General features: G+C 41.8%; 5 protein-coding genes across 6 annotated transcripts; 3 read left to right on the forward strand and 2 right to left on the reverse strand.

The window, feature by feature from the left end:
- The first annotated feature begins 31,202 nt into the window (after nucleotides 1-31,202).
- On the forward strand, nucleotides 31,203-33,621 carry ciao2b (cytosolic iron-sulfur assembly component 2B). Its single transcript, XM_029449148.1, has 5 exons — nucleotides 31,203-31,449; nucleotides 32,048-32,127; nucleotides 32,320-32,445; nucleotides 32,599-32,644; nucleotides 32,767-33,621. Exons 1-5 carry the CDS (start codon nucleotides 31,323-31,325, stop codon nucleotides 32,865-32,867), a joined length of 480 nt encoding a protein of 159 aa, XP_029305008.1. The 5' UTR covers nucleotides 31,203-31,322; the 3' UTR covers nucleotides 32,868-33,621.
- Nucleotides 33,622-36,474: 2,853 nt separating this feature from the next.
- Nucleotides 36,475-56,084, forward strand: wipf1b (WAS/WASL interacting protein family, member 1b). Of its 2 annotated transcripts, none has more exons than XM_029450510.1 (9): nucleotides 36,475-36,627; nucleotides 49,628-49,731; nucleotides 49,997-50,126; nucleotides 50,457-50,639; nucleotides 51,100-51,829; nucleotides 51,999-52,099; nucleotides 52,258-52,467; nucleotides 54,049-54,165; nucleotides 54,424-56,084. In XM_029450510.1, the coding sequence occupies exons 1-9, from the start codon at nucleotides 36,495-36,497 to the stop codon at nucleotides 54,474-54,476; spliced, it is 1,761 nt and encodes a 586-aa protein (XP_029306370.1). In that variant the 5' UTR covers nucleotides 36,475-36,494; the 3' UTR covers nucleotides 54,477-56,084. The 2 variants fall into 2 exon arrangements, with proteins under 2 accessions (XP_029306370.1, XP_029306371.1); XM_029450511.1 differs by having other exon boundaries at nucleotides 36,476-36,627; nucleotides 54,052-54,165.
- A 905-nt stretch (nucleotides 56,085-56,989) lies between these two features.
- On the forward strand, nucleotides 56,990-66,662 carry gpr155b (G protein-coupled receptor 155b). The gene is given in 22 exon segments (XM_029450508.1): nucleotides 56,990-57,098; nucleotides 57,616-57,825; nucleotides 58,158-58,305; nucleotides 58,446-58,575; nucleotides 58,680-58,855; nucleotides 58,980-59,132; nucleotides 59,547-59,614; nucleotides 59,971-60,142; nucleotides 61,173-61,328; nucleotides 61,436-61,519; nucleotides 61,691-61,814; nucleotides 61,899-61,983; nucleotides 62,132-62,219; nucleotides 62,300-62,525; nucleotides 62,686-62,763; nucleotides 62,932-63,086; nucleotides 63,300-63,395; nucleotides 63,489-63,553; nucleotides 63,650-63,787; nucleotides 64,470-64,644; nucleotides 64,646-65,014; nucleotides 65,017-66,662. Coding segments are annotated over 21 exon segments (2,871 nt in total). The 5' UTR covers nucleotides 56,990-57,098; nucleotides 57,616-57,667; the 3' UTR covers nucleotides 65,044-66,662.
- A 343-nt stretch (nucleotides 66,663-67,005) lies between these two features.
- LOC115020462 (transmembrane protein 41A-B-like) lies at nucleotides 67,006-72,731 on the reverse strand. Its single transcript, XM_029450512.1, has 5 exons — nucleotides 72,153-72,731; nucleotides 69,523-69,673; nucleotides 69,129-69,290; nucleotides 68,764-68,902; nucleotides 67,006-68,639 (listed from the first exon to the last, which is right to left on the reverse strand). Exons 1-5 carry the CDS (start codon nucleotides 72,290-72,292, stop codon nucleotides 68,404-68,406), a joined length of 828 nt encoding a protein of 275 aa, XP_029306372.1. The 5' UTR covers nucleotides 72,293-72,731; the 3' UTR covers nucleotides 67,006-68,403.
- A 3,657-nt stretch (nucleotides 72,732-76,388) lies between these two features.
- On the reverse strand, nucleotides 76,389-107,980 carry bean1 (brain expressed, associated with NEDD4, 1). The gene is made up of 5 exons (XM_029449158.1): nucleotides 107,455-107,980; nucleotides 100,586-100,705; nucleotides 81,918-82,121; nucleotides 81,476-81,617; nucleotides 76,389-77,010 (listed from the first exon to the last, which is right to left on the reverse strand). The coding sequence occupies exons 2-5, from the start codon at nucleotides 100,608-100,610 to the stop codon at nucleotides 76,614-76,616; spliced, it is 768 nt and encodes a 255-aa protein (XP_029305018.1). The 5' UTR covers nucleotides 100,611-100,705; nucleotides 107,455-107,980; the 3' UTR covers nucleotides 76,389-76,613.
- Between the last annotated feature and the right edge of the window lie 9,371 nt (nucleotides 107,981-117,351).

The raw sequence follows: 117,351 nt of genomic DNA on the forward strand, positions 1-117,351 counted from the left end.
ATGTAAACTGTGGCTGCATGGCATCCACGTCTCCCACGACTGCTGCCTGTGGAGAAGCTGCTGTCTCTGCATCTCTGCGGGCCGGCGGCTTTCTAGCATTAAATGTCCTTGCTCAAAAAATATCAGGGATTTATTGATCCCTCATGTGCTTCGCTTTGCATTAGTGGACTCTGCTGGTTATTTCTTGTTTTCACCAGACCTTTGCAGTTAAAGTTCTTTGCAACTTTATGTCCATTGAGATCAGACAAGCAGCAGCTTTACTTTCTTTAAAATCTCCTAAAACAGTATTATAACAAAGCTTCAGCAAGTATTTCATCTTCCTCCATTTGTTTTTACAATTCCTTCTACTTCATTGTGTGCTTGCCTTTGTTTTGTGTATTCCCTGTAAGGCACTTTGTAAAGAAAACTACTGCACAAATGAGGTTTTTCTTTCTCTAACCAAGTAGTTTTGTTCCCTTAACCCAGGGGGTGTCAAACTCATGTTAGTTCAGGGGCCACATGCAGCACAATTCGATCTCAAGTGGGCCGGACCAGTAACATCACAGCATAATAACATATAAATAACAACAACTCCACATGTTTCCCTTAGAAAGTACAAGTACATTCTGAAAATGTTCAAACTTAATCTTTTTACTAAACATTATGAACAACGTGACATTTCTTAAGAACAAAAGGTGCAGGTATCTGGAACAGTATTTTACTTTATGATCAAAACAACTCATTTTTACACTTTGCAAAGTCGTCCCGCGGGCCGGGTTGGACCCTCTGGCGGGCCGGTTTTTGGCTGATGAGGGTCGGGAGGGTCAGGTGAGAGCAGCAGGTGGAAAGGTCTGAGGGCGTCTCGTGGACAGGAAGAGAACGAGGGACAGAGATCCACAATGTGACACCTCGTCAGAGTTATTCTGTATATAATAAAAAGAAGAGGATTGTGTGGAATACAGTAGCGTTTCATTTAAAGAGACTTGCAGTGGGTTGACACCAGAAGCAACTAATCACCGCTGACTAACGGCGTGAACAACAGTGCATTGTGACAGTTTGTGACATCAATTCAATAAATGAACTCCTTCACTAACTGACAGCACGACGAGCCGTCCTGCTGACTTCACTGACTCTGACGTTTCCCTGCAGACACGAGACAGCTGATTTCTTCGACCTTGTTAGGCGGCAGGGTGAATGAATTTGTGTCCTTTGGTGTTCTGGGAGCGTTTAGGCTGAGCTGGGCTTTTTTCGCGGTGCCACGGGGGGCTATTGATGGGGTGGTGAAGCGTGATATTGGTCTTCATGCCGGGACGCCGCAAAGTTTTAACGATCTCAAAGCATCGCTGACCTGCCGGCAGTGACTGACAGGAGTCGCTCAGCTGGAAGAAAATGTCGCTTTGGGCCACAACACGGGGAGAGTCAGAGGGTAAAACTGCTGTTACAACAACATGGGACATAAAGCTCAAACATAACCATACACACAGATGTGTCTCAATCCCAGCGTCCCTTAACGCTCAGTGATGAGGTGAGAGTCACCCCGCCTAAAAGAAGCCAAAGATTTCTTTATTGCAGATTTAATGATTTAAATGCAATCACTCATTTATGTCCTTGAGGTTTTGCTCATGCGGATGGAAAATAGAAAAGTGTGATTGAATCTGAACTAGATTCACTTTTGATTTGACCTGCTGACATGCAGACAGATGAGGGTTTCACAGATGATGATGATGATGATGATGATGAGGAGGAGGAGGTTTGGTGGCAGGAAACACTTTTATACTCGTGTAACGTTTAAGTGGTTTCCTGCTTTTGAGGTGGAACGTAAATAAAGCGCCATCTCGTCCGGCACTGATTTGTTCTAACTTCATCTTTACCATTTCTGAATGGAAATGTGCATAACAGAGAATACACACTGCACACAACATAAATGTACAACACGTGATTTAAAACCCTCAACATAACCCTTTTTAAGGAACTGATTAGTTTTTTCAGTCAGCTGTTACTTTTACTTTCCATATCTCTTTTTTTGTTTGTGTGTTTACAAACTGCCGAGCGTCAGAGTCACACATGTGTTAACATCTTACAATATACATGTCGAACAGACGTGATCCACAAACAAACAGCAGTGAAATTGGTTTCCAGATTGATATCTCTCTGTCTGACCTGTATCTCTGTTAACAGCATTACATGCTGTCAGTAAATCAGTCACAGCGGTGACCTCTGACCTCCGCAGTGGGTTTGTTCTCTCTGTAATCACTCGGTGAATCTGACCCCACAGATTTCTTTTCCTTTCGTTCTCATTGTCTGATACAGCAGCACCATAAATATCTCACATATCTGGCTGTTATTTCATTTCTCTCTAAGTTGCTGCACTGAATTTATGAAGGCGGTTAAAAACCTCTGTGCAGTTGCTCTGCAGATATCTCTGTCGAGCACGTATCTCTGCCGCCCGGCTCGGGACGCTGTGATCGTGAACAGGCAAATTTATAACAGAGACAAAGATAACCTCTGCTCTCCAACCTTCCCACGATCCATATCCAGGCTAAGCATTCTCTCTCTGTCTGCCTCAAGTCTTTGTTGTTGCTCTCTGTGTCTCTGCTTCTTATCTGTCACTGCCAACACCTGTTTTCTCCCAGCAATAACTTCGGTCTCATGGCAAAAGAAGCGAACAAGTTGTAAAGCTAAAACATGGCTTTATATACAAACTCGTAAGTCAACGTACAAGATACGTGAAAAGAAATCTGCACATAAAACTAGTAGAGCTGCAACCAATCAATGAAGCTTTCACAGTTAATCTATTTATCGATTTAAATCTCATCCATCACAGATCGCAAGGTGACGTCTTCAAATTGCTTGTTTGATCCAACCAATCGACTCAAACCAAAGACATTCATCATATTTTGATGAATAACAGAGAAAAGCAGCAAATCCTCATATTTGAGAAGCTGGAACAAAAGATTTAGCATTTGTTTCTTGATTTATGAGTTTATAAGTATCAAAACTGCTTTTGTTAATTGACCAGTTGATTAATCGACTAATTGTTTCAGCCCTAAAATCTAATAAAATCTTGTAAATGCACAATGTGGTCTTAAAAGAGCATCCTGGTGGAGTTAAGACTTTATTAAAATAATAATGATTACTCAGCAATAACTCAGGAAGCTCTACAAAGAAGCCACTTATTATAATCTTCTGACAGGTCTTTAAGAAATGTTTTTACATCACATTCGCATATAAGAAAATAAATCCCATTCCCTAAGATTATCAAATTGTTGCTCAGCTGTACTCTTCAAATAAAGCACGAGATTCAACACCTCAAATTGCTTCCTCTCAGTCAACACATTCCGAGCATTCGGTGGTTAATTCTGCATTTTGATCGTCTAAAAGGCGGCACAGCTTCTTGAAGCGTGCATCTGTCTACGAGCCCGAGCTCTGCGACGGGATCCATCTCAATCGCTTGAAGACGTGCACATTTAATCACTGTTTGAAATGCCTACTTCTGGCAGTTTATTGTGGTAAACCGGCAGAGTATGGAGGTGACAAATTAATGGAGAGCCTAACAACTGTACAGGATGGTAATGGAGCCCTTTGTGCATCAGCAGCTTCAGGTTCGCGGGGTTAATGGGGTATTACTCGTTTGAAACCGTGATGGCACCTAAACTGCTGCAGAGAGCCGAGAGGAGGAGAAACTGGAAGAAATCATCTTTCTTTATTATGACGTGTTCAAAGTTTTTCCGAAGTTAATGGTGTAAACCACAAACCAGACAGGAAGTAAGCAATAAAGTCTGATATTTGTCTTTGTTATCATCCTTCTGCCTTCTGTGCATCTTTCTCTCAACCACTATTATTCCTCATCTACTCTCTAAATGTGCAACGCAACATGTTCGGACCAGTTCGCAACAAACACGACACACACTGTTCAATATCGTTTGTTCTTCCTCAGTTAATGCACTGCGAGAAGGATGAACACATGCAAACACTACCAAACCTAATTAATGAGACTTTATTTTTGCCTGCAGGAAAGATTTGTTCAAACTCCACAATGTTCAATCCTTCAGCGACCTCCCCCCCTTTCTCTAGACTGTCTTTTTGTTCCATGGTTTGGATTCACACACACGTGGCAGCGCTGTGCTTTACATTGTCTCTGTTGTGTTTCTGCCCACTGTTGCACTGAAGGTCGTCATGTGGGCAATTTTTCATCTGTGCTGAATTTAATTCCTCTAGCTCTGTCTCTCTCTGTCTGTTTGGAGGACGATAAATCAGATAACTTAACTTTTCCTTTTGTCTGCGGGTGCAAAGAGGTCTGCAGACAAGAAGGCAAAATAAAAACTTTATTTTTCCTGAAGTGAGACAGTGACACATTTTAATGTCTGTGACCTCTACAGAGTTTGTTTGCTGCTCTTCTAACTATATTGCTATTGCTGGGGGCCCAAGGCAGTGTTGGATGTAGTGCAGATGGCCAGATGGTGGCGCTACAACAACAAACTTTACGTTTTGGCCTGGTCTCTGTGTACAGCAGTGAAACTTATGCGGACGTGCCCACAACTGCAGTTCATTGAATGGCCACTTGAGGCTCCAAAAAAAGACTCATTCTCAATAGAGTGGTGCAGGGATGAGTTCTAACACCAGGAAATGAGTTTGCATTGCACTTCCAGGTCTTTCATCTCGACGTCAATGGGCTTCTTCTTTAAGCGCCTGTAAAAACCCCACTTGTGAATTTCAAAGCTTTTACGCATCTTAATAAAGTCGGTTGCTAACAAGTGGCTGAATGAGACTAAACGTCATCATGCTGAACATGAATCTGCTTTTAGCTTAGTGGCCTGAGCGACGCTAACGTGACGTAACTTTAGCTTTTTATTTCTGCCGATCGAAGTTACGCCTCAAAAATGATATAAGTGGAGTTCATTTGGGAAAATTATGATTCTGAATAGTTATCATAAAACTAAAACTATTATAAAATGACTTTCTTTTTGTCGAGGGAACTAGTGCGATGCTTACTTCCGTGTTGGTCTGTAAAAATCCCCGCTCCATAGACCCTCATGTTAAAATGCCTAAATGTACAGCAACAATGTGCATGTGTACAGCCTGGTACAAAAAACTGTGTGATCTCTATAGAACTTTTATATAACTCACGCGTTTAAATCATATTAAGGTTTAAAGTCAGATGTGTGGCCGCTTTGAGTGACAGGTGGGGGCCGTCTAAGGTCGCTAACCGCCTGCTGCTCTGATGCGTCACCCAGACCCACAATGCCCATTTTTAGATTAGCTGGGAGTTAAATGACGTCACTACCTTTTTGCTTTTGCACCTGGAGGCATGTATTGAATGGTGTGTGTGTGTGTGTGTGTGTGTGTGTGTGTCATGTCCTTCAATCTGTTTTCCTGTAGTAGGACTTTTACACTAATTCCATCTCTCCAAGTTTCCTGCCGAAAACCAACTTGTGCTTGAAACACACAAACGACTGATTATTGTTCCCCAAACAGTGTCGACATTGAAGTATCGAATCATCAACAAACAGCTGAAATTGGGTCCTTCATGTCCATTTAAACAGCAACAAAGCCCGGGCCGATGAGGAAACTGCATTCAGTCTAATGTATTCCTGCCCCTTTGTAAATTTGTCATTTGTTGCATTTCAGTTTGTCGCTTGCAAGCACTGATAAGGGAAATGGGAAAGGGAGGCTTGGATCTCCTCCAAGTTTTTAAAAATGATTTCCCCCCCTCTTGTCGTCCTTCATTTTGGAAGGTCTCACACACTCTAAAAAAGTGGAGCTTCATCAGAGGTTCTTCAGGGACCAAACTGGTGTTATGGGCGTTTGAGTCCATTAACTGCAAATCATGCAGACTGTGCATTACTGCTGTGCCTTTTCTAAAGCAGACTAAATGTTTCTGGAATAATTACCAAGGCACACTTCGTTTTTTATTCATTTTGGTTCAGTGTTAAAATATAATTTCCAGAAACTTTCCACTTGCTTTGTATTTTTATTCCTTCACAGTGAAATGCTTTGAAATTCAAAACAAGCATCTGGGACTGAAACTTCACTCAGAAGATAAATAATATTCATGCGAGGAAGTCACAAAAGGAATAATTCCAATTTAGTAGTATCTTACATCGTGCTTGTTGTTTGGCAGTTGACATATTTCCAATGTCAGGTTGTCCTTGAACACACCACACGAGGAGATTTTCCTAAAAGGTCCCTTCTGGTAAAAATGATAATAAAACTTTGTAGTGGTGCAACAAATCTGAAGACATCTGCTCCAAATGTATCAATTGAATTATACTTTATTACCTTTTTGTATTTAACCTTTGCTAGTTTGCTAGTAAACAGATGTAATAGTGACATTTGTCGGGTGGCTCAATGTCGCCTCGCAGTCTTATCGTTCTGTTTTGACATGCTTTTCCCAATCTCCATCTTTCTCGTTCACGCGTCTTTGTAAACGAAAATCAGAAGCTGCTAAAAGCGCGTTAATCTGTGTGTTTCCCCCCCCCCACACACACCTGACACCCTGTTCCCTCTCATGTAATTAACAGACTTCACAAATTGCTTGACAAGAAGACAAGAAGACAAGAAGACATTCAAACGACGCTTTAACTCTTACTATCCGTCTGAAAGACGTTTCTGGGATTTCCGATGGGTAAAAAGAAGCAACCTCTAAATGTTCTTCAAAACCTTTTTCTCTCAGAGTGTAGCTGCTCCACGCTGCCATTTGGTATTCTGTTTATGACTGTGGAAACAGACACTGTGTCATTTTGGCTGCTCTGCAAAAATCAAAGCCGATCCAAGAGCTTTGATTGCATTTTATAAACAAAAATTACAGTTTTTGTCAAGCTGGCGGACGAGTCGGCCTGCCTTACTGCGATTTAGCTTCTTTTGTTTGTTCAAAGGAATCTGTAATTGTAACATTTACCTGTCATCAGCTCCAAACACACACACACACACACACACACACACACACACACACACACACAAACCAATCAGTAGTCGGAGCAGCCGCCTGCACTGCTCCATTAGTGGACTATGAAATGGAAGTTAACAGATTCGTACCATGAAATATGGCCAGCAAAGGCCAACTATGATAAGACTGTGCTGAATCACAATGCTGCTGAAACGGCTCAGCCAAACTGAACTATGTCAAAACTTTCCCTGCACGCTCCCGTATGTGCTCTGCATCTGCACTAATGTGCTCCTTCCTTCTGTGCATGTTTTAATCAGTGATATGGAAACAATGAGAATAATTGAACTTTAGCAGAATTACAAACCAGCTGCAGCAGGTTCGTCAAGCCAGACGTTAAGGTGATAAATAACGTGGCTGTTTTATTAATGACATGGTCTACGGTGGTGTGTGTGTGTGTGTGTGTGTGTGTGTGTGTGTACATACAGATGGCTATGTTATACAATCATCATTTCATCAGAGGCAGGAGCTGCTGATAAACACTGTTAGCATCGTGTTTCCTCTCCAGAGGAGTCTGTGTTCGCTGCTGCTTCTACGTGACGGGTGTCAATTCAGCTGATGCTGTTTCAAGGCAGACAGCTCATCAAGATGAGTGACAGGCGGGACGTTAGCTACTGAGGTCAAGTATAACCGGAGCCACGCATTCAGTGGTTCAAGGCAAAGAGTTGCATGAAGTGACTTTAATCATAATAATGTACTTTATTCTCTTTACGCTCGTCCTCCACCAGGATGTTCAAAAGGTTCAGCGTGTTGCTCAAAGACACTTCAGCAGCGTGTTTGCTTTCCAAAGTAAGAGGCTCGAGACCTCATGCTCTCCAAACCCCTGCGCTGTCGTCTGCAGGCCCACGGCTGAACCTGGTTTCATTCTGAACGAGGAGCTGGATTTCCCGCAGTGCATACTGCAGAACCTTGAGTGACAGATGTGAATGAGTGGGACAGATGTTATTTGATACAGACCCCCATTTAACAAAAACAGGCTGGATTTGATAAACGTGCATCACAACGTTTTGCAATGTCATATTTCAGTTTGCACCGGTGGGATTATTTAGCATCGACTGGCCGCTACGCCAATAATAAGAGATATATTGATATTAACCAGCACAGCTCATAGTGTTAGTAAGTGAGACTGTGTTTTTTATCACATCTGTTGGTCGTCTTGTGACGGTGAAGCTTGAGTGAAAGTTCAATATGAACGTCTGCTATTTTATCTTGTTCCATTGTTCCAAATCACTCGGCAGAGGCCGAGTAAGAAAACACAAAAGCGAGGACAGAATATCACTTGGAGAGAAAGTAATGTAAGGAAAGGAGGGTGATAAGGAGGGACAGGAGAAAACAATCAGGGCGGAGCAGACAATCACACAAGGGCAGGAAGTGAAGTGGCCTGAAACGTGTGAGGAGGTGAGTGTCTACAACTACTGGGACCTGGAATCATGGAAAACATAACCTGAGCAGAGAGAGACATGATATTACCAAGATATGTTCCTGTTGCTAACCTCAGTAAAAGATTTTATACACTTTTGATTGATTTCTCCTCCAGAGAGGTTTCTTACATCTGTTGAAACGTTCATTTTATTTCTTCTATCACTTATTTTATGAGTTGAGAGTCGAAGTCGTGCAGCAAATCTCTGAAGACATCTGCTCCAAATGCGTCAATTTAATTATACTTTATTACCTTTTTGTATTTAACCTTTGCTAGTTTGCTAGTAGACAGATGTAATAGTGACATTTGTCGGGTGGCTCAATATTGCCTTCTGTTTTGACATGCTTTTCCCAATCTCCATCTTTCTTTTTCACACGTCTTTGTAAAGGTGTTAACGGAAATCAGAAGGTGCTAAAAGCTTGTTAATCTGTGTTGCTTGCACACACACACACGCACACACACACACCTAACACCCTGTTCCCTCTTATGCAATTAACAGACTTAACAACTTTTAAGTACTTTTATAAAAAGGAGTATTTTAACAGCAGTATTGTAATTCATTATCTTTCCCTCTACCACTGAGAGCAGCTGGCTGGATGTGTGCTGGCTGAGCCCTGGAGAGCTGATGCAGTTTAATTAATGATTTGATAACTGTCGAGGTGCTAAGAGGAGCGCAGCCATGAAATACGACTGACGAGCAGGAAGAGGAGCTACGCAGGATCTCTTTACACCTGCTTCTCCATATGCTCTGTCTTGTTGTGTTATCCCTCGCTTTCCTGCTTTCTGTATTTTCCATCTGTCTCAGTGTACCTGCTGCTCCCTCGCTGTCACACACACACACACACACACACACAGATGTCAAGAATGTGAAATGGCATGGAAATGTGCAGGGTATGTGTGAAGAGCTTTGCAGACACTTTACAGGAGGAGCTAAAAGGATGTGAGGAGAAGTGTTATTAACAGAGCGATGCTACCTGTGAGTCCACCCGGATGAATAAACTGCAGGTAGAGTTACGGATGATTACAAGCCGTGGGGCTGAATCTGTTGTATCGGAGCTTATCAGCGTGCAGGTGTGGCGTGTTAAAGAGGAGGAGTGTGTGGCTTCCACTGTTGGAGGTGATAACAGCCCGACTGAGGCCGGAGCACGCACACGCTTTAGTCGTATCACACAGATTCAGTGGAGTTAAGTTGATCTTCTCGCTCTTCAGATGGTAAGATCACCAACACATGAAGAGACTTCCATGACAACACAAGATGAGAACGACTTCACGTGTGTGGCTGTGGAGTTGTATGTTTTGTTCCTCAGATGATTATAAGTAAAAGTACTCATAAGCATAGTATCTGTCGATTACACATATCATTTGAGTGTGGGTTGGTGGTTGGGATGTGCTCTTGTTTAGGTTTGTAGCACTGAGTGTCACCGGTGCTGATGGGGAAGATTTTGGGAGATATCTTTACTTTAGAGCAGGGGTCTTCAACGTTTTTCAGGCCAAGGACCCCCAAAGTGGTGTAGCGTGGTGCAGGGATCCCCTATGTATATAGTGTGTGTGTGTGTGTATGTGTGTGTGTGTGTGTGTGTGTGTGTGTCTGTGTGTGTGTGTGTGTGTGTGTGTGTGTATGTGTGTGTAGAGGTACCACCAGTGGAGGAGGGAATGTGAATGCGCAAAGCAAAAAAAAAAGGAATTTGTATTTGCATTATTTCTCAACGGCCAGCAGGGGGCGACTCCACTAGTTGCAATATAAGTCTGATTGTAAAGAATATTTGAAAATATTTAATGTATGTACTCCCCCCCCCCCCCCCCCCCCTCTCGAGTCACTTCTGGTTCCAGAAAAACGGCCAAAATGCCAAACTGGAGGCAGATAGGTGACTTCATGGAGAATGTGTCCACTTCTTCTATACAGAGGATTAATTATCATGTCGTCCGCCATTCAATATTATTTTCAAAACATCTAAGTGTACAAGAAGAACAAGACAAGACGTAATAACATGAATCTTTCACATTATCTGGTCTGATCACAGACTGGCGGCCTGGCCAGTGTTTACCAGTGCATGCTGGGAGAGGCTCCAACCCCCTGCGATGAGTACATTACAACACTACATTACAAAGTGCAGCGTATATTCGATGAAGGTATGGAGCCAATTTTAAATGCAGTGATACACCAGCGCAATTATCCACAACAAACTCTGCTGCAAGAAGCGGCGCAACTGCAAACAGGCAGGTGTGCTGCTGGGTGGACGGGAGGGGAGAACACAGATGTTAGAAATACCTGCGAGAGGGAAAGTAGAAAACAACTCTGCAGCTCAGGATAATAAGTTATATCAATTCTTGAATTTGCAGCATGTAAATGTTCACCCGTCGTCCTGGAACTAACTGGACTGCCCACAGAGAGCCTCTCCTTCAGTGCGCTCCTCATTATATTCAATATTTCATATTCTATTTAATTATATATGCACTGCACAGGGTTCACTGTCGCATGTTTCTGGCTGAGCACTTTGTGCGAGCCAGGTGTTCCCTTAACATATAGTGACACATATAGGCTTGTACACGCTTCCACACACACTCATACGAACCTAAAAGTGTTCTAATCACACACGTGTCCTCCTGGTGGCAGGACACTTTGGCCTGGATGTGTCTCCACTCTGCCCTTCTCTGCCGCTGAGTGTTTGGCTGGCAGTGTGTGCAGAACAGCCATCTGTTAGTGAGGGGAGCTCGTCCTTTGGCTCCGTGTTGTTAGAGATAAAGATTTACCAGAAGACTCCACATTGAAATGCAAATCAACATTTCCACATGCTGCTCGTTTTGAGTTCTGCTCTCTATCTGATGTATTGCTCTTCTTCTGAACCGTCCAATTAAGATGAAATACATCAAAACATTAAAGATATCGTGAGAAATACTTCTATGATAAAAGAAACAATTTACTGAGGAATTTTAATTCTGGAAAACAGCAGATTAATTGTATTTATTTGTTCTAAATATGTTACGTTATAGGGTTAGGGGTAGGGTCAGGGTCAGGGTTAGGGGTAGATCATGGCTATGGTGATAAAAATGGAAATATTGAGACTCATAGGACCTTCACAGATTGTCTGGCAACTCCAAGTCGAGAACTAGTCCAGCACATAACCACACAGAATTTTTAAATACAATTTTCTCCGTGAAAAAGGCTGTCGCTGTCTAAAGGGAGGACCATGCTGTTGCACCCTGGGAAATCTACACCTTTCTGTTTGCTGAACCTTTAAAACTGAGTGTATTATTCAGCATTTAAGTGCCACTGTGGCTTCATTAGCCGCCATTAATGTCCCAAATTAGAGTTTTAACAGGCCCTCCATTATATTGCACCCTGCATTTTTGAGAAGTGCCAGGTTTGGTCTAATCATCTCGCCCTCAGCCGGCACGGTTACTCTATAAAAGGTTATTGTGCTTCAGGTCATTGAAAACCTTTCACGAAGACCTCAGAAGTAATTATGAATTCTTTATTCTGAGCTGCTTAAAGTCACAAAGGTGTGAAGCAGCTCAGTCCTCTGCACTAAGCCTGAACAATCTGAAGCTATTCAGCGCTCTAAATCCTGCTGATGAATGTGCATTTTATTAAGAAGGGTTTAAAGCCAACAATAGGCTGAGAGTCTGAGGGGAGAATATGTGCTTCTGTGCGTGTGTTTATGAAGGGAGGACGAGGTATTTAACTAAATAACATCTCGGTGCATCCTGTATAACCACAATGTCCTCGGTGTGATGTGTTAATCATCTCTTTCAGTCACAGTTTCCTGTTTGTACCATTACACTACCTTCGACTGTAGAGAAAATGCCCCAAATATGACATTTATATGGAGAGACTAGCTTACACCTGTAGAAAGGTGAACGAGACACAAAAGGGTTGAACTCAAAGCAACAACTCAAGACAAGGTTTCAAAAGTAAAAAGGTCTTTACTCAAGAGCGTAAAGAATGTAAATACAACAAAATATCACTCAATTGATTCAAAAACGCAGGATCTGTTGGTGGCAAAACACAAGACGAACTGGCACAGGACAAAGGGAGACGAGGACTATACACACACACACACACACACACACACAAGAGGTAATGGGAAACAGGTGGCAACAATCAAAAGGGCGGGAAAACTGACAGACATAACTAACCCTAACCCTAACCCAGTATAAAAGTTTAATTTAAAAATATTTATACAGATGTTTTTACTTCAATTGTTATTAAAATACACAAAAAAACATCGACCATCTGTCAAGTTTTCACATTTTTCACTTTTCATCTGCACAAAATACAGAACAGCTGAATACAAGAGCACTTCAGGCCATGAGCATCAGTTTAGTCATCGTTGCTTTAATTTAGTCCGACGCTTGTATTCACTTCTGGACTCGGCTAGAATTTATAAATACATTTCTGTGGGTTTGAACAATGCCGGCTGCACAGCGGGAGTCTGCGTGATGGATTGAGCAGCAGGTTAACCAGGTTAATGAAAGAGCTGCGAACATGTGCGCTGAGACGTTTCATCAGACGAGCTGAGAGCGTGTTGTCAGGCACAAAATCTTTGTTTTATTAGAGGATTAAGTAAGCTGATACAGTAGCTCATTAACGAACTTAATTATCTTGTTAGGAGTTTGTGATATAAAAGCAAAGATGTACTCAGATTACTAAATGTACTGGTTACTGTGTTTGAAATAACAATCATCATATCTCACGATGTTCTTCTTCATCAGAATCGACTTCATGGACGCTATAAACCCCATTTTATTATTAAAAAATACATTTAAATTAGATCAGCTTTACCTAAAACACACACACACACACACACACACACACACACACACACCAGCAGCAGAACCATCTTCGTAACTTGCCTTACATGGAGCAAATTGATTCTTGCAGCCTGATTAATGTCACCCTGGCTGTGATTGGTGCTGTTGATGGACTCCTCAGTGATTTCTCCGACTGTGATTGTCAGAGACTTCATCTGAGAACACGTGTCTTCACTTCCTCCGTGTGTTTGCTGATGATCGATTACTCGTGAGAAGTTACAAGAACCTCAAAGGAATGTGTGTTTGGATTAAACTGTGCAAGAAATATATCACTAACTTTCCATTTTGCATTGTGGTGACACATAATCTCTTGCTGGATTTTGTTCAGAGGCAACATTTTGTTTGAGTTAATGAAGCACTACATTTATCCTCCGCACAGGGAGGTGTGTGGGTCGCATGGTGGGCGAACACACGGTGCATTTTCACACCAGAGTCCAGAGTTTGCATCTGTGTTTAGTTTTTAACAAACGCACTTTGCTTCAGGTTTGGGAGAGATTATGGTTTTGAATAAACGCTACTCTGTCCCTGCAGATTTTTAAATATAAATAGATGTCGTTCTATGAGAAGATGTTGTATTTCTAGATGTATGTTGCTGAAAACCAATTAAACATGTTGTCAGTGAACATTTTGCTTCTACGAATGTTTCAGTAATATATCAACATTTGTGCAACTTCCCACATGTTACTTAACATCCTCGTTGCGTTGATAGAAAGTGTGATTCTACCAGCTTTAAGTGTCCTTCGAAACCTATGTTCTCCAGAAAACACACAAATACAGTTAATGAATAAATAAAACATACAATCAGTCAAACACACATGAAGTGTTCCACTTCTCAGAAGTCAACAAGTTGTGTGAAAATGGAAGGAATCTCTTCAGTGCACTTCTTAACCTCAAGTCCTTGTTGTTGCATTGGGTTACCAGCATACAGAACACACACTGCAGTTCTTATGGACACACACACACACACACACACGCACACACGCACACACGCACACACACACACTTACAGTAAACAGATAGTTTGAGAGAGGGAGGAGTGATTACAGAGACGTCTGCTCTTTCCTGTGAAACTTGTCGAGACGGACGACTGGAGGAGCCAGAAACATAGAGCTGACGTGAACAAGAGACTGTGAGGGTGTTAAATCCCAACACACACACACACAGACACACAGACACACACACACACAGACACACAGACACACACACACAGACACACACACACACACACAGACACACACACACACAGACACACACACACACAGACACACAGACACACACACACACAGACACACACACAAACAGACTCACAGACACACACAGACACACACACACACACACAGAGACACACAGACACAGACACACACACAGAAACACACAGACACACACACAGACACACACACAGAAACACACACAAAGACACACACACACACACACACACATAAACAGGCACAAAGACACACACACACACACACTCACACACACACACACACACACACACACACACACACACAGAAACAGACACAAAGACACACACAGACACAAAGACACACACACACACAGACACACAGACACAGACACACAGACACACACAGACACACACACACACAGACACACAGACACAGACACACAGACACACACAGACACACACACGCACACAGACGCACACAGACAAACACACACACACAGACACACACACACAGACACACACACACACAGACACACACACACATACACAGACAGACACACACACAGAGACACACAGAAACAGGCACAAAGACACACACACACACAGACACAAAGAAACACACACAAAGACACACAGACACACACACACACAAAGACACACACACACACACACACACACAGAAACAGGCACAAAGACACACACACACACACACACACACACACACACACACACACATAAACAGGCACAAAGACACACACACACACACACTCACACACACAGACACACACACAGACACAAAGACACACACACACACACACACACACACACACACACAAAGACACGCACACACACACACACACACAGAAACAGACACAAAGACACGCACACACACACACACACAACACACACAAAGACACGCACTCACACACACACACAGAAACAGACACAAAGACACGCACACACACACACAGACACACACACACACACACACACACACACACAAAGACACGCACACACACACAGAAACAGACACAAAGACACATACACACACACACACACACACAAAGACACACACACACACACAGAAACAGACACAAAGACACACACACACAGAAACAGACACAAAGACACACACACACACACACACACACAAAGACACACACACACAGACGGCAGGCGCTGCAGAGATGTGTGATATTAATTCCCATGCGTTGCAGGTTTAACAGTTTCTGCTCTCCGATAAATCACAACCATAATTCCTTGAGAAGCAAAACACTTTCAGATTTTCAAACTTCATGAAATAAATGTATTTGTCATGGATTGTGTTTAGCAGCTTGTTTTCTTCTAAATGAAATCTCCACCTTTATATAAAAAGCCAGCTGCTGTTGAGAATAACAATAAACCTTACCTTCAGTGTTTACACATTCATCACACGAGTGATGAAGAAGCCGTGATTATCTCTGATTCATCGTTTGCTGATATTATTTATCAAAATATTGATATCTGATGACATGAATGTGATTCTGCATTTATTAATACAGCACATGGGCACCAGAAGATCCAAAATCACAGTGTTGTTATGTCTTCAAACATCACGTATAGTTTCTTCACCTGCTGACTTTCTGCAAGTTTGAGTTATTCTGTGCAAAATCTAAAATTATTGACGCTTGTATTCTGATCTGCTCTAATATCTGATTAGCATTTGTCCTTGATGGAGAGCAGTGAACTCTCAAGCCTGCTGGTAATAGAGTGAAAGGATTAACTTGTGCCATCAGGGGGTAACACACACACACACACACACACACACACACACACACACACACACACACACACACACACACACACACACACACACACACATACTTGTGAGGACCCTCTAACAATTAAAGCTAAATGCCTAAAGCAGGTTTTATACCTGCAAGCGATTAACGGGAGGTTTTGATTTATAGTCGAGCATCATATTTCACCACTGCAGAGCGAGAAGGATGTAACGTACAGCATCAGGCTGTTTTAACTATTATATTAATTATATAACCCTCACTGTGACTGTATCTGCACATACTTTAATAATGACAAGACAACGTTTACTGTTAAACATGATATTTCCTGTAAATTGCCCACATATCAAAACGGAAGAGAAAGAAAGAGTTTTTATTCTCTTCAGTAGATGTTCTTGTCGGATCTCTCTTCTAATCAGTCATCTGCTTTTATCTGTTGCATGTGTCATCTGTCGCGCTCACTCGAGGTAATGAGATGCATAAAGGCCTGCGCCTCTTTCAAAGTCTTGTCATGTTGTCAGCCCTCATGTTTTGCAGAACCAGCACTTCACTGTAGCGATGACATTACTAATCCCCGTTCCTGAAAGGGTTCCAGCAATAGATTTAATGGTGAGACGTTGGACTCTTGTCCACTTGTTTAGCCTGTGGGGGAAGTCTGCTGTTCTGGCAACTAAATGATCAATTTTATTTTTTTAAAGGGGAAGAAATGCCATTCGATCAGCAGATTGGCCTTTCTGGATAAATCTCATTAACTCAGGAACATGCCATTCGCCCGTCACTCATCAAGACAAAATGTCACAGAAAATTGGCACCTTTGCTCCGGGTGCACAGAGAATTCATATGAGCCGATGAAACGGTTCAGCGCTCTGCAACCTGCCGCTCACCACTGAACATCACATACACACTCTACTCCTTTAGCTTCAATATATACTTATTCTTAAAGGAGTAGTTCCACTCATTCGCCATGTTCCCCAGAGTTTGTTAAAGATGATACCACACATGTCAGCGCAGTAAACATGAGGCTACTGTTAGCTTAGCTTAGCATAAAGACTGGAAGCAGGGGGGAACAGCTAGCCTGGCTCCGTATCCATGTATCCAGTCTTAATGCTAAGCTAAGCTAACCAACTCCTGTCACTGTCGACTCTAATTTAACGGGCATAATATGAAAGTGGTATCAATCGTCTCATCTAACTCTCAAAGCAAATAATGTCAAACTATTCCTTTAAAAGCCACGAGAGCTAAGACAATATTTTATTTCTGTGACATTCATGTCTGCAGGCGTGCAGCGAGTCACAAATTCATCCAGAGTGGGTTTGTTTAACAGAATCTGCAAACAAACATTTACATAAATGTATACAGATAGAGAAGGAGAAGAGGGGAGAGGGAGGGGAGGGGGGAGGAAGAGAAGGAGGAGAGCAGGGAGGTGTCCCCCTGGCAGTCTAAGCCTATAGCAGCATAACTAGGGGCTGATCCAAGGCAAGCCTGAGCCAGACCTAACTATAAGCTTTATCAAAAATGTAAATTATTGAATGTAATGCTGTTTTGTTGAAATGATGACCATCATCTTCTGGATTAATGCAAATGTGTTTTTCTCCGTCTCTCTGAAATGATAGTTGTGCAGAAACGCAGGATGAGTTTCTGTCTTGGGAAACTCGGAGGGAAGCTAGCTGATTCATGTGCGTTGCAGCTGTAAGCCTTATGTTGCAATTCATCCAGAGTGGGTTTGTTTAACAGAATCTGTGAGCATTTGAAAATATGACTGATGGCAGTTCAGCGAGTTGTGTGTCTGACCAATCAGATGTAAGTAGGGCGCACGCTGATTTCTGAGAGAAGGAAAGCACTTATTTATCATCTGTCCAGCCTCTTGAGGAATGAAGTCTGTCTTGGAGACCTTGTTGACCACAACATGCATTAAACTTAAGGATTTGATATTGCAACCTCCAAACAAACACTTTGTATTGATGTTTTCAATCTTTACATGTGTGTAACAGAGGAAGTATAGCTACAAAATAGGCTACAAGTTGGAAATATGTCATATAATGCCTCGAGCTATACATGGCTGCAGATCTGCTTTATGTTCAGCTGAAAGGTGCAGATACACCTCTCCTATCTACAACCACAAAGGCAGATGTCTGTGTGGAGGCAACCTGTGATACTCGAACACGTCTCACACGTGTACTCGCCGCACTGGGTCACATCCTGATAATCTGACAGACGCTGACGGGGAGGAAACTCAGCTGAGAATACTTTGAGAAGAAGATGAAGAGGATAAAAAACACAGTGGAGCATTTTGCAGTTTGTTGTATTAAAAATATATAAGAAAAGAACAAAAAAGAGACAAAACAAGCACAACTGTCTGACATAAAGTGAGAGTAAGGATGTTTTCTGTTGATCCTCCAGGTGTTTTGGCTTTTAAGTTTGAAAACGAGTTTTTCAGTGTTTTTACCTTCAGGGAGGGAATGAAAGTTTCAAAGGTTAAAATCGTGCAAAAGCTTTGAAACATTTCCAGAATACAAGAGCTAACACAGAGATGCTTTGCAAGCTTCTGGGATAGTGAGCCAGCTACTCATCAGAGAATTATTAGAGAAACAGTTGGATGCGATGCTTTGTTTAACATGCAAATATGGAAATGACAATCCCAACATTGTCGTTGCTACGGCCTGCTAGATTTATTCTCTGGACGCAGCCCAGCGACAGAAAGCTTGACTGCTAACAGCATCAACAGAGACGCAGGCCAACACCTTCACAGGTGGTTCAAATGAACTGGGTTATGAATATAAAGTCAGAATAATAAGACTAATATTTGTGGTGTGACTGACCCTAACAGTAATTTAATCAAATCAAATGTATTTATATAGCCCAATATCACAAATTACACATTTGTCTCAGTGTGCTTTACAGACTGTACAGGATACGACACCCTCTTTCCTTAGACCCTCTGTCCTCAGACCCTCTTTCCTTAGACCCTCTGTCCTTAGACCCTCTGTCCTTAGACCCTCTTTCCTTAGACCCTCTGTCCTTAGACCCTCTGTCCTTAGACCCTCTCATCGCACAAGGAAAAACTTCCTAAAAGAAACCCCATAATTAAAGGGGGAAACATGTTAGAAACCTCAGAGAGAGACTAAGGAGGAATCCCTCTCCCAGGACGGACAGACGTGCAATAGATGTCGTGTGTACAGGATAAACAACATAGTACAAATACAACATTTGACAGAAATGATGTTGTGTTGAAAAAGAGAAAGTTTGGATGAATCCAGGATAATGTGAATAAGGCTTCCCGGTGTCCAGCAGGACCAGGACAGCAGGCGCAGCCACGATTCATGATCCTGACGTAAACTTTATCAGTGGCAACCTGCCACATGAGACACAGACACTCCGGGGATGATGCCCCGGATGATGAGTTAGTAACATGACATTTACATAAATGCATACAGATAGAGAGGGAGAAGAAGAGAGGGAGGGGAAGAGAGAGGATGAGAAGGAAGAGAGCAGGGAGGTGTCCCCCGGCAGTCTAAGCCTATAGCAGCATAACTAGGGGCTGATCCAAGGAAAGCCTGAGCCAGCCCTAACTATAAGCTTTATCAAAAATGTAAATTATTGAATGTAATGCTGTTGTGTTGAAATGATGACCATCATCTTCTGGATTAATGCTGTGATTGTGATTTTTCTCCGTCTCTCTGAAATGATAGTTGTGCAGAAACGCAGGATGAGTTTCTGTCTTGGGAAACTCGGAGGGAACCTGGCTGACTCAGATCATGTGAGTTGCAGCTGTAAGCCTTATGTTGCATTTTGCTTTCTCTGTTAAACGCTGACTGCTTGAGTTTCCCCGAGTTGCACCAAGATGATATTTGGCAAGAGCAGTGGTAGGCTAAACATGATGATGATGAACAAAAAGGGTTTTCCACCAATGAAAGATTAATGTCGGAGCTCATACACAAAGGTACTGCACACAGTAGGACAGTCTTTGTTGTATAAAAACATCATCTCAGCTCTTCTTCATACTTAACACCCATCCTTCATTTATTCCAAACAGCCTGAGACATACAACGCATCACCTCCCGTGTGCAAGACATTTTATAAGATAACATGTTCTAAGATAACCTTAAATAGCACAGCAAATGTATACGAGGAACAGTCTGAAATGGTTTCTGAAACATCCTCATTATCCTCTCTGCACTGTGGGATACAGCGACGCATGCACAGCAAACCTTCCCGGTAAAAACTGTGAAACGGTGAAATAAATAAAACAAAATGTTGGTCCCTTTGTTTAATCGAGTCTATAAATAGGACACAGCCTATAAATACTGAACAGTGCTTTGTGGAGCAGAACAGCTTCCCAGGGGTTTAATTCAGCTCGTCTGCCTCACATTCACGTTTCAGCCTCGTTTCAATTGCTTCCCATTTTTGGCTTGAGAGAGGCTCAGCTCTTAAAGCCTGCAGCCACTATCGTAATAGAGATCTCCCTCTGAGACCCAAGGATATATTGAATCTCATCAAGTTGGCAGTGAACGCCGACTGAAAACAAAAGAGTTAATACCTCGTGTGAGCGGGGACGTCGTGTGGTGTTGGTCAGCTTTGATTGCAGGTCCATGGACACAGAGGAAAATAAATAAAGCTAATCTCTATAATCATGTTTTGTAGAGACTTGCTGTGTGAGAGAGACGTCAATTGAAAACCTTCAAAATATTTCACATTTAATTGTTAATTTACTTTATTTTGAAATGTGTGAATTCCAATAAAACAGTAAAACAGTAAATAGCTAAATACTTTTTGTAATGGCTGATTCTTGATCGTGTAGCTGTGACATGTAACTCCTTTCCTTTCCCTTGTTTACAGTAATTACCTCCAGTTGTGGACAGCTTTTCAAAAGGCGTTATTGTGTACATGAGTTGTGACGGTGCCACCGTGCGTCATCACACACACTGCCACCCTCTGGCCAGCCATTGTAAGTGCAACACATGTTTCTCAAATCCAAGATGGCCTCCAAGAGGACAGAAATGGAGAAATACAATTGTTCATTCCAGTAAAGAAAACTGATTGTCATAATTCATGCTTTATTCCAGAAATGCAAGGAGCTGTACATGACTATATAACTCCTCATGCATCATACAGACGTGCTGCCCTGTTACTTCTCTCATCAGCCTTTCCTCTGCAAGGCATCAGAGCCCCTCATACATCACACAGCGATATCAGTGCTATCCTTAAAAAAGGCCTCTTCCTCCCAGCGACTTGTTTCAGTGTAAAATAGGTCGGTGCTCAGCTGGAAGTTTCCACTGCCCTGGAAAACTGGAGGACCACAAGAAAGGTGCTTTTTGTTTAATTCCTAACCTTAAGATAGATAGATGGATTAAGTTGTAGCTTCTTTGTGAAGTTATATAACAGTCGTAGCTCTCTGCCATCTATCATTGCTCTCGCTGTCTTGATTAAAACGCCCATCACTGCAGACCTATTTCAGTCAGTTCCTTATGTACAGCCACATATGAATTAGACTGAGAGCAGCAGACAGGCCGCAGTGACAGAACATAATTACAGTAAAAGGTCAACAGAGACCCAATCTGCTCTAATGACGGGACGGGAAGTGTTGGCCGAGCTGCAGAGTGTTCGACACTGGCAGAGACAGAGACGCAGCTGCTGGTCGTTAAAAGCTGAGCATTTACACTTCAGAAGCTTTGTTGTTTTACAGAAGAGTTATGTACTGCACCACTGTTAATGCCCACACTGCACTGATACACTGCAGATGCTCTCCCGCTAAAGTATAATCTAAATGTCTTTTATTAGCTGGTAATCGTTGGTGCTATGTGGTCCTTTTGGTGAATGAGAATCTGGTAGAGGTGCTCTTTTCCTCAGCTGTGTCCCAGTTCTATTACTCACATTTGCACGGCATTTTAAAGTATATTATCTTAATACACAAGATGTCAAAGTAATTGCTTGTACGAGCAGGAAATGATGCAATCTGTGCGCCAAAGGATGGAAATGAAAGTAAACAAACTGTTGTTTTATCACCATTTGCAATTAATTTAGATTTTTTTGGAAATGTGAGTTTTTGTATTCAAAGCTTTGTTGTCTCAATGTTTTGCTCTAGTGGTGGAGATCTAAAGTGAACATAGTGCTTTGTCTGATTCACTACGGTGGCTCACTGCTCTTGGCGTTTAAATCGCCTTATGTTACGCACATACGGCTGTTACTGCAGGACTCACTTCACCACGGCTTCTCGGTGAAGACTGACAACATGGAGGTTTGAAACAGTCCCTGTTGTGTTAAATCACCTCAAGACAACAGACCAATGATTGTTATTTTAATGATTGTAAGCAATAAAACCCCATGAGGCCCACCTGCACAAGCAGTAGACACACACACACACACACACACACACACACACACACACACACACACACACACACACACACACACACACACACACACACACAATGTAGCATTAGTGTTGTAATTGGCGAGGGTGTTGTCTTCTCTTGTTGAAATGCACCTCAGCTGGCAGCTTCTGAACAACAAAGTGCCACCATATTAGCTCCACAGTGACGTCCTCTGAACAGCTCGTGCTCGGCTTTTGTATTTAACTTGCATACGTAACCAGACGGACAAGCTGGCTCAAGACAAACACGCACAGTAAAGTAGACTTAAATTGAGTAAAGGAAAGGCCGCATTTATGATCCAAATTGGGATAAAATTATTGTTTTTATTCGCCACCTCGATGGATTAGAAACACACTTATTTGCTTTGAGTGATTGTTCCCTGATAATCCAGGGGATGAGAGGAGTAACCGTTAAATAACCCGGCGGAAAAGAAAAAGAAAGTGAAAAGTATAATCATTTATTAACTGAACATTAACTGAAACTGAAGCTTGTTGTGTGGGTACATATAAAATCCTTTCTTCCTCTACATCTTAATATGTCACTGTCTGCAGAAGGATCCTTTAATAGTGAGCTGTGCCTCTGAAGCCCTGCGCCTCGCTGTGTCTCCCCCAGACAGCAGGTACATTCATCATAGTCATTCTTACACACGTTGGATTGAGATAGAGAAAAACAACCACCTCCCTAATATCAAGCTGTCAGGATGTTCACTGGCTGGCGGCTGAGTAAGCGGGCATGTAAAAAATCTGGCAGCTGTGGTCGCCTTATAACTATAGTAGAACTTGTTCCGCATTTTACCGCTTAAATACATGTTTTACTATAGAAAGAAACACTGTCTTGCCATATAATCAACATGAAGCTTGTTCTACTTTTAGAAAATGAGCTTCAAATCAAATCATGATGCAGTCTCCTCTTCATTCTACCTTTTCTGCAAACAAAAACCTGTAAGATAATATTTGAAAGGTGCTGTAAACACACACACACACACACACACACACACACACACACACACACACACACACACACCCACGTTCTACACACACAGGCTTTAAATCAGAGATTTAACACAATTCAAAGTGAGGCTCTTTCACCACCAGGTCGTCACACAGGAGGCTTTCACAATACCAAAGTAACTGCAACGCCCCGCAGAGAGAGATCCAAGGTATAGCAAATGTAAAAGAATAAGACGCATCCATTGTGCAATCTTCCAAAGGCAGATATTTTCTGTTTTGTAAATCCCACACACGGGAGCAGTCAAAATGTTTAGCAGTCAGTCGGAGAAAACTCAAGGGAGCAAATCAAATGGTGGAAAGTGAAAGCATCGATTTATCTCTCCCACATCTGAAATACTTCTTCAAAAAAATAAAAACCAACTCATCCTCTGGTCTTGCCAGCAGGAATTTGGGCATTAACTCAAACAGTTGTGTCTGGAACTGTGTGACCTCCGAGGGCTCAGCCCACACCGCACTTCAACGCTGCGATCAGAGTAAGCTTGGCAGATTGTGCTGAGGATTTAATGAGCTATTACAGATTCTGCACATGGTTAGGCAGACCACACAGGATTTTGTCTCTCTTCAGATCTTATGTAAAGAAAATCATTCGCATGTTGTCAAGGTTCTTTAAATTGACCTTGGATCATTGGGTTTTACATTTGGACATTTTGAACATCGCACCAGAATCACAAAAGTAAAAAGAAGATCTCTTGACTTTATTATAATGAGTACCATGTTTTTTTTAGTTTAAGCAGAGGTGTTTGCTTTTAATAAGCAAAGAAGCAACAGACGAGGGAGAAGGGGCTGGTACGTACTGCAGGGCTGATTAATGATATTACATACACCTGTGCTACTATGATAAGCACTATGACAGGGACAGAGAGCCCATGTGATGAAAGCTAAGAAAAGCACCTCACTTATATTATCTTTTAAACTATCAGAGCCATATTTTGAAAGCACGAGATCAACAATGGGCCCCTGTGGCCCCTCAACTGGTTTACTCGCTTTGCTTCACATTCCTGGTCGTCTCCCTCGACCTCTTTATTGACCTCAACGGTTAAAACGCAGACGTCTCTGCGAGTCCAGATTCTTTTGGCAAAATCTAGGTTCAAAGCCCGTTTCATCTTTGACTAATTGTGTAAAGAACATGCAAACACATTTATCAGAGAAACTTCCTCTCTTCCCGTTGGAAGACTATTCTATTCTCTTCTACTCTTTCACCTCAACAAGTTATTATTTATATATCAAGTATCAATATTTCAGCTTCTCACCCGATTACATGTTGAGGTGGGAACACAACGGGTCCCTCTGGATCCAAGTGAAGACGGTCCTCTCTCTCTCTTATTGACGAGGTCGAGGTGGAAGACAGCGTCTTTGAGACGATCAGTCCCCGTCCAGCCGGTTTCCAGACCGTCTCTCACTGGATCCTGTTCGTGACGCCAAGTTGGTCGTGCAGTTCATCCGATACAAACTAAACTAAAGGGTGGTGAGAAGTAAATCTGTTATACTGAAATAAAGACACTTGGTTCAAGAAGTGAGCTCTTTATTCCTGCAGGAAACGGTCAAACGGTCTGTCCTGAAGTTCAAAGAACAGAGAATACAAAAGGATGATATAGACTCCCTAGTGGGTGGCGATGTTTACAGACAATCGGCTGTGCAACTACGCACATCCAGCTGATACAAGAGATACAAGAACGTCAAGGTGACACGACCAGAGTGCACTTTGGTCTCAATCGCTGTAAGTTTAGACAAATCCTAGATGAGCATATAGAACATAAGACAGTATGAGACAAGATAACAAATCACCATTACATATGTTTGGTGTTTTGTTGTTAATTACTTTTCTGCAACTAATGAACTAATCAATTAATGAACGACCAGCTACATACACAGCACAGTGCAGTTAATACACTGCAGGGTTCATTCTGCATGATGTGTACTTCGATACAGATGCATTTTTAATGGCAATGGAATATAAGAAATGTAATGCTGTGCCATCACTTTGTCATCATTATACTGCTAATGTTGTTTGTACTCCAGTTGTGGATCTAAATATGATGATGAAATGATGAGGAGATCTCCAATGCTGCATGATGAAATGATAGTCAGCAACAGCATGTGAGAACGTGTGTGTGTGTGTGTGTGTGTGTGTGTGTGTGTGTGTGTGTGTGTGTGTGTGTGTGTGTGTGTGATTGATGGATAATGTTGTGAGAGCTGGAGAGCAGAGATCTGTGGCAATAAATTATTACATGTTGCTATCAGGGAGCTGTCATGTTGCTTACCTCTTTGTGAAGGCTCATTTCCCCTCAGCGTCTTCCAGAAGCCAACAAATAGCCAGAAAACACTCCTGAACGTGGAGATAGCTGGAGGCCTGCAGAGCCGATGTGACTGTTAAATAAAGTGAGAGTGAAGCTGTAAGGAGAGAGAGACACACACACCAATCACCTGGAAGAGCTGCATCCAAGCCCCACGTGTTGGTATGTGTCAAGCGCAATACCACTTGGGTAAGGATGATGTTTGGTGAAGATGAAGCTGCCTGTAGGAGTCAGGACTGGTGTGTGTGTGTGTGTGTGTGTGTGTGTGTGTGTGTGTGTGTGTGTGTGTGTGTGTGTGTGTGTGTGTGTGGAGCTTCAAATGTCTTTTTCCACTGGACTAAACACCTGCTAACACCCACTAACATGGCTGCTGTTGGTTTAATGGGAAATGTTACACTCAGCATTCATTCCTGGGACTAACTATCTATTAGTATATACATATATTCAAATGTATTCAAACCTTAGACTCTAGTTTGATCCTCTCATGTTAGAGGATATTTAAGTAGGCCTGAGGTCAAACACTAACATCTTAAGTGTCTTTTTCTAGTCAGGTCGTCTCTCCAAAACATGTATCTCATCTTTTAGCGAAGCTGACGGCCTTCAGCTGCAAGATAAGAGTTAAGATGTTTATTCAGTGTATTCAGACCGGCGACGTCGGGGAGATCTATGTCTGTCTTATTTAGAATGTGTTGACTAGGAATAGAGGATCCATCTTTAGGTAAACAACTTAGTGAAAGCTTGTTAAGGATAAATATCGAGATTCTCTGTATTCACTTGTATTGTTCAATATCTTGTACAAGACTCTAATAACCCTTCAGCGTAAGACGTCACGTCGGCCTCCTGGGCATTAATGGAAACAAAGTACAAAACATACAATTAATATGCTGTCCTCAAAGCCGCCAGACTCCAGAGAGCTTTATGAATAAAACACCAGACAGATCCAGGATCACACCAGAGACTCTTCTTTATGTAGCAGCTCATGCTGTCAGTCCAAGGATGAGATGTCTCAATTATACAGAGCTGTGGCATAAAGCTCACCTGCTCAGTGGTAGAGCGGGACGTCAGCAGAGGAAATACTCTGACCGGGAGCTCCTCCACAGAGTCTGCCCTGAAGCTGACCTCCTCTCGATGCTTCAGAATTGAAGCTGATTTTCTCAGCGATTGAACTGAAACGAGAGTTGACAAGCGTCTAAATGAACAACCCGTTCATGTTCATCTCTTTCGACGCAGACGCTGCTGCTCCTCCACTGAAGAAGAGTAATGACATTATAAATTAATGCTCAATCAGGGAGGAAACCCCGTCCGGCTGCAGAGTCCCATCCAACCGGCACGACTGAGGTGAGCACGCATCACTGAAACACGCCATAAAAAACAGTTTGGGAGTAAATACCTCTGAAAGAGTTTTTGGAAATCATTCGTAATAAATCTTGAGAAGTCATGCCGATAGTTAGTCCAGGTAAAACTATATTATCAGTACCAACTGGCAAATAGACAGATTTGACACACTCCCTTTAAATTCAGCATTTTAACGACATTACGGTTTCTTCTCAAATTGTGATTGAATTAGAAACTCTTCCTCTGGCTGTTTGTGGGAGGAGGTCATCCTCTGGTATCTCTGTTGTTTGTTGCAGTGTTTCTGAATGTGCACATTAAAGCTGGAGTGTGGAGCTTATGTCTCCCCCCTCTGGCAGTGAGAGTTGTTACCATAGAGGAGAGAACATGTAGTGACAGAGCAGGGGCTTAGGGTAAGGGTGCTCCTGTTTGTGGGGCTTAGGGTTAGGGTGGTCCTGTGGGCGGGGGCGATGCAGTAAGCTCACCTGCAAGCACCAGAACTCCAGTATACTGCAAACTACAGAGAGCTTTCCCTGGCGGCGATGGGCTTCATCAGCATCGTGGGAACTTGTTTGGCAACATGTTTGGAATAATGAATACACTTCTCAAATTTCTTAATTTGCTTAATTTGGCTTTTCAACTGCAGCATTATCTATCTATTAACTGAAGAAGGAGTCATCTCTGTTTGTTCAAGAGAGGAGCGTTTGGGAAGGAGACAGGAACATGTGATGAAGGTTCAGCTGGTATTTCGCAGACGGTCAGTTTAACTTTGACCTTGCAATTGTGTATTTAATTCAGTAAATTATAAATGATGGAGGGTATCTGAGAAAAAACACAAGCTCTCTGTGGAAAAGAAAACCCTCGAATAAAATGTAATATGTATAATACATTATGTGTACTTCTCCGCTGGCTAACAGCGATATCGTGTAAAGTCTCTGTGGACTTCATTACACACCTGGTGGAAAATCTTCACTTTGAGACCTTATTAATTATTAGACAGCTGCTGGCTGCAGGTTTGACACATACGAGCCTTGACAATCAGTAAAGGTGAATTCACTCTGAAATAAAGTCAATCATCGCCATGAGGTCTCAGAACTACACACACACATGCAGGTTAGTGTGTGTGTGTGTTTCTCATTAAAGCCCATCAGACTCGGTATGACCTACAAGGATTCAGGCGCGTGCAGAAGAAGTTACAGCCTCAGAACCCAGAGCTCCGTCTTTCTCATGATGACGACATCAGACTTTATCGCTCCCAAGAGGAAATTCACGTGTCAGAAAACAATACAGGCAACAGTAACAACATACAATGACAGACAACACACTCAGGTGTATTACGAGAGGCTGCAGAGAGCAGGTTTTCCCCAACGCGATGCCCTTAAATAAAACAGGAAAGAGTTTACAGCAAGTCCAAACATCTGCAGTTCTCAAGTTTTTGCCAAAGAGGTCCAAAGGCCTCACTGGTTAGCTGCAGCGTGCACAAACCAGAACACGCGGGATGACTGGAGAAGGCTTTAAGCCACCCAGAAAGGTGTTTCTGCTGCTCAGAGTAGCGTTCAGAGGGCGCTCAGGGAGCAAGAGATCTGCCCGAGACAGGTTACTTTAGACTTTTAGTTTAGCAACACACTCCACGTGCACGGTGTCGAGCATTGCTTGGGCTCTGGTGTGACTGCAGCCTTCTGAGAGAGGATGGTTGTAACTTTTTTATCAAACTTCAAATGAATTAGTAATATTTTCATGCAGTTATCTCACTTTGATTAGTCTTTGAAGTCCTTCTTTTTCTCTGCGTTGCCTCACGGTAACATTGTGCACTTAGGCTACATTTAGGAGGATAATTGTGCTTAATGAAGGTAAATGTTTTCATGAACACATCCTACTCAAAGAGTGAGACTCAACCCCTGTCACAGTCAGGACAGGGAGTTCATTCATACATTATCAGAGAGCCTCAGAATATATAAACAGGCTAAACTTTACAGTCTAATGTCTGTGAATAAGTCCTGCGGATGCTATTTATATAACACGTTGTGTACTGGATGTCAACAGCGTCTCATTATATTCACATCAGGTGAGCAGCGCCGGCCCATCAGTGCAAGATTAAGATGTGTTTCTATATACATGTGGGACGCACAGTGAACCAAACACTTAGAACAAACCAGAATGAATCATCTGCTACACACAGTGCATGACAGCCCCACTGCTGTATCACTACTGTTAAGGATGTTAACACGGGTTTAATAGTAATACCACTCTCACTGTTAACTGGACACATTTTTCATTTCCCACAAATGTTTTGACTTCAGATAGGATGTCATGTTGTTGTTCCTGAGGAGGATGCCATGTCAAACTATGAAAAGCTCAGCAGGACTCTGAACAGCATGCAGCAGCACACCTCCTGTTTGTTATTGTGCTTGTGCTCGGCATTAAGCAGAGCTCTTTTCTGCAGCATGGGGACGTCTACATCTTTTCACATCAGGTAAAACCACATAATGAGATTTATAGATTTCTCTAGATTTATAGACAAGAAAAGCAGCAATCAAGCTCGAGCTGATTTGACTATAGATATCAAAATTGTAAGCCATCTTTCATAAAACAATTACTTTATGTTTAGGTTATTACTCCAAAATGCCACAATTAGGAAAAGATGTTGCCCTTTTCCTCGACTGCTGCCCTTCGGCATGACATTTGTATTATAAAGTGTCATGTTGGTGTCAGCAGCCATGTGCAGCCTCATTATATTGTATGCACATGTCTTCAAAAAGTGAACATGTTGAGATGAAGCTTTTCACATCGACCTGTCTGCTGCTTTTACACCGGCTTCAGGCGCTGCTTAAGATTCTGCCTCGCTGATGATCTCGTTACTGCACAAATACAGAAGGCATGAATTGCTTTCTTGCCAAAAGGTGTTTTTCTACTTTCGATCAATATTCTGATACTTATTGCTGATGGTACAATTTGAGCTTGAGTTATCACTTAATTGTCTTTTGGGAAGCTCATTGAAAACGATTGTACGTTAGTTGTACCAGACAAATCACTGGCAGGGGAGACACACTCGTGCAGGAGCGTGTTATTCCCACAGATTCCTTCTTGATGAATGAATCACAGCCTTTACCTGTTCATTATATTTAGACAGGTGGTTTTGAACTACAACTTCTGGCTTCTGGGAGCAAATGTTGGCCTAATACTTTATGTAAGTATATTGTCAGCATGTCGCAGGCTAGACAAGACAAACTTTAAATGGTTTTGCTGCCGAGGGCTAAAATGGGCAGTTTCTGCCATCTGCAGGACAAACAGGAAGTCACAACCAGCCAGTAAAGGGACATTTCACCCTCATCACTCAGGGGTCAAGACGTCACATTTTTATGACAATTAAAACAAATAAACACAAAACGGCACATTATTTGTAAAATAAAGATTTTTTTTATTATTATTAATTCATTTAGAATGAACTCAAGTACTGCACTGTACATTTTTAACGTACGTGTACTTGAGGATTTCCAATGTATGCTACTTTCTGCTTCTACTCGATTTTTAGAGGGAAATATTGTACTTTTTACTTCACTGCATTAATTTGACACTTATAATTACTAGTTACATAATATATTTAGATGATATGATGCTATAGCCTACTAGTAATCTACTCTTTAGTATACAACAACAACATGTACTGCTCTGACATGTCAGTCATGTTTGTGATAAAACAACATAAAATAATATTCTATAATAATAACAGTGTGAAATTACCTATTTTGTATAAAATAGTATTTATATCTTTTTTTTATATATATATATATATACATGAATTTAAATTAGCCTCACATTTATCAGCTGCAATATTACAACACATACATTAATGATTATATTTCCGATAATATAAAATACATTATTCTGATATATGAGTACTTCAAAATTTTGCTGGTTATACTTCTGACTTTTAATTAGGTAATGTTTAATTATTGTACTTTTACTTACGTTAAGAAAAGGATTTGAGTACTTCTTCCACCAAAAACTACCAACTACCAATCTATTCAGAGAAAGGAATTATTTAGTGTACTGTCACTTTAAGACTTTATCGCTTGCGCTTTTGGGCTCTATCGCTTTCCGTTGTTTCAGGAAGCGTTCGTGTTTGTGCAGTGTGTTGATCTGCGCCACTGGTTAAAGACATTTAGTGTTTAACGTTGACTAAATTAACGTATAACAATGTCTGGGGGAACTCGTCTAGAGAATGCAAACCCCATGATCTTCCAGAGGTCCGGTGAGCGGCTGCTGAAAGAGACGGACGAGGACGAAGACGTCCATGACCCCATCGACGACAGGGAAATATTCGATATCCTGTTTTTAACCTGAGCTGCTGGTTTTACTGACAGATGACACACGTGCTTCATCAAATGCATATAAGTCATAAGTCATATGTATAGCTGTTGCAATCTAACATTAAAATATGGGCCTAGAAAGCAGCTACAATAAGTAAAAGTGTACATCACTACTATTGCAGCAAGGCTGATTTTAATTTATATAAATGTTATGCATGTTTTTATATACTGGGGGTCATTACAGTCTGACTGGTAGACTGGTAGATTTGAGTTATTAATTAGAATTTTCAAAGTAACTAGTATCTAACATTATCAATAATGTACTTCGTTTCTGTCCACCACTGCATGCCAGGCTAATGTAAACATTTAGTTATATACATAATGATATTTTCCAGCTTATTTTATTACATTTTTAGCTGTTTGTTTATATCTTGTAAACATCATTTTTAAATTCACAATGATTAATTGATTAGTTGATTAGTTAGTTTATCGCAGCTTCTTAAAGCTTCATATCTTTGTAATTTGAACGTCTTTTAAGTTTATGCAGTTTGAAGATGTCACCTTGGGTTCTGTGACCTTGTGTGTTGTTTTATATTCTTTAACTAAAGTTACATCTGATCAGAACCATCAACGACCCGGAGCATCCTCTGTCTCTGGAGGAACTCAATGTCGTGGAGCAAGTCCGAGTCAAGGTATGCTCCTTTAAATGTGTCTTTTGGTGGGATTTGTAGTTTTACTAAAGGCTGAATGCAAAATACTCCATAATAGACTTACAAATATTCTAATTTAGGGAAGAAACAGTTCAACTTGACCATCATTCATCCATCATTCTGTCCCTCGTTGACCTGACAGAGACCATCTCAATTGTTTTTTATTTTTCTCAGGTTAATGATGCAGAGAGCACTGTGGGTATTGAGTTCACACCCACCATCCCCCACTGCAGCATGGCAACACTCATTGGTCTGTCAATCAAAGTGAAGCTGCTACGCTCCCTGCCAGACAGGTTCAAAGTATGTGTGTGTGTGTGTGTGTGTGTGTGTGTGTGTTGCACATTTAACATCCCCTCCTTTTGATTATGTGTTAGTTCATATGAACAACTGTGTGTTAGTGTATTGTTGTTTCATGTCAGTCTAAATGATGTGTGTTGTCTTGTTTCTCCTCAGATTGACGTCAACATCACTCCCGGGACTCACGCCTCAGAGGAAGCAGGTATATGTCGTGCAGAGACGTGATGGGATATTAGATCATACTGTAGTTACTGCTTATTAAACGTGAGGACTTGATTGCATGTTTGTTTAAATGTTCTTCCTGATTTGGTTTGTTTGGTGCAGTGAACAAACAGCTGGCAGACAAAGAGAGAGTCGCTGCAGCTCTGGAGAACTCCTCGCTGCTGGAGGTGGTCAACCAGTGCCTGTCCACCAGGAGCATCTGAGCAGCCAATCAGCTTTGTCGTCTTCTGCTTCCTGCCACTGATTAGCCAATCGTGTTTGGCTCTGTCTTTGACAACTGAGATGTCTCTGCCACGCTCTCTACCCAGCCATCACTAATCATGTGTGAATAGCTGCAACTGGTGGAAAACTGGAAATCAAAGACAGGATCACACCAAGACCTGATCCGGTGCTTCCTGCAGAAGAGGAAACTCTATCCTTCAACGTGTCCGCCTGCAGAGAGTAGAACCTGTTAATCATCAAGCAGAATAGTTCAGCTTATACTTTTATCTGTGAAGTTTGGGGTCGTCGGTGTGAAAAAGCCACGTTGTTCAGTGTAATTCCTGTTTTATATTATTAAATCTGCATTCTAACATATTCAATTTCTCACTTTTACAATAATATTTGGACTCAACAGCTGCAGCAACCCCCCCGCCCTGTATATAATATGATGCTTTTGACATTTCATGAAAAATGTACAGATCAGAAATTAAAATGATACATGTGTGTGTGTGTGTGTGTGTGTGTGTGTGTGTGTGTGTGTGTGTGTGTGTGTGTGTGTGTGTGTGTGTGTTCAAGATCTTTTATTTTGTTTAGGGATACAAAGAAAACAACACAACATACATTGAACATGAGTGGTAGTGGTCTTGATTGGAACAATTTATGAATGACAAAACACTCACACTGCTGGAAACATACATCTGAAATGCCGACAGTATAAATCTAATATTGAAATAAAATCTTATCTCGTTCATCAATGCATCATGACCAACAGCTGTTTTGTGGGAAATCTAATGTAACTTGAATAACGTATTTAATGCAGCAGGTGACTCAGAGCTGTAGATGGGGGTGTTTTAAGTGATGTAAACAGTTTTAACTGGTTTAATGTACTTATGATGAGAGTAATGCAAAAGCAAGATTGACTGTCCTCAGATATCCACACGTGTTCATCCTGCAGGAGGCGCCCTGTCCCTGCAAATCCCGAGGAGGTTGATAATGTGCCCACCCACCTCCATGAACTCAAGCATCTAGACTTTCCTTTAGCTCTTATATAACCAGACAAGCTCACTTAGATCTTACACAAATAAAGAAGGTAATACTGACACATATCTCTTAAGTGATGTACATTATACAAACATAAAGACGGATTAAAATCTCTCTGAAAAGCCACTTTGACTAATAAATGGTTGCTTTACAGAAGCCTAGTACACAACATAAATATGATATCTAGCTCTGTTCCTTTAAAAAAGGCACGTATTGTAAGTCACTTTGGACTTTAGTGTCTGCCATATAAATTTAATTTTAATTAAAGTATGATCAGTTATTGTGTGGCCTTTATTTTAGTGAATACAATAGTTGCACAGATGCTTATGTAATCCCATTGATGGCAGTCTTGACTAAGTGTGTATTAGGTCTCACTCAAATGCACCAATATATATATATATATATATATATATATATATATATATAAACACTATTAACCATTGCGCCTCTACATACGTATTATTAGGCTTTATTTTGTCTACTTATTATATTTGATGTATTTTAAGGGGATACATAATTGTTGTTTCTTAAGATAGACTTCGGATTTTATTTTCTTGTTCCACATCTGGAAACATTGCATCACTGCTGAAACCCCGGATAAGAGAAGCAGCCGGCACAGCTGCATTAGCCGAACCCAGAGCCGTGCATACACAGGGTGCAATCAACCAAAACAAGTCAAAGAGGAACCATAGAGATGAGCAAGAAGCCAGGACAGGACAGCAGACAGACTGTAGGCTGCAGTATGACAGGACAGCAGACAGACTGTAGGCTACAGTATGACAGGACAGCAGACAGACTGTAGGCTGCAGTATGACAGGACAGCAGACAGACTGTAGGCTACAGTATGACAGGACAGGAGACAGACTGTAGGCTACAGTATGACAGGACAGCAGACAGACTGTAGGCTACAGTATGACAGGACAGCAGACAGACTGTAGGCTACAGTATGACAGGACAGCAGACAGACTGTAGGCTACAGTATGACAGGACAGCAGACAGACTGTAGGCTGCAGTATGACAGGACAGCAGACAGACTGTAGGCTGCAGTATGACAGGACAGGAGACAGACTGTAGGCTACAGTATGACAGGACAGCAGACAGACTGTAGGCTACAGTATGACAGGACAGCAGACAGACTGTAGGCTGCAGTATGACAGGACAGCAGACAGACTGTAGGCTACAGTATGACAGGACAGCAGACAGACTGTAGGCTACAGTATGACAGGACAGCAGACAGACTGTAGGCTACAGTATGACAGGACAGCAGACAGACTGTAGGCTACAGTATGACAGGACAGCAGACAGACTGTAGGCTACAGTATGACAGGACAGGAGACAGACTGTAGGCTACAGTATGACAGGACAGCAGACAGACTGTAGGCTACAGTATGACAGGACAGCAGACAGACTGTAGGCTACAGTATGACAGGACAGCAGACAGACTGTAGGCTACAGTATGACAGGACAGGAGACAGACTGTAGGCTACAGTATGACAGGACAGCAGACAGACTGTAGGCTACAGTATGACAGGACAGCAGACAGACTGTAGGCTGCAGTATGACAGGACAGGAGACAGACTGTAGGCTACAGTATGACAGGACAGCAGACAGACTGTAGGCTACAGTATGACAGGACAGCAGACAGACTGTAGGCTACAGTATGACAGGACAGCAGACAGACTGTAGGCTACAGTATGACAGGACAGCAGACAGACTGTAGGCTGCAGTATGACAGGACAGGAGACAGACTGTAGGCTACAGTATGACAGGACAGCAGACAGACTGTAGGCTACAGTATGACAGGACAGCAGACAGACTGTAGGCTGCAGTATGACAGGACAGGAGACAGACTGTAGGCTACAGTATGACAGGACAGCAGACAGACTGTAGGCTACAGTATGACAGGACAGCAGACAGACTGTAGGCTGCAGTATGACAGGACAGCAGACAGACTGTAGGCTGCAGTATGACAGGACAGCAGACAGACTGTAGGCTGCAGTATGACAGGACAGCAGACAGACTGTAGGCTGCAGTATGACAGGACAGGAGACAGACTGTAGGCTACAGTATGACAGGACAGCAGACAGACTGTAGGCTACAGTATGACAGGACAGGAGACAGACTGTAGGCTACAGTATGACAGGACAGCAGACAGACTGTAGGCTACAGTATGACAGGACAGCAGACAGACTGTAGGCTACAGTATGACAGGTCAGCAGACAGACTGTAGGCTACAGTATGACAGGTCAGCAGACAGACTGTAGGCTACAGTATGACAGGACAGCAGACAGACTGTAGGCTACAGTATGACAGGACAGCAGACAGACTGTAGGCTACAGTATGACGGCAACAGAGACACTTTTCCAAATGTAATGCAGTAGCCTACTGACAAACACATACAAATACTAAGTCATTTACAATAATCTGAAGTTGTTGCTATAGCAGTACATGGAGCTATAATGAGCTATTTTGTTGTTGTACAAAATGGGTGAGATATTATATACTTTCTTCATGTCTCCTCCTCCTGAAAGTCACTTCCTCCCTCTGTAGGAGAGACTTGGCTCAACCCCGTGCATGTCTGGCTCTGGATGAGTCCGTTTAGCTGGCCTGCCTGCCTGCCACTTCTCTGCAGACTTCAGGATTGGCTGCACGGAGCTCCTCAACACCAACCGCAGCATATTGAAGATTATTATCCGTGCACCACCTTTTATACTTCCAGAGGTACGTGAAGCAAACAGTCTCTTTAGTTCCGTGGAAGTTTTGTGTTCGTGTGCGTGTGTGGAAAATAGCTTCTGTGAAGCGGAAACCGTGAGACTCGAGTTCGGTTTACAAGCAAAAACAAGTTGTCATCTTCCAGAAAGCAGCTGGGAGTGATTCCAGTAGTGATGGCGAATGAATTGAGACGAAGTGTTTACTTCACCGTGTAAAGAAGCATTTAGTCGGTTTACAAAACGTCCTGCAGACTCGCACAAGCTCTGGCAGGGGTTTGGGCAACAGGCCAAGGTTTGTTCTTTCTTCCACGCACAAATGATGGTCAATGTGAGTGTTGTATCCACAGCTTGTCTTTTAAAACTCCCTGTGTTTTTATAAACTAGTCGTTTGTTGTGAGCGTGGAGCCTGCAGTCGAGATGAACACAAGGCATGTGTTTTGAGTTGTGTTGTTGCCAAGAGAGCTGCGGAGAGAGGAGAGAGAGAGGAGAGAGAGAGAGCTGAGGGAACACACTGCAGTGTTCTCACATATTTGGGTTTTCTTTCCGAAGACTTTTGTAGGGAGTAGGGACCACACACACACACATACACATACACACACACACACACACACACACACACACACACACACACACACACACACACACACACACACACACACACACACACACAAACTGTAAGTGTGTGTGTGTGTGTGTGTGTGTGTGTAACCTGTTTGACAGAATGCCACTTCGCTGGAAGCAGTCCTCTCTGCACTTACAGAGACACACATTCTCTGAGTCCGAGCTACTTCTGTAAACATTTAGTTTATAGAGAAATGTTTGCTTGGAGTCATCACATGCTGCCATGACACTAATCTGATGGGTGACAGAATCATTGAAATGCATTCCTCTTCAGAGGCCTGTCCATTCATCTTCTTACATGTCTGCTGATACTGCAGCGGGCCTTACTGGACTGTTGAAGTTACAACTCGCTGCCTCTGTAGCCGGAGAGACTTTTATATATTGTGTTCGACTGTGTGTTGTGAAGTGGCACGATGTGAGAGATGCTACTTCTAGTCTAGGGCGGGGGAAATAAGAATCATAAGGTAAAGAAGAATATTCTTTCTGATATCTGTGTGTTAACATGTGACAAACAACATTCCATATAATGTTAATGTGTGTATATAAAGATGCCCATCATCTGATGCCATGGCAATCAGCTAATCCACACCTGACATACAGTACATGGAACATTACATGATACACATTAATATACATTCAATACTGTACATATCATTTCATTAATAAAAACTAGCACAGCCTCTTCTGCATGCCTCTGCATATTGTTTTTAAAGGATGATGTAATCCTGATGATTTGAAATAGATTTACACAAGTTATTTCTGAGTGTGTGTCATATATGACTGACGAGTGTGTGACCACAGTGACGTGTGTGTGTGACTTGTCCCAGGACGGTTACTTTGTCATGATTCTGGTTTCACAAGCAGAAATGTGGTTCTTAAATCAAACAGATTTAATCCATTTAAAGTGAACATGATTTGCAAAACTGGACCCACGAGCGTGAATGGTCAGAAGGTTTCGCTGAGCCTCGTTCAGCCAACAACCTTCACAGTGTGCAGTTGGTATTGCTATGTAAGGTTCTGCTCAGCAGAAGCAGTTTGAGGCTCAGTTTAATTTAAAGAAGGTAGCAGGTCGTTTCACTTCATCTTATGAGATTGAGACGTATTATAAGAGGATCCTCGAGCAGAAGATGGAAGTGTTTGGGGGCATGTTTGGATGACAGGTGTCTCCGCTCATGCACAGACTGAAACCTTATCTCAGGCCACGAACAATACGTATAAACGCTGATGTTCCTCTCAGTCCGTGGGTCGTACGACACTGCGAGTTGACCTTATCGAGCTCTTTCCGAGGAATTAGATGCAATAATAAGAAGTCTATGTTTAGACGTGTGGTCTGCATCTGTTTCTTCATATTTGGTCCGAGCTGGTTCCTGTGCTGGCCGTCCCCCAGCAGCAGCTCTGTGCAGATGCTGGTCAGTCATTCTTGGATCTCATCGTCACTTTATTTTTGGGTTTCATTTAAAGGTTGAGGTTTTGGGTCGTTGCTAAGCAGAGGAGAGCCTTGTTTATGCGATCGTGTTGCCTCTGGTTGTGTTCTCATTCATGTGCTTTGTCACAGAACTAGTTTTAGTTCGTTGTAGCTCTGAGTTCTTGGCATTCCTCAAGAGCTCTGTGGGATGAACCCAGAGCTGGTTAGGAAGCGAGGGGCTGGGTGAATCTCAGCCACGTCTCCCCGCACTGCCATTTACTCAAACGCATCTTCCTTTACATTGAATTGAGACATGTTCTAAAGAGCATCCCATCAAACCAGCAGATGAGCCACGTGAGAAGAATAGCAAAACCTTAAAGCGTGTTTTGCGTTCAGAGAATAGCATGTGCATTTGTTCAGCGTGTGTGTGGAGTAGTGGACTCATAATGCGACACTGTGCTCCCTCTTTAGGCTCAGCTCTGTTTCCTGTGTGAAGCATGTGATCATGACATCGCTCTGTCCGTCCAACACAGAAACTCATGACATGCGCCTCGTGTGTCGAGAGAGCAGAAAGTCAAAGTCATCAATAGCTATAACTGAAACACAAAGGATGTATGTGGTCAGTGCGTCCGAGAATCGTAAAAATACTTAGTGTCAGATTTAAATTCAAAGAGATGTAAAAGCTAAGAGGAGCTGGCTGTTGCTTATTTGTATTCCCCCGAGCACTGCATCTTTGAAAGTACTGATCTTCTTGTTATTTGAATACCAGAATAATGACTCGTGAATATAATCTAATGCATTCTCGGTTAAAAAGCTTCGAGCACAGCCAGAAGAATTCTCAAATATGAACAAAGTAAAAAGGAATTTTGAATAAAATAGTTTTCACACAGTTGAAGGATTTGAAGGACATTTTGTGGCATCTGTGTTTGGTCTACAGTATATGAGTCATACGTGGTGTGATGTGTGATCACAAAGCATCTTAAGTGACTGACGAGCCTGCAGGCGAGCTGCACTAATGTCCATGTGACTGTGACGATGGGGGACATTTCAATTCTCTTTTTCTGTCTCCTGTCTTCTTGTGTAGTCGTTTAGGATGATGAATCTAATCACTGTTTGATATTTAGACGTGCTACCATGATGACATTACTCCATCGGGTCTGCTGAGACACGGGGACTGATGATGCCACCGGGTAACAAAGAGGGAATATTGAGACACAACCCTCCTGCGACACCAGGCTGTAGTTTTGATATGGCGGAAACTGGAGAAGTGAACAGTTCTGACATTCAATGATATTTGATATTGTTGCCCTTGCCACGATACTGTTCAGCGTTTACTGATGCAAATTGCCCTGAAAATAGAAATTGTGACGTGATACTCGTGTTAAAGAAATAGTTTGTCACTCAGATCAATTCCTGTTACATTTGATGTCAGGACGGTTAGCTTAGCTTAGCGCAAAGACTGGAAACAGGGCGCAACCGCTAGCATGGCTCCGTCAAAATGTAACCTCCGCCCTCCGGCACCCACAAGCGAACACATTTATCTCATGTTCGTTTTTTACATTCAAAGTGTGAAGTTGTCTTGCCGTCTAACTCGCTGCCAGAAGGTGACTCAGCAGATTTCACCAAAATGTTGCACACTTCCTTTAAAGCTGACTTATTGATTAACTTACTGTCGTCTCAGCCTGAATTGCTGACTCATGAATGCAGGATGTAATGTGGTCAGGGCATCGTACCAAAGAAGAAAACTGCATTTCAGCAAAGAGTCTCACACACTGAATACGCTAATAATCGCTTGACATTTGTGCATCAACAATCAGAAAGTTATTAGTCTTGCTAAATTGCTACGCGTGCATGGCATTGTAATAAAAGGTGTTTCTGTTAATTTGTCCAACCAACCGAATTAAACTATTAAACGCTTTTTAATAATAATAATAATAATAATAATAATCTTTATTTGTATAGCACCTTTCATACAAGAATTGCAGCCCAAAGTGCTTCACAGCAAAAACATAACAATTAGACAGAAGAGCATTTACAGTACAATAATCACAGTGTTGATGTACATGAGTGTGAAATAGCATTAAAAATAATATAAAATATCAGAATTAAAATAGTGTAAAATAGCAGAATTAAAATATAAAATAGAAGAAATAAAATAGCAGAATTAAAATAGTAAAAAATAGCAGAATTAAAATAGTATAGAATAGCAGAATTAAAATAGTATAAATAGCAGAATTAAAATAGTATAAATAGCAGAATTAAAATAGTATAAATAGCAGAATTAAAATATAAAATAGCAGAAATAAAATAGCAGAATTAAAATAATATAAAATAGCAGAATTAAAATAGTATAAATAGCAGAATTAAAATAGTATAAATAGCAGAATTAAAATAGTATAAATAGCAGAATTAAAATATAAAATAGCAGAAATAAAATAGCAGAATTAAAATAGTAAAAAATAGCAGAATTAAAATAGTATAGAATAGCAGAATTAAAATAATATAAAATAGCAGAATTAAAATAATATAAAATAGCAGAATTTAAATAGTATAAAATAGCAGAATTAAAATAATATAAAATAACAGAATTAAAATAATATAAAATAGCAGAATTAAAATAGTATAAATAGCAGAATTAAAATAGCAGAATTAAAATATAAAATAGAAGAAATAAAATAGCAGAATTAAAATAGTAAAAAATAGCAGAATTAAAATAGTATAGAATAGCAGAATTAAAATAGTATAAATAGCAGAATTAAAATAGTATAAATAGCAGAATTAAAATAGTATAAATAGCAGAATTAAAATATAAAATAGCAGAAATAAAATAGCAGAATTAAAATAATATAAAATAGCAGAATTAAAATAGTATAAATAGCAGAATTAAAATAGTATAAATAGCAGAATTAAAATAGTATAAATAGCAGAATTAAAATATAAAATGGCAGAAATAAAATAGCAGAATTAAAATAGTAAAAAATAGCAGAATTAAAATAGTATAGAATAGCAGAATTAAAATAATATAAAATAGCAGAATTAAAATAATATAAAATAGCAGAATTTAAATAGTATAAAATAGCAGAATTAAAATAATATAAAATAACAGAATTAAAATAATATAAAATAGCAGAATTAAAATAGTATAAATAGCAGAATTAAAATAGCAGAATTAAAATAGTATAAATAGCAGAATTAAAATAGTGTAAAATAGCAGAATTAAAATAGCAGAATTAAAATGGTATAAATGGCAGAATTAAAATAGTATAAATAACATTGGACATCATGTCTAGTTTCCGTATCTGTGCTGTACTTAACGACCTCCTGAAACCACATTCATCACCATTCTTGTAAATGTTTTAAACAGAGCCATATTTTGAAAGCATGAGATCAACAATGGGCCCTGTGGCCTTTCACAATAAAGGTAATGAATTTAGGGAACAATCCTAATTTCTGAGAAATGAACATATTATTTTTTAAATCTTTTTTACGGGGAAGTATGTTTCAGCTTTTAGATGTTTGTTTCAATCTCAGTCATTTTCAGTATCAGTTCCAGTACCTGCGAAGAATCAAAATGCTCTTTTAGCTTTACATGAAGTTCCTGTTGTTGTTTTGTGTCGAGGCTCGCTGCTGATTCAACAGAGTGAGCGTTTCTTTCATGATGCAGGAGCCAGTTGCCGTGGCCTCTGCGGGGAACACTGGCCTTTTTATGGTTAACTGAAGTAACAGCTCAGACACGTTTCTTCCTCTCCCTCACTGGAAACTGGAGCATGGTAAAGAAAAACAGCTGAGGACAGAGGAGAGAGCCAAGGTGTCTCTTTAAGATGCAGCTCTGGTGCTGTAGCTGGCTGGAGAGAAGAAACGAGAGAGAGAGTATTGAAGTGCAGCCGATGGTGGGTTGGCAGGCCGCCGCTGACTGTGTTGCGAGGCAGGAAGTGTGACACTGAGTGCACAGGAAGTGGCTGCTGTGGAGCTATGCTAACCCTTTCGTCCAGCAGCTTTCGGGTCTGGGATCAATTCACTTTGAGTGAAATAGAAGCTGTTTCTAATTCTCCAACAATACATCAAAGGGGATGACTTTCCTTTTTTCTTTATATGCATTTGATGTGTGGAGCCCTGCGTGTGACTAATGTAGAGTGAAGGCAAGGAAATCCACTTTCTAAGGTGAATTGCGAAACTTGAATAGGAATCAATACAGAAAAGTGCAACAGCAGCGTGCACACATTTGCTTCTGTGATCTTTCCTGATTTCCCCTCTTTTCCCCATCGTGTCGCCTTATTTGTCCCTCCTCTTCTTCAGTACTTGCTGCCTCCTTTCTATTCATCTTTTACTTTTCCAGTGCGTGCATGCCTTCACACACTGTCAAAATGATAACTTGTTTCTCATGCTACACAACAGATGAGTGAACCGTCACTCCTCTGCGCTGACGTCAGTCTCATCCTTCTGACATTATGGGCTCTCCTTTCTTTACTCTTCCCAGAGTCCACAGAGGAAGTACAGAGTGAGAGTGGCAATGATCTCACACACATTGTGGTCCTTTAGATTCAATTAAAAAGAAATCATGAAGACGAGGATGGTGGATCTTGTTGCTGTTTGGTCGAGTGGATTTCTGCGCTTTTCAAAGCAAATTTGCTTTTGAGAAGAATGTTGATTTTTATACATTTTTACACATTATACATTTTTTAAAACGGGCATTTGCTGTGTAGTATTGTGTGGAAATACTGGTGCATTACTGTGTTTTAAGTTTTAAAAATGAAGAGTAATTATTATGCATTTCTTAAAACAGTGAAGTTTTATGCATTTCTCACCGAGACAAACAATAATACACAAAGATGTAAAAATGTACAGCATGAATCCTCTTTTATCAGATATAATAAGGGATTGTAAAGCAGCCTACAGTCTGTAGGTTACATCTGTACCTGCATGTCTGTAATGATCTCCTCAGAAATCTGAAACGTGTTTGATTTATATTTTTGCCACTTTGTAAAACCGTAATACAGATTTAAATGTAATCCCAAATGGGAACCCCGGCACCCCTCCCCCTCCCCCAGGTGGGGAACTGAAAAAGAGGAAGTGGCGTGTGCTGTGTATATAAGGTTTGTGTGTGTTGAAGTGGGACTTCTCTGAATGTGAAATGTGAGTTTAGAGGAAGAGGAATCAAGAAGTTCCACTCCACTGCATAATCTTCTCTCTTCTCTGAAAGATGTTTTAGATTCTGCTAATCTTCTGTTTGCAGCTGTATGTGGCTGCTCTTCACATTTTGCAGTTGTATGAGGAATGAACTCCGGTGCTTCTTCTACTGTCTTCTCAACGTACTGCTGATTCTTCTATGGACACAGATTGAGTAAGTAGTGATGATAACTTTCCACTGACCGATTTTCACAATGTTGTAGAAGGAGAAACAAAACGGCACTCGATGTTATATTTATGTGTCAGCAGGTAGAAACGGGGAAGGTGGTTGTGTTGCATGTTGTTCCATACCTTTACATCTGGTTACACAGCACATATATCAAGAGAGGGTACACACACACACACACACACACACTTCTTGTCAGAAAGAAATCCCTCTGTGAACGTCTTCGTCACAAAATGTTACTTTCTTTATATGAAGAATGTTCAAGAGGTAAAATTAACCCGCTGAGTCGAAGTCTAAAACAACAGCAATAGAAGCACATCTGTTGCCAGATACAGCTGGTGTGTGTGTGTGTGTGTGTGTGTGTGTGTGTGTGTGTGTGTGTGTGTGTGTGTGAGCAAGTGCATGTGAACGCACCACAGGATGTTAGCTTAGCCACTCAGCACTGTTCCTGCACAGCAGACACATTTATCAGAACCCCGGGCTACATTCAGAACGTCTAAAATTACCTTTTCTCTAAGCTCACGGTGACGATGGACTCAGATGTTGAGCTGTTGGAGGACGAGCAGCACTCTGCATGATCTCAGGAGACGGACGTGCCGCTAGACTTTTAATGTTGTTAATTGTTGAATTAATGAAGCTGTGTTTGATTTGTCTTGTTGCTTCTGGAACCTTAACGTTTACTATTGAGCTGTCAAAGTGTTTGGGCGTGATGGGAGGTTTCTACTAACATACCCACTCCCACCCATCATCGCCCCTGTGGAAACCACAACATGTTTCTGCTTAGAACCGCACTCTTCTTTTTGTGGGTGTGTGTGTGTGTGTGTGTGTGTGTGTGTGTGTGTGTGTGTGTGTGTGTGTGTGTATATGCCCTCTAATGAGGTCGAGGATCACGGGAGGTTCAGAGCACGATGAAGAAACCTTTTGATGGCCATTTGTAAACTGAAACATGTGTTAGCATAATTCAGTGTGTGTGTTTGTCTTGATGGTTTCTCTTCAAAGGATCTACACCCTCTTCTCTCTCTCTCTACTCTCTCGCTCTCTCTCTCTCGCTCTCTCTCCCCTCTCTAACCCCCTCTACTGTGTCTCTCTCTCTGTCTCTCTCTCTACTCTCTCTCTACTCTCTCTCTACTCTCTCTCTGTCTCTCTCTCTGTCTCTCTGTCTCTCTACTCTCTCTCTGTCTCTCTCTCTCTCTACTCTCTCTCTGTCTCTCTCTCTCTCTCTCTACTCTCTCGCTCTCTCTCTCTCTCTCTCTCTCCCCTCTCTAACCCCCTCTACTGTGTCTCTCTCTCTGTCTCTCTCTCTACTCTCTCTCTACTCTCTCTCTACTCTCTCTCTGTCTCTCTCTCTGTCTCTCTGTCTCTCTACTCTCTCTCTGTCTCTCTCTCTCTCTACTCTCTCTCTGTCTCTCTCTCTGTCTCTCTGTCTCTCTACTCTCTCTCTGTCTCTCTGTCTCTACTCTCTCTCTCTCTCTCTCTCTCTCTCTCTCTCTCTCTCTCTCTCTCTCTCTCTCTCTCTCCCTCTACTACTTCTCTGTCTCTACTCTCTCTCTCTCTTGCTCTCTCTCCCCCTCTACTACTACCTCTCTGTCTCTCTCTGTCTCTGTCTCTCTCTCTCTCTCCCCCTCTACTACTACTTCTCTCTCTCTGTCTCTGTCTCTGTCTCTGTCTCTGTCTCTGTCTGTCTCTGTCTCTCTCTCTCTCCCCCTCTACTACTACTTCTCTGTCTCTCTCTCTCTCTCTCCCCCCCCCTCTACTACTACTTCTCTCCCTCTCTCTCTGTGAAAGGAGCCATTGTGAATGCTTAGCTAATATTAGGCTGTGTGAGTAAAGGATTGATGGAGAGAGAGAAGTTGTGTCGTGCATTTTAAATTTCAACACACAGGCCCGTGTCCTTGTTGATCTGCATTCACTCCGAGCTGCTTCAGTATCATCAGCAAATCTTGCACCAACTGACGGTGAGCTCATTAATCGGCTCCGTTTGCAGTTCCTAGTCCTTTTTTTATACTTTGGTGAAGAACGTTATAAAAATAGTTTTCTAAAGGGTGAAAATGACAACTGTCAGCCACACACGACCAAAGAGGGGTTTTCCATTACAGTCCTCCAATTCTGCTATTGTGTCAGAGTCATTTCATCACCGCTGCAGGAAATGAGTCGATGTGCAGCTCTCTATATCCGGATCTAAACTGTTGAAGTCATATTTAAACACATTTCTTCATAGACTTCAGTAAGACTTGACAGTTTTCAGCCCATGTTATGATCAGACTACCTTTTTAAAATCCCTTTCTTAGTGTAATCAGTATAATGCACTGACGTGGTGCAGAAACATCTGCCTACCACAGAGGGTTCAGTCATAGGAGTTGGCCAAATAGAAACATCTGTAGTTGCACAGTGGAAACATGCAAGTGTGCATTTGGCTTTAAATCTTCAAATCTGCCAGCGTGGCTTCAAAAGCTTGTGTGGAGAACGTGTCTGGTGTCAGTGAAGTTCCGCTGAAGCTCGTTTCATGTGCTTTAACTGGAATATGACTTAAATAATTGAAGAGTCGTGTCTTAGTCATTTACTTAAGTAATATATGTTGGTTCACACGTGCAAAGAATCGGCTACTTATCATAAAATGACTGCTTGGAGATATCGGCTGTTATTTCAGTCTCTGTTCTAGAACTTAAGATTAATATATGAATGGTTTGTATCTTCTCACGAGAAGCTCCAGATATGTTTCCTGTGAAATTGTACCTTCTACATCCTGTATAGATTATGCTTTTATTAATTGAATTATAGTGAACAATGTTAAGGCTCTCCAAACTGACACATGCAGACATCGTACGTAGCGTGTTTAAGCTCTGATACTGCAGTTTCCTGTTTATTGGCTCTCCCTCAGTGTTCAAGCTTATGTTCTGTGGTGTTCTTCCATCAACGTCTACATTGGGAAATGACTGCTGGTCATGTAAACGGCTTATCTTTTAATAAAACCTTCACTGGTCCATGAATTATTATAATGTGGGTCATTCTGCATCGGGGGTTAAGTTAGTACTTAGTATGTGATTTGCATCATATTCTGTGTAAGCCACAGCACGTATAAAACCTTGTGTGTGTGTGCAGCGGGGCCTTTAGCTAAATGCTACGTATAGCTTGACAACATGCAGGAACGAGGAATGCTAACATGCTAATGTCATCGTGGCACTAGAGGTGAAGTCAGGAGATCACCACACGTGAGAGGTTAACCTCTCACACGTTGGTGTCATGTAAGAAGTGAGGCCGGCGGCTCGGGTGTGCCTAGTTCAAGCTACTAGTACCAGGAGTCTAATGAAGAGCAGTTGTGCTCGAAACGTCAGGTGCGATAAATATCGTTGGAGCCCTGCAGCGTGCAAGATGTTTATTCCATTGTCATGTTTTAAACTACCAGACATTGAAGTTGGTTCGACACAGCATACACCTCGTGGTGCAGCAGAAGAGAGCGGTGAATGCGGCATGCGGTGAGGAGCAGTGGGAGTTAGTTGAGTCAAAATCAGGGATCGGATGATAACGAAAGGTCACTGGGTGAAACTGGCAGAGACTGAAAAAAAAGCTGAGATGCAAGGAGGAACGTAAAGACGGTGTAAACATGTGAATAGAGCAGGCATGAAGAAGAGTGCAGTGTGGGGGGAAACGAAGCAGTGATGCACGATTGAGAGGTGAATGTGAAAACGATGCGTAGCTTAGATGTAGAGGTATCATCATCCTGGCAGGCGGATGGCTGCGGTGCTGGAGCCGCGTGGTGACTTCCTGTTTGTCAGCAGCATACAGGAAGTAATAGGCCTCTAGAGGATGGTATGACTGTGTGTGTGTGTGTGTGTGTGACTTAAAATAAAGTGTGAGGCCTAGCTGTGTGAGGGGAAACGGGCTGATGTCAGTGTGAATTTGAATGAGTGAGAGTCTTTAATATGCTTCACAGTATTCTACCTGACGTCTAGGATCTAAGTGCAGTTAGTTCTTGTCCTCAGAGATGGAACAGGTTGCATTCATGTTGTAGAGCTGATGCTGCGGGCCTGCAGGTGGTGTACAGGTTAGGTTCACCTTCATGAATAACAATAACCAGTATGCATTGTTTATAGCACTGATGCATCTTTGCCACTTAAAGTAGTCACAATACCACCAAATAAAATGGGTGATAGAGAAGTACTTATATTTGTACTCTGAATTCATGTGTACTGATGCGTGCACCAGACCATGCAGTTGAGAGGAGGAAGTGCTGTGTGGGACGTCTCGTATCGGTAATGGGGTTTAACAGAATGTTGTTGTTTTTTAGGCTGTAAAAAGCAGGTTTTTACTATTTTTAATCAAAGTTTTTTTGTGTTCAGATAGTTCTATACGTTATGCAGTGATAGTCTACAGGAGAGATCACGAGAAGTCTCTCAGTCACGCCATTTTCCCACATTGCCAGTTGATTTGTTGTTTAACTATTGTTGCATCTCCAGTGTCAAACCTGCTGCTGCACTGCTCTCTGTGGGTCGGAGTCTTCATGCATGTTGCACATCTGGCCACAGACACACACACACAGACACACACACACACACAGACACAGACACACACACACACAGACACACACACACACAGACACACAGACAGAGTGAGTTATGTGAGCAAGTTGCTTTTGCGTCAGCTCAGTTACTCTTTAAGCTTGTCTGCATGTAAGTCTGGCTTGTGTCAGCTGGATGATAGAATGTGTCCTTAAAGCCACACTCGACTCAATGTTTTGAAGTTGTTTTAGGGAACTTAACAGTCCAGTTCCTGTTAGATTTAATTTATTGTACGTCTTGTAATTTCCTGTGAGCGAGTTATTTGTTGTTCATCACATGTTTGCACCGTGTCTGTAGTGTATCAGTCACTCAAGTGTTTGACTTTATTGTGAACACACCCTGTATAATATATTATATATATATATATATATATATATATATATATATATATATAGAGATAGATATAGATATATATATATAGATATATATATATATATATATATATATATATATATATATATATATATATATATATATATATATATTAATATATATATATATATATATATATATATATATATATATATATAATAATATAATAATAAATAAAGTTCTGTTTCACCACTTGGTGCCATCTCAGCTGTTCCTACTTGTACGCCCTGATTTGTTTAACAGGATAAAACCTGGATGAAGCTCAGTGTGATCGGCTGAGATCCCTTTTAATCAATTAAAAAAGAAAACAACCAAGCTATATTGTGCAAACGCATTTAGGGAAGTGAAATTAACTATTTTGACCACTGCTTCCCGTGCACAAAATGTATTGACTTGGTATTCACAGAGAAAAGTTCATGATCACTTCAACACCATCGATGCATCTCGCTGCCTTTAGAGGAAGCTGTTCACTTAATATGAGCTGAGAACCACGGCTCGTCTCTGGAGGACTAAAGGTTTGCATGAGTGAGGTAGAAACTTTCTGTACTGTACGTGGAAAGATAACGATGAAGTTTTGGTTTGTGGGGAAACCCTGGAAGTCTCTGAAGGACCCCCCCCCCCCCCTGTCTGCTAAGAAATCTTCAAATACTAATTTATATTGTTCCATTTGATTAAGTGTGTGTGTGTGTGTTCTGTCCTTCAGGGTGCAGAGCCCAGTGCAGACAGAGTAAAGTGGATCGAGGAAGATGCCACCCCCCTCCTCCCCCACCACCCCCAGGGCCTCCCCCTCCTCCAACCTTTGCTGCTGTAAGTCATTCTAGCTGTCTCTCTCAGGTCTGTCCTCGTGACCCTGCTCAGCAGAGACATCTTGTGGACAGATCCCATCATAACGTATCTTCTCCTGTGTGTTCTCTTTGATCCTCGATGCTCTCCGCTCATCATCTCCTTATTATGGCTTTAAAATCGACTTAACACACAAAGATAAATTAAGTCACAAGTTGTTTTTCCTCTTTCTGTTTTCTGCAGCTGTACTCTCAGTGACTTCCTGTATGTGTGTGTGTGTGTGTTTCAGGCCAACACAGAGAAGCCAAATCTTGGCCGTTCAGAGAAGGTTGGAAGAAACGCTCTGTTGACCGATATCACTAAAGGCTCCAGATTAAAGAAAGCTGTCACCAATGACCGCAGTGGACCCACACTGGACAGTAAGTCAGGACATCTTTAATAGCACTCATTATTATCTTCACTGTCCCCAGAGAGGAAAGTTAGTTTGGAGCCAGCTTGGCCACACTAACATAGTCACATGGCTCAGTTTAAAACAACAGGGAAATAAAACGACAATAAGTCACTATGACACAGAGAACACCCGACTGAGGGAGAGATGGTTAGAGGACGAGTGACACTCCATGATTAATGAGCCGGAGCGCCCACATCACATGTTTATATCCATGTGCAGCGACACAGAGTGTATTGTTTAGAAAATGGATCCTGGAAATGAACAATTCATTATAATATTTTGTGTCTATTCCCCTCAGCACCCAGAGGAGGAGGAGGAGGAGGCGGAGGAGGAGGTGGAGGAGGTAGCGGAGGAGGTGGAGGAGGAAGCGGAGGAGGTGGTGGAGGAGGAGGAGGAGGAGGTGGTGGAGGAGGTGGTGGAGGTTTAGGAGGCCTGTTTGCGGGAGGGATGCCAAAACTGAGGTCTGCAGCAAACAAAAATGGTAAAAGAACATTTATTTCATAAATTAAAGTTTGCATGTTCTCATGTTTTCTACTACGTGCTCCAGTTTCCTCCCACAGTGCAAAGATGTACAGGTTAGGTTAATGCTCGCGTGTCTGTCTCTATGATTGACTGGCGATTGGTCGGGTGCACCGCGCCTCTCGCCCACATTCAGCTGGGATTGGCTGCAGCCTCCCATGCTGCTACTATCAGAGTGAGAACAGACTGCTGCAACGCGTCTGATTGTTTGGACGGTGAATTGATTGACCTCCATTTCTCGTGCTTATACGTTGGAAATCCAGAGTATCTACGTAGTTACTGACGCTAATGTCGTTAGCAGCAGCTCGTGCAGATGATGTGATGTTTGGACACACAAATATCTGATCTGATCGATTGCAAATAAAGATTAAAGATTTGAGAAATGCATAATTAAAGTTATTATCTCCTTGTCTCTTCTCCAGACTCTGGACCCAGCCGAGGACCCGTGCTCCCACCAGGAGGCCGCTCTTGTGGGCCCACCCCCTTCGGAGGAGGCGGAGGCTCCGCTGGCCCGCCTAAACTCCCAGGAGCCCCTGCTGGTGTCCGCAGCAATGTCCCTGATCTTCCCAGGGGCCGACCAAATCTGTCATCCAGGCAAGACACTCCAGGAGGCCCCCCTCCTCCTGTACCCAACACACCTCGACCAAACCAGAACTTCCAGTCTCGTGGGGGCCCACCTCCGCCGCCTGTCCCCACAGGACCCAGGCCCAGCACAGGACCTTCACCTCCTAGTGTTCCACCAGGGAGGCACGGAACTCTCCCTCTCCCACCAGGAGGCTCCTCAGTTGGGCCAAGACAAGGATTCTCCGCACCTCTTCCACCCCCCCCAAACAGCAGCCGACCTTCCTTACCGCCCGCCCCCGGAGGGAGGCCTCCACTTCCTGACGACAGACCCCCACCACCACCAGCTCCTGTGGGAGGTCATCGGCCATCTATGCCCCGCGATGTGCCACCTCCTCCCCCCTCTGTCAACGCCAAGCCTCCCTCCTCTATCTCTTCCTCCTCCTCCTCCTCCTCTCGTCCCTCAGTTGGTGGGGGTGCGCCTCCTCTCCCGCCGGGACGACCTGGCCCCCCTCCTCTCCCCCCCACCCCGGCTGGAGGGGACGACCACAACACCCCTCGTCTGCCCCAAAGGAACATGTCACTCAACAGGTACTGGTGAAGCCTCATCTGTTTCTGCCATTAATCCGTACGAGTTAAGTTTGAAGTGGACGACTCGACGCAGCGTATCAGGCCTCAGATCTGCCAAACTGCTTCTTCTGTTTATTCAATTATTACTACAAATATTGTAAGCTATAAAAATGTGTTTGTCCTTTGCCAGCCACGGTCTAGCTCCGCCACATGGTCGGACAGGATCTCTCCCTCCTCCACCAAACGAGAGACCTCCGTCTCTTGGAAGGAACCCCTCCTCCACACGCACAGGTGAACAGCCGTGATTGATGATCAGCTCACTGTTTCATATGAACCGTATGAACCAGATGAGACGGGTTCAGATGCAGTCTGTGCCTCTCAGGTCAGTCTCTGGGAATAATGCCCGATAGCTGTTCTTCAGCTAATGTTTTTATTTCTACCTCCTGTAGGGCCTCTTCCTCCCCCTCCTCCCACAGGTCGTAGCGTGGGTGGGGGCAGTGTGAGGTCATCACCAGCTCCTTCTCCTATTGGTCGGCCCGGCCCGGGACCTGGCAGTAGACCTCCCCTCCCTCCGGACAGGCCGGGTGTAGGAGGGGCCCCTCCTCCTCCACCTCCCATGGGCAACGGCTTCCAAAACTCTCACCACAACCAGATACAGGGTAAGAGAAGGTGCTAACATGGCATCATCGAGCAATCACAAGAACGTGTGTTGTAATGAGTACACAAGGTAAATTATGGGACATAAGAATCTAGATGTCACCAGAGAAGCAAAAGCACATACAAAATAAAACCCCTTTAGCAAAACAGAAGTCTTCTATATAAAGCCATGTGTGCCACTTGTAAGTTTGCAGGCAGATGGTAAACTTGTGGAGGATTGACGGTCTCTGTCAGAGTGGACTCTCCCAGTTTCTACAAGAGAAATCCTCAGTGTTGTTTTTACCACATGAGTTCCAGTGTGTTCAACTAATGCAGCCAAACCCACTGACCTCCCGTCTGTGTTGTTTTTATCCCATTGAACCCAGGGAGGAAGAAATGTCAGTGGAATCTAAATGTCCGCCTCTAGAAAAATCTGATTTTAATCACATCTGTTGAAGTCACAATAATCTGGGACTCACGAGTTCTTTTCAACAGATTTTAGACACAAATACTTGCGCTCGGTATGTAGCCAAGTTAAAAGGTGCTGACTGAAATATATAAAAACAGTGGGAGAAGTTGGAATACAAATTATTCCTGTTTACGTATAGTTTGATCAGATATTTCCTGATTTATTATTTTTGTATTTTACATAAAAATGTCTTTTTTTAAATTTGAGAAATTACTGAGTAGACTTTTTCTTTATCTTGAAATTAGTAAAAATAGTTTATTTTACATTTCGAATTTTTATTTATTATTTTCATATAAAATTAATTAAAACAAATAAATATATATATTTTTTAAAATAATTTCTGGTATCAAATTGGCACAAAAATAACAAATGAAGTCATCAGAAAAGTTTCCCAATTTAATTGACTTTAAATCCTCTAAAGGTTGCTCTGCTCTTCTGTGTTCTAGATTAACCTATTGACCTTTTATTTAAGTTACTTATCTGTCTTTGCCTCGTGTGAAATCAGAAGAATCCTGTTTGATGTGCCTCGTGTTTGAATCGTGGGAGTTCTGACCCACTTACCTCTGACTGATCTCGTGCTTTCAGAATATGGCTCTGATAGTTTAAAACATTTACAACAATGGTGATGAATGTGGTTTCAGGAGGTCGTTAAGTACGGCACAGATACAGAAACTAGGCATGATCTCCAATGTTATTTATACTATTTTAATTCTGCTATTTCATACTATTCTAATTCTATTTTATATTTTAATTCTGATATTTTATATTTTAATTCTGATATTTTATATTTTAATTCTGATATTTTATATTTTAATTCTGATATTTTATATTATTTTAATTCTGGTATTTTATATTTTAATTATTTTATATTTTAATTATGCTATTTTATACTATTTTAATTATGCTATTTTATACTATTTGTAATGCTACTTCAGACTCATTTACATCAACACTGATTATTGTACTGTAAATGCTCTTCTGTCTAATCTTGTACAATGTTTTTGGTGTAAATTGTGCTGCAATTCTTGTATAAAAGGTGCTATACAAATAAAGCTTATTATTATTATTATTATTATTATTATTATTATTATTATTATTATTATTATTATTACTGACCTCCATTTCTCTCTAAAAGCAGACGAGTGGGAGAATAGGTTCACGTTCCATCCAGTGTCGGACCTTCCTCCACCTGAGCCATACGTGTCCTTCCAGAAGACCTACCCCAGCAAGATTGGTCACACGGATGGCAAAAGTCAGTCTGACACACACACACACACACACACACACACACACACACACACACACACACACACACACACACACACACACACACACACAACTTGTATCTCATCTCAAAAATGAAGGATGAAATCACATTGTATTTGTTCAAACATGAACATTTCATCAAAGATAATGGCATCATATGTCTTCAGGCCAGCTGGACTGTGACACGGTGCCACCTGGTGGAAGAAAGCTAAATCTACTCCTCTGTGTCTTTGCCTCTTTCCAGGTTCTGGTAAAAAGGAGAGAGGAGCTCCCCCTCTTCCTCCTATACCCAGGTGAAGAAGAGATGGCAGCAACCACAAGCCCTGGACCTACTTTTCCTCTGTCTCTCTCTCGCTCTCGCTCTCTCTCTGTTTTGCGCTCATTATGCTTTTACCTGCGGCACGTAAAATGGACCTGAAGTATGGTGGACCAACGTTCAGTGCCTCTGTAGCAGCAACATGTCAGCATTCAAAGACCAAGTCCTGTTTATACTCCGGTACACTGTGTTCAGATAAAAAGTCGTACCTCTTCAGGCGCTTGGAAGAATGTGTTTGGCAACCGGGCGAGACGAAGGCTTTGTTGACCCGGTTGCTGTGACACAGATAACAGTATTTCCATGAAACTAATCCACATTGACTTTATTCCATTGACCAACGTTTTCATCCTTTGCTTACGGTTGATAGATTCCATCATGTAGATTGCTTGCTAGATATTATATTTTACCAACCAGCTACAGTTTTATAATGAATACAAACTCTTACTTGACGAATAAACCAGCATTTGGCATGTAGCTTGTGTGACTTTGCCACCGCATTATATAAAGCTAAATCAACATGTTATGGCAATATTGATGTCAACCTTGGAGTCCAACGGTTAGTGCAGGGCTTATAATGCAATCAATCAGCTTGTTCAAGTGCGTCGACCAGCTGTCTTCTTTTGCGCCAGTGTTTCCCTCGTGCCTTCTTCTATTCAGGATTGTATCTTCAGGCTGCTTACGAGAGTTAAGGGAATTAGCCTTTTGTGCCTTAAATTATGTGTGTGTGTGTGTGTGTGTGTGTGTGTGTGTGTGTGTGTGTGTTTAGCTGGATTGGATCACCTGCTGATGTAAATGTAAAAACAGAAGCAATACAGCAGCTCGATTTGAATTAGAAAACGTAGTAAAGCAAAGTGTCTTAATTACAACATCAATGCATAGACAGACATGGAACCAAACTAAAAATGGCCGCAACCATCGCTGCATCAAACGTCAGGGGGAATGCAGGTGTTTAATTTGCCAAAGCCACATGTGCCTTCACCGTATGTATTTACATCTGTGTGTTTCTGTTGGAACCACTGAATGGTACTTTTCATTTGCTCGTTAAATGTGACGTGAGCATGCATTTAATGTTTATGATTGATGTTTTAAAGGACATTGTGTGGCGTTATGGCAGCATTGGTTTACAATAGAAGTGATTCTCATTTTGCTGTTTTGTTAAAAGCTGTGTTGACTTTCTATGAAGGACTTGTGTATGTATCTTTATGATTTAATCAAGTGGTATCGAAGGACTGTGTCATTTTAAGTTATGTGTCAGAACTGTGCAGTATTATGTTGTGTTGCTTCACCCAGCACTGCTTTGAATGGTCTTTTGTATGCGTGATGTATTATTATCATGTGTTGGTCAAAGAAAGATTTTCCTAAAGACAATCATATGGAAGAAAACCTATTTACATCAATAAATAAAATGCTTTAAGATGCTTTATGTGCTCTACCCGGAGTGACATGTGCTTTTATTGGACGAGACAGATACTTGTGCACAAAGGACGATCATTGGATCACAAACAAGCAGATAAAGTGAATTATTTTGTATTATTAAACAATATGCAACATGTACATGTATGTGCAATAAAGCTGGACAATACATTGATTCAACAGTGTCATGATATATTGGGATATTGGCTTTTGTGTTGTGATATAGCGTAACTGCTGTCATTTATAGAAATCAATCATTGATTATTTCTTGATTTTCCAGCCTACAAATAATCATCCCGAGCATATAGTGACAGTTTTCAATGTACGTAGGCAAGAATATGGTGTTATGTGATGTTATTGTGCAGTCATGAATGTTTCATAGTTGTTGGTTGGAGGCCCCTGCTCAGGTTTATAAGGGACTTCATAAATAATTTTTAAGGCCGCCAGGTTCTTTGTAGCCCATGCAGCTGTACGAGCATTTACAATAAGAAATCTGACTGTTTTCTCTGCTGACACACACACACACACACACACACACACACACACACACACGTGAAATGATCTCACAGGTATGCAGAGGTTGCGTACAGTCACTGTTTGATATTGTACAGTTCTCCCATAATTAAACATGCCTCAATTAAAGTTATTGTTAACATACTTTTGCTGTGATGGCCGAGTGAATCCTGCTCACAGCGTTAATGCCTATAACTTTGTTTAGTACAATTAAGTAAATGTCAGAGGTGAAAAGAGATATGTGGTATTAATCATATTATAGCCAGATAAAGATAGTATTAAAACCTTTTTTAACTTGTTCTTTATTTACACTGTTGTTTCTTAACTGAAAGGATATCATGACCATATGACTGGTGAATCAACACAAAGCACTTTCCCTCTGTTGGAGTTCATTTATGCTGCTATAAAACACATAATGAGCTTTGAGGTGCAAATATTTAATCATTGACCTTATCACATGAGTGCAGCGCGCGCCGCACGCTCTCATCCAATTACAGTTGGAGTTTGAAGCGTCTCTCGGCGCTGATTGGCCGAATCGCCTTGTCAGTCATTTGTTTAGGGCGTTGCTACTCTCAGCAGCTGTCAGATGCCCAAACGGCAAAAAAAACACGGGATTGTGCAGCAGGACAGATGAATGTCGTACATTTCTGAGCAGAGGTGGTCTTCTAGTAACATAGGTAAGCGTTACATTTCTAAACAATTCGTTTATAATAATATATTAAAGGCAGGTCAGGAAGGTAAAGCTCACCGCGCGCTCCAATTTCACCAACGCTGTAAATGCCCTGATGTTTTTAGCCTGCAGCTAGCTCGCGCTAACGGTCACCTGGCATTGACAATAGTGCTGTCAGGGAAAGACGTTAGCTTCTTAGGCTGTTTGACGTTGCATACCATTAATTCAACTTGCTATACTGTCGTTAGATAGTAGTAATGTGCTGTCATTAAGTCAAGCGTGTTGATTTGACCGTGCTTACTTAGCTAACGGTATGCTCAGGGGCGTAACCAGCTCGGGGTAAGGGGCACCCCGGACAGACTGTTTATCTTCCTCCCCCTTAAATATAAAAATAATTTTGGGTTCCTTCCAGTGGGAAGACATTACAATTCAAACCTTCAGTTACTCTTGCTCTTTATTATTAAACTGTGTATTTCTATCTCCTGCCACTGATGGTATGTTTTCCCATCCCTGCTTTCCTCCAGACTGCTGATATTCCCCATTCCTGACCTCTCTGACCCCCATCCCATCATCACCATGGAGACCGCCAACAGCTACGTGCTGATCCACGGGAAGAACATATCCCAAAATACCCTGGCAGGCTCAGCTATGGGGCCCCACATGTCCATAGACAAGCTTTTCCCGGCTCTCCTCGAGTGTTTTGGCATCATATTGTGTGGATACATCGCTGGAAGGTTAGGGTTGTGCAAGAACAGTTTACACATTTGTAACACATAAATCACATAAACCACTAAATGTCAAGAAAGAAGGAAATATTCCAACTAATTTCCTTTATAAACATAAACATTAAAACATGCCCAGCTGTCTCCTCTTTGTGCTGCTCGCTGTACGAGCCTCTGTCGCTGAGTAATCTTGCATAGCCAGTGTCTCCTATAGTTTTACAAGTAAGCAGCTAGCATATTAAGGTTCTGCTGAATGTGGGATTTTCAGAGATACAATATGAAAGTGATGAATGAACCACCTCTGTGGCTTTATTGGCTGTTTCCATCTGTTTTCCATCCTCTAGGGCAGATATCATCACTCAGAGCCAGGCGAAGGGTTTGGGGGCCTTTGTGTCTAAGTTTGCTCTTCCTGCTCTGCTCTTTAAAAACATGGTGCTATTGGACTTCAGTGACGTCATCTGGGCGTTTCTCTGGAGCGTCCTGGTGGCTAAGGTTGGTGTCTGTGCATCTGTGTGTGTGTTTACACTTTTACCAAATGTGCATGTACTTTGTATTCAATATGGTGATTTGAGAGGATCCTTAAGAAATCATGTGATGAGGAAACTAACGACTGACTTTGATGCTGTGTGTAGGTGACGGTGTTTGTGCTGGTGTGTGTGCTGACTCTGATGGTGGCCAGTCCAGACTGCAGATACAGCAAGGCTGGCCTGTACGCCATCTTTGCTACACAGAGCAATGACTTTGCCCTAGGATACCCTATAGGTGAGCGGACACAAGACACTAACACTGATGTATTCTACACAAATTGTCAGTGACAAAAACTTCTCTCTCTCTTTCCTTCTCTTTCTCGCTCTCTGTATTTCTAGTTGATGCTTTATATCGGAGCACATATCCAGAGTACCTCCAGTACATCTATCTAGTTGCCCCGGTCTCCCTCATGCTCCTCAATCCCATCGGCTTCGCTCTTTGTGAGGTGCAGAGGTGGCGGCAGGCCAGCCATTCACACAGCACTCTTGGCATCCTGGGAGTTGTAGTCCTACAGGTATTGTGTGTATATATACAAGTGTTTTAAGGTAAATAACAAACCATAGCAAGTGTAACACCCTGTAGAGGTTGCAATGTGTGTAAAGTGATTGTATCTACCTCTCTTTCTGTCACCTCTGCAGGTGTTGAAGAACCCCATAGTCTTCATGGTGATAATAGGAATCGCGTCCCACTTTGTCCTCGGCCAGCAGATCCCTGCTGTGCTCTCTGAGTTCATAGACGGTTTGTCGAACTCGTTTGGAGGGGCGGCCTTGTTTTACCTCGGCCTCACTATGGTAGTTTTGTGTTTAGCCTTACTGTACATTTACTTTGGACTGCTGTGAATTCAGTATTCACTTTTGCTAGCTTAGTTTCCAACAGTTGTGAAGCCTGTTTAAACATGAAGGGTAATACACACGAGTAGTCTGTTGATGTGTTATCCCCCTGCGTCCCACCACACACCGACCATCATAGAGCTTGATTGTGTGCATGTACACGTGTGGGTGTTGTGGTTCCCACATCTCAAACGTTTTGACCTCCAAGTCGGATCAAAAAGTAGTCTATACTCTTTTTTTGTGTACGTGTGCAGGCTTTACACTTATTTCTTAATGACGCTGTATTTCTGATGGCCTTGCACCTGTATGTACGTATAAGTAATCTCCTTCTAACCTTGAAGGATACCTTCATTCAGTTTTTATTTTCTGTGGCAGGTCGGCCAGCTTAGAAAACTAACCAGAGACACTGGAGTGGCCCTGATTCTCCTCATCACAGCCAAACTGTAAGTGTGTGTGTGTGTGTGTGTGTGTGTGTGTGTGTGTGTGTGTGTGTGTGTGTGTGTGTGTGTGTGTGTGTGTGTGTGGCAGTCATATAAGTGTTTTTAAATATTCTTTTTATGATATTTAGTTAAAGTACATGCATGAAGGGCTCACATTATTAGGAACAGGAGCAAAGCCACCACTAACTACAGCTTCAGAAAGAACCATGGATTTTAAATATCTCCTCTGTGACACAAAGTCCACAAAAGAAGTATTTATTGCAGGGCTGATGTCCCACGGTTCAACACGTGCCTACGTTATCTTCTTCAACTTCGATTACAAACATCGATTTATGGATGTTGTTTCTGCCTCTCTGCAGCCTGGTGATGCCGCTGGTCTGCAAAGACATGGTGGATATTCTGGACGTGGGCGTGAACAGCACGAGTGCCAACCACACTAGTTTGTCTAACTTTGCTTTCCTATACGGAGTCTTCCCAACCGCACCGAGTGTGGCCATCTATGCTGCGCACTACAACATCGAGCTCGAGGTGGTAAGTTGATGAAGTTATTGTGCTTTAAACGATAAGAAATGAGTTTTATACAATACTGAATATAATATAATATATATATATATATATATATATAGATATAGATATAGATATATATATATATATATATATATATATATATATATATATATATATATATATATATATATATATATATATATATAAAATACTGAAGCAGCAAAACAATATTTAAAACACTACAATAACATATAAGAGGTTTAGGGGGATTTCAAGTGAAGCTTTGAAGCATTTTCACTTAAAAACAAGTCGTCATCATGGTATGTCTGATGATCAGGTCACATGACAAAATCGGCCAGAAAAGACACACACACACACTCACTCACACACACACACACACACACACTGAACTGTGTAATTGAAACACAAGACGGCTAATATTTGCGTTAACTTACACCTGACTGTATCCACTATATTATAATTATTATATTGTTAGAATGTAGTTTAATATTATTATCATTATTTTCATCAGGGAAAATTAAAACGTTCCAGATAACATTTAAAATCCTCTTCAGACCGTTTTTAAATGAATATTGTCCGATCCAAGTCTGCGCAGAGTATATTATATTTTATATTTTATATTTTATATTTTATATTTTATATTTTATATTTTATATTTTATATTTATATTTTATATTTATATATTAATATATTAATATATTATATACTATATATAATATATTATATAATATATTATATATTATATATTATATATTATATATTATATATTAATATATTATATATTAATATATTATATATTATATATTAATATATTATATTATATATTATATATTTATATATTATATATTATATATTAATATATTATATATTAATATATTATATATAATATATTATATATTATATATTATATATTAATATATTATATATTATATATTATATATTAATATATTATATATTAATATATTATATATTATATATATATATATATACATGTATACATGTCAGTGAGTTGTTTCCTCTGTGCTTCCTTTAGGTAACATCGGGGATGGTAATCAGTACGTTTCTGTCGGCCCCGATCATTTACGTGTCGGCCTGGTTATTAACAATCCCTCTGATGGACCCGACCCCGCTGGTGACGGAGCTTGAAAACGTTAGCTTCAACATTAGTATCGTCAGCCTCGTAGCACTGGTATGTGAATATGATTCAGAATAAAAGATGAAGAAGTGCAGAACGTTGTTAATGACGTGTGTGAAGCAGATCATCTACAAGTGAAGTGTGATCATGTGTTCTCTCAGGTGTGGACCATAGTGGTGATGCTGCTCAGCAGGAAGTTCAACAGACTTCCTCACCTCTTTGCCTTAAATCTTTTCCTTGCTCAGGTCAGTCCAGTGATGTATAAACATGTTGATATAAAGTTGTGTGTGTGTCATCGCTGATGTTTGGAGGTTATTTCCGGCTTCTGTCTGTTCAGTAATCCTGGAAATGTTAAATGCAAATGATCTCCTCATATTCACTTTCCTATTGTACCTTGACCTCCTGCACTCCTACAGTTTCTGGTGTGTGTCAGTATGATCCTGTGGAACGTTTTGGTGACGCAAGAGGATAATATGCTCGGCAAGATTCTCACCTTCACTCTGCTCTATGGGTCTCTGTACAGCACCTACATTTGGACAGGTGAGTGGTTAAGAACACCTCCGTTTGCCTCAATTTGACGAAATACTGAAACATAATTGTGTTTTGCATGTTCTTTTCTTTCAGGTTTGATCCCTCTCTGTCTGGCTCTGACTAACAGAGATGATCTGCTGAGACTCCGACCAGGAGTATTCATGATCTTGGGCTGGGGGTAGGTCGGGACACCTCACAGCTCTCTGTACAAACTTTAAAGTTGTGGTTTGATGATAACTTTGTCACAAAGCATCTCTGTATTTAAAACAAAAATGTGCTTTGCCACAGTTAATTTTAAGCGTGTGTGTGTGTGTGTGTGTGTGTAGGGTTCCCTTCCTGATGGTTGGAGGTCTTCTGTTATTAGGAGAGAGGACTGATACCATAGACTCTGCCTTCTTCTATGGTAGAGCTCAGGTTAGAAAACATCTGTGAAGGAGATCTTTACTTGAGCAGTCCAGAAGGTTTTATTTATCCTCTGTTCTCTCTTCCTGCAGATAATCAGCACCACAGTGGTGCTCGCAGTCAGCCTGTTGCTTGGTGCGATATCTCTGATGGGTCTCAGCCAGGGGGTCAGGGAGCAGAGCGGCTACGAGGCCCTGAACAGAGCTGCTGTCACGGGCCTCAGTGATGAGCTGGGGACCTCTGGTGGCCTGGAAGATCCACAACAACAACAACAACAGCCACAGACGGCAGATTCACCGGCCTGCAGCACCCACTCCGGTAGCTCTGATTTACCTGAATAAAACAAAAATCTGGACGTAAACTGATTGTTTTAAAATGGTGACACGGCTTAAGAGGAAAAATATAAGCACAGTTGAAATGAATCCACTCACCAGATGATGTACGGTACATATTTGTATTGTCTCCGCTGTGTTGCCAGACTTCCACAGCTTCTCTCCTCTCCAGCCGATACCTGACATGATAGCCAGCACACAGACTGAGCTCACAAACGGCACAGGTAAAAACACAAACACACATTTGTGATATTGGGATATGTAAATAAAATCGACTTGACTGAGAAGAAAAGGAAAAACATCAAAATCATTGAAAGAATATCAGATTTTCAAAGTGTTATGAAAGCTGTGCAGTCGTGTGATTTAACGGTTATGTTTCCTTTCCTCTCCAGGCCACAGTGGGGCGCTGTGTGACGGGCCGCAGCTGGGTTCTTCCTCCTCTGAGCAGCCGCTGAACCTGCCGCCACCCGGGCTTCAGCCCCCTGATGAGAAGCAGACAGTCAGACACGTTCTGCTCTGTCTGCTGCTGTTTGTCAGCCTGCTCGCCGTGAGAATACAATACTCATTACGTGTGTGTGTGATGGGCAAATTAGCAGGAAGTAAAACCATAAAGTCTGTGTGTGTTTAAATGACTAAATGGTTTATCTGATCTTATACTAATATATAATATATATATAAGTCAGCTTTGCCGTGCTGACTTGTACAGACTCTGATTAAGAAGCTCAGGACTGTATAGATAAATGTTTCTGTCCGTATGTAGAACCTGTCCAGCTGTCTGTGGTGGCTGTTCAACAAAGATCCAGGAAGACTTTACCTCGAACTACAGTTCTTCTGTGCTGTGGCAAACTATGGACAGGTACGTGTGTGTGTCTGTGTGTCTGTGTGTGTGTGTGTGTCTGTGTGTCTGGTTGTCTGTGTGTGTGTGTGACTAGTATTCTCTTTCTCGCAGGGTTTCCTGTCCTTTGGGATCTTTGGCCTGGACAGACACCTCATCATCTTGCCCTTCAAGAAGAGGTAAAGGGAGATTTCAGCAGGTTATCTCATTTATCATGTGTCTTTTAAATTTGACATCAAATGAGAACTGTGTGTGTGTGTGTGTGTGTGTGTCAGGTTGCTCGGGCTGTGGCAGGGCAGGGACAGTGAGGATCTGAGTCCCTCAGCTGTACCAGAGGAAGTCAGACTCACCTGTACGCAGTTTGTCCGCTACCACAAAGACCAGTGTGTACAAGACATCGTGCACACGCGCAGGTACGACTGTGTTTGTGTCGTACAGCACGTTTGTCTTCTTTGCAGAAAGCACATGTCGATACGTGCTGTGTTCTCTTTAGGGTGTAGTCTTCTTGGCTGTGTCCCTGCAAGATGATTCATGTTCCTGTTCATTTCCACATTATTACTGTTACTTTGCTTCACTTGGTTTTCTTTGCATCCTCTTCGCACGTTCTGTTGATCTTGTTTTGCAATTAAGTCATTATTTTGCTTAAAACTAATTAAAGCTGAACCGTTAGACATGTGTACTATATGTTGTCCTTTCACCTTGCAGTACATGCTTAGTTTAAGTTTAAGCATTATCTGTGACTGCTGCTCGCCACACGACTGTAGTAATCGTCTAAATGATCTTTTGATTATTCGCTTGTTTACTTTTTGGAGGTAAGCAATGTTTGAAATGTTGAATCTAAAACTCTTTGGAAGAAACTCGACTAACTAAAACATTTAGTTTCTGGATGTTTTACGTTTTGGTTCTTTTCTTTTAACACAAAACAAATATTTTTACTTTCTCATCTTTATTAATCCCTTCCGTTCTTCCCCTCATATTTTCCTTCCTTCCTCCCTGCTTCCCTTTGCCTGCCCTCTTCCTCTTTTTCCACCCCAAAGAGCCTCAGGGGAGAGTGTGAGCGCTCCGACAGGTGAATCCTTCCTCTGATAATCACAGGTTTGGAGGACGACCAGAAGAGGAGAATGGGGCTTTGAGACATCCCCCCTCCCAGCAGACCCCGTACCTACACCCGCATCAGGACTTTCTTGAGCAACTAAACTACGAGCAGCAGAATCTGCACCAGATTCCCCAACATCCCTCTCCAGCTGAATCCTGCGGCCAGTGTTCGCTACCCCCCCCGACCCCAGCTTGAGCCTGAGAATGAAAACCAAGCACATATTTTCAACTCTGATTTCCCAGAGGAGCAGATTCCCCATCTCCAGTCTAACCAAGCTCATGACCCAGCTAACCCTCTCCACCTACACCAGCATGGTCTTGCTTCGAGCCCACCCCACCTCCATCTCCAGTCCCATTCTGAAAGTGCGTTTCGGGGCAGTGACTTTGTAGACTGGCTGGTTGAGCGGGGCCTGTGTGCTGGGCGAGCCGAGGCCGTACTGTATGGCGTTCGACTCCAGCAGGGAGGAGTGTTTGATCATCTGACGGGTCGGCACAGCTTCAGGGATGAACCCTCTCTGTACTGCTTCACACAGGGGAGCGAGGGAGAGCGGAGGGATGGTCCCACATCGTGTGAGCGGGAGTGAGGAGATGTATGTGAAGGTGTGTTTGCCCACTCTTTACCCCAAAGCTGGTTCCTGCGACTGTGAGGCTTCATTTGCAGTTTGTTCAATAATTCCAGGTGACATGAAAGCCATAAAATACAAGAAGAACAAACTGGCATGAAGAAAGTGATGGATGGTGTTGTGGAGACAGTTGAGAAGGAAGAAGGACGCTCCCTGCTGGTACTTCTCCTGCCTCAGGAACACCTTTTCTTTAATTCATCATTATTTATTTTTACACTTTAAGACAAATAAGCTTTGTTTTAAGGACAGGCTGCCATTCATCAGCCTGGTGTCCTCACATATCGTATTATTTATGATAAATGTGCGTGCAAGTGGTGTGAAGACCATAAAGTACGAGCAGACAAGTGAACTCATGTTACTGTATTTTGCTCTCAGCCAATGAGCTGCAGGGCTGCTCACTGAAAGCCAATGAGCTGCAGAGCTGCTCGTTCTGTTTTACGTTGTCTTGTTTCCGTTCAGATGACATAAATGCATCTTGAACCTGCCTGTTATTTCAGTATTTGGTATTTAGCACGTTGTGTCTTTTAACCACTCTGGTCTACGTTGACTACTTGCATGACTCGGAGCAGAACAGACTTGTGCTCAGCACTGAACCTTTTGAACTGACTGAATAATAACTTAAATTATGCAACTCACTGGATATTTGTCTTGTGACGATGCTGCGGAAGATGGTTATCTCTGCTTTGTGTAATTGTGTTGCCACATGTTTTGGGACAGACTGTGCTCATGCCACCAGATGGACTCATTCAGCCATAGTGGAACGTTATTAAAGATTCTTCTGAGAGACTAATCCTAAATGAAAGAAATTCACCAGAACCGTTTATCTAAAACAAGTCCATTTGAATTTCTCCTTTTATCTTGATACACTTTGATAAGACTGACTCAAAGTGTGTGTGTGTGTGTGTGTGTGTGTGTAGGCTGTGAATCACAACCACTACTGAACCGTTTACAGATTGTTTGGCAGCACCAACACTACACTACAACTTCTGTTTGCCTGTTAAGTTGCTGCTGACGTGTGATGTTGTTACGATGAAGTTTACCGTGTGTTGGACGGGTTGTAGAAGATGGATGGTGATATATGCACTCGTGAGTAGACCGCTAGTGTCGAACTGAGGCTGTGATCTGATTTGTCTGTCGCCTTGCTGGTAGTGAGACCCCATGCTGACCCCTGACCTTTCACCTGAAGCATAATGTCCTCTGTTCTTCTGGATCCCTTTTGTTCATCACAAACCTTCCAGAAGCTACGTGCATGTATGTCTATCTCTGTGTCTTCTGCCAACTGACACGACATTTAAGTTCATGCAAGCAAATCACATCAGGTCCTTGTGTTTACTGAGTGCCTGTCTATGCCAATGTGAAGGTGTGTGTGTGTGTGTGTGTGTGTGTGTGTGTGTGTGTGTGTGTGTATATGAACAAAAAGTGTGTGGGAAAGTTCTGAGAGATGTGAACATGAGGTGTGTCCATGTGTTGTTGGTAGACGGGTTAGTGTAACTGGATGTTTTAAGTGTGCTGCTGTAAGTCAACAACTGTGTGACCGTAAGAGTCACAAATAAACTGTTTGCATCCAAAACCCTGTTTCACTGTGTCCAACACAAGAAATGATTGATTTCTAAATTAAATTTAAAACTGAAAGATGCAACCCGTGAACCGGCTTTACAGATGTTATTACATGTTTACACCTTCCACAGAGGAAACCTGCATTATGCACATTGATCAAAGAAGAGGAGAACCACATCCCTCAAGCTTAAAGCAACATTGTCATCAACACAATCAATGTTTTACTCGCCAAGGTGTTCATAAGATCGGAGGTTAATCATGAAACGTAAGTAATACACGCTCGATGATGCAGATCTGTATGTCTTACAGACTGTCCCTCTGCGCTGCAGTCTTCATTCTAAGTCAGTTCTTTAAGCTCATGTTTTCTGATACAATTTAATCCTTTACAAACTGCAAAATACTGATTAAAAATAAATACATAATTCCAAGCAGTTTATCTGTTTATCAACAAACATAAAGTGCAACGCCACATATTACAGGTTGCATATTCACAGGAGCGATGGCTCCAAATGAAATCCTATGAAAGAGTAACTCATCCATCTTTTGCAAGATGAAAGGATCAGGCCTATGAATGCTAACTTCCACTGCAACACATACATCCACACAGTATCTACATACATACAGTAAAACCCTGCACTGTCTGAGTTTAGTGAAGAAGTGAGGTAGTTAGTGAACTCCCTCAGGGCATCTTGAGCAACGTCTGTTCGTGGAGCTGCACAGAAACTGACGGTAAAAAAAGCACCAATTTACAGCATGTTGGTGCTAAAATGTGGTGATGTCTTTTCTTTGTTGAGAGGATCAGGAGAGGAGCATGAGAGGATCACAGCTGCTGTGAAACTCATCTGTGAATGCAGCCACAGCGACATTAAGACACGTGTGTGAGTGCTTTAGGAAATGACAGAGACTCATTCTTAAACGTTTAAAAGTCCATATGTGCAACAACAAAAAAAAAGGTTTTCCATGCAATTCCTGGAATTCCATAACGGCTGCAAATGTGCAGCAGTAGGAGAGTAAACATGAGGAGAGGAGACGCTGTCTGATCTTACTGTAATGCACAGAGCAAATGACTTTTAAGGCTCTCGTGATGTATTGGCACAATACTCTGGACAACTGATGGTGGGCCGAGAAACAAACATCGGTTATTGCCTGATCGGCAGTAATTGGTCGTCTGGGATGACTGTCACTGAGATCACAGAGAGTAATAACTATTCCACAAGCCTCTGAACACCCACACAGGTGTCTTCAGTTATCCTGGCTGATCAGACCTCTGCTCAGGTTCAATGTGGGCTGGAGCTGTGATGAGAGATCATTAGGTCATAAATCTTTATCTAAAGGTGGAATTTGTCCCGCCCTAACAGGCGCAACACACCAAGAGGAGTCGGGGGAGAAGTCAATCAATGACTATAAGCGCCCACACAGTCCTGAGAAGAGGACTACTCTGTGTGGGTGTTCAGGGGCTTTACAAGTCACATGTTTAATGTCTCACATCAAGACAATCAAAGTGATTGTGTTTATTTTTAAGCTGTTGTATTACTGTGACACCCTCATCACAGTGTTGTCCTGAGGGTGTCAACTAATAGGGCCTCAACTTTAAGACCTGGTTTAATTAATGTAAATCTAAGGAATTTCATAAAACTTTAGATCTTTGAGCCTTTGGTGTGACCTTACAGAGCTCCAGAGGTCACATGCTGACCGGTGGAGAGTTTTGTTCCATGTCTTCTGGCACGATGTTGTGTCCCTCTTTTGTCCCAGAATCATCGTCTCTTCCGGTCCTGCTTGATAGCAGCCTGGCTGGGTCCGTTACTGTCCATGCCGGCCATGTTGAGGTGACCTTCGCTGTACTGTTTGATCAGCGCTCCAGGGAGGAGAGCCATGAGGGCGATGGCGAGGAGCTGAGCCAGCGTCCCCCAGGAGAAGATATCATCCAGGGAGGAGATCTCGGAGAGGATGGAGCCCGTGCGAACACAGATGAAGTTGTATGGCATCAAACCTGGAGTAGAAAGCAGCAGCTGATGAGTGTGTGAGTGTGTGTGTGTGTGTGTGTGTGCGCGTGTGTGTGTGTGTGTGTGTGTGTGTGTGTGTGTGTGTGTGTGTGTGTGTGTGTGTGGTCTCACCTATTAACACAGAGAAGAAGAAGATGGGCATAGGGATGTTCAGGACGGGACAGGTGATGTTAAGGAACCAGTTAGGAGTCATAGGGAAGAAACGCAGGAAAAGGAGGAAGAAGAACAAACTGCTACGATTTTCTTCAACCTGACAGAAGGAGGAGGGGGGGGGGGGGGGGGGTGGATAAGAGAGTAGGACACAGATGATGAGGGAGAGAGTAGATGGAAGCAGTAACAGACAGTCTCCAGGTTACTTCCCATCAGTCTCAGCTGTACTGTGACTTTAGAGCTGATTAGCACATGGTCATTGTTGTTAGCTAGCTGACGTTAGCATTCAGCCTCACAGAGCCGCCGGCACGGCTGGAGACGCCTACCTTCCTCTGCAGCAGAGCCACCTTCTCTGGGAAGAACCGAACCACGTGCTGCTTTCCAAATGTAGAGGAGAGCAGGAAGCAGAATGTGGAGCCCAGAGTGGTGAGCAGGCACGCCAACGCCAGACCCTCCCACGGCCCAAATATCGCACCGGCTAACATGTTCTGAAGGAGGGAGGGAGGGAGGGATAAAGGTCGTCAGTGTCGAACACTGGGCATCGTTCCTCTATGTCTCCAAATCCATGTGTGAAATGAGTCAGTATCGGAAAAACTAGACAAGAAATGCATTGCCTGATGAAAGCAGACGTTTCTAAACTAAATCAGAAATGGCTTGTTGAGACAGATGTTGTGACATCAACAACACATCTTCTGTGTCTGTGTGTTGAATCTGTCTCACCAGAAAGGAGGAGCCGGGTATGGCGAAGGACTGCTTGTAGAGGTAGGCGCTGCAGAACAGCAGCAGGACGTAGCTGTGATGTTCTCTTTTATAAAACTTGAGCATCTCTGCGAGCTCCCGCAGCTCATCCAGGTCCGACGGGAACTTCAGCCTGCAGGGGGGGGGGGGACACACACAACAGAACCTCATCAGTACACTCGGGTGGACAAACTATTCTACTGGTGACAGTGTTTGCAGAAGTTTGACATTTCTGTGCTGCTTTCGTGTTACTTTTTGTCCAACGTAAACATCAACACAGATATAGCGTAGCTGCAATAAGCTAACATCGTATCGTCTATCTTTACCTTTCATCGTGCACCACAACATTAGCATTATACAAAACTGTTATGTGTCCCAATATATATAATAATAACCCACAGATCAGACACCACGAGCTGTAAGAAAAATGTCTTTTTTAATTAACGTGAAACAAACAAACCCTTTCTCGAGAAAGAAGAGGATAGAACATATTAAAAGGAGGGAGACGTGAGTGGGAGGGTAACAGGATACATTTGATTTAGGGACAGAAATAGTGCTGCTGCCTGTAGACTTGAGCAGAGGGTACGAAGAAACTCCTGACAAAACACACACACACACACACACGCGCACGCACCAAAATCCCCCCAGTTGAAACTCAAGATGCCAACTTCCTCTACCACCTGCTGTGACATTCAGCATTACTCCTTCCTATTGGTCGGTGGACAAACACTCTGGTGTGTCATTGGTCAGCAGCTTGATGATGCGTAAGCGCTCAGATACTGAATGAATGTGTGTCCAGTATTTAAGGGGGGAAATGTGTCTCCGTGGGCACTTTTAATTTCGCCTGCCATAACCCCATGAGGCACATTCTGTCCGTGCACATGCACACCAGTATTCATGTTCCGGGGTAGAGGGGTATAAGTCACTTCATCACAAACAAGTCATTTCAATCTGGAAGAACTACGGCTGCAAATAATGTTTGTTTTCAATGTCAATGAATAAAGTGATGAACTGGTAAGACTATAACATGTCATCAAATAGTGAAAAATAGCCAAACATCATTTTATTTCAATATTTGTGACAATTATTGCTTTTCTAAATAGTTGGAGACACAATTTAACCATTCTTTGGGCCATTTAGTGACGAAAGAAATAACATTTTATAAAAAACTTTAACCTGTGATATGCTCCTAATTTAATACCAGCTGTTTTGCATTAGTGAATAGATGTTACACAAAGAGAATAACTTTAAACAACCCTGTGTACGCTGTCACTTTAAATCAATATGTTGTTGGGATTCATTTAGTGTTGAAGATGCAGTATTTTTGACAAACCTTGTTTGATTTCAAATGTACTTAATAAATAAAGTTGACTTTGTTTATAAATGTGCCATTAAATTGACGTGTATCAAGGCCAAACTACACCAACACACACACACACACACACACACACACACACACACGCACACACACACACACACACACACACGACCGGGCCAACTCATGTAACTTTGTTGGTGCACTCATGCCGTGTTTAAATGACTTGATAAGTAACAATATAATATGAGTAATATCAATGTAATGGGTGCACACACACACACACACACACACACACACACACACACACACACACACACACACACACACACACACACCCTGCTCTTGGCCTCAGAGTGTCTTGGTCGGCGTTATTCTATCATCCCCAGACAACCCCACACACACACACACACACACACACACACACTCACACACACACACACACACACACACACACACACACACACACACACACACACACACACACACACACACACACGAGTAATGAGATCAGTATGTACTGGGATAGATGAGAATATCAAACACATTTTTAATTTTAGTGCCATCTGACATGATTGATATTATTTGTCTCATTTATGACACAGGTCTGATGACCGATACGAGCAGATAAAAAACTGTGTGGAGTCTAATGACTTTATTTAAATATATTATATATTACAAGAGACTAATGTGATCAAATCAACAAAGACAATATGCTATAAGAGACGAAGGTAGGTACAGGTATTTAAATAAGTTCTTCATTCATTGCCTTTACTTGTAGGGATCCTATCCCAGCATGCACTGGGAAAGAGGAAGGTACACACTGGTTGATGGGTGCAGTGGTTTACACTCTCCCAGGTATATTAAGGGAAGTATGAGGGGTCCCACAATGATTAAAGGGTAATTAGCTATTTGAATGTGTGCTTCATAAAATCACCACATCACACAGGAGAGCAACACAACTACACAGAACTTTAGGCATATTGTACTGTTACCTCTTTGTATAACCTGCTACTAACAACAGTATATATATATATATATATATATATATATATATATATATATATATATATATATATATATATATATATATATATATATATATACTTTGAGTTTTTATTTAGAACTGGAAATGTATTTTTAAACATGTAAACACTGCTAAAGGCACACAGTAAAAACAGTAGCCTATTTTAAATGTGGGTCATCCCTAACTGCATTATAAAACGAAACAGAAATAAATGTGATTTCTTTTGCATTTTAAGAAGACAACATTTGTTTAATTTTAAAGTTGTCCTACCTGTACTCCTGGACCCCCTCGTCCTCCCCCTCGGAGTCCGGCTGGACGCGCGTCGGTCCCGGGGGAAGATGAGTGGACAGCAGGTAGAGGAAGAAACTTGCAGCCGCCACAAGGGCCCCCAGTCCCGCTAAGGAGCGCATGTTGCTCAGAAACTCCCGGTTCACCGGTAACTTAACTGAAGACTAAATTGGAAAAAGAAGGGAAGAAGAAGAACCGGAGGAAAGAAGCCGACGTGTTGCGGTTCAGTTGGGCGACACCGAGGAAGGGTGGTGTCGCTTACCGGTCAACAGGCTCCACATGCCGGCTGACATTCTGTCTCGGCTGACGGGTCACATGGCAGACAACTACTTTTTAACGTCGAGGGACAAAAACACTGTTGACGTTTGTGTAAAGTGTCCCACACAGCAGGTGCTGCTTCGTGTCCTCCTCGTTGTGTCTCCTTGTCCTCTTGTCACGTGTCAGATTCTGTAGTTTATTCAACAATGTCCCCCAAACGACGGATATTAACCAGGTTTAGATTTAACTGAGTTTGTGAGTCCAGCTGCTGTTTGTGGGGGATTGTGAACATGCACTTACATGCATGAGCCACTAAAGGGCGACATGGTAAAGGCCATGTGTTAACTTATTTATGCAGAGGTAATATTTATAGATCAGGATCCTTATTATGCATCACTTCGTTACTGCACATGTAACAAAAAAGCTTTAAACATAAACATGTTTGCATGATATTGAAAAAGATGCACGATCCGTCAGTGCTGGAAACTGCACGAGAAACATCGATGCTGTCAGATATTTGCACAGTCAGCACTTAAACTACAGGACGGTCAATGATCCATAATTATCAGTGGCAACAACACCTTTAGCTCAGCTTTGCATCAGGCCTGTGAGTTACAGTATAGCACATTAATGAGATATTACACATCTGATAGAGAACTGAAGACGAACATTCAGATATTATATTACCATTAACTTGTCGTGTCTTGGCTGGTGTGATCTCACCATGTTCTCCAGTACTGGTTGTTTGTTCCTGACTTGTCCTCCTCTCTTACCTTCCTTTCTTCAGTTGACATTGTTAAACATGTCTAAATATAGACTCACGATTGTGGGCTTTTGTGAAGCAGAGATGTCACAAGAAGGGACAATGTGCACTTAGTGAAGAACACAAATGATGTCCTCAAGGTAGAGAGAACATGTTCCTCACATGCCATCAATACCTCTGTGGCATGTGAGTGTAATACCTGTGCGTCCATGTGGCTAGTTGTTGGCTAGTGTGTGTGTGCGTGTGTGTGTGTTGTGTGTGTGTGTGTGAGAGTCTTCAGTTGCTTCACAAATGGTGTTTGCTCCAAACCAGCCCAGAGATGAATTTAAGAGTTCAGATTTATTCTTTGTTCTCTACAGAAGAAAATATTTAACAAAATGTCTAATACAGAACATAAAGAAACATTATCGACCACAGTTCCTAATATATACACGAAGTCTGTCGTCTCAACAGACGAAGAGAGAAAGATGCACATGTAAGACATTTACACACCGTTGACCGACAGAGAACGCTCTCACAGAACAGTGCTCTCGTCGCTGAGGATATGCTAACAGATGTGCTAACAGATGTGCTAACAGATGCTAACAGATATGCTAACAGATGTGCTAACAGATATGTTAACAGATGTGCTAACAGATGTGCTAACAGATGTGCTAACAGATATGCTAACAGATATGCTAACAGATGTGCTGGACTGGAACCATCTGTAAACCTACTTCTCTCTAGTTCTCAGTAAGTTTAATGAACACATACTCTAATACTGACAACCCTGATTTACTTTTCCTATGATCTAATAAAGCATTAAAACACACGCATCTCATTCTGCATCACCCCCTGGGGGGTGACGGTGACGTGTATATGCTCTACATCTGTGATGGGCTGGGATGTGTTTCAATATACATGGATGGGAATTTATGTACATACATATAACACATAATTCATATTATGTTAGAATGAATACAGCAATGTAGGGGGGCACACGTATATTATTCCATTATTACACTTTTTTCAGATTCTCTGTGTAATATTTGTTATATTTGGTGTCTTTACGAAGAACCCAACATATTCTTATAACCCTAATGTTTTAAATCTGGAATAAAGCAAGGGAAGAAACAAATACAACAAAGAAAAAGCATAAATGTGAAGAGGAAGGAATCATTTTTCTATTATAAATAAATAAATAAATAATTATAATATATATATATATATTATTAATATATATATATATATATATATATATATATTATTAATATATATATATATATATATATATTAATAATATATATATATATTATTAATATATATTATAATAATAAAAATATTATATTATTATATACATTTCTATTTATTTTCTAAAATATACATCCACTACGTACTTCATAAAATTCACTTTCTTTCAGTATACGAGTAGATCGGTCAAATTTTCACATCTCGTGTAATTTGATAACATCAATTGTGTAAACACATCAAATTGTCTTGGTCACAAGTTTAATTCAATAAAACTACGACTTTATTTATACTCATGTTTACTATCCAACACTGACTGAATCATCACAATCCCTAATTGGACTCATTAATAAACATATTTCTTCTTGTGTTTAAAGGTTACAGGACAGAGCGTGACTGTTAGTGACGCACCAGCAGCAGATGAGATGCAGGTTGTTAATACATGACTCTGCACATTTGTAAAGATTCCTTGAATCTTGCAGGAATAAAAGGAGTGAAAGAGAAAGTCAGGCAAATAAAACATCGCTGTAACTGGTCAACAGCTAAAAGCAATGTTGGGACACTGAAGTTCGGATGTGAGTAGTTCATTCTTCCCTTAATGCAACTTATTGAACAGAGATTCAGGTATTGAGACGATCACCAGTAACCAATAATACAAACATCAAACAGTGCAAAGCATTGAGATTATCATTATATGGCTACAAGCTAACAGTCTGAAGCCTATGAGGCACATCTTTAACTTAAAACATGACTTCCTGCTCCAGTAACTGCTGATGAGTTGTCTCCAGCATCACTAACATACAGCTAATATGTCAAAGATATGACACACACAGAGCTTTGGGGAGTCTCTGCAGGAGGTGTTCTGCTCTTAAGAGTCCACTGAAAGAAGTCAAATGTTGACGAAGACGCGACTTTAAACTGTGATTGTTGCACTGGAACAACAGAAAGTCTGCTTTTGATTAGGATATGATTCATTGCAGGTGAAGTGATGCATCAATATTTCTTTTGGATGTCAATTAATCAATTAGATCAACAGAAAATGAACCGGACATTATTTATATTACGGATTAATCCTTTAAGTAGTTTTTTGTCGCCTCGTGTGAAAGTAAACTCAACATCTTTGGGTTTCTGTGGTCGGACAAAAAATCAGCAATTTTATAGACTAATCAATTAATGAATACAATAACAGGAAGATTCATAAGTATTGAAAACAACATTATTTAATCTGTCAAGCTGTTGACGTCGTGGCCACATGTATTATTATTTACAGATCTGATGAATGATGTCATGAAGCTAACACAGTCCAGTTACTTACGCAGGTTAACTGAGAAGTGGTTTGGAAAGCTACGGCTTTAGTGCAATAAGGGAAAAACCTTTTTATGATGACTCGACTGTTCATTCCTAACGAGAGACACGATGAAAGCCGCCCAACACTAAACAGTGTGTGCAGGTCTACAGTTTAATGTGTCACTTCTCTGTTGCATCAACCCGACCTCGTCCAGAGGAGTCTGAGCTACATGTTGCTGCTGGGGTCAAGTTGCAGAAGAGTAATATATAATGTACATATTAATATATACAGTAAAACCAGAGCCCTTGATAGAAAGAGTTATGACAATTTGTACAACGGTGGACAAGTTCCCTCTCTGGTGATGACGGATATTTAACAATAACTCGCTCTTCCTATCCAGTTTAGTTTAGTCACTAACAAGGGGTTATTCTACATCCTCAACACCATCTAGAGAGACTGACAGGGGAGGATCTGTGTGCTTGTGTGTACCTTAAACTACTCTACTAAACACCACATAGATATCGTTTACACTCTTCTCCAGACGTCAGAACGTGACCCGTCCTCAGTCAAGAGATTAACAGTCAACACATGGCAAGAACTGAACCAGACGATGGAGTTATTACGGGAAGGAGGAGAGTCTTTGTCCAAGGGAGCATCGCCGCGACGAGAGAATCTGTCTGAGTTTCTTATTTTGTCCAGAATCAAACGGAAGTTAAATATTTGAGTCCCCAGCTTCACTTCTGTCCTCTCAATTCTCATCCTTGTTAGGTGTTGGCAGCTGTGAGGAAGATGTGCGCACCTCATCAGTTGTGTCACAGCTGCTCCTAACAGCCATTGTGTGCCCCACATCACAGGTGTCTGTTTAATTCAACCGGGGACACCCAACAGCGCAGGTGGAAGAAATAAATCAATTAAAGTCCGACAAGATTTGGTTCGCCCCTGGCTGCCGGGAGTGGCCGTCATCCCCCCTCTCTGATTGGTGTTTATAAAGGTCACATGGCATAAGAGGGAGGGGCTGGCCCTGCTCGGCCAACACTGACTCATAAGGCGGCGCCGCCTCCAGCGGGAAGGAGATGGATGCGATGTGTTGATGCTCCGGCAGTCCCAGCGGGTCGTGTGAGGGGGAGAACCAGGCAGCACTGGCCGAGGTCCCGCCGCTGTATGTAGATGGATCCAGACCGGTGTAGTGGGGCTGCTCCTCCTGCTCGGCCCCTCTCTGACACGGGTCCAGGAGGGAGTAAGGAGGCGGGTCATCTGTAGGCATGTAGATCTGAGTCGTACCTGGGCCCACACACTCATCGTAACTAGGGAGATGGAAGCAAAAAGGAAGCAGTTAGTATAGTATAAAGAATTCATTTCTTTCTGGCTTTGATTGACACAAAGTTAAAGATCCTGCCAATATGAGCTTTAAGGGAAAAGTTCTTAATGAGCATTTTGGTAAAAACATCCAAAATGTCCCCGCCTGCAACAATGAAGCTTCTTCTCATGGCTACCAACAATTAAAACTATTTACGACAGCACAATACAAATGTTATCATAAAATCACCCAGGAGACTCTCACGTTTCCATTTTGAGTTGTACAGAGCGGATAAACACCCCATCCCATGGCCCCAGGTTTAACATTGTGTATCTGCAACGTCACGGCTAAATCTATGATACGTTATGTGCTGACAGCTGTCCAGTTTCATCTCTCTGCACGCTGACACAGAAAGGAAGAGAACCAGCCGAATGTTCAGAGACTTTTTATGTAACAACAACAACAAAGGAAAAAATATCTAAAGTCTCACATTCTTTCAAACCCACTCATTTGCACACATTCATATATTCATATCACAAACACACACGCACGCACGCACGCACGCACGCATGCACGCTTGGCTCTTTGCACGCATGCAGCCTCCTTCTTGCAGTTTTGGCAGAGTGCCGAAAACTCTTCCCTGATGAACTCCTCCAGCCCCAGAGGTCAGGATCCTGCCAACATCCTCCCCCAGCCAGATAGGGAAGAATGAAATAGAATTATACAATGTGTGTGTGTGTGTGTGTGTGTGTGTGTGTGTGTGTGTGTGTGTGTGTGTGTGTGTGGAGCTAATGGAAGATGATGATGGCGGCAGGAAACAGTATATCAGTGTAACTCAATCAGCACAGTGTGTGTGTGTGTGTGTGTGTGTGTGTGTGTGTGTGTGTGTGTGTGTGTGTGTGTGTGTGTGTTACCTTACCCTCTTCCCTTTTCTTTCTTTTATCTTTATGCACTTTCTTTCTCCTTCACCACCCTCTGAGTGTGTGTAGGTTAGAGACTGAGTGTGTGTCTGTGGTCTACTGTTCAATGTGTGTTTGTACGTAAGAGAGAGCTATTTTAGCCTTGATGTGAGGATGAGGTTCTCTCAGAAAACACACACACACACACACACACATTATTATGTTATGTAAATAACAACATTTTGAGTGGAGGACTTTTGTCGACTCTAACAAACCGAAAGGATCTGAAGACGCAGATGGGACTGATGGCTAACACTCACTGAAACTTATCGTGACCCACTTGGAGATTAAGTTACTTCAATATCTTCTTTGAGGAAGTGTTTATACTGTCGACTTGTTACCTGGTTTAAAAATGAGTTCTACATTTAAATCGGTATAATTACTGTGTTGTCATTTAATCATGACACCCTCACACATGCACACAAACCAAAGGATTATGGGTAGCTAGAGTTTTGAAACATGTTTATTCTGACCTTGAGCATTCATGCCAATATAAAGCATGTTGAGGTGAAAATTGTTGACAGGGGAAAGTGTTTGTTGGGTGAATGTCCCCGTGTGTGCGTGGAAACCTCACATCAGATAATGTGTTTTAACCTTGTGTGTGTGTGTGTGTGTTAGCGAGGTGTGACTGAGTGAAAATAATTAGTCTCCCCTGACACGTGCTGGGAGTTACACGTCTGCTGTGTAAAATGACACTTTAAGGTTCAGTGTGTAAGATGTGCCAGGATTGAAACTTAAAACAATGAACTAACATTATCAATAGAGCGTAAAGAGGTAAGACGTCTGTGTGTTGCAGAGATATCTACTGAAGTTAGCATGCTAACAGCTAGCAGCGCTCCGTCCAGGCTGTAATACCACGTGTTCCTCTAGAGGTGATAGTGAGTCACTGCAGCTGCAGTCTGCCTTCAGTACAGAGGAGAAGAAGAAGAAGAACAGCTGCTTGACGTGTGTTTGTCACCACAATGTAATTTGAAATGCAATTCAGTACCACACAACTTCTAGGAGATACGCTTCTTCTAACAATAGTCAACATTGGTTTCTCTCCCCGACCTCATGCGGTTAGTTTATATACTTTAACATTAACAGATATGTTTTGTCTAAGTCAGATACACGCAGGTCATGAGAAAGGGAGGACCTCTGGCATGTGTTCATGCATTGGTTGTGACGCTCTACAGAGCTGGACACCAGACAACTCTAGCTACAGCGTGGAGCATATGGTCTCTGTGTGAGTGTGAGTGTGTGTGAGTGTGTAAAGCTGGCATGTCTCACCACTGGTGTGTGTGCTATTTTGATTTCTCAGCATAAAGCACGATGAAGCCCACAGTTACATACGTAACATTTCAAAGAAAGCTCTGCATCTCTTCACGTTACACGTCTGTGCTGAGATTACAAGGCAATATGCCTTGCACACTATTAAACTGTTTTGGTTCACTCTTCTTGATCTCATCGTCTAAAAAGCTCTGATGTATCCACCAAATAAGCATTACATGGCAGATATACAAAGTTAGAGACGAGCTGGTGAACATAAGGAGAGAGATGTTTCCATCAGGAGCAGGTGGAGACAAAAACATCTAAAAGTACAGTAAATATTGGACTTCATGCAGTGTGTGTGTGTGTGTGTGTGTGTGTGTGTGTGTGTGTGTGTGTGTGTGTGTGTGTGTGTGTGTGTGTGTGTGTGGCTTCTCCCTGAGAGGAAGCAGAAGCTTTGAGTCTCCACAGGTGAGGAGCTGATCCGTGAGTTCTCCTGGGAGACAGAGAGAGAGTGTGTGTGTGTGTGTGTGTGTGTGTGTGTGTGTGTGTGTGTGTGTGTGTGTGTGCGTGTGTGTGTGTGTGTTTCTGTCGGAAGTGTAACGTTCACAGTCTCAGTAGGTGAGCTGTTGATCTAAGTTCTCCGAGTTTCTCTCAACCATCTGTGGCACACACACACACACACACACACACACACACACACACACACACACACACACACACACACACACACACACACACACACACAACCTGCAGGACCATCACATGACTGCAACTACCTGCTTGTTGACAGGGTACCAAACAACAACTTGTCAGCATTATGGTAAACAAAATGTGTGTGTGTGTGTGTTGGCTGCTGTCCCATCGTCCGGGCCTGAAAGGTCCGGCTCACACACAGGCTGTCCAGCACGCTCTGGTTCCCTGCCAGTGCACTGACGTCGCTGGCTAGCTCCCCTCTCCTTTCCTTTTCTTCCCTTCTCTACCAAGATGCTGTGGTTTTCTGCTACTCTCATATTCATACAGTTAAAGTTGAGAAATGTTATGTCACGGTTTCTGTCCCGTGCTGCTGAGTAGCAGCTTCAGGATCTTTCAGAACATTGTGAATGGATTCTGCAGACGACTGGTGGGAGCTGTAATTGTGCACGGGAACATTTTCTTGGCCCACATTCTCTGGTGTAATCCCTCCACAGATGATGCATCCTTCAGGATAATGCACTTTGACTGTGTTACAAGCTTTGGTTTGGTCTCCAGATCACACAATGAACCAGCAGCGTGAATTTGCATTTTCGGCAATAAAGTTTTGTTTCCAATTTTGCCAATGAAGCACTAAATATGCGCCTTTGACCGGCTTCTAATCCACAGCAATGACAGCTAAGGCTATCATGCTAAATGCTCTGGGGGTATCGTAGCATTGAGAGCAATCTGCCACGCCTAGAAAAGCTGTAAGAAATAAGTTGAAATAATCAAAACTTTGGGGCCATTATATAAACATGTTGTATTGTTAAATCAACCATAAGAAAACTTTTAACTTTTACTAGGAATTTATTTCTTTTTATTCTCATTGATGCTGAAAGTACAGTTTGAAATGAGCAGCTGGTGACCGGGCACATCAGAAAGTCACAAACAATTCTCCAACTCTGTTTTAATGAACAAATAGAAAAGATAAGATGCTATCCAAACTCAAATCCATACACTTGGAAGAATGAAACACACACACACACACACACACACACACACACACACACACACACACACACACACACACACACACACACACACACACACACACACACACACTCTGCAGGGGAGGGATGTATGTGAATTATTAAAGTTGCCAATTAGACCAGCTGACATTTAGATCAAAAACACCATGACATTGGCCTTTAGCGAGCTCTTTCTGTCTCTCCTTCTATCTCTCACACACAAACGCTCATCCTGCACCCTCACAAAGGGCACCAAAGGTAGCAGTGCTCCCTAATAAATGGATTACCACAGAGGAGGGGTCAAGCCAAGTGGACAGAGAGCAGCGGGGGACACGGGCTGAATGGTCAGTTACCTTCTAGATTTGACATTTGACATAATTGGGGAAAGGAGGAGTGGTTTACTCGCTTGATTAAACATATAATACCTGAGACAGCCAAGAAGCTTTTCATTTGATTTGAAATACTTTTCTGAACGTCAAGCGGAAGCGGATCCAGATTTCTATACTCGCGTCAGCAACCGGCTAGCTTAGCTTAGCACAAAGACTCTCACACAGGTACTTACCGGGGCGGTGAGTCGGGGTACAGGTTGTTGACCTGTGACAGAGTCTCTCTGTACGAATCAAAGTCTAAACCAGGAGGAAAGTCTTCTAAGCAGGTCGATCTCAGCTCTCCTGCTGACCCTCCGTAGGAGAACCCATCCAGACCTACAGAGACATGAAGTCAAAGCCCGACGTCAGTAGTTAAGGGAATGGATGCAATTTGTATCTTGTGCACAACAAATGACAATTAACTGGATGAGGTCATTAGTGTAATATTTGCTTAGTGCCTTTAAATGTTTACATTCTCTGGGGGAACACAAGTTATGTTACACTTGGTTACATTCTACATGATGTCTTGTGAGGTTCGTTTGTGGACTTCATTACGTGTGTTGCTCTAACAGCTACGACCTCAGAGGCCTAACTGCTCCATCGCAGTCAGTGACAAACGTTCAGACGCAGACTGACCGTAGCTCGCTCGGAGGTGAGGGTTTCGGAGTCGGCTGTCTTTGCGCAGGCTGCCGACGATGATGGTGATGCAGGAGAGGAAGAGGACCAGACCTATAACGATCCCTGCCACCACCAGCGGAGACACCAGGAGAGACGCCTCCCCTCCCGACTCCCTCTCACTCCGGCAGTCTGGGTACTCCCCATGGCTCTGGTTGGAGCTCACTGCAGGGAGAGCAAAATGTCAGGCTTGAAAGTGTGTGTGTGTGTGTGTGTGTGTGTGTGTGTGTGTGTGTGTGTGTGTGTGTGTGTGTGTGTGTGTGTGTGTGACACAGAGAGAGAGAAGCATGTTCATCTAAACTGTGACGTTACAATTGGTCACTGCGGAGAAGTTTTCTTTCACTTCCAATTAGTTATTAAACACATTTGAAAAAACACGACACCTTTAACTCACCATTGAATAAACTTTTAATTGCTTTGTTAATTGATAAATAACTATAAACTGGATAGTTAATGTATTAAGTAAAGTAACAGCACCTTGTCTTCCTCTGTGTCACTTTAATGTCTGTTTCAAGAGTAGGAAAACTGAACACTGACAAAAAACCCGTAATAACGTTTATGTTTCAGGCCAGGTGCATGTCATGTACTTGCACTAAAACAAGGAATAGAAGTCAGTATATACACATGTAATTACTATTAATTAAATGATGTAAGTTAATAATGTTAATGTTAATGTTAATAATGTTCACCAGCGAGTCACTGAGTTTGTCAGTTTGCTTGAACACATGTTCACTAACACTATATATACATTAATCAATGAATGCCCTGACATTTATAAAGGACATAAGGGACTGTTGTATAAATACATTAATATAAATCAAACACATTGTTAATAATAAACAAATGAACCAGCTGTGAGTCTGGCCTTCTGACAGCAGAGCACCAGGGGGTCGTGTTGCATAACTGCTGTCTTGCTTTGCACACATCGTCTCCGTCTTCTCTCTCCTCTTTCCAGCTCTCCTTCCCTGAGGACTTATTCCATTTCAGTGTGTGACAGATAATTAGAGCTAGAGTCAAAACACACACACACACACACACACACACACACGCTCTCAGTCATCACCGTCATTAGATTACAGAACGATCCTGTTCCTCTCCATTTCTATTTAATGTCTCATCTGTCTGTTTGCTCTGCCTGTTCACCCTCTGCCTGTTTGCCTGTCTGCCTCTTTATCTGTCTCACTGTCGGTCTGGACCTGTCTGTCTTCATTCACATCACAGCTGAGAGAGGAGACTCTACTTTTGTTTAACACAACTGTGATGTTTCTTCTTAAGTACGAGGAGCACAGAGCTGCGGGGATGTTAGACCTCATGTCATGTGATCACATCAGGAGCCGCATCAGTAACAAAACAGTTATCTCAGTTAGGCTGAGGACGTTGTAGCATCAAGGACAACTACTGCTGCCGTTTCCCGACCTTCATCAAGTGTTTAAGATAAGATGAGATAAGATGAACCTTTGTTATTCCCACAACGGGCAAATGTGCGATGTTACAGCTGCACAGGGACAGTGCAACAACCCGAGGAAGTACACAAGGAGAAGAAATAAGTCAACAGTTACAAAACAAAACAAAGTAAAACAAAAAACAAGCTAAAGGAGAGCAGGAGTTGTAACAAGCTGCCTCTTGTGCGGCGCCATTTTATATATTTAATGTAACCAAGACGTGAAGTAGTAACCCCCCCCCATCCTTAACAACGTCTGCCTCACTCCTGCGTTCTGCCTCTCTGTCCCTCTACCTTGATTTTCCACCAGACGTCCTCGTACTTCCCCACATGTCCCGGTCACCTGACACGTCTCCTTCTATAATAAGATCACATGATTGTATTTTACAGGAATATCCTGAAGCTCGTTTCTTCTTTTCTTCATGTATGTTTGAAACGATGCAACCGCTGCACTCAAATGTTTGCATAATAATAATGACTCAAATTAAGGACTAAAAGTCTAAAGAAAATCCACAAAACCCAAATGAAATGTACTTTTATGAACTACTTCAATGTGTTCATGTATCTGTGTTTGTAACACGCAGCTTGAGTTTGGACATCATCTCCACATAAATAATGCATCTCGCTTAAATTCTTGCAATTTTCAATTTACACCAACGTAAGTACAGCGGGGGCAAACAGCGACGGCATCCTTACAGTTGGAAGAATGTTTTCTGCTTTCTCTTTGTCCTTCAATGCTTTGAATATAAAGCAGGAGAAACAATCAAATCACTCCCGATATCATTTTCATTGAAGTCTCTTAGAGCTTCTCTGTTGCTCATCTCTCCTCTTTGTTTCCCCCCCCTGATCGTCTGCGTCTGTGATTCTGTTGTCTACACTCATTTGGTTTCACACAGATTCCCGAGAAGAAGAAAATGTTCTCTCACCCCAAACAATTCCCAGCAGGCTCCTCTCCCCTCCCCGTAACGTCTCCTCTCTCACACACTTCTTCTGTCTCCTCTTTCTCTCTTTTCTAACATGATTTTCTCTTCTCGTCTCTTCCTCATAAACTCCATTTTCTCTCGTCCTCTCCAGAGAGAAGTCTGGAAGGAAATCTATAATTATATAGATTTAAATTCACATAAACCCCCACACACACACACACGAGCAACACACTCCTAATAATCTTGGTAGGTCTGCTGGTTATGCTAGCGGCTGGTCCACCACCTCGGTCCTGACGGATGACCATGAAATGTTCTGCAGACGTTCATCGTCACGGCCATTTAAAGCAACTACATCTGACATTCAGAGTTGTTGTTATACATTTCCATCTAGCATGAAGCCCGTGCTGCTGGTTAGTGTGTGTGTGTGTGTGTGTGTGTGTGTGTGTGTGTGTGTGTGTGTGTGTGTAGTGCACCTTGTGGCTGTTGACAGGTTGTTGTGATACTTCACTTTGGACATTGTTTGATATAATATGGGTCTTTGTGGTGGTTTGCCAGCTGTGGACTGTCGTTGTGCATTTCAACTTGTTCCAACATTGTGATAAATGTATTTAAAATTGTAATTTAATTGCTTATTCTGTTTGCAAACTCACCTCGGCCTCGAATGAAGCTCCTTGAGGGACAAATAAATGAAGAGACGTGAGCAGGAATGAACCGTACTGCTACTTTCTTTGTACTACGTCATATTAAAAATGTCTATTCACGAGCGGTGAGAGCTCAAACCACATGGGTGCAAACGCCCTGAGCAGTGAGTCCCCTCGTTCCCCTTCTCTCTTCACTCAGTATCAAATAAATGCATACAAATGTCTACTCCCTTCTGACGGACAAAGCATTGTCTGCATGCACTCACCGTCCTGAAAGGCCAGCGGACAAAACCGTCCAGCAAATAACATTTTTATTCAAACCTCTTCAATGTAATTTAAAGACAGGAGGAGGAGAATCAAAGAGATGCAAAAGTGGAGTGAAAGAAGAAAGAGGAGGAAGAAACGGAGAGAGAGGGAAAGATTGTAATAAATGGTGATAGTGCTATATTTCAAAACCCTGAGGTGACAGGACCCAGCTGCAGAGAGGAAGCACAGAAAGAGGAACAAATGTTTTTGTGCGTGCGTGATGGCGACTGTGGGTAGTATGAGTCCCTACATGCCCACCCCATGAAATAAATCAGTATAAGTGAACAGAGGGAAGCAGGTTGGACCTATACATCTTGAGACAACTAAATATTCTCTGCACCGCAGTGTCTCACGTCGTCAACATTCATTTTGAAACCAACATTGTGAGTGACAGGATGGCCCGTACAGTATGAAGCTGAGAGGGACTGTAGAAAACATGCAGCTCATACGATCCTTGGACATCTTGAAGCCTGGACTTGTGGTTTGTTGCTTGCCACAACCCTAACCCTAACACTAACTTTAACCCTAACCCTAACCCTAACACTAACCCTAACCCTAACCCTAACCCTAACCCTAACCCACCCTAACCCTTGGTGAAAATAAGGCTAAATAGGGTGAAGCTGAGGAGAGATGTGTGTTGACTGAATCTTTTGCCAGATTGCTACCAAAAACAAGCTACTGTAAATTCATTCCTAGAGGAAAAATAATCACCAAGTTGTTAATTTACGTGCACGAAGAACCTCTTTACAGCCAGCATTAAGCTGCTGATCTCTGCATTGGCTTCAGATTCTTGCTCAAAAGCGCTCCAGCAGAGCCTCGAGCTCGCACACGCAGTGACCTCTACTGCCGTGTGTGAGGGGAGTATGGTATATGTTCATATATAATGTAACGGCAGCTGTTGTAACTCACTTTGACAGCTTGTCACTAATGCTTACTGTTCAACATGGACCCACCTCCGACACCGAATACTGTAGTGTGCTACAAAAAGCCACTTCACAACCCTGATGTTGACACTTGTCCTAAACTAAGTGTTGAGCCGAGGCCTATTCACAGCCTTTAAAATGTGCATGAGGTTCAAATTGTTTTCATGTTCTGCTTTGGTGTTTTCACAGTCAGCAGTTGTTTTACTGTCCGTTACTACAGCTGCACTTTGACATTTATAAACCTTATAGTAACAAGTTATGTGTTGAGTAATGCATCCATGAGTTTGAGGGTCTATAGAAACTCCACGTTGGTTTGATATTACAGTGACAATCATCTCAAAATACATCATGTTACAAATAATGCACTGTGCAAAAACCTAAACGCACCACTTTGCACCATAAATAAGGAGACCTAATGCAAAAGCTCTCAAAAAAAGTAGATTTTTTGCAAAGCTTTTATCGTCACGCCCTGCACTGGTGAGCCACGTGTGTGCAGAGGCTCATTGGTAAAAGAGCTTCTGCGTCAGGACTCCTGCTGAGCAACGCAAAGCCTCCTCATTTAATGAAATGAATGGCAGGGCTGCCTTTTCCTCTGGGAGTTGACAAAAGTCATTCTTTAAAATGTAAGATGTACCGCAGCTCACTGAAGGAGAAGGAGAGCTCGACAGGTAGATTAGAGTAAGAATATCTGATAGTTAGGTGGGTTTCTCTTCAGCCTGAATTTGCCTATAGAACAAATGTAAAAATATGTGTGTGTGTGTGTGTGTGTGTGTGTCTGGGTGTCCATCCAGATTAGGGAGTCACTAGCAGTCATTTATTTTTGGGTGTCACAAGCTATAATGGTTAAGAGCCAGTGATATTGACTGCCGCTGCGTACCCTGCATCACTTTGTACATTAGCTGCATACATTATACAGAAGCATCAAGCAGCCACTCAGATTCAATCTGACAGCTTGTCATTTTGAGTTACAACCACCTTCTTTTCAATATGAGATATACCATAGCGCTGGTTGACTGTACATCCACAAACACCGAGGCAGAAAGAGTTTCTCCGGGACGAACGCTCAATAAGGGACGACTGACTCAACTCGAGCCAACAGCAGCATCGACATCGATTTTCAACGTCCATAAGATTACAGTTCTGCTAGTACACGTATGCAAATCAATGCACATAGACTTGGAGCAGGGTCAAAGTGTACCCTGGTGATGAGTCATGATAAATACACACACTACATGCAGCACAGTGACGATGCTACGATATAAAACAGGCGAAAAACCTTCAAATGTCATTCAACCACCTCGACTATCCCCCATGTGTCCATCTCCTGTCCTCCATCTTTCTTCATCGCTTCTCCCTTCAACCCGTTATCCTTCCTTCTCTTCACATTCCTTCATGCTGCGCTTCAGCAGTCGCAGGCCATTCAGAGCAAACCAACAAACCACTACAGACGTTCCTCTTTTGATAGCTGACAGCTGAACTGACACACACACACACACACACACACACACACACACCCTTAGCTTCTTCTTCAAGGTCAGGACACTCTCCAGGCTCTGTTTGTACACCGTTACTCATTAAGAATCTTCTGCATATAAACAAAACAATATATAAACGTGAGAAAACTATGAAATGAATTAGAATTTGTATTAAAGGCTGATCAATGTAAAACCACAACGAGCTGTGTGTAAGATTAATAAAACAACATTGTAAATAATAAAGATCCCTATTTATATTTAGCGTTTGGTTCATTTAGTGCAGTAATACGTGGTGGATCTTTACAGAAAGCACAAACTGTAACCTTTACCAACCATCGTCATATCAACATGAGTGCGTCCAAGTAATGTGAACTGTGTGTTTAACATTTAATAAATCCCATGAACGATGACAACATCTGTGTTTCTCAGCTGTGTGGGCGTTCTGCTTCACGACCTTCAGTGACCTCTTTGTTTTACTCTCATTCACTCTCCAAACATTTGTTCCTTATATGGACCAAAGGAAGTGTTTTTGTTGCCACGCTAACGACCCATGATCCAAACAAAAAGCTGCCAAATCTCTCAGTAACCGTCCAAACACCGAGGAACAAGTTCATTTTAAATAAAAGCTTAAAAGTAACAAAGAAATAATCCAGTAAGAGTACTAATATGAGGTGACCAAATCCAATCTTCAAACACTAATTAGCTAATGGACAACATTTATCACATTTGACACTGAAGGCTAATTAAGCCGGTTACACACAACAATCAGTATCAGTGCAGTCGGACCAGGGACGCTCATTAAGATGCATTAACATCATTGCAGATGTCGGACCACACAGCTGGAGTTTTAAGCCAATCAGCCAAAGTGATCTCCACCACAGCCACTGCAGTCATTTCTCAAAGTGTTGACACGCTGCGAAGAACAAGACGTGTGTGTCGTTCCATTCCTGACATATCTTTGTAGAACAACACAAGTCAGAATGCAGGTTTCTTGCACCAAGTGGTTCTGTGTTTCTTTTCAAGACTCAATGTTTCAGCCACAAAACCATGAAGCAGTTTTTACGATCATGAACCTCTTAAAAATGTCTGTGGCATCTCGGGAAATGGGGTTTAAATTTTGCACCAAGTACGTTTTTGGTGCATCACTTTTAGATTTACTTCTCAATAAGGTTTTAATTATGCAATATGCTTAATTGTTACTCTAAAACCAGGATTTTATTATTAGTCTAACGTGCAAAAATGGAGGAGCTGAAGCACAAACGTATCTTTATCATAACACTTTATGCACGGCATCTTTTTAAACATCTTTGTCAGTTTGTCTTTTTGCACCAAATACAAAATAATGTGGATAAAAGAACGTCCGGATCTTATTGCATGATGTAGAATTGTTCTTACAGGTGTTTCCTACGTGACTTCTTTAGATGTGTTTGACGCAGGGCCCAGGCTCAGTGCCTGACCGGCCTGTAGCTAGTTGGCTGCTTTGTTTCGCCTGTCACCACGCCAAGAACTTTAGTGTACCACATATTGTTTCTTTGCTTATCACAATAAGCCGGACAGAAGGCCGTGAATAAAAAACTGCTGCGAGGAGCGGATTCTTCTCTGCATTAAAGTACGGAAAGTTGGCACTGAGCGTCTTTTTACGTCCTCCAAATTTTCTACATTGTTCGGTCGATTTGAGATTATTTAAAGTGCGCTACTGCAGCACAGTAAGGACACTGCTGGGACTCCACTGCTCTCTCTCCTGAGTCACGACAGTAGTTTCTCCTTGCTTTCTGAAACGGCGACTGCACCTGACCTGAGCTGAGTTTGCATCCGCCGACAAAAGGTGCTCATTAACCTCTCAGCTGGTGTTGTTATTGTCTCATTATACTTAAGAAGGGATTTATTTTAGAGAGGACGTGAGGATGCCCCAAGAGGAGAGCAGTTCTCACTTTCTTACCTTCACTTTTTGTAAGTTGCTCTCTGATAAATGTTTCAGTTGCCACTAACTCTCAAACAGCCGCTAAACACAAGTCCAGAATCCTTCTGCAGTGTGTGTCGGTCAGATTATACACCCTCTCCATGCATGTTTATTAGAGTGTGTGTTCAGCATCAGAAGCGACAGGATGCTGGAGATATTCCACTGCTTGCAGAAGCGATATTGTTCCTCCTCTTCTGACACGTGAGCAGTCTTAACACTAAAAATATCCCTTTCAGAAAGACTCCAGTGAAACACGACTGTTTCTATGGAATATTCAGGAGTAAGAACAACCATGTGTACACGGAGGCACTGCACACTCAGGGTTTGCAATTAAATGAAGGGAATCATTTCAAGTGTCTTCACTTAACAGATTAACACAATTTCACACTGATTATAACATCACGATGTTGTAGTAGTTTAGGTTTTGGAAGGTTGAACAGTAAAAGATGCACAGAATCTTTATTTGCAGAGGATGGAGTTGTGGAAGTGACATAAAGTGACAGATGCTATCTCCTCACTTGTGCAGTGTGCTGGAAAAGCTTCAACCTTCCTGCAGCCTGGTCAAAGGACAACAGGGGTCTCCGAGAGGACATCTCACACACACACACACACACACACACATCTCTCTTTCCCTCCGTGCTTCTCTGCTGTCTTGCTCTTCCCCTTCCTTTAGTCTCTCCGATCCTTCCTGTTGTTGTATTGTCTGTTTGTTGATTCGTGTTTGGAGGAGGGAGGACATTGGCCATTAAACCATCATGTTGCATTACAGTAGGGGAAGGAGGAGGAGAAAAGAAAAGGGAGACCCTGAACGCATCTTTGATGACCACATAAGAGGGTTATTGAGATCACCTATTGTGCACGGTGCAGGGACTGGCTCCTAATTAATATGTATATATATATATATATATATATATATATATATATATATATATATATATATATATTCATACACATTTCCTCATTGTTGAAGAGACATTTGTTTGTTATCAAACTGTTTGGTTTATTATTAAAGAGGCGTTTTAGCATTATTATAAAGAAGGTTTTCTTTCGTTTTAAGTTACTTGTGAGATTTGTTTCTGCAAGTAATTCTTTTTAATTTTTAAGAGGTTGGGAGAATGTTCTCAGGCTTCTTCCCGATCTGCAAAAATCTGAGGAATCAGTATCGCTAGTAAGTGAACGCAGAACCATTCAAGAGCCCTTCAGTGAGTACAGTGAGGTGAACACATCAACGCTCACATCACATCATCACGCCCAAAACCCACTTTACAACCGCTGCACAAAAGGTTAATATCTTAGCAAGTATTTGTTCAGATTATGGTTGTTTCTGTGAGAGTTCAGTGAAGTCAGTTCCCTTTTAAAACACCGTGTGGATGGAGATTTGTCACAGCATGTGAGCAATTAGGAATTAAGCAAGAGTCAATTTAACCTCTTCTCATTTTATGCTTGATCATAAAATGTATTAAGGGCTCATTGATTAAGGTTTCATGGCAAAGTAACACACAGAACACACACCCTTCTTCTCTCATAGCGATGCTTTTCAATTTGCAGCTTGCACATTGTCTCCATACATGTCTGAATAAAGCCTGAAGGAGCAAATACACGCCTCATGCTCGACCAGAATACACCAGCGATGTTTGTATTGCGTGTGTGAAGACGGCTGTATTGGCTGTAATTCCTGCCTTTAACATCAAGTAAATGAATGATTGATTGTGAAGGCGTAAGAAGACAGTGCTCTGTTAAAGAGAATGGACTATTAAGTATGTATTAAGTTACTCTCCCCTGTGGGTAGACCTTCATGTACTGAGAGCTGGCCAGCAGTGAGCCGGTTGAGGCCATCACAGCAGAGTCAGAGCTCCAATAATATTGGAAAGCACAAAGAAACCAATGCATGCCTTCAGCAAGGTAAACCGAAGACGCGTTCAGAAGTCCTTGTACTTCTTTCACTGCAGAAGTCTTCACGGTTTGTTTGTGCGAGGCCTATGGATCCTTTACACACATTAGTTCCCTCAACCTCAGGCCTGATGCTGGTTCAAGGTTGACAGCTCGTCAAGATGAGTGACAGGTGCGGTGTTATGAGCCCAGTGACGATGGAGAGGGCGAGACGAGCCGCACACTTTGCTGACTCCCGGCAAAATGCAGACAGTAGATTCAAATCATAGATGTTTGACAGACATGTGAGCAAAACACAACGTCTTAAATCCTGCAAATGGAGCTCATTGTACTTTTCTCTTGTGTCTTTAAGATTGCAAGTGTTCTGCTGTTGTTTTATTGGACAGGGGGAACGTATAGGCCTACTGTATTTGAACCAGGGCCACGGCCCCCTGCTGCCCCCCCCTGACAGAGTTAGAAAGTCAATCACACACGACAGAATGACCACAAAGAGACGGCACACGACCACAACATCTGGGTGTGTTGCTCCTTTGCAGGAGGGTTAGGAGGAGATTCACTTTTCTGTATCAAGGGGCCGTTTTCTCATAATCCCTCCATGGCTGCAGACTATTTGAAGTTACAAATATCAGCTATTTGTTGATATTATTTCATATTATAATACATTTAAATTGTTTAATTGGCTTTCACTGAATAAAGGATGTAACTATTAATGTACAGTTTCTAAAACCACCCCCTTTTATCCCTTTGCGTGCACATGCATGTAACTTCAGACAGCGAAACCTTGATGTATAATCTCCTCTATGAACCAGTATAATATCCTCTATGAACCAGTATAATCTCCTCTATGAACCAGTATAATATCCTCTATGAACCAGTATAACCTCCTCTACCAGTATAATCCTCTATGAACCACTATAATATCCTCTATGAACCAGTATAATATCATGTATGAACCACTATAATCTCCTCTATGAACCACTATAATCTCCTCTATGAACCAGTATAATCTCCTCTATGAACCAGTATAATCTCCTCTATGAACCAGTATAATCTCCTCTATGAACCAGTATAATCTCCTCTATGAACCACTATAATCTCCTCTATAACCAGTATAATATCCTCTATGAACCAGTATAATATCCTCTATAAACCAGTATAATCTCCTCTATGAACCAGTATAATATCCTCTATGAACCAGTATAATATCCTCTATGAACCAGTATAATCTCCTCTATGAACCACTATAATCTCCTCTATAACCAGTATAATATCCTCTATGAACCAGTATAATATCCTCTATGAACCAGTATAATCTCCTCTATGAACCACTATAATCTCCTCTATAACCAGTATAATATCCTCTATGAACCAGTATAATATCCTCTATAAACCAGTATAATCTCCTCTATGAACCAGTATAATATCCTCTATGAACCAGTATAATATCCTCTATGAACCAGTATAATCTCCTCTATGAACCAGTATAATCTCCTCTATAAACCAGTATAATCTCCTCTATGAACCAGTATAATCTCCTCTATGAACCAGTATAATCTCCTCTATGAACCAGTATAATCTCCTCTATAAACCAGTATAATCTCCTGTATGAACCAGTATAATATCCTCTATGAACCAGTATAATCTCCTCTATGAACCAGTATAATCTCCTCTATGAACCAGTATAATCTCCTCTATGAACCAGTATAATCTCCTGTATGAACCAGTATAATCTCCTCTATGAACCAGTATAATCTCCTCTATGAACCAGTATAATCTCCTGTATGAACCAGTATAATCTCCTCTATGAACCAGTATAATATCATGTATGAACCACTATAATCTCCTCTATGAACCAGTATAATCTCCTCTATGAACCAGTATAATCTCCTCTATGAACCAGTATAATCTCCTCTATAACCAGTATAATATCCTCCATCTACCATGTAGGTTAAGCAGTTATGACATTAACACATCGCAGTGGTTCTCTAAGTACAATAGTGCATTCATTCTTAACGTGACACACTAACGCACAAACACATATCAGTATTAAAATTGGGATGTGTATTAAGATGAGGTAGTATGTGGGTCACAAAACATCTCTGTGTATGTGAATATGTGTCAGAATACATCATACATCCCCTTAATCTCTCCCTCCCTCCCTCCCTCTCCCTCCCATGTAGAATAGATGGCAGAGAGAAAGATTATCACACCCTGCTGGCCCACATTCGTGCCTTCTTCCCGTTTAATCATCCTCCCCTTTCCTCGCTCGCTCAGCTGCTCCGACCATCCCTTGTTGTTATTGCTGTTGTTGCTTATTTGAATTGTTTATCGGCATAAAACGAAACACTGACGCGCTGATGCTGATGACGATGACGATGACGTCACCGCTTATGAATTATGGGAATGATTCAGAAGAACGAGGTATTCAGCACAGTTATATTTCATAACATGTGGAAGCGTTGAGTGCCCTTTTACACGACTTGCTTTGATGTGATTTCATCTTTGTGGGAAGCTAGAAAAGTCAATTCTATTTTATTTAAATTGCTCAATATCACACATTTACATTCTGTTACAGCATATCACACACTCTACCCTGCGAGCCTCAAATCTCATAATTAAAAACTCCCCCAAAAACCCTTTTAATGGGGAAACAAGAGGATAAAGAAGGTTTTTGGTTTCAGGTTTCTTGCTAAACGCTCGCTGAGAGTTCGTCTGTAACGCCCGTCAATCCAGGCAAGGACACATTTGCATCACCGGCCTCCTGAGTGATCGCATCTTTCAAGTACTCCTTAAAGAAATCCGCTCGTCTGCTGCGTTACCAGATGCAACATACAGGATCAATATCAATCAATCTCTTTGTATTCAGTGTTGAGATGAGCTTCATCGCATAATTACAGTAACTCTTTTTTAAAAGCAAAATGTCTCATCATCTTTTCAACTCAGTGTGACTGAACCGAATCAGAAATAAATCCTGGCACTGACTGCAGTATATCCTTCTGTGATTGGTCAGTGATCTCTGTAAATCCATCTTTGATTGATCAATATACTCTTTATCAAGGTGTGATTGGTCAATTCCTATAAAATGTCAATTCTGATTGGTGAATCAGCCTCATAGATAGAAACACTGACAATCCAGCTGTGATTGGTTTATCAGGACTTCAGCTCTGCAGAAAATACCATGCTTGATCCACACACACACACACACACACACACACACACACACACACACACACACACACACACACACACACACACACCTACACATTTGACCATTTCCACTGAGGCTTCTGCTAAAATTCAGAAAATAAGTTCCCCCTGATTGATAAGTGTCCGCCTGTCATATTCATCTGAAGTGCTCGGACTCGCTTCATCTCCTTTGTGGCTCAGCTTGTTGCTACACGTTTTCTCGCCAATGACGACTGACAAAATGGCAGAAAGCAGTAAACCCACACTCCAGACTTGATTAGCATCACAGATATAACGTCTGTTTTTATAAATGTATGCTCTTCCTCTCTTCATGGGAAGGCAGAGCTGCTTCTAAATGCATGCTGGGAAAAAACACCAGCGTCTCTCAAAAGGCTTTAGCAGGTAGACAAGGTGAAAAGACTTAAACTGTGTCCCGAATCAATACTACATAATCATTTAATAGATACTAATCATCATATTTTACTGTTTTAGCAGCTAGGTTTTTTATATTTATATTATATTATGTATTTCATAGACATGATTTAATACTGTTTACTCACAACCAACATTTTACTTATTTTATCCCCTTTTTGTGTATCACCTCCATTTCCTTTGTGCAATGCATTGTGGGAGTCGAATAGTGTGCATTAAAACGCAATATTTGGTATGCTGTCTGCTTTGAGGTTATAGTGTGGATGTGGGACATATGGAGTCTTAACAGCGTGTTAAACATACACAGTCAACAGCAGATTGAGCATGAACGTGTCACACATAATGATATAGAGCTTTTCTACCTCTTAACACACTCTTCTCCTCACTTATGGATCTTGCCGTGTGGTTTGCATGCATTAAAAAGAAGAAAGTAAGACGACTGAACAGCAAACAACCCGTTTGACAATTGTTTGATGCCTCTCCTGTTACACAATAATCTCTCTGACGACATTATCACCTTTCTGGCCTGACGAGACCGTTAAAAGCTGTGAAATTGTTTTGACATTTCAAAGAAGAAAGGTGTAGAGGCAGAGGTGTCCACGGAGAGTTTGACAGGCAAGTTCAACCTCAGCAAACCTCAGCTCATATATATATATATATATATATATATATATATATTATATATATATATATATATATATATATATATATATATATATATATATATATATATATATATATATATATATATATATATATATAAAATATATATAATATATATATATATTATATATATATATATATATGTATATATATATATATATATATATAATGGTGTCCGTTTCAAATCAGGGAATTGTAGTCTGTCAATCCGTCCGGTAACAAAAGAATCAGCAGGATCCCCAACAGACTGATTTGTTGAAAATATGTCTGTTTCTGCCGACCCATCCAACGATCTGCCAGAAAGTGTTTCTGTCTGTTGGTGTGTCGGGTAGCTGGAGAAGGATTACACTCAATCCAGTAAGTGCCGGTGGCTCAGTGGCAACAGTCAGACGAATAAAAGCCAAAATAGTCATAACATCATATCACAGAAGCCCATTTCAGACAGAGCGACCTCTCCCTTTTGAATTATAAGACTGATATCTTTCTCTGCCTGACCCTCCACTCACACTGTCTGAGTCTCTTTCTTTCCATGTGTGATTCCCTGTGTGGCTCTTGCCCTTTTGCTCATCCCTCTCTCTGTCTCCCCCCTCCCTCCCTCGCTCTCAGAAGTGCTGTGTAGGGGATAACAACGGGTGAGAAAGAAGGTGGAGGAGAGGCAGAGGAGATGATGGAAGAGGTGGAGAGGGAAGGAAGAAGCGATGTTTAATCATGTTAAAACAACAGCAGCACACACCCCCTCTGTGTAGCCTTCCTCTCTGGACACACACATGTACAAACACACACATTTATGAATTGCACGTGTTATATAACATGTTGAAGTGTCCATCCATTCATCCTCCAACTAACAGTTACAGTCTTTCCTTTAAATATTTATTCTTCTCTTTGATTTATAAAAGTGATCCCATCTGTCGCGTCTATTCTCAATCTGTCCATCCATCCGTCTCAAATCAGTCACATCGAAGAGCATATTAAATATTTAAGTCTGTTTATTCTTCCACTTCCATCCATCAGATTGTTATCCATCGAAGTGAACGTGAAGCGTCACGTGAAGCGAGCATGAAGCGAGCGTGAAGCGTCACGTGAAGCGAGCGTGTCTGGAGTCAACGATCACAGCTGATCAGCTGTAGAGACTTTTCATGCTAATACTAATAAAGCAGCAGCCGCCTGGTACCTGTCTAACAAACACCTGGACATGAATAACAACCTGCATTCTGTCCTTATACAGATGACTGTGTCCTGTTTAGAGGCCCAGGGACACAATGTCTTTATATCGTTTATGCATTATTTCCAGAAATAAGAGCTTTGGGACGGTCTTCAAGATGGCGCACCAGAACAACTTCCTGTTCAAATATCAAATCAGAGACTCTGGATGTACCTCAGGTCTTTCTAAATGTTCCATGACAGGTGCAGGTGTGAGGTGACGACATTTAACACTTGAGCTGCTTTGAACAGCAAACATGTTCGTGCAAAAAGACAAAACACAAGACGTTGTCAAAAATGTGCACGCTGTCTTACTGTCCTCCAGGTCTGTTCTTATTACACTATAGTAGGTAACAGAACGTGCCTGCAGCACCTGGAAGGCTGTTCCTCCTCCACAACAATCATGTGACTTTAACAAGATAAATAAAAAGATCTTAAAGATTTCAGTTCTAAAGTAAGTAAAGCTTTATTAGTCTAAATATAATAACTATGATGCTTTAGAAAACACTGAACTGTAAGTATTGCAAACCGTTTTGTTGTAAATAAGTCGTATGATCTTTAATGTTTGAAACTCTACTTCATCATCCTGGTGACATTGAACAGCTGAGCCAATACGTCCATTTCCAAATGGCAAAGTTAATGAACTGAAGAGGAGGGTGCAGCGAGTGTGCTGAAGTCAAAGGGGGAGCCAGTGTTAGTCAATACTGGCACTAAAGACATTAGCAAAGACATTTACCCTTCACTTCTCCTTCCTCTCCCTCCCTCCCACTCTCCCCCTTTCCTTATTCTTTCAAACGTTCCAAGCCACCTCCCTCAATTTCCCTCTCTGCTCCTCTCCTCCGCCCGACTTCCCCTCGAGAGTGATGCCGTGTTCCCCCGACATCCATTTCACTTCCTGCTGTACCTTGCTCCTGTCCGCTGCTTTCCTTGTTTCATATCTTACCCTTCCTTTCCTTTTACTTCACACACCATCACCCTGATTCTCCAGGTGTTTTATTTTAAAGGGATAGACGGACTCTCTCTTACACAGGCCCAACACACACACACACACACACACACACACACACACACACACACACACACACACACACACACACACACACTCACACACACGCACACACACACATGACAACCTGTGGTGTGTATTAATTGTCTTTGGGCCCTGATGGGGGCTAGTGAGGTGGAACAGCTTTGGTATTTGCTGACCTGCTGGGCCATGAAATCTCCCTGCATATGCACGCGCCTCATATCCAACAACCTTACACTTTGACTTGATTGGACGCGAGCGCAGACGGATGGTTGGACGGACGGACCAAGCGAGATCGGTGGATGAGATAGAAGGTAAAAGGCCGTTAAATGAAGTTTTTCCTCCCATTTCCATAAAGCTTGGGAATGTGATGATTGATGGCTCCGTGGCGTCGTGGCACAGCGCTGAGAGATGGATAGAAGATGTGTGCAGTGAGGGGGAACAGAAGGAGATTCCATTTCAGATCTGTCCTCATCTGATGCACACACATGCCTGTGCTCTAATATGTAGATTGTGTTTAGCGTTATCTTTTGTTATGTGAGAGGGCGGGGAATGAGTATACACACACTCACACACACACACTCACACACACACACAAACAGCCACGGGGCCCCTTCATTGAAAGCCATGCACACAAATACTCATATCTGTTTAGATAATCTGTTTTATGTCACTGTCACATCTTCATCGGTCAAGGTCACATTGAGTTTTGAGACACCATGTATTTGTCTTTTACAGGATAAGATTGTTTAGTTTGGTCACTAATATATGTAGTTTTTATTATCTAAATAAGTGCTGAATATCTATATTTGTAATTTCTATTTAGTCTTATTTTTCTCTCTTTTTTATACCTTTAAAATATTTCAAGTTCAAGGAAGTATCTGAACAAAATATAGAGAAAAACAAGATGTTTACTGAGTGACTCTTCAGATATAAACACAGATGTGGATGTTGATGCAGCAGCAGCCCTCTGGCACAAACAGCTGTGGTACATGTCCGACTCCACCAAAAGGTGGGTCAGGACAAAGTTTCCCGAACCCTCGTTCATCGTGGAAAGTTGAGTGATTTATTTGGTTGAAGTGGCGCACATCTCAACAGCAGATGATGCACCCAACAGTGAAGGATACCCAAAGTATTAATGTGTTATTAAAACTACTCTGAAAGACAGAAAACAAGAGTTTAATCTCTGGTTTCACAGATAAAACCTGGACACCACTAATGAAAAACACATTTAAAGGAGAAATGCAAGAGATATTAGACTTCAGTGAGTACGTCATCTGACTTCACTATATGTCAACAAGTCCTCATACCGACAGTAAATGTTTGTGCCAACCACCAAGACTACATTACTCTTTCTATTCCTCTTGTTTCTGTTGTTTTAAAGGCATTCTTGGAAATATTGATATGCATTAACTAAAAGCAACAAAATAACATCTGGAACATCATAATCTGCTGATATCCAACCCTGTGCTGCATCTTGAGGGCGAACAGCTGATGTCATTGATCCAGGTGTTTGGATCGTCGAGCATCTGGACTCTTGATCCGGCCTTTTTAAGGGATTACACAGGACTGTGTAAAATGTCAACCTTTTCAATAAGCCACATGGAGGAATACCTTGACATATCTATAGTGCCCTTCCCAAAGCTTTGTATCTGTCTTTTCCCTCTGTTCTTTTATTCATCATTCTTTTTCTTTTCCTAGGAGGGAAGCGATGTTGGTGGAGGTCTAAACGCCCTGCAGCGGACGGGGGGGGGGTTTCAGGTGTCAAGAGAGGGAGAGAAGTCAGAGCGGGATGTGAATAATAGATCACAGAGGGGAAGAGAAAGTGGGTAAGAGTCGGGAGGGAAGGTGGGAGATGGAGGAAAAGAGAAATAGATATAAAGAGGGTGTCAGAAGGACAAAGAGTCAGAGAGAGAAGAAGTCTGGGAGGACGCAGAGTTTTTCTTGGAGGGCAACCGTGAGCGGAAAACACACATCCATAAAAGCCATGCATCTGCTCCGTCTCTGCCCTGCTCTCAATGTGGTCAGGCGTCGTTGCATAAGACAGCGATTCATCTTTTATTGAGATGGGAAGCTTCCACAAATACGTCTACCTCTGGAGTTTAAAAGCTCAACCTGTAATCCAGCTAAAAATAAACAAAAGCAAAACCCAGCAAACAACCAATTACACAGAAGGAGCTCACGAGACACCTCCGTCCTTTCTTCATTACTGCATTGAAAAGTGTTTTTCTGGAGGATTATATTTCCAGACTCACTTTGTGACTGCTGACTGACAAAGATCAAACACAGCTAACAATAATGTGGAATCAAAGACAATAGTTTTGTAGCCAGATCTCCATCTATCACACCGTCAGGGACTCCAACACCGTCCAGTGTGACACTGATTAATCAAGAGTATATATTTAGTTTGTATACATGACACATATTCAACGGGTCATATAATCTGTTACAGTTTACAGGTGTTGTATCCTCGTGGTTACAACCTTTGTCTTACCTTTTTTGTTTTCCACTAGAGTAATTCCAGCATAATAACAACAAGAAAGAAAAGTTGTGTTTTCTTACCTGAGCAGATCAATTTCATCAGCATGAACCCCCGCTCAAAGAGTTTCCTATTGGCACATCTCAACAGGCAGGAAGCCAACTTCAACTGGTCTCTACCACACAGTGCTGCAATATGTGTATCTACACAGACACAGAGAGAGAAAGAGACAGAGATCAGCACATTAGTGAGAAGACGGGCCTAAAGAGAGCAGGGGAAGAAAACAAACAGCAGGCAGGTAGATGGAGAATGTAGAGAAATAAATGAAGAGTGTGAGAGACGCTGTGTTGTTTTACCACGAGAAAGGGAGAGGGAGAGAGAGAGAAGGAGGGAGGGGGAGAGGGAGGGAGGAGAGACTGATGTGCGAGTCACAACCTCCAAACCCGGCTGTTTATAAGCCCCAGGCAATGTGTGTGTCCGTGTGTGTGTGTGTGTGAGAGAAGTAGTCAAGTGGCCACCCACGCCCCCCCCCCCTGTGAGTGTGTCCGTACGTGTGTGTTCCTTGCTCTTTCCGGAACATAGCCACAGGGTTCAAATGTTCCAATCAATACCTGAACCACTCTCACACAAATACATATACGCAAATACTACTGCTTTATTACAGGATGTAAGAAGTAGAAGGAGAACTTCACATGTAAACAAAGGTCTTTTCACAGCAAGGCAGACCCTCTTCTCTCCCCAAGTCTCTTTCTGTGGAACTCTGCTATAATCTTTAATATACATTCAAAACATACGTATTCCCTGTTTGTGACTACAGATAAACTCATATGATGCAAGAAGAAGCTCACAGCTGATACTGGACGTGTTCCTGGGTTTGTTTGATGGACTCTTACTACCAGAACAATTCAATTTAGATCCAGGTTTTACAACTTCCTGTTCATGCTTTTTTCCAATTGATTGTTTGTTTTACTAGAGATCATAACCATCAGTCGGGAACCGTTGGGGTTGTCGGCCGATAAAGACACATATTGAGACATGGTGCACGGTAGTGGTCTCTACAAACAGTTGCGTTTCGTCAACCCGTTCCAGGTTGTCACACACTCTGTCCCTGTCGAGTCACGCCGATGAGATGTCATGCTGCACTTCCTCTAATTCTGATAAATCATGAATGCTGTGTAAAATCTAATCCCTCACTTCCTCTTTCTCTGTGTGTGTGTGTGTGTGTGTGTGTGTGTGTGTGTGTGTGTGTGTGTGTGTGTGTGTGTGTGTGTGTGTGTGTGTGAACCTACGATGCATTTTGCTTTGTTGTTACATAACTGTCCCTGCTCACACAGACAGATATTACAGACACACTCTGGCAGCGAGACTCAACTATCTCTCTTCTCTCACACACACACACACACACACACACACACACACACACACACACACACACACACACACACACACACACACACACACACACACACACACACAGCGAGTGAGCGAGAGAACAGAACTCAAAGGATTTGTGTGTCGGCTCCAACCCGACTGCATGAAGAACTGAAGCTCCAGGGGAACAGCTACAACTTGAGGAGTGTGTGAGAGAAGAACACACACCCTGACTTCATCTAAATGACAGTAAATGAGAGCTAAAAATCACAAAACAAATTAACATGACTTAACATAACATGGTGCAGTACTCAGGGTTTTGACTTATTAGGTTGTTAGTCTTTATAATATGATGAAGAAGAGATGCTTTCATTCTCAGATTCAAAACATTTAAAATCCCACCATGGATTTGGATTTGACTCCATATTTACATTCATAACTTTGCTGCATTGATACATATTTTAATCTGAGTTTTTTTTACCAAAGCAAATAGTAGAAATTTTTACATTTGTACAATCTGGTATTATGTATATTAATTGTTTTTAATTTAATTTTGATTGTGTGCACACATGATGAAGACAAAGACCCATTAAAAACAAATAAAACCTCCAACATGCAGCCCTGACAGCAAAACGTACTGCATAATTTAATGCATTTGCAGGAAGAATAAGAGGCTTGTGTTCACAAGGATTCAGATTTTTCTAGAACTGAATGCTGTTTTAAAATGAGAATGATGTCATTTCTCCACAGACTTGCATTGCTTATAGTTGCCAACAGGAGGCTACTGCCAATTTCTCAAAATCACGTATAAATGTCCTTAGAGAGAGTTTGGTTGGAGATGAAAGGCTTCTGAAAATCCTAACTGGACAGGAAGAGCAGAGTAAATACTGTGCATACAAATTTCACATGCAATCACAGAAAACTGCTGCTAGTCTGCATGCAAGACAAAGCCTTTCTGGAGATCAGACGGCACACACTTCATGAAGAACAGATAAGAGTAACTAGTGTTCGCTTTACTTTAAGTAAGCAGAAGTATTGTGACTGTACTGTACTGTACTGTGCTGTACTGTACTGTACTGTACTGTACTGTACTGTGCTGTACTGTACTGTTCTGTGCTCTACTGTACTGTGCTGTACTGTACTGTACTGTACTGTGCTGTGCTGTGCTGTGCTGTGCTGTGCTGTACTGTACTGTTCTGTGCTCTACTGTACTGTACTGTACTGTTCTGTGCTCTACTGTACTGTGCTGTACTGTACTGTTCTGTACTGTTCTGTGCTCTACTGTACTGTGCTGTGCTGTACTGTACTGTACTGTACTGTACTGTACTGTACTGTACTGTACTGTACTGTACTGTGCTGAGCTGTACTGTACTGTACTGTGCTGTGCTATACTGTACTGTGCTATACTGTACTGTGCTGTACTGTGCTGTGCTGTGCTGTACTGTACTGTGCTGTGCTGTGCTGTACTGTATTGTACTGTACTGTACTGTGCTCTACTGTACTGTGCTGTACTGTAGTGTACTGTACTGTGCTGTACTGTACTGTGCTGTACTGTACTGTTCTGTGCTCTACTGTACTGTGCTGTACTGTACTGTACTGTACTGTACTGTACTGTACTGTACTGTACTGTTCTGTGCTCTACTGTACTGTGCTGTGCTGTAGTGTACTGTACTGTGCTGTACTGTACTGTTCTGTGCTCTACTGTACTGTGCTGTACTGTACTGTACTGTACTGTACTGTACTGTACTGTACTGTACTGTTCTGTGCTCTACTGTACTGTGCTGTACTGTAGTGTACTGTACTGTACTGTACTGTACTGTACTGTTCTGTGCTCTACTGTACTGTGCTGTACTGTAGTGTACTGTACTGTACTGTGCTGTGCTGTACTGTACTGTACTGTACTGTACTGTACTGTGCTGTGCTGTACTGTACTGTACTGTACTGTACTGTGCTCTACTGTACTGTGCTGTACTGCACTGTAATGTGGTGTACTGTGCTGTACTGTACTGTGCTGTGCTGTGCTCTACTGTACTGTACTGTACTGTGCTGTACTGTACTGTTCTGTTCTCTACTGTACTGTGCTGTACTGCACTGTAATGTGGTTTACTGTACTGTGCTGTGCTGTACTGTACTGTACTGTACTGTACTGCACTGTACTGTGTTGTGCTGTACTGTACTGTACTGTACTGTACTGCACTGTACTGTGCTGTGCTGTACTGTACTGCACTGTAATGTGGTGTACTGTACTGTGCTGTGCTGTGCTGTACTGTACTGTACTGTACTGTACTGTACTGTACTGTACTGTACTGCACTGTACTGTGTTGTGCTGTATCACAGCAGGTTTCAGGGAGGAGATTGGGGTTGATGACATATAAGACTTCATTTTACATCCTGTTTCATACTAAAGCCCCTTTCCCATTGGACATAAAACCCACTGACTTCCGGCTTTTGTCTTCATTGGGAAGGGTTACAATCTTCATTGTTTCCCGGGACAAATGACTCAATGACTCATGCAGTAGTCACAGTATACATACTGATTTTCACACCTTTTCTGGCGCGACGAGCGTTGAAGTGAATGTATAATAGAATAATTAATAAATGTTTTGTTAGTCTTTCCACTGTTCCAACAATCAACAAAGCTGATTTGAGAATTTGAAAGAGAGACTGAACAGATATTTAAAAAGATGCACAGATCGGTTACTGACAGTTACCACCGTTGTTTTCTAATCCTGCTTTCTGCCGTGTCAGTGACATCGAAAGTGAAAAAAGAAACAGAAAAGCATACTCATCTACAATGGGTAAGGAGCCTATTGCCTATTTTAAGTATTTAGAGTTTAAGAAAACGCATGTAAGCTCTTATTTTGGTGGGAAGAAAAGACCTTAACCAGGTACTTTTAGTTGCCTAAATATAACCAAAGCTTAACCACACAGGTCATTGTGTTGTCAGGACTTGTTGAACAGATGTGATGAAATGGGAAAGAATACTGTAAAAAAAACAACACATGAAGCAATATATAAGTAACTTGTCAAATGGCCACAAAGCTGTACCGTTAATACATGTCTGAGGTGTTACACCAGCGCTGCTAGCAAAACCGCTCTAGATACTGAGCAGAGCTTGTAATGCTCTACAGATTAGACAAAAGCAGGCAAGAGAGGAGAGGAGAGAGTGAGGGATACGACCAGTCAGAGACAGAGAGACTGAGGGAGTCAGGTATTGCCTGCAGCCACAACAGCACTCCATCATTTCTTCATCTTTCTTTCTGGTATTTCCCCTCTGTGATGTTTTCTCTCTCCCTCCTCTCATCCATCTCCTCCTAGCTCTCTCTGACAGTCTATTTGGCCCACACAGCCCTGTCATCCATTTAACATATCAGTCCCGGCGATGGCGCCGGTCTCACATTGACTCGTGTTTGTAGCCGGGCAGGCGGGACTCGCGGTTATAGTGTCTGTACCGGTCGCTGAAAGCCCATGGGTGCAACTCCCATGACAGGCGGGTCACAGAGTCGACCCCACGGTGAGAAGGTCAGAGGTTCAGTCCTCGTGGAGCAGAGAGTTCATCACTTGGTGCAAGGTTAATCAAGCAATCTGCAGTTATACTTTATTGTCTTTAAGATACTTTGGAGTACTTAAATGTGGTTTATAGCATCTGAATCTTTTCTTTTAGTTTAGTTTGTTTTTTACTCGGCAGCTCAAAGCTCAGTGAGATGTGGGGGCCGGATTCACGAGGAAGTGGACGAGGCGACCGAATGAACGAGTTTAAACAAGTTGCCAAGGAAACAATTTAGTTGGAAGTAAAGAATAAAACAATATGGAGCCATTTATTAGTCTCTGTCCATTTCTTTTGTCAGTTGCATTCATGCTTGTGTGCGTAACAACCAGTCGGTCGAAGGTGAATGAAGAAGCCAAATGTTTACAACAAACATGCTGCGTAGTTTAGTTCCTGTTGCAAACAGAACAATATTCATGTAAACAGCTTCTTTGTTTGTTTGTTTAAAGTGCACCAAGGCTGCAGGGACTCCTTACACTATGTAACGTGACGAGTAAGATAATAAATAACACCTCAACATATTGAGTTTGTTACAATGTAAAGAGTCAAACATGTATAAAAATGTAAGGATCCAACCGAAGGTAAAGGGCTTGTTGTAGCGTTGACCTTAATAGCTGAGTGCAGAGAGAAAGTCACTTAGATAACACGAAGAGGAAGAGCCGTCCGGATGCTGCGAGGCTCTTTAGATCAAACTGTCAGCTGAAGAAATCACTATTTTAACACAACACAGATGACCACACTGTCGCTGTATCGCGACAATTTGATACATTTTGTCTTTTCTTAGATGTTCTGCATTTTAGTTTTGCTATCCAGGTCATGTGTTCTGTTTTTATCTTGTGGTTTCGTTACGTCACATGCACCTGTTTGGATTTCCTCTCTCTTATAGGCCTGAACAACTTTTATATAACTCTTCACACATGCACGCTGATCTGAGTGATAAAGTCACCTATGAAAACATTTGGCCAGCATCTCTGCTTCTGTACTTCACTGCTGATACAAGAGAGTTAAAGTGTGTGGGAGGAAAGCTGAGCGAGAGATGAGCCGATCCAAAAATCACTACAACACGCCTGCTGGAGCCCTATAGGGACCTGCAGTGTGTTTGTGGTATGCAATAGTAAACGTGCCTTATGTTACTTTTAATTTCCTCTAACTGTACCATTGTGCAAAGTATATGGAGTTCTTGTTAGATAGTGTTTCTGTAACACACAGTAGTGAGTGTGTTTCTTTGTATTTATATTGAATTTGTGCCTTGTATTCCCTCTTTTATTCCCTCATGTGTCACGTTGCCCATCAATACACGCCCGCAGGTGAACACCTCATGACTGCAAAGGACATTTAATCCTCTTCGGGGCGTTCACTGACCCCTCGTGCCCTGTGTGCATCTGCGTGTGTCATGTCTCTGCACTCATTTATTCAGGTTGCTGCAGTGGTGGAGGAAGAGTTTAGATCCTTTAAGTAAAAGTAGTCATTCAGAAATCTCATTTAAAATGTTTCTTAAGCAAAAGTAGAAGAATAAAATACGCAAAATGTTCTTAAAATATTAGTAAATGTAAAAGTCAGTGTTATTATAGTGTTAGTGTTATCACTAATTATAGCTGTCAGACACATTACGTGGAGTAAAAAGTAAATAATATTTGCCTTTCAAACAGTAGTGGAAGCTGGATAAAACAGAAATACTCAAGTACAAATACCTCAACATTGTACTTAAGTTAATGTATAATTACATGCCACCACTGAATTATCTTGACCTACAGTGTTTTAATAATCTCCTGTTAGTGCACCTACTGGAATATTACATAATATCATTGTGATACTGTAGGAGGTAAAATACTATGAGCATGCACGTCTCTTAAAGAACTACAACCATAGACCTAACACTGGTGTATAAACATGCAGTGTGTAGTTTTCTGATGACAGATATGAGTTTAGATAGGGATGGGGTGAGAGAGAGAGAGAGAGAGAGAGAGAGAGAGAGAGAGAGAGAGAGAGAGAGAGAGAGAGAGAGAGAGAGAGAGAGAGAGATTAGCTGCTTACCTGCAAAAATGTAGAAATGTGTGTCCACGCGCAAGCAGGAGTCCTTTCATCAGCTCCTTAATGTCGCTTCACATCACTGACAACAGCAGCAACAACATCCCAGTCAGTGGGATCAGCCAGTCCGAGGGTCCCCTCTCTCTCTCTCTCTCTCTCTCTCTCTCTCTCTCTCTCTCTCTCTCTCTCTCTCTCTCTCTCTCTCTCGGGACTTGGCCCACCTCCTCAGAATAGCGCTTCGTTAAACTCTCGGTGATACCCGAGATTTACCCGCACGATGATCAACACTGAGCCGAAAAAGCGCTCTGATCGTCCGAGCATCCTTCTTCGTCCTCACATCACCACCATCATCCTCATCCTCATCATCATCACTGTCACCGTCCTCCAACCCGCAGAGCTTTATTTATTGTTCTTCCTTCTCTATGAACACTCCTCGCTCGATAGCTGCATCATCATTAGCTCTCATCTGCTTTTCTCTCGCGCATCCTCATCATCTTCGTCTGTCCTCGCGGCTTCCTCGCCGTGTCTCTGTCCCGTGGCTCGTCCCGTGGCTCGCGGCTCTGCAGCCCAGTAAGTGTGTCATGCTCGGGAAGAGAAGCGCATCATCCAGGGCAGGCATATGCCGATGGTGAGACAGCCAGCCAGGAAATGCCTCCACAAGACAAACAAACGGCGATGCTTGGAGAGATGAGTTCAGGGATTTAAAGTGCAGAAATCACCCGAGAGCTACAAGTCCTACACGAAAGCTGTGACTCTTAAAATCACAACAAAACCCCGTGGGTATAAGTCGGGTATGTGTGTAGCCTACATACAAGGAAATATGACTCTTGAATCTGAATACACAGAGCTATGACATGCAAGTAGATAACACGTATATGTACAGTATATAAAACTATATGCACGTTTTATACAAGTGTTTCTGTAAACATGTACTAATAGCTAGTGCACATAGAGTGATGTAATAGATTACTTTGTATACATGAAGTGTCTACAGTATGTGCATGTGTACATGTACGTAGTGTGACATGTTTAACTACAATGTGTGATTTAAACTCATTTGAAGTTGATGGATGTTTTAGTGTTACATAGTTATTGCCACTGTGACTGATTTAATGCCACGATGACTGTTCATGCATTATAAATATAATATAATATATATATATATATATATATATATATATATATATATATATATATATATATATATATATATATATAATAGATAATGTATAAGGTACATTAAAGCCCACCTGTCCACACACTTTTTTTGTTCATGGTTTGGGCCTCTTAGGTCCAATTAAGAGAAAATGTCAGCATACTTTTACACAATAGTGAGGTTTCTCCATCCATTGCGGCCCTCTCCTGTTTGAACATGACAGTGCATCCACTGACCACAACCGATCCAACACCTTTGGGGTGAAGCTTATCACCCAACATCAGAGCCCGACCTTATGTCTGAGTGGGAGAACATCCCACCGGAGGCTGTTACAGCAGCACCATGGTTTTGTAATCACATGTTCACATAGAGGTGTAATGTTTAGACTCTGGCCTACACACTCATGCTGAATCCACGCAGCTCTTTCTGGGTGTGTACTGACTGTTTGACATGAGTTTCCTGTGAGACCGATGCAACGTTTTCGTTATTAGTAACACCTTTTAATAGGGTTAGGGTGTACAGAGCCGGTAGAAACACATACTTTGTGTGTGAATCTACTGACCAAGTCTAAGTCATATAGTTTTTAGATATACTAAGGAAGACTTTTCCTCTGCTACATATCAGAGGAGGAACATTCACGCATTTTTCATAATTTAAGTGAAACATGATATGTCCTTATATAATGGTATAGATATATATTATATATATATATATATATATATATATATATATATATATATATATATATATATATATATATTAATATATATATATATCTAAATATATATATAAATATATATTATATATATATATATTAATATATATATATATATTATATATATATATTAATATATATATTCCTACAGATGTATATGTGTCAAGATTCCCCGTTGAAGCATAGAGATTGATTATTAAACATATAATAAGCATAGACAGGCATTTCCTGCTCTAACATGTTTGGCTCACCACATTATTATTCACTAAAATGTAAATAATTTTAAAAATGTAAATCCATATTTATTAGAAGGTGTTTTGTCTCCATCAGCTGAAGGGTGGGTGTAAATGACAGCAGGTGTACTCGGTGCTGTGAGCCACAGGGTGGCGACAGAGCTCTGCCAGCATTTAGCCAGTCGGCAGTTTGGCTTTTTTTTAGGTTGTGCTGTTTTCTCTCTTTAATGGATAATAAATGATTTGTTTTCTCGTTTATCATGCACATACTGAGAATCAGAGATTAACTTTTTAAGCCCCTAAATCTGACTCATAAACAGACCTGTCGATCAAATACCCCTCGATGGAGAGTCTGTGCAAACTCTGTGGCAGTGGCATGTGTGTCTTACTTCTTGTTAAAAATTAACCTTGAAAGATCTTTCCTTCTTTCTTAAGCATAAATATACATTCTCAATCATTTAACAACATATGCATGTGTTTTTGTGGTGCAAAGAGGTAAACTGTGTTGCATCTCTGGTTTGTATTCAGGTTTAGCAGAAGAATCCGTGTAAATATGTTATTTTCTGCATTATTTTGACTTTAATAAAAGTCACATAGCTCCAGATCAGCTGTTCTGAACTATCTAAGACTCTTTATTCTTGATATGATACAACCTTCTACCTGCTGCTACTCAAAACGGGGCAAACAAAGATGATGGGAGGAAGGAGAAAGGGGATATCCTCCTATTTGTCATTCACAGACAGGATGTTAGTCAAACAACTGCACTGGCAGTCATTGTTAAAAGTCCCTGTGTGTGTGTGTCTTTTACTTTACGTTACAGTCTGTGTAGTAGCACAACATGGCAACCTCTCCCAGCTCATTAGTCACCAGAGCTTGTCTTTCTTTGCGAGACGTTGGACCTCGGCGGCGTCTACATCTGCAACAGCTCCTGCTTTTGTAGCGGCTGTTTTGAACTCAGGTTTGTTTGTCAGTGTGTCAGTGGGATGTTTGATGCAGCTCTGCTTTTGTGATGGTTGACTGCAGTGCTTTTCAAACCAGGAATGAGGGTCAGGCCTGCTTCCAGTGGGCATCCATATGGGGAGGGGGACTGGAGAAATCCTACTCTACACGTCGGGAACTGAACCCTCTGAATCTGGCAATGCCATGTCCCACCTTCTCAGCTGCATGCCACAGCTTTACAAAGACAAACACACATCTGCTTTACAGACCAACAGAGGACATGAAACAAAAGAGACCCAAAGGCAAATCCTGATCCACTGCATGGTGCCAGAACCGGTGTGTGCCACGGTGTTTAGTCTGCAGATGTTTGTGTTGCACCACAGTGAAATATTTGCACAGACAACCCAAAGAAAACACTTTTCTCCTCTTGCAACAACAATAGAGACAGAGTTTTATTTATGAGATTGCATTGACAGATGTGGGAAAGGAGACAAGTCTGCAGGTTATACAAACAACATCACTTTGTCTCTGACAATGGAAGACATTCCTTCCATTTAATTTAGTCTTTAAAGCTTACAAATCATTTCTTGTTTAAACTCCTTAAAATGCGTTCGGACTTCTTGTTTACATTCCAGCATTTCCAAAGAGCGCAGATAGATAGATGCTCCAGGTGTAAAGATGTTTGTGTTATATTTCACTCTTTATGTGACGTTTAGTGTGCAAAGTAATATATTTAGTTTCCTCTGATGTCCCTTTAGAACAGCTTCAAACTGAGACTTTGTTTTGAGCTGCGTCATAATCTCAGGACCTTATTTTATATGTCTGCAGCGCCACATATATTGTATTTCCCCCTGACTCTTTGGGATCACAATGAGATATTATCCTCCTTACATTGTAGGGTTCGAACGCTACGTCGGTGCATAACTCGTATCAGTGCAAGTATTGCTCTAGAGTATAATATCCCAGTCCTCTTTGCAACCCTGTGCGACATTAATGCTGCAGATTTCATGGCCCAAATAAAGGCACATTTCTGCAGTGGAAACCGTGCACATATCACACTCCTGTGCACGTGGGACGATAGCTGCGATGTGCGCAGGTAGGTGTGCAACTCTCTCACATTCATCGGCGCTGTTTGTCATGCTAACAGACACAAACGTAAGCGCTTGTGACGAGACGTAGAGTGTTCTCTAACTGGATTACATGCTGTCGTCGTGTAAACAGCTACTCGTATCAACTGCTTCTGCATGTAAACACAAACTGCAGCCCACTTCAAAATGCAGACTTTCTTTGATCAGGCTTCAAAGGATCATTCGTTTCGCAGTCTCCATGTAATCGTATTCCAGGATAAAGCATGCTTCAGTTTAATAGTCTTCTGTACTTTGACCGTAATGCAATGTTTAGCATGTTGCCGCCAGCTGCTCCGGCCCCGTCCTCGCCACAAGTGGACTGAAGTTGAGCTTGAGGTTGAGGGAAGGAGGGAAGACGAGATGGAAGTTTGCCTCTCTCGATCTCCATCTTTCTTTCCTTTCAGTCTCACTCCTTCCTGCAGACATCCGTCACATCTCGCAGCCATCCTCCTCGCCTGAATAACTGATGACAGAGTGAATCTGGTGCCTGTGCATCTCAGTGAAAGCTTTTTAAAAGCATTCCCTGTTCCTCATTAGATGGTATTAAAGAGTGTTATCATGAAGGAAATATGAGAGGATTTTAAGGGCAGGATGACGGACAAGGAGTCAAAGATCTGCTTTAAAAGATGTTTGGTAGTTTAGAACTATATTATGTAACGTGTTGGATGTTATGCATGTTAGAGGCTGCATCGCGTCTTCTTCTCTGACCAACACTGTGAACACTGTGCAGGTCGGGATGCAGTTCCCCAAGTCAGACATTTATAAAACATCATTTCAGTGCTAGATGGTCCATTTGCAAACGCAGTACAATCCTGTGATGAGAGGACATCTCCTACCTCACTGCTGTGAACCTGCTCGCCTGCCTCACGTCATCTGTTGAGTGTTTGAGTGTGAGAGGCTGCAGAAGGAATAAATACGACCGGGACATCACGTTACCTTGACAACACCAAAAAATGTTTTATACAATTGTGAGTTTGTGACTTTTTATTTGACCTTTTTTCTTTTTACCTCAGATTTGTTCGTCTTCTGGGCTCAAATAACCCATTTATAAAATAAATTCAGATCAGCCATCGTTAAATGTAACGCCTCTCGACTTTCCCTGCTAACCCCGCGTTGTTACGTAACACTGCTATGAATTGTGGGTAATTTCCTGGCGAGATGTGTTCACGCGCTTGATGATTTGATAGTGGGACACAGACTTTCGTGGAGATCCTTGTTCTTCCTCGTCCTCCTCTTCTTGCTATTCCTCTCTCTCCTGTCGGCATCCATTGCTCCACATGTCGCCCTTTTATTGCAATTGCGCAACATGTTTTTGCTCATGTGAGGAGTCAGAGGAGGACCTTTAAGTTGTGCATTTTGATTGGCAGGTTGTTCCACGTGAACTCAAGAAGATTGGGCCAAATGTAGAGAAATGTGTGTAGTTTAAGAAAAGAAAAAGTAGGAAATGTTCTTGCAGAATTGGTGAATGAGTTACAGGTTGTGTGTGTGTGTGTGTGTGTGTGTGTGTGTGTGTGTGTGTGTGTGTGTGTGTGTGTGTGTGTGTGTGTGTGTGTGGTCTCAGCAGGGTGAGTCACTTTGACATTTCGCTCTGATGTTCGGGTCTCTTTCTCTCGTACACTCAGTCGTGTCTTCAGGTCACATGGATATGATCTCATGTTTGGAGGTCTGACCCCCCTCACTCCACCGGCCCCTACAATAATACAACCGCATGAACCTGCAGTGACTTTACACTTAGTTTGAGAAAGACAAAAACAGAGGATATCCTCCGCTGCTCACATCTGAACACATGTCAAAGATCAAGGCTAAGGAGATCAGAGCTTTTCTTCACACACCGCCTCAAAATGTGTAACATTTGACATATTGGATCATTTTACTCAAAGGGACTGAGCTGATCGTCCCCACATGGAATCTCATAGAAGTGTCAGAAACACTGACTGTGTAAAAGATCCGTATCAACACAACTTTATATTTACTCGCTGAAAGTCTGCCATAAATCATACACCCGACCCATTGTTGGGTTTTTATCAGCAAATTCCACCTTCAGCTTTTTTTGGGGCACGAGGTGATGTCATAAAAACACATGATGTCATTGTTTCTCAACCAGCCTTGAAATCCAACTCGCAGAAAGTTTCATAATAACTTTGAAACTTATGTTTTTGTAAATGTATATCTTTACTTACATGATTTTTCACCCGTTCTTGCTCATTTCTTCATACTGGCGTCGCGGCCGTGACATTTGATTCATAAAAACATCAAACGCAAGACAACAAAAACATATTTGAGTGTTTATTTTTTATTCTACACTTACAAAAATGTCAGGTAATAAAAAGTAGTTGCTATACACCATAAAAACAAAATATAAAACATTGTGTTCGCCATCGAAAAAATGAATTACAGTATTTTTTTGAAAGAATAAAGGCACAGTTCGCTTCCCTTACTGTATTTACACAAACATGTATTTCTATGTGGTTTCTCTTTTTTCAATTGGTTCCGACACCCACGTGTGTATGTTCATGGGTACAATCACAAGCACGCTCACACACACATAAGTGGACACGCAAACATAAGATCACATGTTCACTAAGGCAGCCACACAAACACGACGCTTTTCATTTTTTGATACAAAATTGTGTTAGTTTTTACAGCATTAAAAGCAGATTGTGTCAACTTTAACGTCTTCTAAATACAGTAATGTAGGTTAAAAATAAACAAGGTGAGGCCAGAGAAAAATCACTATTAGGCACATTTTTTTTTCTATATACAGTCAGAGTACACTCCCTCAGTAACACACGGGACACACAGATGGAATGAAATCACGTAAAGGTTGTTTGGATATTGAGACATGGGGGGTTTGTGTTTTGGATCCCGACCTGCATTCCAAAGTGAAGTGTTGATAAAAGACACAGATGCTCTCACGGCCATTAAAGGACACAAATAGAACAAAATAAAATAAAAAAACGCACTTTTAGGATGTTAAATAACTCAACTTGACAAAGTGGCGTCACTGTCACATGGTGGATGTTGCAGACGCACAAGAATAAAAAGAGAAGACGAGTATCCTCGTGGATTTAGAGTCTGGAGAAGGGAATCAGACCGTAAAGGAGTAGGAATCAGTTAATTAAATTGGCAGCCTGTGTTTACATGTTGGGCTTCAGGGAACAAATGTGGCCGTGTTGTCGTTTTGATAACACACAAAATAAAAACGTATTAAACATGCAGGATCCTGTGTGACCACATGATTCGTATGTTTGGAGGAGTTTGGTGATTAATGTGTTCCAATAATTACTTTCTTAGACACATTAATGTATTTCTTTTTAACATTTTGGAACAGAAGTAAAAAGTGGAAACACTGCTGTGTTGCCAAACTTACCCGTCTACCTCTCCAAGTGTCTCCGCTTCCTCTCACCCTGAGTACACGCAACACTTATTGCTGTTAGGAAAGTAGATAATGGAGCGCCTCCGTCTGCTACAGCTGCTGATTTCAACCACACACATCTCTTTTGTTCACTTACTCAAAATAAAATAAAGGCTGTGATTGTTGCACAAACAAAAGCAAAAAAACACCTTGAGGTCTAAAATAACTGTTCAAAATAATACGTCCTCCAGTTTACAGTGAAGGTGAGCCTCCATTCTTTGACCCAAACAAAGATGGCAGCCGGAAAAGTGTCCAATGAACGTTTTTATCTTGGATTGGATTTTGGAAATGTCTTTTATTTCTTCTTCTACTTATGAATTAAACGCATAAACAAAGCTAATATTCAATGTTTCTGCCACGTCCAGCCAACAAAGTGAGCTGCCTGTTATGAATGTAAAGATTTGACAGGTTCATCCGTAAACGTGGCTTCAGAAAGATGGCGGGATGTTGGGACTACCTGCGTGTGTGTGATCTCATGTCTCAGCATTTCATCACACACGTCTTCTCTGCTCAGCTGGTAAACCCGTCACTGCTCTACATTGTTCTCTTCGTCTTTCTTTCTGTTGCTTCTTGTCGTCCCGTGTTTCTCCTTGCCTCGCAGGTTGTTTCCCAGGCTGTATTAACGGGAAGCGAGCACAATGTGTTGCCTCGCGGGAGAGATAAGACGGACAGGAAGGGGCGGGAGCAACCCCCCCCCCCCAGATGGACAGGAAGTCCATTCCACTGTTTGGTTTAGCTGATTAGAGAACGGAGCGAGAGACAATACGGGAGCGATACCGTGAGGCAAACAAGGAGAGCGAGGGAGAGACGGAGAGTGAGGTGGAAGTATATATATGAACCCGACAGGAAAGCATTGAGAGGGCTTCCAGCTATTGTATCCATCAAATGGCATTCCAAGGAGGCCAGCGTCTTTACAGAAACAAGTCGAAGTCCAAAGTAAACAGAATAAACAGCAGAATAAATAAACTGCAAGCGAATGACATTTCTCCAGGACACACGTCTGCGTCTCCAGCAGAACAACGTCTTTAAATATCGTCAACTGAACTATTTTAACGACTTTGCAGTGAAGAAAACTGATTTTATTTATTTTATTTGTGAAAGCGATGATTTATCCCCCGAGCCTTCGCTTGTACAGGTCACACAAAACAAGGTGCATTGTGGGCTCTAACGGCTCACCTTGGAAATGTTTGGATGTTTCATAAAACAATAAATGAAATATTAAAAAAGTATAACATAACATAATATAAGATCAGTTAGTAGTAGCCCTAATCCACAAAAAGTAATGCACAATGAGGACAAGTATGGATCCAATGTGTTTTGTTTTTGGGAGGACTTGTTTTAAGTATCGTGTATCCGTATTTTGGGATAATACACGAACATGGAAACTAAAACAAGTAGACTTCTCTTATTGATAAAGTCTAAGCTGGCACACACTACAGTAAAGTAGTTCCAGGTCAGTCAAGCTTCGTTTCTATACATATGCTAAGACTCATCTGATATCACACGTTTGGGTCGGAGCGTTTGTGAACCGACAGAAGCCAAAAAGGATGAGAGGTTAAAGTTGTTCGTGCCGCCTCAGCGCCATCCCATCGGCCCGACCGGCCGCTCTGCTTCCTGAGTTGTCTGAATGAGTTTTGTTCCAGTAGACCTCTGAGAATTAGGCTTTCATCGCAACAATAACTGTGATGATAGGTTCTGTCAAACAAAACCCGGGAACATGCTGTAATTCTGTGCGAGCAGCGGTTGTGCCGTTTCCCTTCAGTCCGTCTGTCGTCGGAGCAGAAGATGAACAAAACGACTCACTTAGAAACGTACTCGTCGTTCATATCGGAGGTTTGGATTCAGAAAACAAAAAGACTTTGAGAGTGTGACGGTGGTAAACATCTGGAACTTCTGGTTCTGCTTATCGGACTGAATAACACTTGATGTTATTTTAAGGACGGCTGCACTATTGCTTTCAGGGAAATGTAGTAAATCGGAAAATATATGCTGTGAGAACATCACATAATACCCCACCGGACATCACAGACTGATGATTTCACATAAAGCAAACACAACTGGCATCCCGCTGTGATCAAACACTTCAAACACTTCGAGTTAAAACTCTTGTGGCTGCTCAAAATGTTTCAGCTCAAACAATAAAACCCCTGAAGCGATCATATTCACGAGTCAAATGATCGACCTCAGATCAGAAGTCACCTCGTCCTCGCCGCGTTTATGGTCCTTTTGTCAAATGTAAAAGAGAGAAGAGCGAGACAGATAAAGTGTGGCAACAATCTCAAATCAACAAGCAGTTGCACCATTTTGCATCCCAAGTA

The sequence above is a fragment of the Cottoperca gobio genome, chromosome 15 (genome assembly GCF_900634415.1).
Source record: "Cottoperca gobio chromosome 15, fCotGob3.1, whole genome shotgun sequence".
In the NCBI taxonomy this organism is placed as follows: Eukaryota; Metazoa; Chordata; class Actinopteri; order Perciformes; family Bovichtidae; genus Cottoperca; species Cottoperca gobio.

Excerpts from the sequence above, each read along its gene's own strand:
- ciao2b (XM_029449148.1), top strand. The coding sequence starts at position 31,323 with ATGTCTGGGGGAACTCGTCTAGAGAATGCAAACCCCATGATCTTCCAG. Across the intron at positions 32,128-32,319 it reads TGGAGCAAGTCCGAGTCAAG|GTTAATGATGCAGAGAGCAC; the intron begins GTATGCTCCTTT and ends TATTTTTCTCAG. Across the intron at positions 32,645-32,766 it reads TCACGCCTCAGAGGAAGCAG|TGAACAAACAGCTGGCAGAC; the intron begins GTATATGTCGTG and ends TGTTTGGTGCAG.
- wipf1b (XM_029450510.1), top strand. The coding sequence starts at position 36,495 with ATGAGTCCGTTTAGCTGGCCTGCCTGCCTGCCACTTCTCTGCAGACTT. Across the intron at positions 50,640-51,099 it reads GTCTGCAGCAAACAAAAATG|ACTCTGGACCCAGCCGAGGA; the intron begins GTAAAAGAACAT and ends TCTCTTCTCCAG. Across the intron at positions 51,830-51,998 it reads AGGAACATGTCACTCAACAG|CCACGGTCTAGCTCCGCCAC; the intron begins GTACTGGTGAAG and ends GTCCTTTGCCAG.
- LOC115020462 (XM_029450512.1), bottom strand. The coding sequence starts at position 72,292 with ATGCGCTCCTTAGCGGGACTGGGGGCCCTTGTGGCGGCTGCAAGTTTC. Across the intron at positions 69,674-72,152 it reads GAGGGGGTCCAGGAGTACAG|GCTGAAGTTCCCGTCGGACC; the intron begins GTAGGACAACTT and ends CCCCCCCTGCAG. Across the intron at positions 69,291-69,522 it reads TACCCGGCTCCTCCTTTCTG|AACATGTTAGCCGGTGCGAT; the intron begins GTGAGACAGATT and ends TCCCTCCTTCAG.
- bean1 (XM_029449158.1), bottom strand. The coding sequence starts at position 100,610 with ATGCTGATGAAATTGATCTGCTCAG. Across the intron at positions 82,122-100,585 it reads GATGAAATTGATCTGCTCAG|TGAGCTCCAACCAGAGCCAT; the intron begins GTAAGAAAACAC and ends CTCTCCCTGCAG. Across the intron at positions 81,618-81,917 it reads TCACCTCCGAGCGAGCTACG|GTCTGGATGGGTTCTCCTAC; the intron begins GTCAGTCTGCGT and ends ATGTCTCTGTAG.